Source organism: Cornus florida, unplaced genomic scaffold (genome assembly GCF_030987335.1).
Source record: "Cornus florida cultivar Cherokee Brave unplaced genomic scaffold, ASM3098733v1 CherokeeBrave_3.0.0_Hap2_Chr05, whole genome shotgun sequence".
Lineage (NCBI taxonomy): Eukaryota > Viridiplantae > Streptophyta > Magnoliopsida > Cornales > Cornaceae > Cornus > Cornus florida.
The window spans coordinates 116530925-116657930 of NW_026775575.1; the positions used below are offsets into that span (position 1 = coordinate 116530925).

Sequence of the window (127006 nt, forward strand, 5' to 3'; positions counted from 1 at the left end):
TATTGCTATCATTTCTTCTCTTTTGTCTCATTTATCTTAATAATAACATTTTCTATCTTTTCTCTCTGTATTTATCCAAACATAAATGTATATTATTGCTATCATTTCATTTTCTTTCCAAACGAAGCCTTACACGCTTTACTTGATGGACTCTATTTTTTTCCTGAAAATAAATAAATTTTTTTCGGAAAAAAATATTTTACTTTGAAAACAAATGAAACCTAACTTTCAAAAATATTAAAGAATAAAATTTTAATTTATAATTAATCTGAAAATTTTCAATTTTACCGAACAACATTGTTAAGTTGCAATTTCACAATAATCCGGTGAGACGCTGTGTGGGAGCTTGGCTATTATTTTTCAATGTTGTACAAGCGGGGGTACGGACTTTGTCTTTGACATATATATGAAGTTGGTAGAAGCCAACTTCTTCATTTTTCTTTAGCTATACAGAAAGCCTATAACACTTACCGACTATGAGAAGAAGTGAGGCATGACAAATATAAGGCTTGTTAGCACATATACAAGAGATGCAAATCATGCAATGCTTCATCGAAGTTGGATATATAGATAATGGATTAAATCATATCATAGCAGATCAGCACGCAAGAATCCATTATTATTTAATGAGTAAATGAGTAATGATATGGCTTCTTACAAAAAAATCTAAAGAGTTCGCTCTTATAAGTCACATAATTTTTATTTTTAGAGATTTGGGAGAGAGAATTAATTAAGGAAGCAAGTCAAGTTTTTTTTTTTCTCTCTTCTCTTCACGTTCTCTCTTTCCCTTTTTTGGTTAACCCTCAACCAATCTTCTTATTTCCGTAAAATTTTTGTGATGAGGTTATTCCAAAGCTCAAAAATGCGAACAAATAATAATAAATAAAAAAAATTAAAAAAAAAAAAAAAAAAAAAATCTCAAATAAAATGAAATAGTGTCACGAACATGGCAGATGAAGTCTAACTTACGAGAAAGAGAAAGAGACAGATTTGTTGAGGGTGTTATGTGGAGGGGAAGAGAGAAAAAAAAAACTTGATTTGTTTCCTTAAATGCGAAGATTCTTTCTTAATTAATTCTCTCTCCCAAATCCCTAAAAATAAGAACTGGTTTATAATCCGAACTCTTTAGACTTTCTACGAGAGCACTCTCACAATAGCATTACTCTTATTTAATTAGAGACTCGAAATTTCAAACTCTCAACTTTTATTTGGATGTAATTAAAATTTTGTCCATTTTTCCACTCTAAATTTTGCAAATTGAATTCAGACTCGAGATGCAATTTGGGTTGGGCAACTCGAATCTAACCCAAGTCCAATTCAATTTTTTTTTGTGTGTTTGGACAATTATTTTTCTCTTAATACCTCCAACGGCGACCTTGCTCTCCATTTTGCTGCAGCTGGTGGGCATCAATCTATGGTCGAGTCTATGCTTTGTCATGCCAAACACCTTGCAGGCCCCACTTCTAAAAATGACCACATGGATTTACTAATATTGGAAGAAAATAAGGAGTGGAATATTTCATTGCATTTAGCCATGAAAAAAATCTTCACTACAAGTTGGCTATGTACTTTGTTGAGATGAATATTCCACTAGTGTCCTTACTTCCAAATGGAGAAGAAATGTCTCCCCTGTATATGGCTGCCGCAGCAGGACATCTGGAGCTTGTGGACCTTATCATGAAAAATGGTCCAGTTGACATAACAGCCTTCAAAGGCAAGTCAGTTGTGCACGCTGCCATTAGAGGAAGAAACATGGGTACACTCTCTATTCTCTACTAATTATTTGTTTCACTCTGTTGAATGCATTTTAATCTTCTTTTCCTGCTAAACTGAATGTCCTTCACCATAAAATGCTAGATGTCCTAACTGCAGTTACGAAATACCAATCAACTTATGTTCCCACATTTGATGAAGAAGGAAGGACTCCTCTTTCCTTTGCAGCATCCATAGGGTACCTTGATGGTGTTTGCTACTTTTAAAACAAAACTTCTGATGCTATGTATACAAGAGACCGGAACCAGGATGGCTCATTTCCTATTCACTCAGCATCCATTAGTGGCCATGTCAAGATTATAGAAGAGTTTCTCCGATGCTGCCCGGACTCGAGAGAATTGCTCAACGAGGAGGGTCAAAATATTCTTCATGTGGCTGCTAAGGATGGGAAAGCCAATGTAGTCTGCTACATGCTAAAAAAGGTCTGAGCTTGCGATGCTGATCAATGAGAGAGATGAAAAAGGAAATACCCCATTGCATTTGGCCACCAAGGGGACACACGCTCAGGTTGTCCAAATTCTGATATGGGAAAAGAGAGTTAAACTTAAAGCTTATAAATCATGAACACTGAACCGCTTTTGATGTTGCAGTGATCTACCTTGGGACAGTGCCCTCATTTCAAATGGTATGCGTTGTAGATAGGCAAATCCCTAGTAATTAATGATAGAAAATAAAGGTAATTATCATAAGTAAAATGCCACACAATCCTACTATTACAAGTTGGACTAAACCAGTTAACATTGTTGGTGGCAGTAAATCATACCTACATTACAGTGTAAGCATCAATTACACACGCGCATAGATTTCTGTTTCATTAATCATGGTTACATGATCATGGCTATCAGAGGTTAACATGGCTAGCCTTGACATATGCTGGCGCGACGCAAGCTCAGAGGAGGAGTACTACAGGAAAGAAGAAGCGTCACATTTATTTTAATTACAAGGACAGGGTAAACACTCTCTTGCTGGTGCCTGGTGTCAACACTAGTGGCCACTGTCACCTTCGCGGCTGGTTTCACAATGCCTGGCGGCTATAACAGTTTTGATCATCCATATCAAGGTATGGCAACCATGGTTAAAAAGCGTAATGTCCATGTGTTCCTAATAAGCAATACTATAGCTATGTATAGTTCCATCATCGTAGCCATTCTTCTCATTTGGGCAATGTTGAATGATCTACATTTGGGTTTTGGTTCCCTCAAATTGGCAGTGCCGTTGTTGGGATTATCTCTTTCAATGGTCTCCTTGGCATTCATGGTAGCCATTCATCTGGTAGTAAGCAGCCTTACATGGCTTGCCAATGTTGTTCTAATCATAGGTTCAATCTCACTCTTCACTCTTTTGCTACTATTTATTCCACTCTCCTTCCCTTATTCATCGAAGCATCGCATCTCTTGGTACATCATCTACCATCCACTTTATCTTTTGATATTGGTAACTGAAAATGAAGACTGACCATACAAAACATAATTTCCAACCTTCCAAATGTACATTGTCTGTTGTTGCGACAACAGTAGTGGTCTCTGGTAATTTACCAATAATATGAGTGTGTCAATTCTTATAAACATTGTCTTTACTTTAATTGGTACTTTTGTTCTGGTTAAGTACATTCCATTGGTACTTCATGTTGCATTTTATAAAAATAAGAAAGCCTTTTATTTTTTATGGCATCTTTTATTCAGACACTTTGTGCATATCGTGGTTGTGTGCTAATGCTTGAAGTAATATCTAAAAATACAAACTCTACTTATAGAATAAGTGCTACATTATATTCTTCATCTTCTTCTTTTATTTTTTTCATTTTTGTTATGGGTAAAGCAAGAATATATTAAAGAAGTAAAATTATACGAGGGGAACGACACAATCACATAGCCCACCAAAGAAACAGAATACAAAGTCTCCACTGATCCTCTAGGAAGCAAAATGAAAGTATTAGGCATAGAGGTCCAAATTAAAACAGAGCATAAAGATCTTGCAGCAACCACATCCAACAAAAAGCACTAACAGATATAATTCGATTCAAACTTTATTCATTTGGACCATCAATTCAATCCAAATTAATTTGAACTAGTATATGATTTATTTCAATTTTAGGAGCAAAAGGAATCGATTCAAGTCTAAAAAATAATGAAATTGTTAATGTCTATTCTATTTAAGATTTACAAGTCAAAAAATTAATTCAGTTTGAAAATGAATGCAGATGGCGATATTTGATTCATTGGCAACATTTGCCCTGATTTTCATGTCCTAAACTTAATAGCAAAATAATATTTGAGTTCTTATTAGCAAATTGCACTAGTGTTGCGTTACTAGCAGATTTTATAAATTAGAAAAACAAAAGGGGTTAATTTAGACCATAAAAGTCAAAGTTGAATAGACATGATTTGAGCTAAACCAAGTTATTATTGGACTAGGTAAAGCTGTAAGCACAATCCATAAAACTAAATACTGTAGATCCATACGTTTTTTTTTTTTTTGGTCTCAAACTAAATCAGAGAATACTGATTTCTTGCTCACCGTCAATACTTTTTTGTTTTTTTGTCTCAAACTACATCTCCCACAATTAATATCCGAGTCCGTTCTCTGTCTCAAACTACCTGATTTCTTGCTCACCGTCACTAATCTTTCCAAAATCTACCAACTCTTTCCTGAGTCGTATCTATGAGGTGGAAGCAATAACAACCTCTTTAGTCCACCAACAATTTACCCAAATCAAATACAAACCTAATGGAGGTATGGCAGTAATGCCCCGGTGGTAAAAATCCTAATTCCAATCTCATTCTCGTCTTTCTAACTCTTAACTTATTATTAATAATAATAATAATAATACTAATAGCTTGTGTAATAGTAGGAGGAGCAAAAGTTGGCACGACTAGTCAATACGATTCGAACACCACATGAGTTAAATAGATTTGAGTTGACTTTAAACGGATTCGGGTCATAAACGAATCGACACGATTAACCCGTTTAGTAAATCGTACCGTGTTTGGGTTGAAGTGTTCAACTCGTATAACCCGTTTATACAGTCGTAAATAAATTTATATTTAAGTTCTAAAATTACTATATAAACTTGTGTCTTATAATTTAATCTTTTATAAACTAGAAATTATTTAGTAATTTGGTTAATTAAAACTTATATTTTTTTTTAGTATTTACTATTTAATTGAGTATTATTAATAATTTAAATAATATATATATATATATATATATATATTTGTAAATAGGTAATTAAACAAGTTATACGTGTAACTCATTTAATAAACAGTTCGAGTTAGTATTGAGAGTTCTTGATACGATTATTAAATGGGTCGTCTTCAGGTTAAGCTGTTTAGTATAATATCCTTAAATTGACACGATATGATTACAATCCGCGAACCCGAATTGCCACCCTTATGTAATAGGAAAAATAAGTTTAGATGTAAAATATTTTTCAATTTTATATTTTTTTTTTTATGTTTTGGTGTTGGGCTATAGTTTTAAAATATTTATGAATAAAAAAAAATATTAAAACTTAACAAAAATAATTTATCAATCAATTTTATTTTACACGTCCAACCCATTCGATGAACTCGACCTTAACTTCTACCTAAATCTTTACTTTTTATCTATATATATATATATATATATATATATATATATTTTACGTGAAAGTCTAACTTTCAAAAATATTAAAAAATAAAATTTCAATTTATAATTAAAGTTAAAATTTTTAGTTTTACTAAACACAACGTCATTAAGTTGCAATTCCACAATAATCCGGTGAGAGTCGTGTCAGTGTGGGACAAGGTTGGCTATTATTTTTCAATGTTGTACAAGTGGGGTACGGACTCTTTAAACAAATACTCCGTATATGAAAAAGTTGGTAGAAGCAAACTCAACTCCAACATCAGCATTTTCTTTAGCTATACATAAAGCCTATAACACTTGCAGACACTATGAGAAGAAGTGAAGCATGACAAGTACAAGAATTGTTAGCCCATATACAAGAGATGCAAATCATGCAATGCTTCATTGAAGTTGGATATATAGATAATGGATTAAATCATAACAGATGAGCACGCATCAATCCATTACTGTTTAATTAGAGACTTGGAATTTTAAACTCTCAACTTTCATTTGGATGGAATTAAAATTGTCCATTTTTTCACTCCTAAATTTTGCAAATTGAATTTCATGTATTTAATAAGGGTGCAATTTGAATTGAGTAATCCGAATCTAACCCGAGCACAGCACGATTTTTCGTGAGCTTAGACGATTATTTTTATAATTAGAGTTATACTTGAATTGAGGTGCTAGCAACCCAAGTCAACTTGAACCCGAATTTTAATATTATTTTCATATATAATTTTAATTTTAAATACATTATATATATTATTTAAATTATGATTATATTTTTTTCCTTTCTAAAACTTGTTTTGTAAATTTTAACTTATTGTTTGTTATCATTTAGGAGAATTAATTTTTTTAAAAATTGTTTGTAATTTATTAAAATTTTACAAAAAGTCTTTTAAACATTTTTTTGTTTAAAAATAATTTAATCTAAAACGAAGATCAAGTTAAATTTTTGATTTAAATATTAGCCATATGAGTAACCTGAATTAATTCAAAATTTTAATCTAAAATTTAATCCCAAATTTAAAATTAGAACGATGGGTTAGACTCGAGTTAAATAATTAAGGTTGAAGATAGGATTAAAATTGGGTTTGAGTTGTGAATTATGAGTTGTGTTAAAAGTATACCTCAAACCTGTCCAAATTGAAATCTTACCACATACAAACGAGCCCACCTATGTGGCCCAACAAGCGACCGGAGGGGTATGTGTTTACGTAGAGTAGATTTTCTTACAGCCCACATGCCACACTTGTCATATAAGTGGGCCCAAATAGAGCACCCAATAAGAACCCATACACGTATCATGCTTATCCCCGCAACCCAAACTTCTCCAAAGACGAGAGATCCACTTGATCATCGACACGTGCCCCTTATGAGTTGGATCGCACCAGACTTCTAACTTAAAACAAAGAATGAAGCTCATGAAATACCCATGTTTGCAGTTACAGAAAAAACACTTTACAGAAAGCGCAATTTGCACGACAGTCGCTAGACATCCTTTTTCTCTCTCTCACTAAAACTCTTGTTTCTCTCTCTAGAAATGGCTAATTTCGAGTGGCAGGTGAAGGAAAGAGCGAAGGAACTGAAGGTCTTCTTCAAGAAGGGTGTGAAGTTGGTGGGAGACTCGTGCAAGAAAGGGTGGCACAAGATCAAACACATCAGAGGCTGAGACTTGACGATCTCATCATATTCTTTTAGGCGTCTTCTTAGTAGCATATATGTTGAAATAGGTAATATATATATATATATATATATGTTGAAATAGAGTTTGGTTTGAATGTAAAGGTTGGGTTTGTGCTATGTCAATACTCTCTGGATTGTTGGTTTACTACTCTGTTCTATTCTATTCTTGACTTTGATTTTTGTTTTTCTACATCTTGATTCCTTCGTATTGTTGTTGTCATGTTGAATGATTTAAATATTTGAAAAAAAAAATTAAAAAAATAAATAATAATAATAATAAGTTTATGGTTGTGTTATCAAAATTACAAAAGTATTAGACTAAACGAAGGCCACAACTCTACGTGATTTATTAATATAGACACAGACATACATATAATTAAAGACATACATGTATATAGGTTTCCATTGATATTGTTTGGATGCATCTCCGAATCTATCCTTATTTGTGAATTAGTATGTCTTATCCAAAAGGGGAATAAGACAAGATACTAGAATAGATAAATACTGTATTCTTCACAATTTTTCTCAAAGTATTTTAAATTTATCTAATCAATTGATCTATTAAATGAAGCTATAACCTAACTGTTGCAATTTTCTTCACACCAACACTGACACTCGGTGAATTTCAAAGTAATAGATAAGTTGTCGAAGCTCTAAGTTCATGGAAATCTATCTTACTAAAATCCCAAATAAATAGAATGAGTCATTTGGTTAGAATGAAAAAAGAAAATTTTATAACATTAAGTTACATCATACATGAAAGCATGATTGATACTAAATTCTCTTTATTTATATTAAAATATAATAATAAAATGTTATTGTTTATCAAGTTGTGCTTGTTTATATTAAAATTAAATATAACAATAAATTTAAATAGACTGGGTCGCAAATCACTATTTTTATCATTTTTAAAAGATCAAATTGATGTAAATGTTTAAGTCATATATATATATATATATATATATATATATATATATTTTTAAGACACCCATAGGGAAATTGGAACTATTCTACTATTCATTTAAAGCATCATACTACATAAATTCATTTTATTTTAAATTGACAAAGAAATGGTACAGTAGTAGGTTCAAACCTAATTTCTCACAAAAGCAAGCTAATTAATTAGCTTGTATTTTTTGTAGGAAAAATTTATAGGAAAGTTGGTTGAGAAAAATTATTTTTTCTGCTATTAACAAAAAAAAAAAAATCTTCATTTTTTTTGGGGACTAATCCTCGTCATAGCATGTACCCGAAGGTATTTAAAATATATATATATATATATATATATATATATATATATATATCCTAAATAGGGATTTGCATGCCAAGATGAGCTTGTTTTACAAATCCCAACTTGCAAATCCCAATTTAGAGTTTGGAGGAGAAGAGAAAAGCCAAGGAAAGGAAGGAAGTGTGAGGGTGGGAAAAGGACAGAACAATTTTGTAAAGAAAAAATATACACCCACTTTGCTCTTTTAAAAATTCAAACAAAAAATGCATTTATTTTAGGGTTAAATGCAAAAAACTCCCTTGATATATAAACTTTGTGCCGAATAAGTTCCTACTTTTTGAAAAAGTGTATGCAAGTCTACAAAATTCAAAAAAAGTGCATAACCGATCCTTCTGACAACTTTTTACAAAAAGTAAAACTTAAAACCCCATTTTATCCTTTTGTTTCCCATTTTGCCCCTCACCATTTGTGCATAAAAGACCCTCACCATTTGTGCATAAAAGTCCCTCACCTCTAAACCCAATTTAGCATTTGTGCGTGAAAGTCCCTCACCCCTAAAACCAATTTGTGCCGCTGTTTCTATTGCTGATCTTTTCTTAGTGCTCTCTCCAAAAATGAGATTCTTGTTTCCCAACATGTTAAACATAATTTCCACAAACCAAAAATCTTGACTATTTTGAATATACTAATTTTTCTGCCAAATACATTGTACCCTTCGTTTTCAGGGTCTGCCTGAACTTCAATTTCATTTTTTTCACACTTTTGGGTATTCAGAATTGGTGTTCTACTCATCATTCATTTAAAGAAACTTTCCACTCTAATCGAGTCACTAAAAACGAAAAAAAAACATCCAGAACAGGTAGTTTTCTAATCACGAAGCAGAGGTGCCTTTAATCTGTGGAGTACCCTTTTAATTTCTAGGGTACCCTTGTTGATACTTGATGCTATTACATGGGTCTTCATGAATATGTGAATCATCTGAAGTTAATTTATTTACAGAAGTCTAAAAATCCATTGTGAAGCATATGGGTTTTGGCCTTTTAGGTCAATACTGGTCTTCTTCCCAGTTTATAAAGTTTGAAGCTTAAACTATGAAATTCATTGCCACAATGAGACTGCCCCTTTTGATATTAATCATTTTCAATAGTACTTGTGTGTATTGCCAAAAGCTTGCTGTCATAAATATAGATGCACTTTTAACTTTCAATTCGCTGATTGGTAGAGCTGCGAAGGCGGCCATGGAAACTGCGGTCTCCGATATCAATGCGGCCTGGAACAGCAGCTGAAGCTTGCGAACGGCGAACTCGAACTGGAACAGCGGGCGATGGAAATAGAAAGATATGGGTTTTGATTTTTTTGAACAATATGAAATGATATGCCGATATAGGTTTTAAACTTTTGATTCTTGCAGCAGATAGATAAACTAAAATATATGGGTTTTGAACTTCGTCACTGGATCAGAGCGCTGCTTCACCGCCTAGCTCACTAGTTCATCGTCGGTATCTTGCGTCGCTAGGCTCACTTTCTCTTTCTACAGCCCCTGTGATCACCGACAGCAGATCCGCCATCCATCGTCATCTACAAGAGTCTGTGCACGCCGTTCCGAGCTCGCCGTCCTTCACCGCCGTTCCGAGTTGCTTGCACGCCATTCAGACCTCAAGCCGGTAAGCACCGATAAAAGTATCACCATCGTTCAATTCAGACCCAGTCCTTGCTGTCACCGTCATCAGAATAACCACTGTGCTTATCGCAACCGGAATCACGACTCTTCTAGTAGATGTTCGTCGCCACACTCTGCCGCCACCGCGACACTACCGTTCTTTCTCGCCGTCGACTGAGCACATCCTTGCTCGTCTGCCGTCGCCGGAATAGCGACTCTCGTTGTTCGTCGCCACATTGTCGCCACCGCGTCACCACCGTTCTTCTTGCTCGCCGTCAATTGAGCACATCCTTGCTCGTCCCCAGTGGGTTAGTCATAGCTTGCTGCCGCCCGACGTTCCGTCTGTCCTCGCTCGCCGTCCCGTCCAGTCCCTTGTGCACCTCTGTTTGGGACATCATAACATATATATACACACACACACACACACACACACACACACACACACACATGTATATATTTTAAAATATGAAAGGGCATGTTTGGTTTTTAATTTAATTATATTCAGGTTTAGGTTATTCCAATTTTATACAATTTCAGGTTTATATTATCCTTCTGCCAAACAAACCCCATTTTATACAAATTTGGACAAAATGGTCATTTTACATGGCCGATATTATAATCATTAATTTATTCAACTAAAGTGAGGGTATTATCGTCATTTTACACCACCAGGGACCCAATCGCACTAAATTGATAGTATATGGGGTTTTTTTTACTACACAGGGACTGATATGCACTATATCGATAGTAGAGGGGGGGTTTTTTTCACTTAACCCTTTATTTTAAGTTGATGTTTGGTAGCACGGTGTCTTGAATTTGAGATTACAAAAAGTTTAGTTTAAAATTTGTACTAAATGTTCTACAATTCTAAATCCGCATATAGCATAAATAAAATTCACGATAGATATTAAAATCTAATTAATTTTTTTAGGAGTGACATTCATTTACATAAAATTATTAATAAAAATAATATTCTAGTACTAAGTGGTACTAAAAGCTTATTTGAGTAGAGTTTGTTTAAACCGTAAAACAAACTCATCCAAATCGTGTTTCTTTTGTTGCTGGAACTTGGAATGGAATAATGATGATCCTTTTAATAGTGAGGGGCTGCAAGTTGGGCTGGCCCAACCCAGCCCAGCCCCAATCTAACTTTAACCTAAATTGGGTTGGGTTGAGCCAGCTCGAATTGTACCCAATATGGGTTGTGGTCATAACCCGAACCGAATATTTTTGAGTTATATATATATATATATATATATCGAAAATTTATATATATTATAGGAATAATTTTACTTACCTCCTCTGAGGTTAGGTGTAATTACAGGCGGTACCTTTACGTTTCAAATATTGCACCGCCCTCCCTCAAGGTTTGCTTGGTCGTAACACTTAGCCCCCTCCGATGAAAGTCAACACCCGTCAATGATGATTTTTTATGACATCAGCTATTTTTAACCCTATAATACCACATTCGCCCTTACTATATTTGCAAAGACATTTTTACCGTTACTTTTGTATTAAAATAACCTATATACCCAGGAAAAAAAAAAAAAAAAACAAACAAACAGACAAATACTGTGTAGTATCAGTATATATATACTTATTTAGATATATATATATATATATATATATGAGAAATGATACATTTGTCGACCTAATCCTCCGATTTATCCTCCGAATCCTAGATGGCCAGGCTACGTCAGACAAAAAAAATCGCAGCTCTTTCTCTCTCCACGATTCCCCTCTCAAGCTCTCATCTCAAGCCAAGTGGGATACTTCGTCGGTGACACAAAAAAATCACAGTTCTTTCTCTTTCCACAATTTTCCTCTTAAGCAGCAAGATGGTTCGGCTGCCGGCGAGACAGATCCGGCTTTGGCAACTGCGGCTTGTGCTCGCCGAGGTGGAGATGGTCTGGCTGTGACGGTCTCGAACTCGGAAGAACTAAGTCGAAGAGTGCGTGAGATCGGTGAGAGCTCTTCGCCGAAAAAACCAGTTTAGGGCTAATCGTCAGCGAGTGGGTCAGTTTCTAAGGGTAAACCACCACGCTCGAAGAGGGGTGGCTCGGCCGTGGAGCGGCGAGCTTACAGTGGCTCATATGGACAGCTTGGATGGTGGTGAGGATGGGCTCGCGGTGGGCAACGGGCTGGTTCGACCGGGCGACGGCAGCGAATAGCCCGGCAGTGGCGATGGCACTAAGCAAACGATGGAGGAACTCAATCGGGCCATCATCAGTCTCCATCGACTTCTTCTAGAAGGAGCTTCGATCTGGCGACGGCTAGGCTCGTGAAGTTGATGACAAAGGAAAAGGAAATCACTTGGGACCGACGTTGTGGTCTTAGGGTTTAAAGCTTTGGATCAGGCAAAACTGGTCGGATTTGTTATGCGGTGTCGTCGTCGGGAACGATTATTTGATGCGGCGAAGTTTCCGGCGGCGCCTCCAAGCAACTCGAAGATGAGATTCTTGGTTGGATGATGATTGAAATTTGATCTCTTTCTCATGCTCTATCTCCCTGTACTGGTGGAGAAAGCCAGCGATGGTAGAAACAGAGGGGGAATCGTGGAGAGGGAATGACAGAGAGAGAGAGAGCAGTGTTTTTTTGTTGCTGACTTGGCCTTGACACCTAGGATTCGGAGGATAACTCGGAGGATTAAGTCAGCAGATGTAACCATACTCTATATATATATACACATCCCCAATTTTTGGACAAAAAAACCTCTATTACAACTTGCCACATCATTAAAACTGTGGACGTGAATGTAATTTCAACACCTTGTGACCTAATTTTCTCTCTTTCTATGTACCGTACTGCCCAACCTCGCCACTTTCACCTCTTATCCTCCGCCTCTTTCACCTCTTCCTCCTCGTTCGACGACGTTTATGCCGACAAGCCTTCGTCACCGTTGCCACCACCCGCTCTTGATCGACCTCAGATCCCTATATCATGGCCTTCAAATGGCAATCTAACTCTAGATTGGGTTATGGACCTCATCGCAGCCTTTGATTGGTCCTTTAAGAATTTGGCTCCGCAGGATTTGCCTTCGATGTTGCCGATACAGGATTCGGTAATGGACCTCATCGCAGTCGATGTTGTTGAGGAAGAAGCACATGATCACTAGTCCTGACAGCCTCATTGGAACTTGCTACGGCATTGCCTTCTAGTACCTTTCCTGGTTTAACCTCTGTAAGATTCTGGCCGTCGCGATGCCATCTCCATTCACTCCATCAATCACCCGCATCACCAACTTTGGATCTGTCAGCAACACCTAACGCGACGCCATCTCCGTTTGCTCCCCTACCGCTAGATTACTAATTGCGAATTGCCAGCGGATGACATCCGTCGTGACCAGTTCCGAATGTGGAGGAATGGATCGGCGACTATGGGGCTCCATCGATTCTGGCTTTTGGCGACGATTTGCCCTATGATCGATGCCTATAATTGATGGGTTTGTGAGAAACTTTGAAGAAAAGGGTCAGTGAGAGATTAAAGAAGATAATAAGGGGCAATTTGGTAATCAAAACAAATTCCAAACATTAACTTTAACCTATAACCCCATTTTTTTGGATATTAATAAAATATTAGAGGGTGTTTTAGTCATTTAACATGGTTAATAGTCGGAATAAAATGCCGATCAGTTTGGAGGGAGATCAGTGTAATTTTTGAAACGTAAAGAGTACCGCCTGTAATTACGCCTAATCTCAGGGGAGGTAACAGAAATTTTCCTTATATTATATATTATATATGTGCGTATATTATATATATTTGATTATATTATTATTAAAAATATATATATTTTTAGGGCAAATCATTTCAGCTTCCCCAATCGTCTCCATCTCTATTCTCGTTCTCAACTCTGAAATTTTGCCCCCCTTTCTATTTCTCTCTCTGTGCAACTGTAAACTACAAAATCAACAAGAATAAGAATTTCAAAACCCATATATTTAAGTTTATCTATCTGTCTGCAGGAATCAAAAGTTGAAAACCTATTACCTATATAAAAACCCAATATCGGTGTATCATTTTAGATTGTTCAAAAAATTAAAACCCATATCTTTCAGTTTCCATCGCCCGCTGTTCCAGTTCGGGTTCGCCATTCACAAGCTTCAGCCGCTGTCTCTCAACTCTCAAGCTTGCCCCCCTTTCTCTCTCTGCAACTGCTAACTTGTATGTATAGGTTTAGGGATGGCAATTTGACCCGCCTCCGCGGTTACACGCCCCACCCCGCCCCGTTTTAGACGGTTTTGGGGGATTGTTTTGCTTATTTAGGTGATGATAGTTTGATGCAATAAAAACCCGTGCGGGTTTGGTATGGGGCGGGGGGAGGTCGCCCTGCACCGCCCTGCCCCGTTTAGATAGGCAAATTACTTAAGTACCTTTATTTCATTAATATATATATTTTTCACTATATATTAATTACCCTATATAACAATATTAAAGTAGCAAATGAATTTTATTAAAAGAAAAGTTGCAATGGTGAAGAATTGAAGATAAGAGAAAAAAAAAAGAGCAAATCCATTTCAACAATAATTAAATTATGGTTTTAAACGGGACGGGGCGGGTAACCGCGGGGGTAAAAATGTTAAACGGTTACGGGGATGGAGTGGAAAGTTTTCTCGTTTTTGCGGTTTTGGGTAGAGATGGGGGCGAGATTTTTAAATGGTTGCGGGGGCGAGGGAGGTACACTCGCCCGAACCCGCCCCCGTTGCCATCCCTATATGAGTTTTGTGTTAATTTTTGGAATTGATGGTAATGGTGGAGGGACGGCGGCTGCGATCGATCAGCGCTAAGGGCGAGGGACGGCGACGGCAACGGTGGCAGAGGGACGGCAGTAAAGAGAGAAAGAGAAAGATTTTTATTTTGGGTTTTGGATTGGGTTCGGGATGAACCCGAGCCTAATTCGAATATGTCTGAATTTTGACAAAACTCAATTCGAATATGAACTCGATTTGTGAATTTTAAATCCCAATCTTAAAATTTTGGGTTGGAATTAGGTTAGGTTGGGTTAGCCAAGTTACACCGTAATATTAGTGACGTCCCCTACTTCAGATGCTAGCGGGTACATGATTCCATATGCCACCGCACCACACTGGATTGAGGGCTTACCTCCCTCTTTTCGTATTCGCTGAAACTACTGAACCCTTTGCCTCATCTTTCGATCAGTCAAATGAAATGCATGCAGTCGTCCAGCTTCTTTCGCTTTTTGTTTCATCGTCAAAATTGTGGGGTTTTAGTTTCACCTTTCTCGACTAAAACCCCAAACTTGTCACCATTTTCTCCGGTCAAGGCACTGTACGATCAGATTCAAATTGTCTGCGACCCTAGGGCTTCGATTATTCCAGTGCTCGACAAATGGGTAGAACAAGGTCGCAGCGTCGGTAACAAAGAACTCCGGTCACTCATTCACCTCATGAAGGATTTCAACAGATTCAATCATGCTTTAGAGGTTTCTCGTTTCTCTTACTCTCTCACATCTTCTTATATACTATATAATTATTTGTATATGTTTGTGTGCCTGTATACAAAGCTATTTGATTGTGAGTAATGCAATTTTGCTGATTAAGGGAAGAATGATTATGTATAGTCATGGTTTAGCGGTGAACTAGTTAGGCGTGTTTGAGCTTTGTTTTTGTCATAAAGCATTTGTACTGTTTGGTTGTCAATTATGGAGGAAAAACAATGGAGAAAATTTGAAATTTTAGTCTTATGTTTTATTTATTTTTATGCAAAACTTTAAACCATGAAACAATGTTGGGGAAGCTATCTTAGATTTTGCAGTAATATTAGGAATACCTATTTTGTAAAAAGAGAGATGAACAATTAACAACCTTTAAAAGTGAATCAAATATGAGTCAAATTGATTACTTTTTAAGTAGAAAAGTATGTCGATTAACAAACAAAGATTTTAAGGTTATTCTCGGAGAGAGTTTAACATCACAACATAGGCCTCTTGTTATAAAAGGACAACCTAAAAGGGAGAAAGAGAATCATAAACCAAGGACTAGGTGGTGGAATTTAAGAGGGGATAAAATAGAATTATTTTAAAATAGGGTGTTAAAAGAAGCAACATGGAATACAGAAGATGTAACAAACTTACTGTGGAATAAGATTACTACACATATTAAAAGAGTAGCAAAAGAAATCCTAGGGGAATCAAAAGGACCAAGTGCGTTATTTAAAGAAACTTGGTGGTGGAATGAACAACGTCCAAAATGTCGTAAAAACAAAACGGGAATGCTATAAAGTTTGGTGAAAAAACTAAACATAGTGAAACCTTTGAAAAATATAAAAAAGTAAATAAAGAAGTTAAGAAAGTAATAACTTATAAGTGAACCAAAACATGGAGCATATGAGGATTTTTATTCTAAAGTAGGCACAAAAGATGGGGAAAATAATATATATAAATTTCCTATACTAAGGGAGAGAAAAACTAAAGATTTTAGCCATATTAAATGCATTGAGAGTGACACAGGTTTTAGAAAAAGCTGATGAAATTAAAGATTGAAGGAAAAGTTATTTTGAGAAATTGTTATATGAAAACCATATAGAAAGTTTAGGTTTAGAGGACTATAGTAACCTTAGAGATAACATATTTTTCCGTAGGATCAAGGGATGAGAAGTAGAAATGCCTTAAAGAAGAGGAAATCGGGAAGGGCGTTAGGACCCGATGGCATACCTATTAAGGTTTGGAAGTCTTTGGGAGAAGTTGGCTTGTCTTGGTTAACAAATTTGTTTAATAAGATAATAACAAATTTGTTTAAGGTGGCCTTCTTTGCTTGGACATCTGTTTTGGTGAAGGTTTTGACCCAGGATAATTTGAGGAAAAGGAATCAGGTTGTGGTAAACTGTTGTTGCATGTGTCTTCGTGATGAGGAGACGGTGGATCACCTCCTTTTGCATTGCACCATAGCTAGAGATTGTTGGGATTTGATGCTTGGTTTGTTTGAAGTTCTGTGGGTCATGCCCAAATCCTCCAGAGGGTTGATTGAGGCTTGGAGAGGTTGTATAGTGGGGACCCATGTCCAGGATGTTTGGAGGGTTACACCTTTGTGTGCTTGGTGGTGTATTTGGCTCGAGGGGAACAAAAGATCTTTCGAAGGAAAGGAGAATCCTATTTCTATGCTTATTTTCTCTATAATTTCTACTCTTTTTTGTTGGGTTGTAGGGAGATATTATAGATCTTTAGAAGAGATGGTCGATTTTTTGGGCTCCTTGAATATCTAGTGGCCCTATTTGGCCTTGTGCAGATCTCTTGGGATGCGCTCCCCTTTTGAGTGCTTTTATACAATTTTATTTATCAAAAAAGAAAAAAGATAATAACAGCTAAGAGGATTTCCGATGAGTGGCACCAAAGTTTTGCTTGTATATAAAAATAAAAGGGATGTACAAAGTTGTACTAATTACCGTGGTATTAAATAAATGAATCACACTACGAAACTTTGGGAGAAAGTGATTGGAAAATCCCTTAAGACGAGAGACTTGGATTCATGTTGGGAAGGTCAACAATGGAGGCTATTTACTTATTTTGTAGACTAATAGAAAGATATAGAGAGAAGGAGAGAGATCTCCATAGGCTTTTTATTAATTTGGAGAAGTCCTATGATAATGTACTTAGAGATCTAATATGGAGTAAGGAAAAGAAATCAGTCTCTAAGGGATACATTGACACAATAAAAGAAATGTATGATGGTTGTGTGGCTTTAGTTATAATGCATATATGGGAAACAAGTGAATTCCCAATTACTGTAGGCTTACATCAAGCATTATCATTAAGCCCGTACTTTTTTCCCATGAGTTGAAAGGCACATCCAAGATGAGACTTCATAGTGTATGCTATCTGCTGATGATATTGTTTTAGTCATTGAGACTAGAGAAGGAGTTAATGCTAATTTAGAGGTTTAGAGAGAAGTTTTAGAACTAAAAGGGTTTAAGATAAGTAGAAATAAAACTGATTATATAGTGTAACTTTAGTAAATCTAGAAATAAAAAATGAGGATGTAGTGAGGATTTAGAATCAAGAGGTACAAAAAAGTGAATTCAAATCGTCTATAATGAAGGAAAAATTGGAGAGGGCATTAATAATAGAATTAAATGCCGGATGGGTTAAATGGAGGAGTGCATCTACTATATTGTGTGAGAGGGGTATCCCCTTACAATTGAAAGGGAAGTTCTATTGAACAACTATTAGACCAACCATACTTTATGGCATAGAAAGGATGGAATTAAAAATGATCATATTCGGGAGACGGTTAGAGTAGCAACTGTAGCATAAATTAGAGAAACCGGTTAAGATGGTTTGGACTAGTGCAAAGAAAAGTTAACCGTGGATAGAGTTAAGAACACCTTTAAATTCACCAATTAGAAAAAGTATCATAGTCTACATTGAGGGTAATACTAGGGAAAAAGGAAGGTCAAAGTTAACGTGGATAGAGTTAGTAAGGAAGGATATGATAACATACAGATTGACTAAATCTATGGCCTTAAATAGAGCAGAATGGAAACATGGTTTTTGCGTAGATGATCCCAAGTAGTTGGGAAAAGGTTTGGTTGTCGTTGTTTAAACCATGAAATAGGTGGAGTTGTTTTATACTTTTTATTTGTGTGTTATCTCATAGCCTAATGGAGTGAAAGAAGTGTCACTTGTTAAGATAGTGTTTTGTGGTTGGGGATCATAATGAGTGAGCACCTTGCATGTTTAGATAGAGGCAACTTTAAATAGTATGTTGGTTCTAAGTTTGAATCACGATTCACGATTGACATGTTTTGTTGTTTATTTTTCCCTTTTAGGATAGAAATAGAAAAAGAAGAACTAATATTAAAAAGCATACAAGGTATGCATTCTAATGGAAACTTCACTGTTGTCTCAGTCAAGCTCTTTGTCTCAAAGATAGTGAGATCCCCTTGTCTGAATTATTATTATTTTAAATATTAACAAGGATCCATTCTAACCAGGCACCTTTTGGACTCATGGCTACAACATAACCCCCAAACCACAAATATTGATTAATTCAGAACAAAGGACTTGAGACTTCAAGCTAGTAACTTTGAGACACTACCATCTGAGCATCCCTAATAAGTTGTGAAATTTTTTCCAATATGAAACACTTTAATAAATATCAAGTCCCATGCTATATTGGGTTCTTCCTTCTTCGTTCACTATGTGGCACACTCCGTTTACAATATAAGTGGTCGTTTAGGCATTTGGCCGGGCAATAATAATTATATATGTGGCTATTTGCTAAGGTGGTAGGTTGCTCTTCCATATGCGTTGTGTCATCTGGTTGAAAATCACACCAGTATAAAGCCATCTTGCTCACCCCCCACCCAAAAAAAAATAAAAAATAAAGTATGGTTGTTATAATCCAGATCCGGATTGTCGAATCTCTCAAATTGCCAAATCGATCTCGGATTCTTGATTGCATGAAAATTGCTGGATTCACTGGGAAGTGGAATCGCAACAGGTCGGTAGAATCAGAAGTAGGATCGTAGATTCACATAGGATCACATGATCCTACTAAATCGTCTTATTTTGTTCTTCTTCTGAATTTATTTGGGCCTATAACCCATTTTAGGCAAATAAATTTAATAATTTTAAATTTAAAGCCCAACTCTTTAATTGCATTAAAAAATAATAGTAATTAATAAATAAACAAAATTCAGATATCCAACATCAAATGTAGACACAATCCAACTCTAAATATCAAAGGGGTGGTTCAAAAAATTTCCTCTATTTTTCTTTATTCTTCTTAATTGCTCTTTTCTTCTTCTTTTTCAGAACTAGAACAAGAAAGAACTCTGTTTTTTCGCCCATTCTTTGTCCATTTTGAAACAAAAACAAAGAGAGACTTCATTTTTTCCATGTTGTTCTTTATTAGTTTTGTTCTTTTTTTTAATCAGAAAGTAAACTTCTCAACTAAATTGCTCAGACAGTTAGGGAACTTAATTGTACTTTACTGTCTCTGTTTCTCTGTTCCCTTTTTCTATTTGTTTAGGCTTTCCTTTAATTTCTTCTGCGAACCATCTCCCCCCCCCCCCCCCCCCCTCCCTAAATCTGTGAGACTCTGCTTGATTGTTATGCAGATGCTCTTGATTAGGAGGAAATCAAGAAATTGATTTTAAGTGTTTATCGTGTGTCTTAGTATCTTTTAATGTTAATAGATTTTGTTAGAATGTCTCATGTTGGTTGTTTAGCCCTATTCTCTACTTATATCGCAGATATTTGATTTAGAAAGTTAATTTGAGTTATTTTTCTAATAATTTTATAGAATCGTACAATCCATATCCTATGGACCCCCTCATCGATCCTACATAGAATCCCAATCCTAACAACGTTGAAATAAACACACAAGACTGAATCCTTACCCTTCCTGATGTTGACTACAAGTTCCTAACCTCTATTGTCCTTATCTTTTACAGATTTCTAAGTGGATGACTGATCGAAGGTATTTCATATTATCTCCTGCTGATGTTGCAGTGCGATTAGAATTAATATCCACAGTTCACGGAATAGAGCATGCTGAAAATTACTTTAATAATATTTCAAACAGCTTAAAATCGGCAACTGTGTACGGTGCTCTTCTCAGTAGTTATGTGCGACAGAAATCCATTGCAAAAGCAGAAGCCGTCATGCAGAATATGCGAGAGATGGGATTTGCCACAACATCTTTTCCCTACAATTTGTTGATAAACCTATATGCTCAGACTGAAGAACATGATAAGATAGATGCATTGATGCAAGAAATGGAAAATTTAGGAATACCTCATGATATGTTCACATTGAGAAACCGAATGAATGCTTATGTTCGGGCATCCGACATTTCTGGCGTGGAGAAAATCCTGAATCGGATTGAGGAGGATCCCAACTATGTTTTTGATTGGATAGTCTATTCACTTGCAGCAAATGCATATCTGAAAGTTGGGTTAATTGAAAAGACTTTGGCAATGTTAAACAAAATGGAGGGAATAATGATCCCTGTAAAAAGTAAATTGGCTTTCCAGTATCTTCTTTCACTTTATGCAAGCATTGGCAGTAAGAATGAACTTTACAGAGTATGGAATCTATACAAACCATTGAATGAAGTACATGGCACGTCATATTCTGTTATGATCACTTCTCTTGCGAAGCTGGATGACATTGAGGGGGCTGAGAAAATCTTTCAGGAGTGGGAGTCCAGGTGCTCATTTTATGATTTTCGGATATTGAATCGGCTACTTGTTGCATATTGCAAAAAAGGTCTTTTTGATAAGGCAGAATTGGCTGTAAAAAAGGCTATTAAGGGGAGAACACCTTATGCGAGTACTTGGTATATATTAGCTGTTGGGTATTCAGAAGACAAGCAAATGGACAAGGCAGCGGAGAGGTTAAAGAAGGCATTGTTAGTTGGAAGAAAAGGATGGAGGCCAAGGTCCGTCCTTTTGGATGCCAGTCTAGAGTACTTGGAAGGGCAAGGAGATGTAAAAGAAATTGAGGAAATCATAACGTTACTAAAAAACACAGGTGCTTTGACCAGGAATAATTACCACAGTTTGTTGAGGGCTTTTGTCAGAATTGGAAAATCAGTCTCTGATGTTCTTGATCAGATGGAAAGGGATGGTTTTACAGCCAATGAAGAAACTCACAGGATTCTTGAAATGAGGCCAAGCCTTATGTAGTCTCTGATGTTCTTGCTTCAACAATGAATTATAATCTGATACTTTTTGGGTTGTCAATCCTGAATTGAGGTGGAGGCTGGATTGGAGTTTTTTGACTTCCATGGCTGCAGTCCTTGAAAATGGAAGGAACCTTCGGAATGGAGAAGGACAAAATAAAATCATTGATCTGCTGTGTTAGAGAAGGAAGCTTTTAAATTAGCCCTGAAGATCATTGATTTTGTAAATTTAATTATACAATCTTCACTCTGGGATGATGTTTAATAAATATTAGTTCATTTTTGTCTAAATTTATTCTGTATTTTATTTTATTTTATTTTTTTCCCGTAAAATTAGTACGATAACACATATTTCTAATTTGTTACCGATTTATGTTTTGTCCAATGGTTACATGGTCAGGTTCAAATCCTCTTCACTGAAATTCTAAAAGGCCATAAAATTACACAGGTTGGCCTTTAGAAGAGGAAGTCTAGAAGCAATTTCTTTTAGACAATACTTAGGTTCTCACTAGAGGATTTACAACATACTCATCGCTGATGTGGACCAATAATCAAACCACTATATCTGATTTAGTAAGTGAATATCTATTGATCTCTTTGATTTGGTAATTAAAAATCACATATTAATTTATTATTAGTCCAGTGAGTATGTTAAGTATTTTCTATTTCTTTTTCCTTCTTTTAGGTAAATTATAAGTCACTCACTGATAAAATCTTTTTTATAATTTGAGATTTCATACAAATCTAAATTAACTTTTAATATAAAACTTGCTTACATACAAAATTTCGTCTTTCAATATTCAAATTTGAAAGTGATTCGTTATACCCTTCGGCCTTATGCTTGTACTTTTTTCTCTTATAAAAGGAAAAAAAATAAAAAAATCCATGAAAATAAATGATTTCATATATAACTCTCATCAATTAAATAAGTCTAAGATAGGTGAAAATTTGGCGTGGTCCACGTGATTAGAGTAAATTTGTTCACCTATGTTAGAATCATGGTTTTGTATATATTTATGAAAAGAAATAAATTTAACATTTTGTGTAAGGCTAAAAATTATTTTATAAATAGAACTCAAATTATTGTATTAGATATTTCAAAATATAAACATTTTATTTCAAATTACTCAATCGCATTTACCCATTTCTTTCCTCCCTTTTTTTTTTTGGAGGAGGATAATATAGGTCTTTTTGCCAATGACGGTATATTAACCTCATCAATTACGTTATTTCTCTCTTGTTCTTTTTTGTTATTTTTTATTCTTCTATTTTCAATATATATATATCCGATTCAACTCCTGCATATGCAGACGAATATAAATAATTGCCGAATTTAACAAATTAATTAAAGAAAATGATAAATAAAAATATACCTCATTTTCATTTGATTCCAACTTGAAATAAATGGGTCAAACTAATCAAAGCCCACCAAAAGGCCCAATCCCTCTTATACACTAACCTCTCTAACGCTGCTCTCTCGATCTCGATAATTCCTCTCTAAAGTTGTCTCTGATGATGATGAAGTTTCTGCAATCGTGTACAACTTGTTCATGGTGTAATTATAGTGGCATTTCTAGGGTTTTTTGGTACTCTACCCAGACCCTGATCTCCTCAGCTTCAAATGTGACTGTTCTGAATAGTAAATTACGAGCAGCCAACCCATGGGTTTCGATTGTTCCGATTGTAGATGAATGGGTCAGAGTTGAGGGAAAGGTGAATCTAGAAGAAGTTCAAAAGATGATCAAGCAACTCAGAAAATACAGACGTTTTACGCAGGCTCTCGAGGTACTCTCTTTCTCTCTCTACTAAGGAGTAATTAGTTGCACCGTTTTTGTTGATTGCAGAAATTATAATTAATTGGGGACTTTAAGATATCAATGTTTAGGTCTTGTTGTTCCATATCATTGATTCGCGACTATTGACACTTGAAATAAAGTAATCAACCCGCATATTCATGTGGGTTCCCTATGATGTTATTTCATTATTTTCTATTGGTTATTTGTGCTTCACAATGTTTATTCGGCAAAGTATTTCACTTTAAAATTTATTTCTTTTTTCTAATGCTTTGTGTGCAGACATAAACACCTATTCCTTGTGTTCCCAAAAGGAACTTTTTTTTTGGGGGACAATGGAGTACTTGCTAATATATTTCTTACTCCCCTTGAAATTCCCTTATGCTATGTTTGGAGAGCTGAATCAGTATCTTGGATTTGAGACTAAATTTTCTCCAATCCCAAAATAAGGCACCAATTCGGTGCCGCCAAACATAGCATTAGCCTTTTATAGTTTTCCCCTTTTTGTCTTCATTTCTTTTAATGTTTGTTGCTGTCGAATAATTAAATTGCCCCCCTTTATTGTTTATGTTTTTTTGCGTGCACTTGTTTGGGGATGAGAAATTGAGAACTGATTTGTTGGATGTAGCTTCTGCTTCCTTTTTTTTTAATTATTATTTTAACATTTTTTCTTCACTATGAAATCAATTCTGGTTGGAAAGGCAACCTTTTTATATGAGTTTCTAAATGAGTTATATTCACCTTAATCAAATTGAAGATGGTTGGAGAAGCAAAAGTATATAGGTCTGCTATGTCAAAAGATATGCCATCTTGAAAGAACAAAAGAATACAATGAAAAAAATGTAATTGTTTTGAATAGTTTCATATAATTTGTCAATGACTTTATTTATTTCTTTGTTGTTTTACTCCCACCAGATTCTCTTATAAGTGTATTTAGCAGATGTTGTTATGCCATCTAAATTTATTGTACAGGAATTGTATTTCTCATTGTTTTATTGTTATTGTTATTGTTTCAGCTATCAGAATGGATGAACGGAAGATACCTTGACCTGTTACCGGGAGATGTCACATCTAAAGGGACGAGCAACAAAAGATACCCTGACTTGTTTCCTGGAAATGTTGCAGTTCAGTTGGATTTGATATCGAAGGTTCATGGAGTAGAACAAGCAGAAAAGTACTTTAGTACAATTCCAGACACTTTGAGAGGCTTCCAGGTTTATGGTGCTCTTTTAAACTGCTATGCCTATGCAAAATCCTTAGAGAAAGCAGAGGCCATTATGCAGAAGATGAAGGAGCTGGGTTTTGCTACAACACTTGCTTACAATGTTATTCTGAAACTCTATTCTCAGATGGGAGAGCACATGAAACTAGACCCCCTAATGCAAGAGATGGAAGAGAAGGGAATTACTTGTGATAAATATACCTTCACTGTCCGTTTAAATGCGTATGCAACAGCTACAGACATAAAGGGAATGGAGAGGCTTTTGTTGAAGATGGAAGCTGATCCTCTTCTCACCATGGAATGGAATGCATACGTTGTGGCAGCGAATGGGTATTTGAAAGCTAACTTAGTAGAGAATGCTTTGGCAATGCTGAAAAAATCAGAGCATCTCATCAAGGTTGAGACAAGAAGGTTTGCGTATGAAATTCTACTCACGCAGTATGGTCGTATGGGGAAAAAAGGTGAGGTGTATCGTATATGGAATTTGTACAAGAAAACCCATCGATTTTTCAATTCGAGCTACCTATGTATGATAAGCACACTAGTGAATTTGGATGACCTTGATGGTGCAGAGAGGATATTCGAGGACTGGGAAAAGGGGAACAAATATTTCGACTTTCGGGCACCAAACTTGCTTATCACTGCTTATTGCAGAAAGGATCTTCTGGTAAAGGCTGAATCACTTGTGGATAGGCTTATAGAAAGTGGGAAGCAACCCAATGCGAACACATGGGATCATTTGGCAGCTGGATATCATAAGTTGAGTCAGATGGAAAAGGCAGTGGAGACAATGAAGAAGGCAATCTCAGCAAGTCATTCAAGGTCGAGGTTGAACTATTCCACTTTGGCTGCATGTGTGGGATACTTGAAAGGGAAGGGAGATGCGGAAGAAGTGGACGAGCTTATTAGTTTACTAAAGGAAAAGGGTCGGTTTTCAACAGAAATGTGCAATAGGTTAGATAATTATAATGCACAGAATGGAAATTCAGAATGCAAACTACATGATCAGATGGGAGAGGGTGATCAGAATGTTGAGGGAGAAATGCTTGGAGTCATGGAGTTCAAGTAGGAGGATATCAGGTGATTATCACGTATCATATGAACCTCTGATACGTGACACTGTACAGCTTTTTTCTAGTTTCTTCAATGAATTGGTTTCTTTTAGCTTGAGACTAAGCCCCGTTTGGCATGCGTTTTGTTTATGTTTCTTTTGTTTTTGGGCGGTTATAGTGTCGATTTTGGCAACAAAAGTATATTTAGTGCGACCTTGTTTTATTTTACACAATGTTAAAACACTTTGTGAACAGTCGCCCAAAATCAAAATACCAAAAAGTTATTTTTCTTATTTTGATAACTGTTCAACGTCCAAAACCATAACACCAAAACCATAATAATAGCGCAAAACTCTTACAGCAAAACATCATTTCTAATTTTTTTTCAAAAAGCAAAAATATTATTTTTGTTCTAGTCAAAAGTAAGATGCCTAAAATAAAGTGTCAAATAGGTTCTAAGAGTTCATTTGATTAGTGTAAAAAAAAAAAAAAAAAAAAAAACCTATTGAATCATCCATTTGTGTGGAACACGCATTTGTGAAACATGGCCTCTTATCTCACGCATCAAACGATTATAAAAGGAAAAGTGAAGGAAATAAAACAAATAAAGCAAAGCATAAAAAGGCTCGAATGGCTTGCATGTTTCTTGGCTTTTTCACTCAAATTTGGTTATTACAAAGCTAAACACGAGAATTCGTACTAATATTCAATTGTTTGTCAAGTTGGAAACGTAAACTATTATTAACTCCTCAAATACAAACTTTATGGCTTTATCTTGGCTTATTCACTGGAATTAGGATCATTTACTTTCCTTTTAATTTTTCAATTATCTCGATGATTAAAAGTGAGATTATTATGTTCACGATAAGAGAGTAGTACAGTAGTTGTTTTCTGGAGTTATACAAGACAACAAACATGTTGATAAAACATGTTTTTTACTTTATTCACGTGAGTGCGAGGAATAATCAGTAGTATTATTAGGTCCAATGATAATGTCAGTGAAGAAAATTAAAAGTGAACTAAAAAAAGAAAGGAAAATTGGGAAGTAGGACTGTTGGAGTGAGGTGATGTGATATTTTAGGTATGAAACTTGTAGGAGTAGCACTAAATTTGAGGTTTGGTTTGTGGAAGAAATAAATTGAAAGCCACTTGGCGTTGATTGTTTGTTGTTTGTTCACCTAAGAACCCACTAATTCCCAACACACGCACTCACGAACCTACTGCACATAAATTCCACCATAATACATATATTTGAGACAAACATAGCCATGTTGAACTTTGATATCATCATTTATAGAGAAAAAGAGAGAGCACTATAATCTACCGTGTCCAACTTTTATTAATTCATTTGTAACCAAATCTTTCGGGAGCCTAGATGAAAAGGTTGGTGTACTTTCACCAACTAGTCCAAAGTAGATTTATAGGCACTTTTAATTTTTGGATTGTATGGAATATAGAAAGGGGTGTCACTAGCATGGTTAACTTTTGTTTCATTAATTAAATGTTTTGGTTGTTCCACTTAACAAAAATATATTAAAACAATTAATTAAAGGTAAATGCTACATTGCTAGCATATCCATAACTTGAGGAAGCCAACAGCCAGTAACCCCTTTTAGATTTTGTCTTGGCTGCCTTAATTGGGACCCGTATATATATATATATGTGCGCGCGCGCGCGCTTAATTGGGTTGTTGGATCATGACTTTTCGAAGAAAAAACACTTCTTTTTTCTATATGTTTGGTCACTTACCCTGCAAGATGTGCATTTAGTCTTTTACTTTGTGACTTTGTTGTGTTAAGATCGAGACCTAAATCATATGAAGTGTTTTTAACAAAACACCATCTTTCTTAGCAAAATTTCAAAAAGAAAGGTTTTCCAGGCTGGTTGCAAAAGATAAACCAATCACAGCTTATGTCATATTTCTAATCATAACAATTCTATGTTTATAAACCATATATATTTTTATGTAACTCTACTAATTAATAATACATATATTTGATTTGGTGGAATTTTGGCTCAAATCCATTAATATATATATATATATATATATATATATACCCATTTGATACAAAAATATGTATAGTACAAGCAAACGTATATATACTATTAAAAACAAGGTGCAAATTTATAAAGCATATCTACTATATTTCCAATATCATCTACAGTAATTGATTAAACACTTACATACTATCATGATTTTAATTTAAATACAATATTTTTGGGATAGAGTATGTATGTATATATTTAAAGAAAGACGAAACGCACTTTGCTAAAAAAATAAAGGCCAAACACAAATGGACGTGTGGGTGTTCTTCTAGATGGACCTAAGGCCGCCACTGCCACCGTGACCATTACCACCACCAACACCAAACTAATCTAATAGAAGTAAGGGACACGCAAATGAGCTGAAAGAAGAGACTTGGGAGTGTGACTCAAAATAAATGTGTTTTATTTTATTTTTTAAGCAAATACACATATTTTTTTTCACGGGATTCGAATTCCTCCCCTTCCTTATTCTTTGAAGATGGAGAGATTATACCATTGGGTTATTTGATTCCACGATAAAATAAAAAAATAAAAATAAACGTTGGTGGGCTTATATTTGGACTGGTCTCTTCTAGATGCTCCACCTTATATTCAACCCTTTTATCACTCGCGTTGAAATCCAGTCTTTTCAACCCATGCTCCATCATGTCATAATTCACAAAAACTTGTTCATATCTGGATGGGGATCCACCGTGAATATATCTTATGGTGTGTGTACCCACACCTCCAATCATACAAAACTCTCTCATTTTCATTAGGGGTACCCATAGATGGGGATTGGGGTTCTGTAGTGAACGTGATCATGACCACGACCACCATCTACTTGCCAATATCATCTCTATCCCTTACATTTAACAAATTTACTTTTCTTTTTAATACGCGTGATATGTAGAAAATCATTGGATGAAAAATAGAGTAACATATTAATAAATGGATTTGCCCATTTATTCAAAATTTAAAAATTTAAATTGTTAGGTAATGTTATAGAACCACTCATTTATATTTCTTTTTATTTGTAAAGTCCTCATTATAATTGGGTTATGCTGCCTATTCAGGTAGCACACTTGGACGCCTTCTAGGTTGCCTATTCGGATAGCACACTTGGACGCCTTCCAGATCAGGCGTTTCACGTAATACCAAATGAAGAATTAAGTCTGACTCTGATACCAATTATAACGGATAAACATTTATCTATTTATTAAAAAATTTAATTATTATATATTGTTACATACTTACCCATTTATACCCTCTTCACTTTCTATCATAATATAAATACCCCTTATAACAACTTTTATGATAAGGGGGGATTATATAACACCACCAGAGCAAAAGATTCGACCTTCGAGCTCAAAATTTGACAGAATCCTTGGTCTCATCATGTCTATACACCCTTTCAATCTTTGGTTGAAAACAAATCTAAAGAATATGATTTCATCCAGGACTCGGCAACTTAAATTTAAAATTTTAAAAATAAAATTAATTAAAATTTTGATCTGAATTTTCTTCCATCCCGAATCAAAAGCCAAATACAACATATGAGTAGTAACGGAAGGAAAAACCGAAATTTTAAGACAAGCACCATTCACATGATGACAACAGAATTTAAAACTAAATGACCGTATATTAGCAAAAGATACTCAAAAACTCTGATCTATTACATCTGGCCAACCCGTGTACATGGGTCATATTTTGTTTCTACTAACAATTTTTACAAGTATACAATGGGTAAGAAGAAGGAGAGAGATGGAAGTGCCTAGAACAAGAGAAAGCACAAAACCAAGCAACAAAAGAGGAAGAAACACACTCTGCTGAGCGATTTGTCCGCCTGCATTACTTGCCTTCTCATTCTAGGACTAGTGGTCCCTGCTAAATGATACGAGTTTGGATAAATATATAAAGCCGGTTCAGAGTTCCCAAAAAGCCTCTTATAAACCATTTCTCCGAACATGCCCATTGTGGGATGGGACATATTTGTCATTGTCGTGTAATCAAGGTCGAGCATGGGTGGTGGTGAAGCACGGCGGCCACCGCGAGGTTGCTGAGCTGGTTGGGAACTACTGGTGCTCATTGTCTGAACCCCCCCACAGTTGAAACCAGAAGGCCTCCGAGGTATCACTATACCAAGCTGGGGGGCTTTGTCTTCAGAGGAATTTGTGGTTCTGCCACGACCGTATAGTGGCACCACGGTTTTTTCGGAAACTTCAGCTTTGCATACAGGGCATTGTGGTGGTTGTTGCTCGTGGTTTTCATCTGACACACTCTGGAAATGAATCCATTTGTAAATGCAGGGCCAGCAATAGAGGTGCCCACACAGTGTGATCACTGGGTCTTGCACGGATTCTAAACAGATATTGCAGTCAAAACCACCGGACTGACTATTTTCAGACTCATCCACCACGGATGACCCAGATTTCCACTTCTCTAAGGAAGCCACATCTTTCACGTCAGAGTTGCTTCTTGACACAGCCTCTTGAAAGCACATTTCCATGGCCATTTTATCTGCTTTGTGAAGTCCGGTTCTTAGTTGCCGATGTCTTTCAAAAAAAAAGCTGTGACAGAAAAAAAGAGGAAAAAGGTTCAGATTTTGAACTCTTGAACACGCACAAAATTATTGGTAACCAAAACTCAATTAAAGTTAACAAGAAGAAGCTGAAGGTATTTCATGTTGTAGATTATTCAATTAACGATCTGTGTCCGTTTCACATGTCTGATTAATTTAAAAAGGGGCAAGACTAGAAGCAGATGTACTGATCAAGATTAGATTAATTAATCATTTAAAAGGTCTCAATTCCTTGTTCCAACAAAATTGAAAACACCTTAATTAATTAAGGAACAAGTTGCGTACAAGTAATAAGTAATAGACAGGGGCCCCAAAAAAAAACTATGTTAAAACAAATTAGAATTTTAGTTGATAATCAAGGACCTTTATCTACCTTATGAAGATGGGATCTTTGGTAGTTGAAAATTAGGTTAAACATAAATTCTGAAACACAAGCATCCAACCAAATTCTATTAAAACTTCACCATAACCTTTATCTGATCAACTCCCCTCATCCAGAAATCACATCATGCTGGCATTTAATTGTTAATGCATTAATTGAAAAAATCATCAAAGATTCTTCTAGAACATATACCTATGTTAGGTGCCCTCAAGACCACACGCTAATTTATGTCACAACAACACTAGATTGAAGACAAAAAGAAATCAACTTTTAAAAGGAGTATGTATTTTTATGAGTTGTTCTAGTTATGTCCATTAATAAAAGGATCAGGAGATATATTATTTCAATGAAGCCCTGAATATAATTCAGAAAATTTTCCGGGAAAAAATAATAATTCAGAGAAGTAGATCTGGAAAATAAAGAAAGGGTAATTTTTTTGGACGGAAAGTTAAAACCTCGACTTCATCAACCCAGAAAAATTAAAGACTTCGCAAAGACAAAAGAGGTAGCTATAACCATCAACAGTGTTGAAACAATAGATAATTTTTTGTTAATTTGGAAACTATTCATCAGAAAACAGCGAAGTTATCTGAGGCTCAAGAGATATAAAGCAGAGAACACTTCACAACGCAAGATTTACACTTTTTTTTCACTAAAAATGGGAAACTTTCTCTAGCAATCAAAGGAAACATACATAGACATACATCTACAGAGAGAAATAGTAAGGCATGTGGAAAGAGAAAATACAAACCTCGGAATTGGAAGACTGAAGGGAGGCTTTTGATAAATAAACTCTCCGCTTGCGTTGATTGAAGCTTCAACGGCGAATCTACTGGGCGTCTGAAGGAGGCGGAATGGAAATGATAACTGCTGGTTTTAGAGAGAGAGAGAGAGAATGGGAGTAATAGGTGAAGAGGGGGACGGAGGTTGCGTTGTAATAATGAAAGACACGAGTGAGGTGACCGTCTACGTTTAATACCCATATATATAGATATAGACATACATATGTATAGACTTCTAGTTGTCAAAAAAAAAAAAAAAAAAAAATGTATAGACTTCTAGAATCTAGACACTGCGATACCATCCCAGTTGACGTGGCACCTACTCGGTGCGCAGTGCGCGCCATTCACGCGACTCTATCTCTTCAACTTTTTTTTTTTCTTATTTTTTTATTTAGTTGGCTGTCCCATTCCCAGTTTGTTATAGAATATATATATATATGTAGTATATATAATATGGTATATATAACCAGTGCTGGTAAATGGCTTTCGCTAGATCCGTGTGGGTAGTCCACGGATTTGTTTTTTTAATCTGAACAGTGTTTAGGCCAACGAATAATACCATAAAACAAAAATGCCTATTAGTTTTTTTTTTTTTCTTTTGCATTAATTAATTTTTTTTCAATTTAAAAAGTTTTTTTCTTCGTAAACCTACCCGGTGGGGTTGGGAATTGAGAGTGAGCTCATTTAAATTGGGGTGTTGGCCATCACCACCAAATTGACAAGACATCTCCACATAATCGCATTACATATTACTCCTTGAGAACTCAATTTCTCATATCCTCAATTCAACATTCTTGCTCCCCGTTGCTCTTGAAATTCCAGCTTGGACCATTGCATCCTTAACTTATAATATAATGAAATATTCTTGTCTTAAAAAAAAATAAAAAATAAGTATCTCACTAAGGATTTCAAATTAGTAATTTTGACTCACAAAAATTGTGAATCAAAATTTTTGAAGTAGACAATTAGTATGAGACGAAAATAATATGATGTATGAAATATACACAATAAAATTATTAATGATATTAATATTAAAGTCAATTTTTACTTACATAAATGAGTAAATGAGTTATAATTGTTATAATTGTTCCACTTTTGTATCAGTATCATAATTATTTATTGAATCGCATTACTCTTTATTTTATTAAATTTTGAATGAGCTCGCAATAAATTGTATAGAGATAAGTCGATAATGCAATATCCCCTTTCATTTATGGCACATTGTTTCACAAAGTACCAAGTAGGGCTCGTGGATACCCAAGCTTGTTATTGGGGTGGTGGCACTAAGTAAAACAGCACACAGTACCTCTTCCCCCTGTTTTCATGGTTGTAAAATCTAATCATAAAATTGACAATTTACCTTGAATTCCAAATTGCCAATAATGGACTTGGTCTTAAACCAAAAACGGGTTCAAACAATAACAACCACAAACACACATTATTTAATAATACTAAGGGCTTCCAAATCAGTTGGCATAAGAATTTGCTGTTTTAAGCCGTTGGAAAATTATCTTTGACTGTTGCCCAAATTCAAGATGCACATTGTTTGAATTTAAACGGACAGATTCACACATTATTGACATTTCATTTAATTTCTTAGTTTTTTTGTTTTAGTACTACTTATATGTTTTGCCGTGGTTTCGGGTGTATTTTTCCAACTTCTAGTTGTTTCAGTTGGCCTTAATTTTCTTTTCAAAGTCACAATTTTGTTTTCTAAATTATCAAGAAATTCAAACCGACTCTTATTTTATTCAATCCTAATTTTTGTTGTGTTTTTTCAATATTCTGATCAAGCGTCATTATCACTTTTGCTATCTTAAGAAGGGAAACACGGTATATAACTTGTTAGTTATGGCAAAGCAAAATATAAATTGTGATGAGAGGACAAAAATCTTAGAAGAAAAAAACAAAACGATGTTTGGCAAAACTTTAAAAAAAAAAAAAAAGTAAAGATAGAAAACTTCTAGTGTAAAATGATTAATATTGAAATTTTCAAGTAGCTGAATCATTAGAAGTGAAAATATAAGAGTAAATTTATGAATTTTGATCAAATTTCCAAACCATATTTCACATAACGTTCCTCAACTTACAAACCGTTTATCAAGTTTAGTAAATAAAGAAATTGAATGACTAAAAATCTCAGTATAAGCACTTGGTTGAATTATCCCTCACCAAAATTCTATTCGTAAAATTATTTATGGAGTATAACATTAAAAGAAAAAGATTCATATTCGGTGAAATATTAATTTCAATACATCAATTTAATGCATCAAAAAACAATTATAATGCTATCTCATCTTTGTACAAAAAAGTTAGGAAAAAAATATATTTTGAATCATGTATTTTTGCAGTGACTTTTCAACAAGCAACAAGTGAAATCAATTACAATAGGAGGAGTAAAAATCATGAATTGATTTTTGGTGAGGCAAGTTGCTTTGTGCTTTTGCTTTGACCCCGAAATAAAAATAATGTTTTTATTTTTATGGTGTAGTCAATATTATTTAGAAGTTTGTTTGGTAACGTAAAATTGTTACAAGATTTGTAGAAGCAAAAACAAGAAAGCATGTTTGGTAAAAAGTGTTACAAGTTTGAAATTTTGAATGGTTAGTTAAAAATGTTATTTTAGATTTTTTATTTTTTTGCTATAGTGCGGTAACAAATAAAAGCATTATTTTGATACTTTTGATTTTGGCCTCAATTTTAAAAACGTTTCGATACTATTTAAAAATATAACAAATATTATCAAACATATTTTCTTCTTTTGCTTTGCTATAATATACCGGTAGAAACAAAAAAAACACAAAGTAAAAGCACTAGCCAACAAGTTGTTAGGGTCTGTTTGGCATAACTTTTACTTCTACTTTTACATCAAAGAAAAAGAGAAGTAGAAGCCATTAATTCTATTTGGCTTGTGTGTTAGTGTTTGGGAACTGCATTGTAGAAGAGCTTTTAATACTGTAAGAGTTTTTTTTATCTATTTGGCAAAAAGTTTGCTAAAACTTCTCTACTACTACTATAACTATTTTGCCCTTCATTCAATTTTATCAAATTTATTAACAAGCCATATATATATAATAATAATAATAAATAAAAAGATTGCAAAATTTTAAGAAATTTAGTAACTGTGTCTCAATATGCCATTAAAAAATCAATCAAATGAGCATTTTTACCATGTAAACCAAGAAAACAAGTCCAAAACAATGGTCTAAATAACAAAATTAAGTTATTTTTTACCATGTAAACTATTTTTACCAAGTTATTTTATTCACATAATGCCCATAAAATGATCTAAATAAAAAAATTAATTCTACTCTAAAGAAATTATTCCTACAGTCAATTATTTAATTATTTTCTTTCCTTGTTTTTTTTCAACATAATATATATATTTAACTTATTTTGTAATTGTTTTCTTCTATAGTGTTTTGATAAATTAAAAAAAGAAGGAAACTAAAAACAATGCTTTACTTAACCCAAAAAAAACAAAAAACAACCAAAAAACAACGCTTTCCATATAAGTTCACATTTTCCCAATTCAATTTTGAGGTGAAAAAAAAATTAAAGGAGGAATTTTATTTTCTTTATTTTGTTGGCAATGATCATCCATCTTTTATTATGCCTTAGTCTGGAGACTTTTTTCATAACCAACATTAAGTAAATCATATAATATATATACACATATTATATATATACACATATATTATCTGGATATACAATCACAGCTTCACAAGGAAAACTGAGACAAAATAAAATTGAAGAAAAAAAGTATATGATGGATGATAATGAATTTGAGAATAGGCATAAAAAATAAAAAATAAAAAAAAATAAAAAAGATTGTAACAGGCGCGCGCACACATATATATTGTTCTCATCCTTTAATGGCTTACTTAGGAGTCTGCAATTTAATAATATATTGGAGCTTGAACAACAAAAAAGAAAAGCCAAACAAGAATCTTCTTCTAGGTTTTCCTCTGGTTGAATGCTCTATTAGATCAATTTTTTGAGTATGAAGGGAATATGCAATGATATAAATATTTTTCTTTTTGAAAGATGAGATGCGAGATTGTAGAGGTGAGATCTGTAAATTAGAGTTTGGGAAGAAAAATAAAGGGACTTTTATAGGGATATGTTTTGAATTATATTTTTTTGTTAGGTAATAAAAAAGATACGCTTATTATTTAAAAAGTTTTATTAAAATATCAAAACTCTTTCGGTGTTGTTTTAAAAGAACGATTTGAAGAAACTAGGGTCCCAACTATTTCAAAATGCTCTTTCAAAGGCTTAAAACACTTCCAAAAATTTTATCAAACATCGTTCAAAATAACTTTTTAATTTAAAAAATTAAAAATAACATTTAAAAAGCCAATCTAAACGGCTTAGTATTTGATTGGAAGCTTCCAAGTGGAAGGCTCTCAGAAAAGGCCAGGAGAGAGCCAACAGATGGTAGAAATAGAAGAAGGCCCATTATTATAAATAGCCTAGCCCTTCTAGAAGAGAAGCGGGAAAAGATTGACGTGACGTCTGAGGTGGGGTGAGTTATGATTTTTTTTGAATTTTCTGCTGCTTGACGTGGCAAAATCAAACCGTGCAATGCAAGTGGTCCATTGTCCCTCACACGTTTATTGGAATGACTACCACTTTCTTGCTAACAGTTGGTCGGTTCAGTTACGTATATTGCCCCTTCTAGAATCGTCTTTAAATAATGGTAGAAAATCTCTCATTCCTTCTAGAATTTACCACCTTCATGGTTCCTTCTTCTGAATTTTGGTTTTTTTGACCACTTTCTTCGGATGCACCGAGTTTTAAGCTATTTCACGTGAAACTAAATCTGAATTTTTATTTTAATGTTATGATTTCTATGGAGACTTGGAGTTGAATTAGGTTCAATATTCATGACTCGATTTCATTTATATATTTTAAGCCATATATTTACATGAAGTAAGGAAAATACTTTTTAGGCCTATTACTAGTAATAAATATAAATTTTTTGACACTTCAACCTACATTTCATTACTTTATAAAGTAAATATACTTAATTTGAATTAGAGAATAAAATTCAATCAATTAAAAAATTGTTCAGACTCATACCTCTTGAACCCACGAAGCTTTCATAGAAGATTCATTTTATTTTACCTTTTTCATTTTTATCTGGCCTGAGTTTTAGTTTGGATTTAAAATTTAAAGTGAATTTTGAATTAGATCAAACCCAATCCATGAAAAATTTAGGCTGCCAAGAGATTTTTACGATAATTAGAGGCCTAAATTTAGGGATGTCAATTTTTACTGTCCCGCCGGAGCCCCGCCCTGTCCCGCCCGTTAATAATGGATATGGGAACATTTTTTTTACCGTTGAGGTAGGCATGGATACAAATTTAATACCTGTCACAGGTCACAGGGCGGGTAAGAGTTTAGTATACATATCCTAGGGGCCCCGCCCCACCCCGCTAAGCATATAACTATATTTAATATATATATATATATATACATAATATTAATAACTTATTTTAGCGGCTTACCCAGTTACCCATCTCTTACAATCCTAATATTAGTTGAAATTTAGAACTTCTTGTAATTTGGTTATATTAAACTTTTATTTTTGTTTATTATGTTCTCTGAATTATGTTATGTGTATTTTATTTTTTTATTTTTGTTGGGATACATAATTTCATTTATGTTGTGTCATTTCCAGACTTTCCACATTTAAATAGCAGGAGCTTAAGTTCTAAAAAGTGGGAGAAAAGAAATTGTTAGTGGGGCGGGCACGGGGGCACAGTATTTCCCAATGGGGCAGGGTTAGACATGAAAATCCAACCCGTCACGAGTCTTAGGGCGGGCATGGACTTAACAAAAATTAAAAGCGGCGGGGCGGGGCGGAATTTAGGGAAACCCGCTCCAAACCCGCCCCGTTGCCATCCCTACCTAAACTCTTCTTCTTGTTGACGATAGACTGATACTTATTATTAAAAAATTACTTTAATTTTTTGTAGATCTCAAAATTGTTTCAAATTTTTAATGTAATAATAAAAAAGGTTATAAATCTTGTCAGTGATCAACTCAATAGTAGTGGGCGACTAACTGGGGAGCAACACCAATATTGGAGCATAGCATGCTGAATGAAGCTGCCTTGACCTATTTCAAAAGCTTTTTGGTATTTTCTAAGACCATTATTAGCAAAACTCAGTGCCGAGCTTATTCAACACATGTTTGGTTCAATGTTTTTCAGAATAATTTTTTTAATTTTTAATAATTAAAAATCTTACAAAAAATATATATATATATATCTATTTAGTTGGAACTGAATGTACATTTTATGAATTCGTGAGAACTAATTTTACAAAGTGAACTAAACATGCCTGTAGCCTATAAAATCACAATGGTGGTCCATGACTTCAATTATTTTCAACCGTCCAAGAGTTTAATAAGTTGTGTACATTGGATCTAAAACAACTTAGGTCCACCGTACGCTAAGCCATGATCTATTGGTTACCACCTATACATAAAAACACACACACACACACACACACACACACATATATATAATGGTATATTTCCAATTATCGAGGACTACCATGTGTTCATCTATTTTTCTATTACTGTGTTATAGAAAATGTTTCAAGGTGGTTTTGACATTAAGACCTTAACTTTCTGCCATTTGACACCATTGCGCAGTGTAACCAAATTCACGTAGCACTGCGCGTGTTTTCTGAAAAGGCATCTAGTGTTCGATTTTCATTGGACAATGAAGAACTAATCAAATCAAATGTTGAACCCTTTATTTTTTTTTTCTTCTTCTAAGATTTAAAAAGATAAAGCTATGCCTCAGTAATGGAGTAGGATGGAAACGAAAGTAAAGAGAAGGAAGTGATGTAGCTTATTTTGTACATAATTTGATTCGAAATTTTCATAAATAAAAAAAAAAATGGAACGTAAATTATTATATTATGTTTATTATAAATCATTATATGACAAAACTCATTTTTATTAGTTTCAACCACGACAATCAAGTTAGGGCATTAGAAATTGTTGGATGTAGCTATCAAGTAGGGAGGTGATGGTTTAATATATTGAAGATGAGATCTGTTTGTTGATTGAACTTATGTATATGGAATTATGGATATGTTCCATCTAGTATCTATCTCAGAGTAGCTGTCAAAGTGCGTCGTCTCTTCCCGATTCCAAACGGAACTTAAACTCTCCAACACTCAAATTAACATACCAAAGAATATCAGTACAAAAGTCTCTTCTTATCTTCTTCACTTGCATAGTAAACCAAACGGTAGTTTATCTTTATGCATACCAAAATGGCTCAGGGAGGCAAGCGCGTTGTAGACCCGGATAGATCTCGGTCCCACAAAGGTTTGAAATTAAAGATCTTGTCTATTTCGTGATAAGAGTTAAATATTTACAGTCTCATAGCATCTTAATGGGTCTATTAAAATATTATTTTATGTAAAATATAATAAATTTTTTATTTTTATTTTTAGTAGTTTGTTAAGATACACTGCAACGTTCCTAATGTGTAAAATTATTATATATTTTACACAATTATCTTATATAGCCACATCAACATATATATTCCTTTTATCATGTCTCTATCCCATTCCATTAACTAATCAACCTATACTGATTGGTTGTTATTGAAAAATATATATATTTACATAAAAGGTATAAAACAACTTTTGAAATAAAAAATATGTAAATCTATTATGACACATATAAATATTTGGTAATTTTATTTTATTTTTTAAAAACAATTTAAGAGTATCTCTAACTGTTATACATATATATATATATGTATAACAGTTAGAGATACTCTTAAATTATTTTTAAAAAATAAAATAAAATTACCAAATATAATTTGAACGATGACAAGAAAAACAAAAATTAATAATATATATATGCTTGAAATTTTGGCATTGTTTTGGTTATTGCATGCTACATTCATGTCACAATCAAAGATATTTATTTGCCGCTATTATCTATGACATACTCCATTTGGAAGTAAGCGGATGGAAGTTGGACGGCATGTGATTGATCCACTATTTAATTTAACAAAGCATTACAATAATAATAGTAATAAATTAAGTAAATAGATAAAGTTAAATATGTGGTCATTCTCAAGTTAAATATGTGGTCATTCTCATGGGTTGCAACTTCATGTGGTAACGTGAATGAAAATTGCAGGCCTATCCCCCCTACACTCAGTTTGAAATGTGGTTCTAGGGTTTGACATATTTCCGTGATCATGTGGGAGACATGCCTTATGCTTTTTGCTTATGTTGCTCTTCCAACAAATACTAAACAAACCAAGTCACTCATTTTAAAATGATATATGAAAAGGATGTTTTTTAAATTAATAATAAATATAATATCATCATTTTATTTTGAAAAGTAGTAAATGTAGGCCACGTCAGTATTTAGTTTCTTTTTTTAAATTAATAATAAATATAATATCATCATTTTATTTTGAAAAGTAGTAAATGTAAGCCACGCCAGTATTTAGTTCCTTGCATGGCCTACATTTTTACTTTTGCAAAAATGTAGGCACACGTATATATTTACCATTTTGGTTTTTGTCCAGTTTCATATAAACAAACAACTTACTTTTGCAGTTGATATATATTTTTTAAGCAAAATAAAATATTTTTGTTCAGGCCGACTAAAGAAGTTGATGTGATACGACGAGACGTTACTATTTTTATGTCCATTAAAAAAAAAAGAAAAAAATTTGTTACAATTCCATTTGCTAGGTGAGTTTTACACTTTAATTTACCGATATCTTAAATCACATGATTTTCTTGATCATTCTTACGTTATGAGTGCACTCTCACTCTAACAATTTGCATAAGTTCTTACTTAAATCATCACTATTTATAACATAATTTTATTACTCTTACACTCCCGCTATCAAATTCGTTTTTACTCCCACTTTGCACATGACTTGGCTCTTATCAAAGACAACATAAGTAGATTAACCTTCCCGCCATCTAGAAGAAGGAAAATGATACAGTGAACCGGATAGCTGATTCTAAGGGTCAACTGCTTGTGGAGCACTGGATGCAACCATGTGGACAAACAGCGAAACTTGCCATTTACAATAAGAAAAATGATTGATACAATGAATCAAACAGCAGTCTCTCCTCGGGCATGCTATTTCGGTGCCCGGCGCAGAGTTCGGTGTTGGGTCACTCCATTTTAATGGAAATAATCTGTGTGTTCGAGGGGATCTGAATTCATGAATCAGTTTACTCCCATCAAGAGTTCTTAACTGCAGAATCTCTGTTCGAGGAGTATTTCGCAACCAAAAAATATATATACATAAAAAGTAGGCTGCCTTGATTATGATTTATCTATTTGGCTTATTCTACTGGATCTTACGGAGCCTACTCATGTACGACATGAGTTGGACCTGATCGGCATAGAATAAAGAAAAACAATTGATCACACATTGAACCAAACAGCAGACTCTCTGAGCCAATTTCTTGTGAGGCGTTGGATGCAATCATGTGGACCTAGAGAGTCGTCCGTTTGGTTCACTATGCTTATGCTATCCTTGCAACAAATACGACACACTCATGTAGTCGCATAAAAATATATATGAATCTATAACTTTTAATAATAGCCAAATCAATTGCCAATAACCCTCCCCTTGTATTTGTTATTTTTTTTAAATAAAAATTTGGATCAAAATGCGTACACTTCGTTTTCACTACAGTTACTTTAAAATTTTGTCACTAAAAGTGGCGAAATGTTACCAACATAATAGTGAAATTTGAAATATAAAACAATGAATCTTTGTTAAATTGGTAACATGTAAAGTATTGTAAAGAGACGTGCACCGAAGAGGATTTTGATCCCCAAGCTTAATGGACAAAATACCATTACCTAGTATAATTTGAACAAAATCGTCTCTAATTTCAATTCCAATTCCAATTCCAAAGAAACAGTTCCATGCAACCGAATATATCATCAATATTTAGCTCGTTTTCTCGAATTTTGGATAGATAACGCATTCGCCTGTCGATTGTAGTGTCTATTGCAATTATATATTTACAAAAATAGCAAACATTTTATTTTATTTTATTATTATTTATTTGAAATATAAAACAATGGATCTTTGATAAATTGATAACATGTAAGGTATTGTAAAGAGACGTGTACCGAGGAGGATTTTGATCCGCAAGCTTAATGGCCAAAATACCATTACCTAAGCATAATCTAATACTACGTATATTCAAATAACAGAGACATTTAACATAATAAAAATGTTACTGAAAATGACATGCCATCTTTCTAGTTTAAACCAGTAAGTAATCCCGTGAAAATAAATTAAAAACGTTGTCGGCCATGTGAGACTGAGAGTACACCATTTGGCATGTGCAAAATCATACTAGAATTTAACCTAACAATAGGCAGGCCACATGCATGAGCGGTTAGAGTAGTAGTGAGGTTCAATGCTGTTCAACCAACTATTCTTCTATCTTACTACTACTTCTTCTTGATAATAACATAACAACATTATTAATGAAGTCCTAAAAGCTTAAGCTACAAACTATACTACTTTGAATAATAATAATAATAAATATTCCAAAATATCAGAAAAATTTTCACTCCCTAATAATTTCACATGTTTGCCTTACCAAAGTCAGAGGGTTTGTCTATCTCAATGCAATACTAACATATTTAATTTTGGATGCTCATAAGATTTTTAACTCCTTTCCCGTTCAGATTCGTCACATTTATTATCAAATTCTATTTGCCAATCGAAAAGCCACAGTTTTTAAAATGGATCACAAATAGTCCACTTATTCATGTATAGGTCAATGCTTCTCTCACTGCTCACCCACTCTTAACAATCTAATAACAATTATTAGATTCAAAATAGAACTAAAGCGATAATGATTGATTTAGGACATTACAACTTTTTTTCATTTTGATTTTCAAAACAGAGCAAAGGAAATGAAATATGGGCCATAGGTTTGGTAGTTCGTGTAAGATTTGAACTTCTCTTTCTATTTGGATAATGCTTATCATAAATAAAAGCAATGTAGACAAGGACACTTTTGAAAGTAATCAAATTATAGCTGTCCTGAAAAAATTAATTATTGGGAAAAAGAAAAAGGAAAAAAGATGAGTTTATATACAGTTTTAGTAGGAATATTTGTGTTTGTCCAACATCAATAATAAAAAACCCAAAAACTTTAGTCTGAGTGCGTGTGTAAAAGGAGCTCGAGGACAGGCTCGTTAGCACCTTTTAAAATATGCACCAGCAAATTACAACTTTGAATTTTAGTTGACTCTTTTTATTATCTCTTCAATTTGATCCGCTCGTATTGGGATTTCAGCAAAATAATAAGCTATCAATAATAAGCATGGTGTGGGTTGTGTTATAATATCACTTAACGCGTTGCACGTCTGAGTTTGAATCTCAGACTTGAAATTGATGGACCAACAACAATGATAAGAAGAGTAGTATATCTTGATATATATATATATATATGTTCAATTTTAAGGCAAAAAAAAAATGATGAAGAAGAAGTTAATTATAATGTTTGCGAGCAGCTAAGGCAAACCACCCTAGCAGAGCAGAAATTATTATCCTAAACATTCATACTAATTATTTTGAAAGATTGTTTAAGTTTATATGTGAATATTGAATTGTTTAATTGTTATTCAGATATATAATCATCTATTTAAAGTGCCTGAATGTTAATATAATTTAGTGGTATGTTTTTTTACCTCTAAACGTGAATTCAATCCCCATAAAGAAAAAGAGAAGACAAATAGAATGTGAGTTTCCTCCATACAAGAAGACGACATTATTGGAGTCCTTAGAGTGGGTGGGTGTTAACATCAAGAACTAACCTTTAATGTGAGCGGACAAATGGGCAAATATTCAACCCAAACCAAACCAAACCCTTTTAATTGTTCAACCAAAAAGCAAAGAACATTATCAAATGCATGTCTTATTTTCTACAAAATGATATCAATAAATACCATCAAACACACAAGCAAAAGGAATGGCAATCAAATCTGCTCCACATGTATACCTCGACCTCCACTTCTGGTGAGAAAATTTTGAACAGGAAGCCAACACAATTTGTCTACTCAGTTTAATGACTCTTTTGCCACGCAATTATTTTTCAATCCACGTCAGCAACAAACTCATATTCCCCAATGGGTTCTAACATGTGATAAATATTTGTGGACCAGAGGGTTCCCCACCAAATCAGATGTTTGAACTCCCAATTTCCACATCACGCATTCACAGAATAACATTTCTTCTTTTCCCATATTTCCATTACCTTGACAAAATATCATAAACAAACAAATGGGCCAATGTCAATCAGCTATGCAATATTGGGCCTATATTTCAATGGCTTTTTCAACTCGGTCTTGTCGGCCCAGATACGACTGCAGAATTGCCTCCCTAAATCCACAAGTTATAGGACTAATAGTGGGCCTCTTATACAACTAAATTTGGGCTTCAAAGGCCTTTTTTCCCTCAATAGATGCTATGCTGTCCAAGGCCTTTGTGAAATTAAAGATTTTGGGGTCATTGTCCAATACACCTGAAATAAAGTCAGGAAAATTGGTATAACTGAGTGGATATGCTGAACTATTAAAAATAGGTTAAATTTTGAGATCACGAGAGATTACGAGATCAAGCGCACACCCATTATAGGGCTGCAAATGAGTCGAGCTCGCCTTAAAAAAAAAAAAAAAAATTAAAGAAAAGCTTTAGATCTGTTTTCAACTAATCAAATATGGAATCCATGAATCCATCACTGCATTTCTTTCACTAGGCATCTTCCTCTGATCTCATTAACACTAAATGAAATTGAGACCTCATAAGAGAAAAGAAACCCAAAAAAGAGATTTGAGACACAGAAATCTGTGGATACCGTCACTGATGAGCTCTGCTGAATTGAAAGGGTTTAGTGAGCCAACCAGTAAGAGAGGAAGAAGGACGCTTTGTTGGAACTGAAGGTCACTGGGCGAGATCTGTTGCGGCTGGATGTGGGATAGGATGTTATCTCAAATAGTCAAATGTAATAAATGGTTGATACATACATAATATAAATGTGATGATAGGGTAAATAAGTTAAAAGAATTTGGGCTTAATGAAGAATTAAGTTGGGCTTATGAACACGCAATTTGTATTAAATTTATATTATATGGGGTAAAAAAATGGTAAATTTTTTTTTAAAAAAATAAATAAATAAGCCTTTCACTAAGCAAGCGTGCTCACAAGCCTAACTAGCCGAGCTTGGCATTGCTCAAGCTCGGCTCGTTTATTAAACGAACTCCAAAAATATGTTCAAGCTCGGCTCCTTTACTAAACGAACGAGCCCAAGCAGAGCCTAAATTGTTCATGAACAGTTCGGTTCATTTGCAGTCTTAATTACAGTTGATATTAAAGTCTGACCAAGTGCTCCTAGCCTAGAGGTGTTCAGGTCTGTCACCCCGAGTAGGCAAAGTGGAATCGCAACGAGGGTTTTACAATTTCGGATAGAAAAAAATGGTAGAGGTGTTCCATAACGGTTCCTGATAAAAAGTGAAATGAATATATACTCAAATACTTAAGCTTTTGGATTAAAACACAAACATCTAACCTGTTACACACACCAAATTAGGCAAATTATACAAACCAAACCAGGCTAACTGTGCACTTATAACAGCTCAACTTTTCATGAAAAAAAATGAAGACACTACGAATCTCAATCAGGCTGTTTATATAGTTATGATCATGGAGAACCTAAATTTCAGGAACTATTTCATGTATCATTTTCTTATTGTATCTTAAACTTGTTCGTCTAATTTATTTTCCTTACATCACTTTTATTTTCTTTTTTAATCATATATAAAAAATCATTTCACTTTACGTTAGATACACCGTACATATCATACTCTTCGGCATTAAACCACCATGCAATTTTTTCCTTGCACTGCCGTGAATTCGTGCCTTGAAAATATTATATAAAATCTGAAATGATCACATGTAAATTTTAAGAATTGAGTATACCCATATTTTTATCATCTATAAATGACGAGTATGCTTGGAACTAGATTGTTAAAATTATTTATACTACCAACAAATGCAACCATATACAGAGTAAAATATACTTGTATACAGGGACTGAGCCAGTATAGGACCGGGCACGTGCCCCTCTAATTTTTTTTCTTTCCTTATTTGATATATATATATATATATATATATATATATATATATATATATATTCCTATAATATTTATATATTTTTTAAAAATGTGCAAAATTGTCCCGTGGAAATTTCTTCTTTCCTAAACTATATATGTTTCCTTAAATATTTTTTCTTAAATTGTTTCATTATATTATATATATATATGTAATTTATTAATTTATCTCATTCTAAAATATCAATTTCTCTATATACTCACCTATGAAGAGACATAGCCTATGTCTCTTCGTGCATATATATTTTCATAAATAATAATTTATATGTATTTAGAATACAAACAAAATTTCTTACTCTGTCCCTTATGTAAAGTATTAACGCTGACAGCTTTACAGGGCGCTTTCTAACCATAGCCGCACCGTAAATTTCTGCAACTCTTTCTCCGTGTCTCCCTTATTTCTCTCTCTCTGCATTTTCTCTCTCTAACTTCTTGTTATTAGTTAAAGCACTATTAATGACCAATATAACCGTAAATTAATAAATGAATAATAAAAGAAAAAGGGTTCTTAATTTCCAACTGTCAGAAGGTCCCGTACCGGTCGATCGAAGACGGTCGATCATCTTTGAACAAAAAATGTTGTTCAATCCATGTTTATCTTTGATCATCTTCTTCCTTCTGGCTGGCTTGGCCTCATCAAACTCCATTTCATGTAATTTATATTCATATATGTATATATACGCATGGTGTATGAATCAATCCACTTGTTACTTCGTTTGATTTGATGAATTTATATATACGTGCAGATGAAATCTTGGGGTCTCATGGATCCACGGGCCGTACACTTCTTCAGGCCAAAGCAGGTTCAAATCTCTCTCTCCGTTTGGTTCCCTAGAAAACATAGGAAAATAACCAAACTAAAATGCTGCTGTCCATTTGATCATTAAATGGGAGCTACAACAAATCTTATTTTTGCCTTGAGATGAACCCTTTTCCTCGAAAACAAAACAATGTCTGGGACTTCGATTTCTATTTCACTTATTATTATTGTTTTTTGATGATTAAATAGTGTTTCTGAAAGCCTAATAAATATCCATCTAATATTCATAGCTTCGAAAGTCCAAAAATCAAAAATATTTTTCGAAATTCTGCAGCATATTTTTGATTTCTAGGTTTTCATAATTCATTACATGTTGGGACAATTGAGTTTAGGATATATTCTTATACTACCGAGTATTTTAAAGCATACCTTTTTTATTTTTTATCATTATATGTCAAAAACAAAGAAATCAAGACCAAAATTTCACTCTCCATATCTATCAATTGCAATATCAGTGCTCAAGAAAAAAAACCAAGAAAACAGATATTTAAATTTCTTTATTTTTAGTGCGTGTATATATATATATTGGGGTGAGAGCATAATATCATCTTCATTAGATTATATTAAAAAGTGGCTAAAAATTCATTGCAGCTATTAGAGAGGGTTGAGTTAGCTACTTAGCTCTAAAAGAGTCCTGCTATGATATTGTCTTCAAATTTTGGCAGGTTGCTCTGTAAACTTTGAGAATCAGAACTACACAGTCATCACAAGCCAGTGCAAAGGACCCCAATACTCACCCAAACTTTGCTGCGAGGCCTTCAAACAATTCGCTTGCCCTTTTTCTGACCAGATCAATGACCGAAAGAACGATTGTGCTTCCACCATGTTCAGCTACATAAATCTTTATGGGAAGTACCCGCCAGGCCTGTTTGCCAATCTCTGCAAGGAAGGGAAGGAAGGTCTTAGTTGTAACGGCACTGAGAGCACATCCATGAAAAATTCTGCAGACACGAAGAGTGGCGCTGTTGTAGAATGCACTCAGTCCCCAATGCTGATGCTCACAGTTGGCTTCCTGATGTTATTCTTCAAGATTTTTTAAAGGATAATCCTTTACTGAAGACTACTTTCATCAATCATTATATACACATAAACATATATATCACACATACATATATAGTTCTATATGTTTTTCTTGTGTCCTCTTACAAAATTGCAACTCTCATGAAGAGGTTTGATGTAGTCTCCTGAACATTCTAAGGTAACTAACTAGTAACATTAATATCAATTAATGAACCACACAACACCAATTCAACTTCCTTCACTAAGTGCTCAACAATATCATCAACTGCTAGATGGCATGTTGATAATGTCTGCAATTGCCAACTTTATTTTTTATTTCAATAAGTAAATTTACTCGCACATGCCCCTCCTGGAGATTGAATCATCAACCTTCCCTTGGAGAGGTGGAAGACATACCACTCGAGCCAAAGCAGAATCAGCTACGTAGTAATTTATCCCCAAAAAAGAAAATGAAGCAAAGGATTATCGTACAGGATAAAACAAATTTACTTGCAGTAACCTTTTCTCATTTAGAATAAATAAGCAATCAATACAGATAAAAAAATGGTGAATTTCACTACACTGTACTACTTTTTCAATAATGCATAGATAAGGCAATTGAGAATATGCAATGAACTAGGTACAACATATAAATATACATCATCGAGCAAACCTTTCCCTGTATAACCAGAATCAGCTTCCTCTGCCAAAAACTACAATATTAGTGCTTGAATTTATTAATGTTTGAACACTTCAACATCAACCATTACAAGTTATGTCCTAATAATTGATTGCACTCAACAATTCCACATCATGGTTTCTGCAGTTTAGTTCACACTTACTACAGAAGCTAAAATGGTTAATTTTTTTCTTCTTTTTTTTTTTGTTAAGTAAAAATAAATCAATCAATGCTGCACCCATGACTTGAATAAATTTAACATTACAATTTTGTGCATGCTTTGATTTCACAATGAGTTCATCTAGATGCCACTCAATTCCCCCACAATGACTCCAGAATGAACATAATAATCACGATTACACTGACAATGTATTATGATGCCAACTCCAATTGGCTCCCATAGATTAACACTCCATATCGATACAGTAGTGACAATTAGCTCATCGATGAAATCCACTCTTCATATGTTAGTGTCATCTCCATAAAGCAGTAGTAGTTAGAAAAAAGAATTTTTCTTTGGTAATAAAAATTTTGACCAAGAATAAGGAAACGGGGAACTAAAATATTCTAATAAAATTAGGCATTGCAATTATTTATTTAAAAAAAAAAAAATGTTGTTTTAAGTTGAAGATGCCATAAAAAAGATGAAAAGAGGAAAAATTGTATCTCAATTAAGGCACGGAATAGTGTGGTAGATAGTTGTATTTTGGTACCTTACCAGTAAGCTTTTCAATTTGTTTTAAATTGCCAAAAAAATCAGACCATTTTAATTAAGCATCACTCCACAAACTGAATTAATGTTCCAGAACACCATACTTAATGCATTTACACGTATACTTCTTATCCACTTTTCACTTCCAGCTATCCGTCCGAACTATCACCTCCATTACAGATTGTTGAGTTTGACAATGTATAAAGATGAATGTCAGAATAAGAACAAAGCAAAGATGGAAAGGATAATGAGAAAAAAAAAAAAAAAAAAATTATTATTCTCTCTCTAAGGTTCCTTTTTGAGCAAATAACATCCATCTCTTTTAGTTTGGGTATATAAATCCCATAAAATTTTAAAATGTTGCAAACTAGGGCTTGGGCTTTTCAGCAGTGAACCGGTACAAAATATCCGTTAACAAATCGTGTGCCTTGCAAATGATTAATTAATTGTATTACATATGTATTATACATATATATGTGGTCATATAGTATGTGTGTGTGGGTGTTTATATATATATATATAACTTGGAGAAAAAATTGTATCTTTACAAGAGGTGATTTTTGAATTGGAGAAAAATTGTATCTTTACACCCACACACATAAATACTTATAAATTACAAATATATTACAGTATAAAACTATATATATATATGTATATATACAGAATGAACAGACATTCATGATTGTCAAACTTAATGCCAGATTTACTTAATTGGAAGCTGCTGACACTCTTTATGCCGGCGCTACTAACTATAGCTTAGTAGAGCATTTAATAAAGAGTTGACCGCTACTTAAGAACCGAAGGTGGGGTGATATCACCAGCTTGTAAATAGAAAGGGGGCAGCTCTGAATACAAAAAAGAGGCTAATTTGGAAGTAAGGCAACTCCCAGATCCTTTTAGTGGTTTAGTAGTGGCCGGAAGAGGCCGAGGAAGCAGACCCCTACACTTACAAAGATAAAATCAGACCCAAACCTAACAGATAAGGGTCAAAATAAAATAAAACATACATCACTGAGTGTTAAACAAAACAAACAAGTCTTGCTGAAAGTTGAAACTCATCCCTGAGATGTCCAAGACTTCCCAGCAGATAAGGCCTGGCTAGTTCAGTAGGAGCAAAAGGCACAATCTGATCTATGACCACCCTTTCTTTAGTTCCAGATTGAATTCAGGAGTGAGCATTAGGGAGTTTTCAGAACCTATAGGGGGTTATATGTCCTATATGCATACTACAGGGGTGTTAAATTGCTCGTGACCCTTTATATATCAGCAAAACCCTTCATAAGTTAGTTTACTACTAGAAATAAGTGAAACCCTACAAACTTAATAACTTCATACTTATATTGTTTGCGATTTTAATCTTAGGCCAGCAAGATGAATAATATAAAGCAAAACAAAAGAACCGTTACTAAGAGAAAAAAAAAAAAAAAATTTAGCGAGGAAGTGAATTCTAAATTTAATATAAAGCAACAATTCCTTTCAGAATTAACTATAAAAAATCAGAAATGAGTGCAACCTCCAAAAGAGGAATATGAGAGGAATACATTTCCTTGTTCTTTTTCATTCTTTTAATTATTTTCTTCGGTTTGGGTGAAGGCTAACTAATTCAAGGCTGCAAACATCAAAGAAATGCAATTACCAATTTTCCATTTTTATATTAATTGGTTCGAGTGTAGCCATAATTTGAAGAAAGAGACATTCAAAATAAGATTATCAAAAATGGACAAGGGTAGCAAGAGAACCACACAAAATACATCAAATAGAAATACATCAATTCTGAGAAGGACACAAATATTAAACCACATTCTTTGTACCTCAGATCATGAAGATTTGATAGCATTGACAAACCCACTACTGAGAAGTCTCTCCACATACTTGCCAAGTATATCCACCTCCAGATTCACCTTCTGCCCAACTTTCTTCAATGGAATCACCACCTTCTGTTGAGTGTAAGCCACCAACATAAAATTGAAACATTCCTCTTCATCAAACACCTTCACCACAGTCAAACTAGTCCCATCCACAGCTATAAACCCCTTCGGAACGATATACTTCAACAAATCCGACGACGTTTTAACCTTTACCCACAATGAATCCCCTTCTGGCTCTGCCTCCACAATCTCACCAGTCCCATCAACATGTCCCTGCACAAAATGACCACCCATTCGCGTCGAAGGCTTCAATGCTCTCTCTAAATTGACCAACGACCCTGGCAGGAGCTCAATTAGCGACGTTTTTCTTAGGGTTTCGGGAGATAAGCCGATGGTGAAATGGGACAATTGGGTGTCAAATTGCGTGACTGTGAGGCATGTTCCGTTAACGGCGATGCTGTCGCCGAGATTGACGTCTTCAAGAACGGTTTTTGCGTGGATTTTCATGGTGAATCCGCCGTCGTCGGCGACACCCAGTTCCTTGATTTCACCCATTTCTTCGACGATGCCGGTGAAGAGTGATCGGACTGGGTTCTGTCGGGGTTTAAATTGGAGATTGGGTTTGGTTTTACAGGTGGTAAAGAGACGAGAGAGTGGTGGAGGTTTGAGATTGGGGGTGAACTTGAGGTGGGTATGGGAATGAGTATTACGAACGCTGAAGATTGGGGTTTTCGTTGGAATATTTTTTAGGGTTTTGGTGAGAGAGAAAGAGATTGCCATTTTCACTTGTTTGGTTCGTTGATAAGAAAATTGTCTTTCAGTTTTTTTCAATTGGAAAATTTTGGAGACAAAGGTAGATGGAAAAAAGCCTAAACCCTCTTAAAATCAATACCTTTTTCGAAAATACCTTTTCAAAGCGCTTTGCTGCGGTGCAAACGATGACCTTAAACGATGTCGTTTGGGAGCAAGTAAAGTGTCTAAAATAAAAAAAAAAAAAATTATTAATTTTAAGGTTCCGTTTGTTTGTTTAGATGTAAAAATATTTTTTTGGGTATTTGATTGTCGTAAAATATTTATGAAGAAAAAAAATATTAAAATTTAACAAAAATAATTTATACATTAATTTTCAACAAGTTATTTTACATATCATGACCATTAGATTCAACCTTAATCAACTATGACATTAATATTTGTCAAACAAGGAAAGAGTAAAAATAAAAAAATATTTTACTTGAAAAAAATATTTAAAAAATATATATATATTTACGTCAAAACAAATGGAGCTTAAAGATTTTTTTTTTCCCCTTTTTTTCAAGTAGTTAATTGCATTCCTTCCCACATAAATTTTGTATGATAACATTCATTTTAAAAAGAGTATGCTACAGTATTTGCTTACTATTTGTTGTTCAAGGTTTATCGTAACAAATACACAAAATGTGAACTGGTGGATTAATGTGGAGGTCAATGATTTAATACAAGTATATTGTACTTAGAAAATTACAACATAAATACTGATTTAAAAAACTAGAATAGTGAACGGAAAATCAGTTAATTTTGTGGGCGTATTATTATTATTATTATTATTTGGTTTGTCAAGACTCAAGACCTCACAATGAGTAGTTGTACAAAAACCAAAAGTTTAGACCAGTTAAACGTGATATCCTCTCTTTAATCTCTATTAGATTACTTGAGTTCCCATTGCTTGGTCCATTAGGTATTTTACATAAACATTGTCATCTTTACTGAACCAGGAAGAGAGAATTACAAAAATGCCCATGGTAAATGCATCAGAAAGTCCCTAACCATTCACCTTCTATTGCAAATCCATTTACTTAAGAGCCCCGAGTTATTCCTTTTCCAATTCCCCACCTCACTCTTGTTTGGAATTCATTCCACGCATGCATTCTAATTAACTGATATATTAATTTTCTTGAGGAATTCCAATAGACTCTCTCATCCATCTATCCATTATAAATAACCCCATCTACATTCTCCCTTTTCACTCAAAATTGGAATCATGCCAAGTGGTGCAAAGAAGAGGAGAGCTGCCAAGAGAAGGCAGCAAAGAGAAGCCGACATCAAAAGTTCTTCTGATTCTAAAGGTCAGTATTTCATCACTTTCTTTTACAAATCGCAGGCAATATGTAGAGAATTTTCTCACTTAAGTTTGATAAAATGAAAGTAAGTTCTTTTGTTTTAAGATATGTAGGAGAAATAGTGGCACTTACATTGTGTATTTGATATTTATTTATTGTGAACTTTTTTTTTTTTATTTAGATTTTTTTATTTCTATTGTGTCTACATTATAAATAATGGGCATCTGTAATTGTGTGAGTTCTTTCCTTTATTAGGATTGAGTTGTGTTACTGGCTCTCCTGCAATTGATGATGCTAATGTTTTGGTTTCGGAAGATATTGCTGTTGATGATTTGGCTAAACCAGTTGTCACTTTGGATAAAGATGTTGATGAATTGGAGTCGAAGGAAAATGAGGAGAAAATTGTGCATGAGAATATTTTGGATGAACCACATTCAGTAATGGAAAACCCGATTGTTGTTGAACTGGCTAAACCTATTGGTCTTTTATCTGAGGAGGTGAGTAATATCACTTTGGCTAAAGATGTTGCTTCTTTGGAGAAGGAAAACGAGGAGAAAATTGAGCATGAGAATGTTTTGGAAGAACCACATTCGGTTATGAAAAACCAGATTGTTGTTGAACTGGCTAAACCAATTGTTGATCTATCTGAGGAGGTGAGTGATATAGATGTTTTTGTGACTGAAAATGTGGCAGAGGAAAATATTGAACAACTGTTTACTTCACTACAAGTGAACATTTTGGAAGAACCACATCCAGCAATGGATACTTTACTTGTGGATGGTTTAGCTAATCTTGTTGTGACTTTGTCTGACGAACCACATCCAGCAAGTGATACTCTACTTGTGGATGATTTAGCTAAGCTTGATGTCACTTTGTCTGATGGGGTTAGCGTTGATTATAAAGTAACTGAAGATGTGGTTGTGTTTGGGTTGAAAGATAATGATGAGGAAATGCAGCAATCTGTAAATGAGAATATCTTGGTTGAACCAAATTCTGTTGCGGATGTTACTGTTGTTGGTGATTTGGATAATAGAGTTGCAGCTGATGTAACCAATGTTGACGGTGTTATTGAAGATGTGGTTATTTCAGGGTTGAAGGAAAATGAGGAGAAATTGCTGCCATTATTGCTACTTGACATTATGGATGAACCATGTGAGATTGTAGCAGAGTTTAATGAAGCAGTAGATGTTTTAAAAGCTTCAAGTGAAAACGATGAGGAAACCAATGATGTTGGGTTAGTAATTGGAGACGTGGTTAGTTCAGGGTTGAAAGATTTTGAGACTGTGTCGGAATTGAATGAAGCTGAATATGTTTTAGAAGCTTCATATGAGAATGTTTCAGCTACTATTGGTTTAGTTTCTGAGGAAAATGAAGATAAAAATTTGGATTCTCCAAGTGCTGAAACTAGTATTGGTACGGAGCTTGTTATTGAATCTGAACATAAGGGCCATGAACCTGAATGTGCTCCAGAACAGATACACCCTGATCAATGTGCTCTGGTATGTGACCATGATTCATATAAATTACTGTTAAATTTGTTTAAATTTTCATTTTTACAATATGGTTAATGTCGTATTAATATTTCAAATCCTGCAGCATTGCACTTTTTATCAATGGATCAGCAAGGAATTAAACAAGACTTCTACCGCTGAAGTGAACAGAGCAGAAGATGTTTTCAAGAGTATGAGATGTCTTGAGCAGTTGGACCGTATTAAGAAATTAGCTGAAACCGAACTGCAAGTTGCTGATAAAATGGGAATGCTTCTTCGAAACTTGCTTAATGATCTTAATTCCTTTAAAGTTACAGAAGGAGAAGGATTAAGTACTAAAGAGATTTAGGGTTGATATAATTTGTTATCTAAGCAGGAAATGATTGGAACTAGGACCTATATATATGTATGCTTCTACTATATTGATGTGAAAAAGAACAGTCAAATTTGTTTAAATTTTCATATTATTTTGCTCTTTTGTCAATGATACTCTCTTCATCTATATTTTACTTTCACATCTAATGTAAGTCTGAGTTGTGACTTGTGGGATAGTGTATATTACCCAAGTTAATTTTAGCACCCAAAATTATGCAATTGTAGAGCGGAAAAACTTGTTGGCAAAAAGAGGGACAGTAAAATCACAAAGTAAAATAAATAACGAAACGTTTTTATAGATTCTTATTCTTTTCCATTCACAAAAGGGATAAGAGAGTGACTCTGATTAAAAATGAATTTTAAAGAGAAGAAAAAATTGAATGTAAAAAGCATCCTGCAGTTGAGAAGTATTCCAGTTAGTGTATATGTCAACATTCTTGTCATATCCTACTAAGCACTCTTCATCTATATCCCCTTTAGCCTTTCTTGAATCTGCTCTTTTATTAATCATAGATCGGTGGTGGCTGCGACTTCATTATTATTATTATCATCATCATCAACGGAACTAACATAACTTGTAGTTGATTTCTTATTCTGTTCTGGCAGGAAGTACACGGGTGTGGTAAACGTACTTTTCTTATTCTGTTTATTAACAGAACTTTTATTAGTCTGATCCGCCAGTAAGCACACCGGTGTTTCAAACATGGACTTTCGCTTCCATTCTTCAACATCAATATTGCAATCTAAGCAATCTACACCTGCCATGGCTAAAGCTTCAAGAGAAGCCATGGATGAGAGTATATTGCTTAGAAGACAAAGAAGCTACAAAGAGTTGTAACCCATTAACGAGGGTATAGGCTTCTCTTGTGCTAGAATTTTGGTTGGATTGAAATTGTTCAAGACTTTAGAATTTTGAACATGAAAGAGTTTCAATAGGATTCTTATCCCAAATATTTTCAGTTTGTCTTATAGACACGGATTATCATCACATGCGATTTAATTGCGAAAGAAGAACATCATTTACAAATTACTCAATGATTATTACAAAAAATGATTGGCTTCAAATCACTAAACAGTCATCACAACAGTTGATAGATAAGACATTGCAATTTGACAGGTAGGGTGGCAATCTTTATCACAGCACTGCAAGTCTGCAATGGAAGTGGTGTAAACATTGTCAATTGAATCAATTTTGACACAAATAATCACTACACCAAAAAAAAATGGTAAAGGATTGTGTGTGTCAGTGTGTGTGTGATGCCAATTACGAACACAATCAAGCTTAACTTTGAATTGATATAATTAGACATTAATGACCTTGTGAATCTACTTATAATGATTTTGATCTCCTTATTAGACAGACTATATAGATCAAATTACAAAGCCTTGTAGCTTAGTGCTCTACATCCCCTAACATCAAACTAATTCTGTGCTATGAGTTCTTAGGAAAGGTATGATATTCACCTCCAATTACGATGAAAAATTCATGTCATACAAAAAAAAAAAAGTTCTTATGTAAGTTTTAGCCTTCATATAGAGATCAGAGGTCGGAGCATGTTGCATTTTGGGCTTGCAACACTAGCTACCCAGAAACACCGTTCCTATCAACAGCCTACCCTCCTCCTCAGTCCACCAACATCAATACACACAGATTGAATACATGTGATAAGAATTTACAAGTTTCTAATAATTATTGTTTTTACAGAATAATATAATGGACCATTCAGACAAACCAAAAATATAATCCATTTTCATCCAATACAAAACAAGATGGGCCATTGGTGCATTGTTTATGGGAAGGCTTACCTAGTTCAGTAGTTGACATTTTGGACTTCCATTGAACAAAATTCACAGCATGATCAACAACAGCGTACTGCACTTCTTTTTCACCTGCAGGAAAATTAGAATGCTTCATACTAATGATGAACTAGTTAATCATGTAAAAAAAGAAAATCAAATAACTACAAGACGCCTTATATATTGTAAAGATTATGTAGAAGAGCCCATAAGCCAACACAGTGTGACGTTATTATAGTGAGAACAAGGATGCATACTTTATATGAACATAAATGTGATGTAGGAGTGGAATGAGAAGTAACAATTAATTGTTACAGTAGTCTCCATATGGATTTATATGAATCTGTATGTCCTACTAGCTTTCTATGTGTCCCATCACATGGCACCTGCATTTCTTCCTTGACATATAGTTGGGACACATAGCAGGCAGTAAACCATGTCCGGTTGCCAAAACGTAATGTATTGTAATGAAAAACCATACAATTTTTTTTATGATGTATTCAATAAAAGCTAAGGTTATGATAACAATGATAAAACACTACAGCCATTAATGGATGGCAATTGATCGTGCATGTGCGCAGCTGAGATCAAGTTAAAAAGTGCAAACCAATCCCAGCAGGATCTGAACTTAAAATCTCATCCTTCAAGCAACCTCTTTTCAGTACCAGACCAGGTCCTGACTATTTTCATTGTTAAGTTCTACATAGAATAATATTTCAGTAAAGGTGTCAATTGACAATTTCACTGCAAAGCTAATAGGATGAGAAGACAGCACATTGTGCTGCTGCTAATGAACAGAAGAATGAAACTCAGGAAGCAATGAAATGGTACAAGCAGTTGAATAGAGTCAGACATAGTTACCTGCATTAGAACAAATGGCCCCAATAGCTAAAAATCGGAGGGTTAGACGCCGTTACCTTCTTCAGAACTGTTCGCCCTTACAATGTACACCTGGAAAGAGAAGTCGAATTAATATGACATGTTTGTGCCAAACCATCTGATATTAAAAAATTGTCAGTTACATCAACCTATTTCTCATCAGAAAGCCTGAGAAGATTTAGGTTAAACAAAAAGAAAATGATCACAGATGGTATTGCACAGAATTAAGTGTGGCATACAATTCATATTATATAAAAAAATGCTTATTGAATACATAAATTATAGATATTGGTAGGTGGTGATGTAATCCATTGAGCCTATATCTAGTTTGAAAAAGAGGGATTATGAACTTCAAAACTCTCAAGTCCCAAATAAGTGCTAAATTTGCACCTTAAGTACAGTAGGCCGAATTAATTGAAACACCACTGCATCCCCATCCACCAGCTCATGATCAACCGCAAAACCTTTCCATCCACCACCAAGTCCTGTTTTCCGGGCCAAGTAGACTACTGGGTACTCTTCTCCCTCTTCATCTACCAATGTAACAGTTTCATCGCGCCTTGGAAGGTATTTCTTACAGAAATAAACTGGAATGCCCTGTTTGTCAAACATGTACACAAACCAATTATTACTCGTCTTAAGAGGTATAGAGACACATTTATATGTAATCACATCGTATCATAATATAGAAAGAAGAGTTCAAAAAATACAAACTAGCTTGTAGCATCACTAGACAGAAGTACCATATAAGCATTAGTCAATTCATATGATCACTAACCCTAAACCGACAAACTATTATACAAATTAGTTGCAGGATCAAATTTTCAGACTGGATTCGTATACCATACACATTAACTTAAAAAAAAATAAAAAAATCAAATCAATTCCCTTACCAGCCAGAACCCACCCGTGACATGTGAAGGTAGCATTGGCTTCAAAAGGGTAGGATAATTGTCTCCTAGACTCGATTCCAGCTCTTCTAGCTGCATCAGAAGCATATACCCGATTCGACAAGTCCCTCCTCCGTGGTCCACTTCTCTTACATATTCTATACCATACAGAGTGTTTATATATATATATAAGGGAAAATTACATATAAATGGAGTCAAAGTTTCATATTTACTTAGAGATGGAGTCAAAGTTCCATATTTTTCTAAAATGGATTACTGAGGTGGCACATGATTTTTTACTGTTTAAAAATTTGTGATGCCTAAAATGCCCTTCCCTAATAAAAAAGTAGTACCTTCAGTTCAAAAAAGTAGTACCTTCAGTTCAAAAAAGTAGTACCTTCGGAGAAAAAGTAGTACCTTCGCGAGTGTTTAAAAAACATGGTACCTGAATATCAAAAAGTAGTACCTTCAGTTCAAAAAAGTAGTACCTTTGAAGAAAAAGTAGTACCTTCGCGGAAGGGTATTTTAGGCATCACAATTTCTAAACAGTAAAAAACCATGTGCCACCTCAGCAATCCATTTTAGAGAAATATGAAACTTTGACTCAGCCTCTAAGTAAATATGGAACTTTAATTCCATTTATATGTAATTTTCCCTATATATAAAGTATTAGATATACAATGTACAAAACGCCAACAATTCTGATCAAATAAACACTAAATATTTAGAACAAATTACCTTCCACGATACTCGAAACGCTCAAAAGTGGCCTGTCAATAATATTCCAAGTCAAAATGATTAATTTTTGAGAGAGTAAAGAGGACTAATTGGGGAAAAAAAAAGTGAGAAAATAGCTTACGGCTTCTTTGTAATCAGGGGCAGGCTTATTTGCGACACGATTCGACCTTCTTACCATCACTGCAACTTCTTTTCGAATTGTGCGAGGTTTCGACTGCTTCATCTATGGAACGTACAAAAAAGCAGAGTAAGTTCATACTAGTTTAGAACTTCTTTGTTTGTGTACGTGTGTGTGTTTTTGTGTGTGTATAACATAGAGGAAGAGAGAGAGGTGAAAACCGGAGAGGGTTTAGGAGAAGAGTTCTTGAGAGCTGAAGAGAGCTGGGGAAGATGGAACTCTTCGAACCTTTTCTTTTTCTCCTCCATTATTTGACGACGCAACTCTTCATATGTGACCTTAGCAACCACCATTTCTCTCTATCCTCTATCTATTCACACACACTCACAGAGAGAGAGAGAGCAGAGTTTCGCTTCTGAAATATTTTTTTGAGTGACTGGGAGGAAATTTGGGAGGGTGGGTGGTTTAATGGAGACGTACTCGGGTGAAATATTAAGTCGACCGTTGGACTCTCGCGCTTTGTGTGAATGGTGATCAAGTTACTGGTGCGGACCTTAATTAGCTCACAGTGCAATCTGATTGGATTAAGTTTTGATTGTATGGGTCAAGGGTCAAACTGTGATTTTAAAGTCCCTCGCCAGCCGTGGTCAGAAGCATACCAGATTGCAGATTCCTTTTTTTTTCTTTCTTTTTTCACCTTCAAATTACCAATTTTGAGAAATTTAAATCCGGCTTCTTATACTAATTCAACAGCTGTAATACAAATTTCAAACGAAGTGTGCCTCTAGTACTTTCAGATACCACCAATATATAATCACTCCTAAATTACCAATTTCAAATGAACTGTCTCACTATTACTTTCATGTACCAATAATCACTTTCAAATTATCAATTTTGATAAATTTAAATGGAAAATTTAGATTTTAGAAACAAATTCAAACAAAATTGTTATATAGTAATTTTAAAATCGATAAAAGATGAATAGTTATTTATTATTTAAATATCCTTCTTATAAAACATTATTTTTTTATTAGATAAATTTATCTGTGTATATAGAGAAAGAAATAGAGTTTAGAAAGGCACAAGTCGGTGTTATTAATACATATAAACTTCAAGTGTGTGTGTGTGTGTGTTATTGAATATAAATGACTAATATTTGTATTTACTTTTGGTTATGTACTTAATATGTTTTTCAATTATGGTGAAAAACGTTGAAAAAAAAAATAGGTTTAAAGAAATCCTAATTCTAAGAGATAAAATTATTAAATAAACTTAATTTTTTAATTAATAAGAGCATCTCCAACTGTTGTGTATATTTTTTTTTTTTTGTGTAAATCTAATGATGGATTTACACAAAAAAAAATAATAATAATAAAATAAAATAATAAAATAAAATAAAATAATTTAATTTTAACTCCAACGATTATTTTATACCTTTTGTGTAAAAATATATTTTCCAATAACAATCAACCATGTGTCATGTTAGAATCCACATAATTTTTACAAACTTACCTAATATATGGTTGATTCTTTAATGGAATGAAAAAGAAGGATGAAAAATGAAATATGTTGATTTGGCAATGTAAATACACAACCTTTTTACACATTGGTGATGTGGCAATGTAGGTTAACAGACTGCTATAGATGAAAAAAATTTACACATAATAAATGACAATGTATATTTTATACAAAAAAATCAGTTTGCAAACTAAAAATGAAAAACCAGAAGCATCATGAAAATGGAATGCATACATGGTAGTAAATGCCCTTTCTTTATTCCCAATAACCACGACCCAGTTGGCTAAGTTACAGCTCGAAAGCTCTTCAAGGCTTCCCTTATATTTTTTAGGAAAGTAGAAGCATGAATACAAGGGCAATTTTACCATCTAAAAATTATTTTTAGAATGTGTAATAAATAAGTAAATATTTTGATCAAATTAACTACTCTCGGTCATTTCTTATCAATTAAGTTTTAAAATTGATGATTATTAATATTTTCTTGACTTTATTTTCTTGACTTTGTAGATACTTTGGAGGAAAAATTATATTTTGGTGACCAAAATTAAACATATTTGATGTAAAGTGACCATAAAGTCAAAAAAAAGTGAATAGTTACCGAATCTAAAACTTAATTACTAATAAGTGACAATTTAATAGTTTATTACCTAAATAACATTTTTATAATATATTATTGTATAAGTGGACAAACTTATCATATACATTAAGGTAAATAAATACTTACTTAAATTAATTAACAAAGAAACCACATCCAGTAGCCCCGACCTTAGAATCATTCAGATAAAAGATAATATATTAAAGCAACAAAGTGAGAAGGACCGCCTCTATAAATATTATATAAAGAACATTTTGGGATGGAACTTCTTTGCTTGATTTGTCACTGTAAATATTATGTTTTGCGACTATGGTGGGGGAGTCTTGGAAAAGAGAATGTTCATAAAGGAATTCTAATTTTTTAAATTGGTAAATTGGAAACTAAAAAGGAAAAAATTTTTTAAATTGGTAAATTGGAAACTAAAAAGGAAAAAGGATAACGTTGGATGATAGAGAGAGAGTGGGAGATGAATTTAATGAGTTATTATTTGTATTGGATGGCAATTTTGTTATTTAAAATTTATTTTTAAAATGGTTATCTAATATTTAAATGTTTTTACCAAATTATCCTTAAATGGTCACTTAATATTAATTAAGTTTCAACATTGATCACTACGCATCTTTTTTTTTGACTTTAAGGTCACTATAGAGCAATTATGTTTAATTTTAATCACCAAAATATAATTTTTCCTACGTTTTTTTGAGCAATTTTTTGGCCACCAAAATTTAATTTTTCCAATTTAAATCAGTCTCCTAACCTAGCGTGCTTACACAGTTACACTAAATCAACGACTAAAATTCAAATTTCAAATGAAATTGTGCCTGCTTACTTATATTAATCATTTTTATAAATTACCAATTTTGAGAAATTAAATCACGCTCCTTATCATGCTTACACTAACTCAATGGTTCAAATTCAAATTTCAAATGAAATTGTGCCTCCCTTGTAACTTTAAGATACCAATAATCACCCCAAATTACCAGTTTTGAGAAATTTAAATAAGGCTTCTTACCGCGCTTACACTAATTCAAGTGCAAGTGGTAAATGATCAGATCTTTAGTGCCCCCACCCTATGCGCTAAGGTTTGAATCCCCCTATCCCCCACTGACTATTAACTCACTAACCATTGCCCAAAAAAAAAAAACTCTAGTGTTGAAATTCAAAATTTAAACGAATTATTATTATTATTATTAGTATTATTATTATTATTATTATTAGTATTATTATTTCTGACAAACGAGGGTGAGAGGGAACTAAAACACAGACATGCCCATTTGAACTGGGCGCTCTACAACCCCATCCTAAAAACAAAAGCCTTCCATTTCAAAACAAATTTCATATGAATGTGAAATTTGAAAATTGATAACAAGCCATAAGTAAAGCATATGAAAAAAAATAAAAAATGATGATGATGACACTTTCGCGTTAGTTTGTTCTTTCATTTTTTGTATCCTGCCATTTGAAAGAATTAATGGAGATGTGAACTCATAATAAAAGCACTATCAGACATGTTTTTCATATTATCAATTGATTTTTTATTTTTTATTATTGTAAGTAAATGTATACGTAATATATATCTATATATATTTGGTGTTATATACCTATTTTTTTTATTTTTGAGTTATATACTCATACAATTTTAAAATTATCCCACTAAAATTACATAAAAATCTCATCATTATTTAGAAAAACTTAAATTCTTCTGTTGTTATAATGAGGTAATATATAATTACGACGTGATACCATATCATCTCTATAAACAGAGTATTTAAATTTTTTCATTAAAAATCTTGTTAAAAATGTGCCACACCCCTCACATAATTTTGTGGGTCCAATCATATGCTTGCTCAAAAAGATGTATGTTAAAAATTACTCTAGTTTAGATTAATCAAATCAAATGTATTACTCTATATATAAGCAAATATTTAAGGTCACAGTCAATGCACTTTAAAGTCCACATAGCTGGAAAAAAATGAAAAAATCATTACTGGACGGGTGGTGAAAGCGGTTGAGAATTTCAACTAACAAATGTACAAATAGGTGCGAATAGGTATGAATTCAAGTCCACCATCTCTTATCTGCCCTCCTAACACTGCGTACCATCCTAGGTTTTTCTTCCCAAGCAACCATTAAACTTCAACATTCCTTGAGAACCCAATTTCTTCATCCCTCAAAATTCTTTGTAATTTTGTAGCTCTCCAGTCCTCTCAATGGCCAAAACCAAGAAAATTTGCATTCTTGTGCTGAGGCTTCTAGCTTTTGGCGCAACCCTTTCGGCAGCCATTGTCATGGCTACTAGTCATCAGAAAACTAGCTTCTTAACTGTGTCTTTGGAAGCAAAGTTCAGCCACACACCGGCCTTCAAGTAAGCTAGCTCTCCGGCCACCTTCACAGGTGTATTTAATTTCTCGCCATTGGTATGACTATTAATTTCAATCATTATCTTTTTCTTCTCTCTTCTCTGTTACAGGTACTTTCTGATTGCAAATGTTATTGGAAGCGTGTACAGCTTCCTAGTCCTTTTTCTTCCTTCCGAGAGTCAGCTCCGGAGACTTGTTGTTGCCCTGGATTTGGTAATTCTTGAAGCATTTCATGATCTGTATTAGCACCCCTTAATTAATTCTTTAATTAAGATATACTATCTCATTTTTTTGGGACTAGGTTATGACAATGTTGCTCACATCAAGTGTATCGTCAGCCTTGGCAGTTGCTTATGTGGGCAAGAAAGGAAATTCACATGCAGGTTGGCTACCAATTTGTGGTCAAGTCCACAAGTACTGCAACCAAGTAGCCGGAGCTATGATCGCTGGCTTCATCGGAGTTATAATCTATATGCTGCTTCTTCTCTATTCCATCCACAGTGTCCTAAATCCTCTGCTTGTGTAGAAGCATTTAAGCATATTCACAAGTCAATTTTATTATGCACGCTAGCTTTTTTTATGGCATAGAAAGAATTAATATTGAGATTATTAGCTTGTATTGCTGATTAATTCAAAACACGTACCAAGATTACTTGCAGCTTAATATTGGGCTATTAGCCGATTCAAGACCTCTGAGATCTCTTTCAAACTAAATCTAAATGTTATTTTATTTTTCCTATACATGGACTGAAATGAAGGGAATTTTTTTTAATCAGGTCCTGTCACCTTTTTAGGCCTTCAGCAAGTAATTCTTTGGACACTATTGTATGATCTAATTATTATGTATAGCAACAACAGAGCATACCGATGAAAATATGTAGGTGCATAACGGCTGATGAAATGTACGTCACATGTGCATACGTGATATCTCAAAGGTAAAAGCCTTTGTTTTTTCAGTTTTAAAAATAGTAAAGCAAGCTCACACACATTCTTCTATTAAAATGTGAACCCTTAAAAAAGAGGAGGTCAAATTTGTACGAACTGAGCTATTGCTCAGTTGGTTCAAGGTAAAAACCTTAAACTTGATTAATTGTGAGTATTGAGCAACCTAAATTAATTAATTTAAGCATTGGCTTGTTGATAAGGTAATTTAGGATTTGCCTTGTAGTTGATTGAGATAGGGCTTAGAAGGCATTAGCTGAAGTTTAATCATTCAACTTAAATAATCCAATGTCCTCTCCTGAAATACGAATTATTCAGGACCAATTACATTTATATTCACACTCAAAATAAATGAACAAAGTGAGTGATAGAATTTTAAGAATAATACTTACCTGTGTACTAGTGAATAATAACTACTCTCTAGGTGATTCATCCAAAAAAAAAAAAAAAAAAAAAAAAAAAGAAAGACAAAAACAAAAACAAAAACTACTACTCTCTAGTATCGCCTTTAATTATTAATTTAAAAAGTTGAAGAGAAAAAAGAATGGAAGCTAATGAGTTCATTTTTCTTATTTATTATTTTTAAAAATTTTGTAATTAAAGAATATATATGTGTATTTGTGATTGGATCACATTAACTCTGAGAGTGCAAATATGTTAGGTGTTTGGTTACATATTATATAATAAGTACTTTTCACAACTAATTATTTTTTAATGTATTTGGTAACAATTTTTTTAAAACACTTCTATTGTTAATTTTACAATAATATCTTTTACTATAATGTTATCATATTTGATAATATCAATTTTATTAAGTAATGAGTGTAATTGTCTTTATAAAAAATAAAAAATAAAAAATGGTCTAATGAAAAAAAGTTATCTAAAATATTCAATAATTTGACAAGTTTCAAATTTTAGCTTCACTCAAACGTTCTACTAAATTAAATTTGGTAACCATTAAAAGGCCTTCTAATGGTTACATAACACATCTAAACATAATTTTTTAAAACAAAAATATTTTTAAACAGTACAGAAGTAATCCCAAACCGGCTCTAAGGTTAGAGCATAGATTTTCCCCCAAAGCGCAACACCATCTCTCTCAATCTTAACCTAATTACAGAAATTAATCTTTAAAATTGGAAAAAATCAAAGATTGTATCATTTGACAAATAAAAATGTAAACTTTCTTTTACAACATATTCTCTTATTAAAAATAAAAATAAAAAAAACAAAACAAAACAAAAACAAATATATTGCCTATTAATTTTCCATGCATAATTTCTTTTCCTATATAAATTTTCTCGTCTTCCTATGTTAGTTAGGTTAACATTTTGGGCGTTTTATAATCCGATTACAATACATATATATTGATTTTATATCAAAATTAACAATTAGCAATTAGCACCCTTTTCTGTATAAGGGGATTATTAGTCACTCGGTGGATTTATTCGGGGCATTTTCCCGTTAAGTGATTTATATGAATCATTAATTTTTCTTTCATGGAGTTTCTCTATTATTCACATAGTTCCGTATTTCAAAAAAAAAAGAAAAATCATTTAAGCGCAATAACCGCACCGAGTGCTATTTTTACCCAAGGCTTTGCTACTTCAGGCCTTTTAACTGAAATACATCAATCCGAGTGGTTAATAATGCACATATAATTCGTCTTCCCACAATCTATTACATTTCAACTAACCTATGGCGACCTCACTTTTCGAGGTAGAAGGTGAAGACTCTGCGTAAAATGTTTTTTTTATGTTTTCTAGTGTTTAGTTGTTGTAAAATATTTATGTAAAAAAAATATTAAAACTTCGCCGCACCCGATTGAAAAGAAAATACTTTACCTTACATCAAAACAACAGAGGTAGCTGCAGATTGCTTCTCCGCGCTTTAGGTACAACCTAAGCATCCCAAAATCCACTGGTGCACCAAATTTACTGATGGTCATAATTTGGAAAAGGCTGTCACTGTGATGTGGGGATGGCCGAGTTGATCTAAGGCGCCAGATTAAGGATCTGGTCCGTAAGGGCGTGTTTTTGGGTTCAAATCACACTCTTCACAATTATTTTTCTCTCAAAAAACTATCGGTAGAATAAGCAAGCACTGCATGTTCCTCCAGATCGAACTCCATGATATATCCAAGCCAAATCATGTGCATGATAAATCCAAGCCTATCTTGTTTATTTCAGATTTTCGGTATCATCCCTAAACCCCAACACTTCTCTCAATCTTAATCTGGAAATTAAATCATTATATATAGAAACTCAAAGATTCTCTCAATAAGCATGTAAACTTCTCTTTCAAGACACATTCTCATGTAAAAAAAAAAGGAAAAGAAAATTAATGTAATGCAAATAGCAATTTTCTTTACATAATTTATTTCCTTATATAAAATTTAAGCAGCCTATAAATTAATAACTCACAAATAACTATTAAATGATGAGTACTTCGATCTCTCTCTTTTAACACAAAGGTTTGAGATCCTCATCAGCCATTTTTTCTTTCTTTGTCTTTGTGTGTTCTTATTACAAGTCAAGATCAAATATATATACAAAAGGTGAGTAATTTTCAATCTCATTTTTGTGTTTAAACTTGTATATTTAATATATATCTTTCTTATGAATAAGAATGCTTTATTTTTATCTGTACTTAGGACTATTTTTTGTTTTCAACATATATAAGTAGATCTTAGTCTATGTTTCAATAGACTTTTTTTTAAACTTCCAGTGCATATAAATAATCTCAGTTTTTCATGTATCTGCATAATTATGCCCACTTTGTTTACCAAAATCACTTATTCAAAACATTCAGAATAAGATGGAGCAAATCAATTTGTAGAATATTAACACTGCGCCACATGTATACCATGATCATAACTATGATTATAGTTCTCAATTCATGTCCAATTAATTTTTTGAATAGATATATAAAGCAATCTTTTTGTGTTTAATTAACTCCATTTATTTTATTGAGAAATACTTAAATCAAGAAAAATTGAACGGTGATCTTCAATGGCTAATTGTAAACATAGTCTGCATCCCTTATTAAGGGAGAAAATTTTAAAAATAAATAAATAAAAAATTTTAGACAAGTGCATTATTGAATCCTATACTTGCCTAATCAATACTTATGTTTCTTAATTAATTAATTAATTAATGTGTGCTATATATGCAAGTTATTCATAGAGATGGCCAAAACAGTGTTCAGCTATGTGATAAGAATCCTAGTCATGCTCGCAACTCTTATAGCAGCTATTGTAATGGGTACAAGCCATAAATCGGTTGACATGATCACTTTCACCTTCGAAGCAAAGATCAGCAATTGGCCAGTTCTGAAGTACGTGTGTGCTTCATCTACCATGCATTTTGATTTCATATATTAATTAATATATATATATATATATATATATATATATGCCAAATTGTCTTCTCTCGTGTGTTTCACTGATTGATAGCTGCTTTATATATAATGTAGGTACTTTGTCATTGTAAACTACATAGCAGCTGGTTATAACTTACTTGTTCTGTTCCTTCCCTCTGGTAGTAACCAATGGCGATTAATTGTGGTCTTGGATATGGTAATTATAACCATTTATCTCTCTTTCTTCTATCCATTAATTACCTGACCACTCTACCTAGTTAGTGCATAATTAGGTATATAGTAGTTATATATATATATATATTTTTTTATTAATGGTTTGGATGATTTGTTTGTACCACCAGATTATGGTTTTGGTAATCGCTTCAGGGTGTTTCTTAGCGGGTGAGGACCTTTATATAATGAAAAAAGGGAATGCACATGTAGGCTGGACAGCCATCTGTGGCCTAGTCCCCGCTTTCTGCAACCGTCTGACCGGAGCGCTTGCCGTTGGTTCACTCGGAGCCATAGTCCAGATTTTGCTCACTTTGTATACCTACCATGTTATTATCAATCCTCTACTCATGTAGCACAAGCACAAGGTTTTGAGGGGATTTTTTTTTTTTAATTTGGAGAAATATTGAGTTTAAACTTATGCGGTGGAGAATATTAATGGTTGTATGGTACTATATTTAGATAAATATTTACAGTTTGTTCGTTCCTGTTCCAAATGTCAAATGTTTTTCATATTTTTTGGGTTTTGGAATACATTGATCTCATTTTCTTAAGAACGTATTTAACTTAAAAAAGTTGTTTTCCACTACATGTGAGTTGGGTAACAAGACCCAATTAGTTTTAGTGGCTTCTCTGTTATGCAGTTTCACATCAGTTTCAGTTGTCTATACTCCTAGAAGCAAAGATTGTATTCCTGTAGTGATGATTTTTATATTTTGTTTGACTTGAAGTGTAGTAGTAATAATCTTTCTGTAATCTTGCCATAAAATAAAGTGAATAAAATGACTGAATCAGCCCAGTCTGAATATATATTTACAATTATTCATTATAGCCAAAAAAGAAATACCTAAAAACTGGGTTCAAAGAAAATCCCCCAGCTAAACTTATATGTTGTTCTATATCTTCATGAATCTAGGAACTTTTACTTGCATTGCATTAATTGGTCTACATACCGGGGCTTGACATGCCGCGAATCCTCTTGAAAGAGGGGTGCCTTCGGGAACGCGGACACAGGTGGTGCATGACTGTTGTCAACTTGTGCCGTAAGGTGTTGGGTTAAGTCCCGCAACGAGCGCAACCCTCGTGTTTAGTTGCCATCGTTGAGTTTCAAATCCGACTGCCGGTTTATCACCGGAGAAAGGTGAGGATGACGTCAAGTCATCATGCCCCGTAGCCAATTTATAATGAACCATTTAAAATTTTATCAACATATTTCTTTTGTTGAAAAAAAAAATCTTTTTTGCAAATAACTTGCTGAATTTATTGAAAACCTTAAATCATAAAAAAAAATATATATATATATATGCAAATAACTAAATTTTTAAACATAATACTAACAAGTATTCAAGCTTTATTAAAGCATAAAACAAATAGTTAAATAAATAAATAAAACAAGAATTAAGTTCGAAAAAAGATTATTTAGCGAACAAGATTTAGCGCATGATATATAACAAAGGGAGTAATTCAGTAAAATTTTAGAACTCATAGAACATAACTCATGATAGTATAGTAGTTGGAGGGTAACACACAATTTTCAGAATTTTGTAAAGTGTGTGGATTTATTTATTAAAGTAAAATTAAGGGTATCTTAGCAAGAATAAAGTGAGAGCCGGGTCTAATCCTTATCCGACCGTGTAACTTCGGGACCATTTTCGCCTTTATATAATTCATTAAAAAGGCGTTTCTTGCACATTCAGCATTATATAGAACAACTTTCCTCTTGCAGGGACAAGAGCTTTCCTCTTTCAAAGAGCTAAGGATTTTTTGTTTCTCTCTCTCTATATATATATATATTTCTCTCTTTAGGAAATCTCCTTGCCTTCCATTTATTCATCTGCGAACCCTAGTCTTTTCCATCTGTATCACGATCGATCGATCGCTCGCTCGCTCGCTCAAACCACGAATCACATTTTCGATCTCCTATTATGGCTTCTGGATCTTCAGGTCGTAACAATTCGGGTTCGAAAGGGTTCGATTTTGGCTCCGATGACATTCTCTGCTCGTACGAAGATTACGCCAATCAGGAGAGTTTTAATGGTAGTCAAACCGATCCTGGGCTCGGAACCAATTCCCCCAAGGTACTATGCTTATAGGCTCTTGTTTGATTTATGTTGATAAAGTCTGAGTGTACTCGTGTGGTGTATATATTGGGGTTTTGATGAATTGTAGATATTGTTTGAGGTTTAACAGTTGTTTATGCTTTGCCTTTTCAATTGAATGAGGTCGTTGGAAGCTTGACATTAAGGTGATGGAATTAATTCGTTACTGCCTCAAGTGGGATCAAAATTGAGTTGTTGGAAGCGGCGGAGTTGTATTTGGAAAGTTTTGATTACTGAATTTGCAAAATTTAAACCTTTAATTATAAGGGTATGTTGAACATGTTGGGGATAATGATATTTTTATACTTGATAGAAGTTCTAACTGATATTAAGAAGGGGAGGGTGTGGTTTATGGGCATCAGTGTTACCAGAGTAGTTGTTTGGTGGTTGTGGATGAGTTACTAACCATTTGTTTCATTATCTCAATGGCTAATTCATTTATTGGGGAATATTTATGTTCGAAACTTTCTAGAATAATGTTTGAGGGTGTGAAATCTACTACCGTTCCTTCCTGTTTCTGATTTTTATAATTCAAAATACATTTCAATAGTATGTGTTGAAATTGTATAAGTTATTAACCTTGCTTCTTGCTTCCACGCGTCGTCTTGAATTTGGTTGGAACACAATCTCAATATAGACTGCTGATTCTTTCCTTTAAAACAAGTTGTATGGTATCTTACATGACTAAATCTTGTAGAGATGCCTGCTTTTATGTGCACCTTTTTGCTTAGATTGTTGGAAATCCCGTTTATAGATCACTAGCTGCATGCTAATAACTTTGATTCCAATCTCTTTATTTTATTCAGCCTACAGGGGAATTAGTCCTGGAATTACTGTTGTTTTATATACCAAGGAATGGTGTCCGACGGTGTTATCCATTATCATTATCATCGTGAGGAAATGGTAAATTTTTATTTTACAATTAAGAAACTTGAAGCTGATAGAATTGGCGATGAACCTTTTGAGATTTTGGAAAGAATCGGTCATTGTGCATCCATCTGTGTGGACTAAATGATTCAAAGAAGTTGACAAAATTGTTCAACCAAGGAACCAACCTGGAGAACATGGGTCAAACACTCTATTGTTTTGCTCTAGAAACTCATGTGGCAACAATGTTTCTTAGTAAATGATTTAAAGAAGTTGATATCCAACAAGGGAACCAGCTTGAAAATCATGGATCAGACTCCTTATTTTTTTACTCTAGAAACTCAAGCTGCAATAGTGTTTCTGAGTTGTTAGGAAGACTGGCATAACTTCATATTGGTGTCTTTGCATAGACCTTGAGGGTTTCATATTTTTGGTATGTTCTAAACAGTATGATACAACTTCTGACAATTATTTTGGACCCTCTGGAGCTAAAGAATCGTTAGTATATGGATTTGTAAAGACAAGGGAGATGTGGTAAGCCAGTAAGATGATAATTTTATGGTTCTGGGAAGTCTGCTTGCCCCTGGAGATGTATTGTGTTAACTTAAGAATGAATTGGGATCTTTTTACCTATTTAATGAGTAGTTTCCTTTGGTGTCTGGTGTCTGGTGTCTACATGAACAAAAGTGCAAGTACTGTATAATTAGACTTCCCAACCAAAAATTATTAAGTAATTTGGATTCCCCTGCAACAGTCCTCGATATATAGTTTCCTTTGTTGCTCTCTTCCCTTTCTTTTATTGTATGTATTTTGAGAATCCCTAAGATTATATTGAACCACTCCCCTCTGTGTATGTGTGTGTGTTTTGGCTGGAGAGTCACTCTTGAAACTTGAATCACTAAATGTATTAAAGACTTAAAAGGCGGACCGACCATCGACCATCCTGACTAGCGGCTACCTCACACTACCAGGTCTTCAATGGGGTTATTTTGTAAGCCAATATACATACTTGGAAAAATTCTAAAGACTTGAGTCATATTAAAAAATTATATGAAGCGTGACTCCTTTAACAATGGAAACTCCTAACAGCAACGTCGAATAGAAGAATTTTCACATACTTCATTGGGAATACTATTTCTAATTTTCATTTTAGATGGAATTTGCAATTGGGTTTTTCTTTTTTCCTTTTAGCTGCACAAATAAGGAATTTATGAGTCTCAACTGCAATGTTCCTTGCCTTCACTTGCCATGGAATCATGGGTGGAACAAGCGAATTTGTCTCCTACAAAATAAGGGAATTGCGGGGGCTTCTTCCTGTGCCCCCAAATTATGTGGTTCTGATTGCAGAACAAGATGGCCTCCATTTATATTTGAATGAATTTCTGGAAAACTTAGCAACAAATAATTGAATAAATAAAATAGAAAGAAGCGTTAACGTGACATGATTATTTGTTAGGCAACCATGAAAGTGTCAGTTTCATTGCCAAAATGTTTGAGAAGACTCGAACATAATAGTAGCATACCCTAACTGATTTCATGAAATTGAAAACAGGAATGCTGCGTCTATATTTTATGCTTAACTGGATATTTCAGTTTGGTTTTGCTTCAGCTTCTATGAAACCAAAACATCTGGTTGACCATTTGAGAAAAAATGACTCGGTTTGAGATCTAATGTGTGGAAGTCTTACTATGACAGTAAGTGTTACGCGAACCAAGAATAACTCACGAATCACAATAGAAAAACAAACACGCCAATTACAAAGAACATAGTGATTTACGTGGTTCGGCTTAAAGCAAACCTACGTCCACGGTGAAGATTCGGCGAAATATTTCACTATGCGAAAATTAGGAGATTACAAGTTTCAGCCCCCAAACCCTAACTCGCATTCTCACTCTCACTCTCACTCTTTACTGCTATTTTCAGTCTCTCCTTGTTCCACTCCAAACCATTAACACCCCCAAAAATTAACTGCTTTGTGGTTTCTGGGGGTTATCGAATTCAAGGACAACGTGTTCTGTATGTAAATTTTTAAGAGAGCCACTTTTGATTTTGCTAGAAAGGTTGCCCCCTTGTCATCCCACGTAATTGTTTAGAAACAGAATGTATTCATCTTTCCAGAATTCAGATGGTATTGACATGCATTTCTCTTTAGTCTTGCATATAAAGGCAACTTTTCTATTGATATTAAATAGAAGATGATAATTACGTTCGTCTTGAATTCATTATCTAATGCCATTTTGTATCTTGTTATTTACTGTTGTGTGGTTTATGCTTACAATTGGAATTTCAGTTTTTTTTTTTTTTTTTTTTTTGGTAAAAGCTTAAGAATATTATTATCATTTTTATATTGAGCAGGATCTACCTAAAAGCAGAATGGCTAGATCACATTTTCCTGCTTCCTCCTATGGTCCACCAGAAGAAAGTTCTAGCCAAGATGTGATTTCTACTGTTGAAAAGACCATGAAGAAATATGCTGACAATCTCATGCGTTTTCTTGAGGGAATCAGTTCAAGACTCTCGCAATTGGAACTATACTGCTACAATCTCGATAAATCCATTGGAGAAATGCGATCTGAATTAGTTCGTGACCATGGAGATGCAGAGTCAAAGCTTAAATCTCTCGAGAAGCATGTCCAAGAGGTGAGTTGCAACTTTCTAGGTGGACATTACACCTATTATTATTTTAATCTTGGTTTAACTTGTGTTATTATGAGATAAAAACATTGGCTCTTCAGTACACCCATTTACTGTGCAATGTAGGTAGCGAGAACTGATATCTTTAGGTAGCATTGGAAACAGCTTTCTGGGTTTGTTGAGTGGACCTGTGAGTTCCAATTTCATGTTGTGGAACATACCTCCTTGTGGTATCGGATAGTCTGGGTTCAACTGTGCAGGATATTCTATGTCTTGCTGGACTCTGGGTTACATGTGTACTTCAGTGAAGTGATAAATAATGTATAAACATTGAAACTACCCTTGAGTTCTTTTAACACGTGGTTGGACTTTTCAGGGTGGTTCTCGTTAGCATTTAACGGTGCAACTGCATCTCATAGATGGATCCTTGAAGAAAATAGAGCAATCACCACCTGTTGTAGTAAAGAATTGAACGGTGGTGTCTTGAATTCCTAAAAATGATCTCAAAGGCATGCAAAGTTCATCCCGAATGCTATGAGGAAAACGTGTTACCATTTAAATTTAACAAATCCCAGGCATGAATATATAAAATACATTTGAATGACCGTAGACTCATTATAATTGTTCTGTGTCGAAGTGAGCTTTGCTTAAATACGGTATCATCAGAGGCATTTAGTTCAGCATCATACTATCAAGCTTTTGGCAAGTCTAGATATGTATTTTGAATTATTTAATGTATCAAACATAATATGCAGTATCTTCTTTTTCTTTTTCTTTTTTCTTCCAAGTAAATATAATGTGCAGTATCCTAGTGACTGCCAAATCCATTGTAGCTCGATGGTAAATGTGTTGACCCATCATCTAAGGGATTGGTGGGCTTTAGGGTTTAATACTTAAGAGAAAGATGCTGACATCTCTTTTGTTGCGTTCTTTGATTGATTGTCACTATTAAATTAGTGGGAAATGAAGACCATTTGTTTGGCAGGATACATATTTTATTTTCTATTTCTTGCTTTTTCTGTAGAATAAATTGATAACCTTGGCTCCTCTCTTTTGATTGAGCCTTGGCTTCTCTCTTTTGATTTGAGCCTTGGGTATGTCAGCAGTATATTGATCTGAATGGAAGCAGCCTGCTTTGCTTCTGAATAAATGGGCTCTTTTCATGTTTATCAATGCACTGCTGTTATTGCTTCTCACTTTTCTAACTTAAAATTTTCCAAGTAAAGTTTAGGAAATCAGTGTACTTGTTTCATAATCCCTACTGCAGGTCCACAGGTCAGTACAGATCCTAAGAGACAAGCAGGAACTTGCTGAAACCCAGAAAGAACTTGCCAAGCTTCAGCTTGCACAGAAAGAATCCTCTTCTGGGTCCCATTCCCAACAGAATGAGGAGAGAGTTGCACCACCAACATCTGATCCTAAATGGACTGAGAACACATCAGACATGCACAACCAGCAATTGGCTCTTGCTCTGCCCCATCAAGTAGCCTCACAGCCTTCACTCCCCAACAGACCTGTTGAACAGCAGCAGCCCGTGGCACCCCTTCCACCTCCCCCACCTCAGAGTGTTTCCCAACCACAGGCGTACTACTTACCTCCAGCCCATATATCAAATCCCCCAGCCCAATCACAACCAACCCAGGGTCAATATCTGCCATCTGATTCTCAATATGGAACTCCCCAAATGCAAGACATGTCTAGGGTGGCACCGCAGCCAGCACAATCTCAAGTAAATCAGACACCGCAAATCCAACCATTACCTCAGTTTCAGCAGCAGTGGCCTCAGCAGTTACCTCAGCAGGTGCAAGCACCTCAGCAGCCCTCTATGCAACCGCAGATAAGACACCCATCAACTGCAATATATCCTACTTACCTGCCAAGTCAACCTGCAAACCCCTCTCTTCCAGAGACAGTTCCAAACAGCATGCCGATGCAAGTACCATTCTCGGGAATTTCGCAACCCAGTGCAAGTCGTTCGGAGGCAATGCCTTATGGATATGGCGGGACTGGTAGAACAGTTCAGCCACAGCCTCCACCTCAGCAGCTCAAACCCTCTTTTGGAATGCAGACTGGCGATGGGTACACAGCTGCTGGAGCTCATCCCACAACCTCTCCAGGGAACGCATATTTGATCTATGAAGGTGACGGGGGAAGGATGCATCATGCACCCCAACAACCTCAATTTCCACAAGGTGGCTATCCTCCAACAAATGTCCCTTCTCAGAATCCCCGGCCCCCACAATTCATGCATAACCATCCCTACAATGACCTGATTGAGAAATTGGTGAGCATGGGTTACAGGGGTGATCACGTTGTTAGCGTGATTCAGAGGCTGGAGGAGAGTGGTCAGCCTGTTGATTTCAATGCTGTGCTCGACAGGTTGAATGTGCACTCTTCCGGAGGTTCTCAGAGAGGATGGTCTGGGTAAGTAAGTATTCTGCATCCATCCTAAACCATCCATTTATCACAGCAACCTCCAATTGCCACATCAAACATCATATGTTTTTAGTTTAATCTTTTGTCTAATAAAGGATAGTGTAATTTGCTTGTAGTTGGTGTATATGGATTAGAGATACAAAAAGATCACTGTATATTTGTGACTTGATTCCAAAACTGCGTAATTGGTTTTTATTTACCATGATCAAGTTGATTTACAATTTGACTGACTAGTCTTATCTGTTAAATGATGACCCCTAGCTCCTTTTATTGAAATTCCAGGTCTTGATATATACGACTGTAAGCTCCCATGAATACCTGGGATGCATATATTTATCTTTATTTCCTTTACTTTGTTTCATTGATGAGGCATTAAGGTCAGCGGAGTGGGCTATGGGTCCCATCGGAATGAGTCCATGCGTACACCCACATTCATTGGAAACTTCATTAATTCTTCAAAATTGAATAGCCTACTTTCTAGAACTGATTTTTAGATTTAGATTTCTCATATGGAGCTGTAGCTGAAAGGAAGTGCATGAAAGCACACAGTGCACACTATGTATGCTGTTTAGCAAACTTGGTTTGCACAATTCACTGTGCCCTAATATTGTTTGGAGGAGGATATGCGGCAGGTGAGTGTAATAGGACAGTTCATCTCATCCAACTAGTAGCTTCTCTCTACGATTTATAATTTTTAAATGAAAAATACTACCTTAATGCAAGAGGTAATAATCAAACAAAATGAATGTTAGTCGTGGTCTGGCCACGCGGTGACAACTTTAGAGGGCATAGCTGTGGTTCCTGGTTTCATTCATCAATGTCGTTGTCATTCTCGTGGATGGAGAGAAAGCTGTCAAAAAATATCTCATATTTTAAATGTTGGTAAATATATGCTTCATGTGACATTTAAAATATAACAAACCGTCATAAGATAATTAACAATATGCTAAAAAATCATTAATTAAATATGTAATTCTATATTTAATTAAATATGTAAAATAAAGCAATAAAGTAATAATAATAAATAAAGAATCTGGATCGAGGCTAATGTTGGATACTATGTCCTTAAGACAGATTCGCCCCGCTTTGGTGCTCACGGATTCAGTGGCGTCTATCTCCCAGGATACAACGGTCTACATCCACCAGTAGCAACACTACAAACTTGTAGATACGGCGAACTTTCTCTGTGTAATACTCTCTCTGACTCAAAAATACGTCTATACTATATAAATACTGAATTGAATGCAATGCGAACCAAATGGTTCGAACTAATCTTAATATGGCTCGATGAAATTAGATTAGGGTCTAAGTGGTTCGGACCACTTAACCTATGGTTTGAACCCACTTGGGTTGGGTTCAAGTCTAGAGAGGGAGATAGAAGAAAATGGAAATGAATGATTTACAAATGATCCAAATGGGGGTATTTATAGGCAACAAAATGCCTTGTCGGGTGGGTGTGTCTCTTCATCATTGGATACAACCATATATATATGTGTGTGTCTCTTCACACTGGATACATTCACTCCAATTAGTTACAATGATTCACATGGTGTTTGTTCACCAATAGACACAACCACTCCAATAGGTTGCAATGGTTCACATGAATAGTTATGTCTATTGGCTTTGAGTTGCAACCCTTTAGAAAAAGATATAATTCTTTGAAAAATAGATACAACCCTTTAGAAATAGATGCAACCCTTTAGAAAAAAAACTAACTTTTAATTTAAATAAAATAAAAAAACCACCCATTTAAATAAGCCCAGCCCAAAATTAAAGGCCCAATCCAAAATTCCATTTAGTAAAAAAAATAATTGGACTTTACAATTAGGCCCAAGTCCATGCCCAAACCCAAATCTGACTTATTTAAATTTCAATTGGTTTAAACATTTTTTTTCCATGTGGGACAAACACTTACCACATTTTACATGCCCATTTAGGCTTATTAAAGCACTCCACTTTGGAGTTAATTTCTCATTCACCTGGAAACGGATTTGAGAAAGTAAATATATCACGTTCATCTCCTTGCGGAGAGAAACGCGCTCGTCTAAAGATCCGTAAAAAATTATTAGCAGAATCTATTCCAAATCTCATCCAAAGTTTATGTTTTTAATGCCCCCGTTTTCAACCATAAATATCTTATAAATATCTGCCATTTGATTTGGTTTATGTAATGATAGTTTACTGAGTTGTCATTCTAGGAATTTTTTTAATTTCACGTGAGTATATTATTATTGTTGTTGTTGTTTTCTTTTCAACTTCGTTTGTCATGAGAAAAAATAGAAAGGTCAAGTTTGTTCCTATGTGATTACGGATACGTATGGCATGGACATATGGAATGGGACCGTATGGGCAACAATAGAAGAAAAGAGGGGGAGAAATTTCTACAATTTGATTAATTATTATTGAGGAGCAAAAAACACAGAGATTTATTACCTCAAAATGAGATGATTCTAAGAGGAGCACAACATTTCAGCATAAGGTAAATTAGTTACAAAATAAAAGAGGAGAAACCATTCAACACCCCCCCCCCCCCCCCCCCCCCCCCCCCCCCCCAATTCGCATTTATATTATCAGCTACAACTCCTCATTACGTATTCAAAATCAAAGTCCCAAAATCAATTCATGAAAGTGAGTGATATAAAAAGTTCAATAAACCACAAAGCTAAGTTATATTAGAGCGTACACAACACTTTATTGAATTCGGGTATGAAGACAAAAAAAAAAAAAGGGGGGGGGGGGACAGAAAATAGAAAATGACTACCACACCCAACCCAAGAGGCTTTCATTGATGATGACTGTTCGGAGGGGCGTATTGAGGGCGTACCAAACTCTTCACAACTTGGTCTTTCATGGAAATTTCTTTTGAATTGTATGGGTATTTAGTTGCTGGATGTGAGTTATCAATGAAGTAATTGATTGGACAACGTGTGTCATCTTGAGTTTCGATATTAAGTCTTTGACGGGTTCAATGGTGTGTAATCTTGACTTTGGATATTGATTTAATATATTGTATACAGGTAGGTGACAAGTGTGTGCACAGTTGGTGTGAGCCCCCAACCAATGCCACTGGGTTGTCTCTTACGGAGTGAAATGTGTTTCACCCTTTTTTTGTCTTCTTTTTATTAATTGTATATGGTAGACATAATCACAGATGGGTTACATTTGAGATCAGAGGTGATAACGTCAAAGTGGCTCAACTGGGACTTGGGGGATGTGAAAAGCAAGGTCGTCATATTTGAAGCCTCCTTTTTCGGATTTCTAGATCTCACCACTTTGTACCGTCAATTTAGATGTCTATAAATCATATTATATTATAATTTGGAGCACTAGCACTAAAATATGATGGGGTCTCCCATGTAACGGTCAGTAGATCTAACTTACTGATTAAATAATGCAGAAAAGTACTAAAATGACATTAATGGTCGCGTAACCCATTTGTAAAATAGTTTTTTGTCTTTTAATCAATTTTTATATTTTAATTGCCCAAAACCCTCATAAATTACAAAATAAATAAAAATCATATATACATTGTTTCCGTAAATGAGTAGTAATTATGGAGTTTTATTTCTTTATATTTTGGATATAAAATCACTTTGACTAACTAACCTAAAAATTAATTCCTTTGTGAATAGAGTAGTGATTTAAAAGTAACTACCGAATTATGACGTATTGAGACCCATACTTTTATATAATTTGAATTCAGTAATTTGGTCCCTAAATCAATATTATTGTAAATAAGATTCTTACCATCTGTAAAACTGATGGTAAAATGTTTTTTGAAAATCATAGAAGAGTTTTGACTACTATTGGATATGCTCAACAAGCCTTATGTTTGCAGGGGTAAAGTCCCATGCGATGTTAGGGTGTAAGCAGGGGAGGCTCAATATAATTTGAGGCCTTAAGCGAAAAATATAAAAGTGGCCTTTGAATATCTAATATATATATATAGTCAATTCAATTAATCTTGTTTGTCACATAAATGATTTTAGAGTCATACAACTTATACTTAATGAAAAATGAGGAAAAATATGTCAGAAATAAGAAGGAAAACAAAAAAAAAAACAAAGAGATAAAAGTTAAAATAAGAATATAGAAAGTTTTACAAAATCTGGAGAAAAAAATAAATTGTGAATGAGCTGAGAGAGAGAGAAAAAAAATAGTTAAGATAAAGATATGAATCTTTTGGCCCCTATTAAATCTCTATTGGTTAGGGTAATAATCGATACAAATAAAAAATTTAAGGAGGTTATAATATAAAAAATTTATAAAAAAAATGGAGCCTTTCTATTGGACAAAGTTTAATAATAAGAAGGAAATAACATTTTTAGGAAGGTTATAATATAAACAAATAAAAATATTTTGAAAGTTATAATATAAGGAAATACAAATTTTTGGACATTTATATTGGCTGAAGTGATAATAAGAAGGAAATAAAAATTTTAGGAAGGATATAATATAAAGAATTAAAGAAAAAAAAAAATTAAGGCCTTCTTATTGGCTGAGGCATTAGATTTCCTAAATCGCCTAAGGTCCAGCCGCTCCTGCACGCATACAACTAAGACCCGTGAAATTATTAAAAGACCTAGACTTAGTATTATAGTTACAGATGCGTAAAACTATTAGAAGACCTAGACTTGGTAAGAAGACCTAAACTTAGTATGATAGTTATATAAGCCCTACCAATATAAAAAGATACAATAAAGAGTTGTGTAATTCCAAACATATCAACTTGTATTCTTCAGTCACCTTATGCTTTCTAGATGTTACTCAGTCCATATTGTCCCTCTTTATAATTTGCATGGTTAAGAATACCCATATTGATAAGACTAGGACCCCTGAACTTATTGGAAGACCTAGACTTAGTATGATAGTTACATAAGCCCACCAATATAAAAAGATACAATAGATAGGTGGCTCAATCTAATTTGAGGTCTTAGGTCAAAAATAAAAAGTGATTTTTTCAAAAAATAAATAAAATTAGTCATAACTCAAAAACAAAATATACACATATATATACTAATAGACACACAAATTTATAATAACAAAAATCAAATAAAATTAAAAAATAATTAAAGAAAAATAACCATTGAACCTGATTTAGAAAACCCAAATCCAATACTTCTACAAATTTTTTAATTGAATAAAAATGCATTCATAACAACTGTAAACTTGTAATGAAATGGGGAGGACAAGACTTGTTGAAAATAAGAAGATAAAATGTAAAAAAAAAAAAAAAAAAATGGAAAGTTTTTTCCATTTTTCCAAACAACGTCAAATAGATATTTAATATTTTAGTGTTGGTGTAACTTACTCAAAAATGTTTTTAGCGTCGGTGTAAAAAACATGAAAGAGAGACAAAGAAAGAGGGGGAAAATTTTTATTTAATCATACAATATTTTTTTGGGACCAATATTAAATTTCTATATTGGTTAGGATTTATTGTAAAACATAAATGAGAATAGAAAAAGGGAGGGAAAAAAAAGTCACATAAAGATATAAATCTTTGAAGCCTACTATAAAATCGGAATGAATGGGGAGAGAAAAGAGAGAAAAAAGAAGAAGTTATTTTATGATATAAATATTTGAAGGCCTAATATAAAATCGAAATGAGTGGGATAGACAAAAATAATAATAATAATAAATTATTTTAGGATATAAATCTTTAAGGCCTAATATAAATTTTTCATATTTATTAGAGTTTAACCATATTAAGAAATAATTATAGTATTACTTAATATAAAAAAAAATTTAAAATTTGGGGCCTTCCTATTGGCTGGGGCCTTAGGCGACCGCCTAAGTCGCCTAAGGCTCGAGCCGGCCCTGGGTGTAAGGACTTATGTTTTTTGGTAGGCGGAATCACTTAACTGAAATGGTTCTAGGGAAAAAGCGTGCAAGTCTCATATGATGGCATGTGGCCATCGCTTACACAAACTAGTCGGGAATTGGAGTTGTTCCCCTAATGAGGGCCAAGGCATGCTGAAACCAACCTTGATGTGGAGGTCGTGTAGGTTGAGCCTTACAAAGGGTGCCACCTGGGCCATCCTACTGCGCGTGAAACTTGAGGCCAGTGACACCTACCATCACGGATTTACTAAATTGTCATTAATATTAATAGTACAAGACTTCATGAATTATAAGAATTTTCCAAGTTTTCTCTGAGATAAAGGATGATATGCATTCAAAACAGTTTTAATGCACCTAATCCATACAATAAGTTAGAAATTCTCAAAAAGTGTTGGTGTTATAACAACTTATTTCTTAATGATAATTGAATTTGTCTTGCAAATTTTAATTTTTTATGTTTCTTGTAAGATATTTTCTTATATTTGTGGCCCAAATGATTTGGACACATGATTTACTTCTATTATTTGGTGGTTAAATAAAATAAATATTTTTTAGATTAATATTATATTATTTGGTAAACTTATAAATTACCTTTATGGTAATTAATTATTGGAGAAATGTTTTTCTATTTATCCCTTACTTTGATGGAAAGTGGAATTAAACTTACTAAAAAAGAAAACTGATCATCTCTCTACCTTTATAAAAGTGCATATATCCCATCAATTATGTACGTTAATGAAAATAATACGTACAGTGTTTATATGTGCAAAAGGTCAAGAGAGAGAAATCGGTTTCCACACTTTAACTTGCAATTTATCACGTTATTCATTCCGCATAAAGGATCTTAACGTTTGCCTTGATATCTACGATATTTGTAATTACAGATGGATGTATTTATATCTAACTATTTATTTATGAATTATAGACCATGCGAAAATAATGAAGTTCTAAGATCTTAAAATTTATGTTTATTTGTGATTAATGTTTGATACGAAATAATTAAAATTTACATTTCTAACATTACAGTAAAAATGCAGAGAATCAATAATAAAACAAGAGACAATAAAAGAATTACAAAGAACTCAAAGATTTATATGGTCCGACACATATTGTACCATGTGAAAATTAGAAGACTACAAGTTTCACCTCCCAAACTTCAAATTTCACTTTCTTATTTTTTTTCCCTCCAATTTTTCAATGTTGTCATTATTACACTCAAAATTATAAACATCTTTATATATCAGCTTATAAAAGTAATATACTACTGAACAAAATCTACCAACTGCAAGCGAAAGGAATAAATTGCTAAATTACTTTTCAGATATTGCGAGTCTTGCAATCCCGTCCAAAACAAAATTAGAACCGCAACCTCATATCTAAGAAGACATAAAATCATTATTTCAATTGATTAGAATAACATATTTAGGTGACAACGTGACTTGATATCAGATGGTAAACAAAAGTTCTTCATGAGACAAGTGACAAACTACTCCAATTATGGATTAAAACCGAAATCTGATATGGTGGGTGGTGCTTTGTCATGGTGACCTAATTAAGTAATTATAATGTCCAAATCACATCCCTATAAAGACTGAGGAAGCTTTCTTGCATTTGGAGTTTTTACATTTACAATAGCGTGTGGACTTTTAATTCCGAAATGGGGACAACATGTGACACTTGCAAACAACGGAAAGGAAAGGGTCTTAGTTACAGAATTGTCCATTTGTCTTCATATTAACCAAAACCGCGGAAAATTATTCAAATTTTAAAAGCCCTCTTTTTCCTGGGACCCACTAAATATAACTTACTTCTGGGTACCACCTTGCATTTATTTTTTATTTAGTAAATTTTCAATAGAATAATACAGTAGAAAAAGCTTTTAAGTGTTAATATCTGATGTTTTCTTGGATTATATTATTAATATGGTTATAATGTAAAAACTTATTGAAATTTCTTGCCCGGATTTTAAAATTGGAACTCATTATATCCAAAGGTTCTCAAATATTTTGAAAATATAGATTGAAAATTAAAGCCTCTTATCCAAACCCATCTTTCAAAATGAAATGGATGGAGTCCCTTTAATTAATTTCCATTTTATATTTTTTTTCTTCTCAAATCCCTTTTAGTACCAATGAACTTTACATGCTATGGACAGCTAAAAAGTAAAAACCGAACTTTTTATATCCAAAATTATAATATTGAATACTGATGATGATATTGAAAGACAGATTTTGCTTATCTTGTAATTGTAATATCCAACACCAATCCATATTAAGCTTGAAAATCTCCTTAGCTCCTTCCCTAATATTTGGATTAAGCTTCCTAATAAACCTTAATTATTCTAAAATAAAAAAATAAAAAATCCCACTGGAAAATTATCCTTTGAAAAGGAAACTTAAAGCTATATATATTAATATATATAATTAAATTGCAACGCGCTAACGCGCTCGCTTCTTCTTCCCCTTTCTCATCATTGGTCTTGCACGTCACCACCCTCACGACCTCCCCCCCACTCTCCATATTCTCTGTGTCTCTATCTCTTCGTTTGAGACTACTCTCTCTCATTCATCTGCATCTCCGCTCCCATTCTGCCCCAAAAACCCAAACCCTTCACAGACACCACCACTCTCCTCCCAGATCTCCGATGCTATGAGTCGCAGACAGCGACCACCACCGGCCCAGCCACAACCCCCCGGTCCACCCTACACCCCGAACCGCCCACCCAACAGATCACCCCAACCCGACCCATCTGACCAACCCTACAACATCATCCCCATCCACAATCTCCTTGCCGACCATCCATCCCTCCGTTACCCTGAAGTACGTGCCGCCGCCTCGGCCCTCCGCGCCGTCGGCGACCTCCGCAGGCCCCCATACACTTCATGGCGGGAGGACCTGGACCTTCTCGACTGGCTCGGCGTCTTCTTCGGCTTCCAACACGACAACGTTCGCAACCAGCGCGAACACCTAGTCCTCCACCTGGCCAACGCCCAGATGCGCCTCCAACCACCGCCGGACAACATCGACTCCCTCGACCCCACCGTCCTCCGCCGCTTCCGCCGCAAGCTCCTCAAGAACTACAGCTCCTGGTGTTCCTACCTCGGCCGCAAGTCCAACGTCTGGATCTCTGAGAGCCGCCGCCAACCCTCCGCTTCCGATCACCGCCGTGAGCTCCTCTACGTCTCTCTCTATCTCCTGATTTGGGGTGAGTCTGCTAACATTCGCTTTGTTCCTGAATGTATTAGCTATATATTTCATAATATGGCTATGGAACTCAATAGAATTCTAGAAGACTATATCGACGAGAACACAGGCCAGCCTGTGCTCCCGTCTACAATGGGTGAAAATGCATTCCTGAACTCTGTGGTGAAACCCATTTACGAGACGATTAAGGCGGAAGTGGATAACAGTAGGAATGGGACTGCAGCCCATTCGGCCTGGAGGAATTATGATGATATAAATGAATACTTTTGGAGTAGGAGGTGCTTTACGAAGTTGAACTGGCCAATTGATGTGGGTAGCAATTTTTTTGTGACGACCAGTAAGGCTAAGCATGTGGGTAAAACGGGGTTTGTGGAGCAGAGATCTTTCTGGAACTTGTTTCGGAGCTTTGATAAGCTCTGGATTATGCTGATTTTGTTTATTCAGGCAGCTATTATAGTTGCTTGGGAGGAGAAGGAGTTTCCATGGCAGGCCTTAAAAATTCGGGAGGTTCAGGTTAAGGTTTTAACTGTGTTCCTTACATGGAGTATTTTGAGGTTTATTCAGTCCCTTCTAGATGTAGGGATGCAGTATCGTTTGGTGTCGAGGGAGACTTTATGGCTTGGGGTGAGAATGGTGTTGAAGTGTGTTGCTGCAGTAGTGTGGATTATTGTTTTTGGTGTTTTCTATGGTAGAATGTGGTCACAGAGGAACCGTGATGGACGCTGGTCTGGTGCGGCAAATAGGCGAGTGGTGAATTTTCTTGAGGTAGCCTTGGTTTTCATTTTGCCAGAGCTTCTGGCTCTAGCTCTCTTCATTCTGCCCTGGATTCGAAATTTCATTGAGAATACAAATTGGAGGATCTTTTACTTGTTGTCCTGGTGGTTTCAGAGCCGAACTTTTGTTGGTCGTGGCCTTAGGGAAGGTCTTGTGGACAATATTAAATATTCTCTGTTCTGGATTGTTGTTATTGCTACGAAATTTTGCTTCAGTTATTTCTTACAGATCAAACCCATGATTGCTCCGACAAAAAACCTTTTGGACAATGGGGATTTGAGTTACGAATGGCATGAGTTTTTCAACAACAGCAACAGGTTTGCAGTTGGATTATTGTGGCTTCCTGTGGTCTTGATTTACCTAATGGATTTGCAAATTTGGTACTCAATCTACTCCTCATTTGTTGGTGCTGGAGTTGGGTTGTTTGCGCACTTGGGCGAGATTCGAAACATGCAGCAGTTGAGGTTGAGGTTCCAGTTTTTCGCTAGTGCAATTCAGTTTAATCTCATGCCTGAGGAGCAGCTACTGAATGCAAGGGGGACACTGAAAAGCAAGTTTAAAGATGCCATAAGCCGGTTGAAGCTGAGGTATGGGCTCGGAAGACCGTTTAAGAAGCTTGAATCAAACCAGGTGGAAGCGAACAAATTTGCCTTGATATGGAATGAGATAATTCTAATATTCAGGGAAGAAGATATTATCAGCGATCACGAGGTTGAGCTGTTGGAGCTGCCTCAGAATACCTGGAATGTCAGGGTAATTCGCTGGCCATGTTTGCTCCTCTGCAATGAGCTGCTTCTTGCTCTAAGCCAGGCAAAAGAGTTGGTAGATGCACCTGACAAGTGGCTTTGGTATAAGATTTGCAAGAATGAGTACAGGCGTTGTGCTGTTATTGAAGCCTATGATAGTGTCAGGCACTTGCTGCTTGAGATCATTAAATGCAACACAGAGGAACATTCCATTGTCGCAATCTTGTTTCAAGAAATCGACCACTCACTTGAGATTGAGAAGTTCACCAAAACATTTAAAATGACTGCACTTCCACAGATTCATGCTAAGCTGATAACTCTGCTTGAACTCTTGATCAAACCTAAGAAAGATCTTAACAAGGTGGTGAATGTACTACAGGCGCTTTACGAGGTTTGCATTCGTGATTTCTTTAAAGAAAAGAGGAGCACGGATCAGCTGAGGGAGGATGGTTTAGCTCCTTCTGGACCCATTTCTGGTGCAGGGTTGCTTTTTGAAAATGCTGTTGAATTGCCTGGTGCAGATAATGAGACTTTCTACCGTCAGGCTAGGCGATTGCACACTATTCTTACATCTCGGGACTCAATGAACAATATCCCAAGAAATCTTGAGGCTAGGCGCCGAATTGCTTTCTTCAGCAACTCCCTGTTTATGAACATGCCCCATGCTCCCCAAGTTGAGAAAATGATGGCTTTTAGTGTTTTGACCCCTTACTACAACGAAGAAGTGCTGTACAACAAGGAACAACTTCGAACAGAGAATGAAGATGGGATTTCAATCTTATATTATCTGCAGACAATATATGCTGATGAGTGGGAGAATTTCATAGAGCGGATGCGCCGAGAGGGTGTGGTGAATGATAATGAAATATGGACAAACAAGCTCAGGGATCTTCGGCTTTGGGCTTCGTTCAGAGGCCAGACTCTTAGCCGCACTGTGAGGGGAATGATGTATTACTATCGGGCTCTTAAGATGCTGGCTTTTCTTGATACTGCATCGGAGATGGACATCAGGGAAGGATCACAGGAACTTGCCTTGATGAGGCAAGGCAGCAGCTTGGATGGTTTAAGCTCAGAAAGGTCACCATCTACAAGGAGTCTGAGTAGAGCAGATAGTTCAGTGGGTTTATTGTTTAAAGGCCATGAGTATGGAACTGCCTTGATGAAGTTCACTTATGTGGTCGCCTGCCAGATTTATGGGGCTCAAAAGGCGAAGAAAGACCCACATGCTGAGGAAATTTTGTATTTAATGAAGAACAACGAAGCCCTTAGAGTTGCCTATGTTGATGAAGTTTCCTCGGGAAGGGATGAGAAGGATTATTACTCTGTTCTCGTGAAGTATGATCAACAGTTGCAGAGGGAAGTGGAGATCTTCCGGGTCAAGCTGCCTGGTCCCTTGAAGCTTGGAGAGGGAAAGCCAGAGAATCAGAACCATGCTCTTATCTTCACTCGTGGAGATGCAGTTCAGACCATTGATATGAACCAAGATAACTATTTTGAGGAGGCACTCAAAATGCGAAATCTATTGGAGGAGTACAGGCACTACTACGGTATCCGGAAACCTACTATCTTGGGAGTTCGGGAACACATTTTTACTGGTTCTGTCTCATCACTTGCTTGGTTTATGTCGGCTCAAGAGACATGTTTTGTTACCTTGGGACAGCGTGTTTTAGCAAACCCCTTGAAAATTCGATTGCATTATGGCCATCCAGATGTGTTTGATAGGTTTTGGTTCTTGACTCGGGGAGGGCTTAGCAAAGCTTCTAGAGTGATTAACATCAGTGAGGACATTTTTGCTGGCTTCAACTGCACGTTGCGAGGTGGCAATGTTACTCACCACGAATACATCCAGGTTGGCAAGGGAAGGGATGTCGGGTTGAACCAGGTATCCATGTTTGAAGCCAAGGTTGCAAGTGGAAATGGTGAGCAAGTTCTCAGCAGAGATGTCTATAGGTTAGGTCACAGGCTGGACTTCTTTCGGATGCTGTCATTTTTTTATACTACCATTGGATTTTTTTTCAATACGATGATGGTCGTCCTGACTGTATATGCATTTTTATGGGGCCGACTTTATTTAGCCCTTAGTGGGATTGAGGCTTCTGTTTTGGCAGATAAAATTAACAACAATAAAGCACTTGGAGCAATCTTGAACCAGCAGCTCATCATCCAACTTGGTCTGTTTACTGCCTTGCCAATGATTGTTGAAAATTCACTTGAGCATGGGTTCCTTGCAGCCATCTGGGATTTCCTAACAATGCAGCTCCAGCTTTCAACTGTGTTCTACACATTCTCCATGGGTACTCGAGCTCACTACTTTGGCAGAACTATTCTTCATGGTGGTGCAAAGTACAGGGCAACTGGACGTGGATTTGTCGTGGAGCATAAGAGTTTTGCCGAGAATTATAGACTCTTTGCTCGTAGCCATTTTGTGAAGGCAATTGAGCTTGGTATGATACTCATCATTTATGCTTCCTACAGTCCTGTAGCCAAAGGCACTGTCGTTTACATACTCTTAACCATCTCAAGTTGGATCCTCGTGGTGTCATGGATCATTGCCCCCTTTGTATTCAATCCTTCTGGCTTCGATTGGTTGAAGACCGTATATGACTTCGATGATTTTATGAATTGGATATGGTACCGTGGTGGTGTGTTTGCAAAAGCAGAGCAGAGCTGGGAAAGATGGTGGTACGAGGAGCAGGATCATCTAAGAACAACTGGCCTTTGGGGAAAGATATTGGAAATAGTTTTAGACCTCCGTTTTTTCTTTTTCCAGTACGGGATTGTATACCAGCTGGGCATTTCTGCTGGTAGCAAAAGTGTCGCTGTTTACTTGCTGTCTTGGATCTATGTTGTTGTTGCTATTGGGATTTATCTTGTTATTGCCTATGCACGGGACAAGTATGCTGCAAAAGAACACATCTATTATCGGTTGGTTCAGTTCCTTGTTATTATTTTCACCATACTTGTAGTCACTGCATTGCTGCAGTTCACCCAGTTCAAGTTTTTGGATCTTTTTACGAGTCTGTTGGCATTCATTCCAACTGGTTGGGGTTTCATTTTAATTGCCCAAGTGCTCCGGCCCTTTCTGCAAAACATTATGATTTGGGAGACTGTTGTTTCGTTGGCTCGAATGTATGATATAATGTTTGGAGTAATTGTTATGGCCCCTGTGGCGCTACTCTCATGGATGCCTGGGTTCCAGTCGATGCAAACCAGAATCCTATTTAATGAAGCTTTTAGCAGAGGCCTGCAAATTTTCCAGATTGTGACCGGGAAAAAATCGAAGGTTTAATTATGATTTGAGGTAAATTTAGTCATCCATTCATTTTTGGAAGTATACGAGTTTTTCTTAATCTATTGATATATTATGTTGCGTCTATTCATGTCTTGTATGGAAACGAACATGACTATTTTTGGTGAGTGGCTGAAATTATGCTTCCTGATATGCTTCTGACATAATGATTGCTTCTGTAAATTAATGTTTGATTTTTATTTCAATTTGCTTGCAGTTAGTTTATGTGCAACCCTAGTGTTTCATGATACTTCCAGTTAGATTTTTTAGTCCATTTAGTAGAGGAATTTTGCAATTCTACTTTGTAGAGGGATTTTGCAGTTCTTCTTTGACCATCATGTTTCACTATATTTTCAGAATGGGTTAAATGAAGGAATGTCTCAAATATTGTTGTGCACCTCAAAATTTTAAAGGCAAGTTTTATAATGCAACTGCTAGACCAGCTATACCATGCATGATAGAATATTGGGCAGTCAAGAAATAACATATAAATATAATGAGAAACAAAAATGTTAATGTTGAGATGATTGTGCGGCAATACAAGAAAGATAAAATTAAAATGGACACGTTTGTAAGATGGCTGAAGTAGCACCAATTGGATATATAAAAAGAGAGAGAATCAATTATGACGGTTTCACCATGTGCAAACGACATCAGTTTTTAAAAGCATTCCTTCATTTAACCCATTCTGGTTTACTTCTGTGATGAACATCACTCCATTTTTTCTCAATTTATGCACAATCGAGCCTACCTAATGAAAGTATTCACTTTTTGGTATCTTTTCGCCCCCAATCTTCACGAAAGTAGAATTCCATATATTCAATTTTATTGTTACTTGTCTTAAACCCTCTTGATTCGAGATCTTTTCTTTAGGTTTCTAATTTGACACTTATCCTTTCTATAGTTTGATCCCTCAAACTGATATCATTGGGAAATACCATGGAAACTCATTTGGAATGTGTTTTGATAATTCATCCATTATAAAGGCAAAACGATCTGGGCTTAATTATGATCTTTGATGTAAGCCTACAATAGTTGGAAATTTACTTGTTCTTTTATAGTTGATCATACCACCGTCACAATTTCATCATAAAATTACATGTCCTTTAGCCCACAAATATATCAAATTGTAACTTCATTCTTTTATAAAACTCACCATATTAAATCTACAGAATCGTTATTGTATACTTTGTTAAATTTTTATAAACTATATGAAGATACTTTTTTTTCCCCCTAAATTATATGCAGATCTTTTTTTCTCTTTATGTTTTTTTTTTATTTTTTATTTTTGTTTTAAAATCTTCTCAGTTAATAAATAACTTCCATTATTGATTTCCCTGGCATAAATGTAAATTGATTGTTTGACATTGTAGTTTCACGTCTTAGTCACTGTCTAATCTTCAAAAAATACAGAAGTAAATTCAACCCATCACTTAAGGGGAACCCCCTAGTATTTACTTGTATAACGATTCTTCTTCATAAAGTCCTGGCGAAAGTTCTACACTGGCCATCAAGTTACTTATACGACTCTCCTATTTATTATTATTATTATTCAATTGAGACCGGCCAAATAAAGATTAGGGCACTTGCAGTACTTTCAAGCATTGTGGTATGCCACCTCTGCTCCCACTGCACTCTTTTCTCCTAGTAAATCTTTTAAATTGTGCTTATTGTCATGGATTTTTGTCCCACATCAGATCCGGATGGGGAGGGTCTTGGGCATATATGGGTTGGGTGTTAGCACCACCTAATAACTTAAGCTTTTGGGTTGGACCGCAAAGCACACAGCATGCCCAATCCTTGATCCGGTGTCACCAATCGCCCACATGGAGGTGTCCGAGTTGGGTACCAAGTCCCCCACCGTTCGGGTGGACGGATAGGCAAGGCGGTCTAACTGCAATGAGGGTGTTATGGGTTTAGGTGGGGGAGAATGTCATGGATTCTTGTTCCACATCAGATCTGGATGGGGAGGGTCTTGGGCATATATGGGTTGGGTGTTAGCACCATCCAATAGCTTAAGCTTTTGGGCCGGACCGCAAAGCTCCTGGCCCGTTACATTATGCCACTTTTAAACTATGCCACCAGTCTGCCACAGCTAAGGAAATAATTTTTTGCACAAACTAATAAATCCACAATCAGTAGTCTCCCTGTATCTCCTACAAGTGAATATCTTGGGAAGGGACTCTCCTATGCCTCGTCATAGTATCATCTCTTTTGTGTTCCACCTAGTCAGGGCGATAAGCAAGCAACATCTTTGTCTTTAATGCATCTTTGAGAACCATATTGCACTGGCAGCTTGGAATGGATTCAAATTGTGCATGTCAATTAAAAGACGTAAGAATGATTTACAAGAAAGCAAGGCTGAAATTCCCCAAATAGGCAAGCTTTAAGATTTTATGTATTATTAGAGTTAGGGGGGAATTTGAAATTCCAAGATTTGACCATTATGAGGAGAAACCTAAACCAGTTTTATAAAAGTATTATGATTTTTATAAAGCTGATGAAGTTTTTGTCTGGAAAGGGAAAATAGAATATTCCCGAGACACTCCCAAAATTGATTTTGTAGCCATAATTGCAGTCAAAGCGCTAGAATGAAATTATTAAACTCATGAGATAAATTTTCAAGGACATTGATGAATTTAAGTAACCATTTGATTTGTCTAGCATGCATCCCTTGATGCCAAAGGAATGGCTCATAATTGACCAGTCAAAGCAGTAGGAAGGAATTTATTAAATTCTTGAGATAAATTTTCATGGACATTGATAAATTTATGTAACCATTTGATTTTTATAGCATGCATCCCTTGATAACCATATTTGCATGCCAAAGAATGGCTCAAGAAGATATTTACTCTCTAAGCAATATCCAGGACCATTTCTCCAGTTTGAGCTTTGTTCCTCATGACCATCTTGCCCAATCCTTAGCTTAATTTTGCGTTCCTTGATGAGATCGTAACTGCTGGAGTCCTGTGGGATTGCAGCCTAAATGTCATTTGCTCTGTAGCCTACCAAATCACAACTTCTTTGAAGTCCTCTGATATGGTAAGTGAGTAAATGATGAGGCACATGACTGGCCATCTGGTTCCCAATTGTAGGTGATGAAATACACAGTGTCAATACTCAATACTACACTTAGTGGTGGTAGAATTGCTGCAGCTTGTTCAGATTTAATTGAACTTTTTTTAAATTTTATTTTATTTCTGAGCTACAATAAGATACACAGTGTTTACATCTTCTGTAGATGTGAGCTCGGTGAGTTTTTATTTATTTATTATAGCTTGTCTTAGACAATCTTTTACTTGGTTGTATAACTTGCAAGAAAATTGTTACAGAAATCCGATTGTAATAGTGGCCTCATTACTCATGGCCCAGAATGGTATAAAAAGATATTTCTTTAGATATAGACAAAATGTAATTATCAAAGATTGAAGAGAAGTGGAATTCTTTGTGTTCTGTCTGGAATCTGGATGGGCTACACTGTAAGTTGATGAAGTTAACATCCCTTTATTCCTTTTAGAAAACTTATGTAAGATACATACTCGACTCAATATGGCATTTTCAATTTGAGATTAGCTACATGAATCTTTGCCCCGTTTAAATTCCCCTGCCCTGTTTAAATTCCCACTTCATCAAAATTTAACCATTTATGCTACCTACTTATATAGCAAACCAAATACATTAACACATTTAGCATCCATACTTTGTAGTTCATAAACATGACACAGGCAAATTGTACCGAGAAAACTAAATAAAATATTCTTAGTCCATGAATTATTCCATAAAACATAAGCGAGCCTAATGAGGTAAGGATAGAGTTGGGGTTTAGGTTTGTTAATGGTATTTTGTTATATTTAATAAAGTACAAGGGTATTATAGTAATTTTGCATTGGCCCCACGTAGGTTTTTATCCCTCCACCCAAACCCTACCGGACATCCCCCAAAACCATCACATATGGGTCGGAGCAGGGAGGGCCAGGGGCAGGGATCTGACGGGGCTGGTCATTTCACCATCCCTAATTATGGCTACAGCTTAGTTAAACCACCTTATTGAGAATTGAGATACATGCTAACAAATATTTAGATTTTGGGAGGACTTGTGCTTTTTTTTTTTTTTTTTTAATTATAATTTTAAATTTCAAGGTCTTATATTGTTTGGCTTGTTGTCTTAAAGTGATGGACATGCTTCTTTGACTGACCTGCATAAAAGTGCTGCATTGGTCAATACCATGGAGTGCAACACGAAAGGGATAGTCTGAAAGTTTCTAATCATCATTTTTTCATTTAGAACTTGGGTACCTTGCTTGCTTGTTGAGTAGTACCGCAATAGCTTTTGGAAGAGGTGCTCTAAGTCTGAGGCTGTGCTGATTATTTTGTATGATGCATGCATCTTTTGGCATCGATAAAGATGAAACTAATCTCATGCAAGAAAATCTTTTGAGGGTGCATATATGCAATTGCTTTTGAAAAACAACTCCTAGTGGACAATGCTATGATTTTGGAAAGTTTTCCATATACTGCCATTGAGAATTGAGATACATGCTAACAAATATTCAGATTTTGGGAGGACTTGTGCTTTAATTTTTTTTTTAATTATAATTTTAAATTTTAAGGTCTTATATTGTTTGGCTTGTTGTCTTAAAGTGATGGATGTGCTTGACTGACCTGCATAAAAGCGCTGTATTGTCCAATACCCTCATGGAGATCAGCAACACGAAAGTGATAGTCTGAAAGTTTCTAATCATCATTTTTTCAGTTAGAACTAGGGTACCTTGCTTGTTGAGTAGTACCGCAATAGCTTATGGAAGAGTTGCTCTAAGTCTAAGGCTGTGTTGATTATTTGTATGATGCATGTATGTTTTGGCATCGATAAAGATGAAACTAATCTTATGTAAGAAATTTTTTTGAGGGTGCATATAGCCATATATGCAGTTGCTTTTGAAAAACAACTCCTAGCGGACAATGCTATGATTTTGGAAAGTTTTCCATAGACTGCCATCGATACCGGAGATTAATCTCTGTTTTTTGTTTGGTTGCTGACAATATATATGACAGAAGAAGCTACACCTTGGAGGCTGCGGAAGCTGAATAAATGATTGGGTTTTGGTTCAAAATTTTAAGGAACTGTTCGTTGCTGTTCATTTCACGGTTTTGAAGTAAAAAAAACCTGTTCCATACTGAAACATAACAAATATAAGGTTATATTTTTGTTTTAATTTGATTGATAGATTACCCTTGCTAGGTTGCATCACACTGCACCATGGCCATATATATAAACCCGTGTTACTTGGACGCCCGTAACTGTGTTGGGTACAATATGCGTCTAAATGTTAGATCTCCCTAAATTCTTAATTTTTAGGACGTGTACTTAGCTTGAAATGCATCCAAAACCTGGTAAGGGTACATGGACATGTCTTGTACACTTGAACACAATATGCTACATTAAAGTATAATGCATGATGCTATTATTTTTGTAAAAAATACTCATTATAATCTTAATTAAATAAAATATGGTGAAAATAGAGAAATTTAATTAACCTTTCTTTGCTATCTCATTTGAGATTTCTTCTTCCATCATCAAGATTAGAGGATCCAGGTGTCTGATTTGGGTATGTGTGCGTACATATATCCTATTTCCATACCCAAGCGGTGTAGTATCGACACCAATACATTAGGAGAATATGAGTGTCGGGGTAACACATACACAAACCACTAATTATAACCCTACTCTCCTTTTCTTCCCATCCTTCATTCTCTTCATAAATGCACGCACACTTGAACGTTGATTGACCTTTATCTCCCTCTCTTTAGCATCAACACCCTTAGCGCTCCCGATCTCTATCTCCATCTCCCATACAAAGACTCTCCCTCCGGTATCCATCTCCATCTCAGCATCTTTGTCATTTATGGTATGTTTTGGGGTTTTTTTTTCCCGTGCCATGATCATTGCATTCCTAATTTTTTTATTTTTTATTTATCCTCCTCTGCTCTACCATTTCTGTTAGTATACGTATATATACAGGCAATATTATATGTATTTTTTGGTAAGTAGCAATATTATATAAAAACATGCTATATTATCTCTATAATATCACAATATTGATTATATTAACTTTTACTTGTGTGTATGGCTTTATTATGGTGAAGTTTGGGTTTCGATTTATTTTCTTCAAATTGTGTACCAATCTTCATAGTTGTATGGCACCTGCTTCTCTTTCTGCTCACCCCATTATCTTAGACAATCCCTAGAATTGCATCAGACCAAACTGGTTTTGGACTGTTTGGATTGGTTTGGTTCTTTCTATTCTTATGGTTTAGTTTGGTTCTAAATTTCACATAGGACTGTTGGAACTGCTTTGGTTCCTATTTAAATCCGAATTGAGTCAAACCTTGTTCTCCCCTTGAATGCTTTGGTTCTATTCAGTGTGGTGGATGGGTGGATGCACAAGTTTGGAGTCCCTTATGGGATTAATTGCTCAGGGTTTTCCTTTTTCTCTCTTACGACTTGTATGGAAGTGGAATTCTGGAAACACGAGATGTTTGTTGTTTGCTTTCTCTCTAGAAATTATGGTTTGTGCCTCTACGAATATCTGGAGCAAATTTTTATCTGTATTTTATTATTTTTTAATTTTTGGTAGTAGAATTTTTTAAAGAAAAGCTGTAGGGTTGTCTTTTTCTTCTTTGCTGTTTTGTGTCACTGCTTACATGGCAAGATGAAGTTCTGCTTGAGGAGAAAGAAACAACTGGCTCATAGCTGCTTTGTTTTATTTGGTATTTGGCAGATTGAGTGGTATATAGCCTTTTGGTGTCGATGTATAACCACTTCTTTGAGACACTGACATCAGTTGTTCAAATAAAATATCAGACTGTAGTATATCCACATGCGCGTTGTTTACTTTTATATGTTTAATTGTTTTTCCTACTCTACACAGAAAGTGAAAATAAAAACAAAAGAGAGGCCTTATAAATGAAATCCTTTGCTGAAGACATGTTGGATTCTGTTCTGCATGGAATGTTGCATCAATCCCTAGTATGCTCCTCTGGTCGTTTAGTATCATTTTCTTATGAAGTTGTTTCCACACAAACCCTTAAATTATAGGTTGATGACTGAGTTGCTTTCCCTCCACTGATCTTCATCCTTGTATAAGTGTTGCACTTGATGCTAAGAGGATTTGTATCATGTTTTGCAGGTTTGATGTTGGCTTATGAGGTGTGAAAACAATACAGTTGAGAGGCTAGATTTCTGAGTACGTTGCGTGTATAATATACAGTGGATGCTGCTGTTTCCGTCCATTTTTAATTCCAGTAGGAAAGGAGCAGACGATCCGATTGATATTTCATCACTGGCTTCATCTTCCCCTAACTGTTGTAATTAATCATTTCCCATACTTAGAGTTGTAATTGATCGGAGAACATCTAGTTTGTAAGGTACAGCTCCTCACATCGATTTATTTGTGTAAAGCCGAGGTCTTTTGTAGTATATTGAGATTGTTAGAAATTTTGTTATTCTTTTGTTCGAAATGCAGCTATTCGTTTTATTCGCTACATTTTGTGAGTTGATGTTGAGGGAACAAGAAAATCATACGCTATTATTTGCTTTTGTTTAATTTTCTCTCCACATATATGTTTATATATACATCAGCTCCCAAACATTTTAATCTTCATTTCAAACGATGGTCACTCTGATCCTATCAATGGCCTTGTGACCCGTGTAGTGGATTGCAGATGAGATAAACATCAGAGTGGGGGTTACCTTTCAAATTACACCCACTGATTTTTCACCCCATGATTGGTATTATTAGTGTCTGGGTTTCGAGTTGGCTGCAATGCCACTTCTGATCAGAAGCTTAGATCAAAGTTGTTTGAAATTAATGGATTTATTAGATAACACGGTTTGTTTGGCTGAATTTGGTACCGATCATTCTAAAAAGCTGGGGGTAACATATAGTATTTGATTTTGAACTGTGCTTTTGGGTCGACTAGTTCAACCGAACACTTGAGCCGATGCATTGCAGGCTTGAACACTTCAGTCCAAGAATCATTTTCCAAACAGAACCGTGCTATTTGGGCCGAAGTGTCAGAATCATTTTAAAAAAAGAACCCAATCTTTTATAATAATAAATTCTTGTTTTATAATTAAAATAGTGAGGGCCCAATTTGCAGCAATACTAGTTGGTTTAATTTTTTGAATTTAACTTGGATTGGTGGTATAAAAGCATTGGACATATTGAGAGAAGGAATTGCCTTATTTGAAAAGCAAAATGAGTACGGAAGCCCTAAAAGCCCATTGGTCCCAATAGACACCAGGCTACCTTGCCCTGTTGGGCCGTGTTAAGTTCCCAAAAAGGCCAGCCTATTTGTTATGAGACTGTACCGACAAAGGACCCATAAGATCGAGATCGGAGGGGATCCAAACGAGGATTGTAAGATTTTATAAGATTAGCAAATGAAGTTATTTTCAAAATAAATAGAGAATATTAAACGCGACATCATCAAATTATACGTGATTATTTTGCTTTAAAAAAAAAAAGTTGTAAAAATGTAGAGATCAATTCCTTTCCTAACCCACACACATAGAATAATAATAAAATAATAAAACATGATAATTTTGCTTTCAAAAATTAAAAAAGAAAAAGAAACGTGACTCAAAAAAAAAGTTACAATAAAAGTAAGACCCAAAAAAAGAGACATTATACACGCACATAAATTCCTAAATCAGAGGGTGAATTGAATCCTTTTAATAAATTTCCCAATCAAAGAGGTGAACATCGACCAGCTAAGAAATGATCCTTGTGTGATGTATATATAATATAATATAAGGTTAAATACAAAAAATCTCCTGGACTATTAAAAAACTTGTAACTAACTTCCTAAATTATCAAAATTGCAGAAAACCCTCTGAACTATACAAATTTGTTACAGATCACTCCATCCGACGGCCGTCCGTCCAAAAATGAGCGCGTAAAACTCACGCGACAGATAAACTGATTTTTTTGGACAATAATGCCCTTCATGCATACACGCACATATATATAAACAATGTTATATCCACAATTCTTTGATTTCCAACCATTGGAGGCAATTTGAAAGAACATGGCGAATTCTGGCTTCTGATTCTGCTTTGGCTTCCTCAAATTTGGCATCTAATCTAGCTCCGGTGAGCTCTCTTCGCGACATTGCCGGCAAACCAACCTGGTTAAGGAAAGCTTTGAACTTTGGGTGGTCGAGACTTGAAAGTGAGACTGACCCACATGACTGATAGACCCAATCAGCAAGATAATCAAGTGCAGAATCAATCTGGGTCTTGCTTAGAGTTGGACCAGGCGATGATTTTGGACCACGCTTACGGTGGTGGTAGTGCTGCGAAGCAGCGGAAGGCGAAATGAGGCATAGAAATTGACGAAATTGGTGAAATTGATGACATGGGTTTGGAAAAATGATGGCAATTTTGGCAAGTTCCTTTCTTTAGATGCTCTGAAGCAGTTCTTATTTTTGCAGAGGCTTCGCCACCAGTCGCCATCAAACCCAATCACGGCCGAGCTTCATCATAACAACCCATCACTGGAATCAGCCGTCCCGAACCAGCCATCTCTACCGGCCTAGCACACCGCTGTCCGTGTTCTGAGCACCACCGCGAGCTCACCGTCGAGCTTCACCTCATCCGTCGCCCTCCCCGTTCTGAGCTCGCCGCCACCTCCATCACAGCCGACACCATCAAAGCCGAGCTAGCCGCCACGAGTTCACCATCACAGCACGCTACTCACCGCCCCAACTCTCCACGACCGAGCCAACAACCAAGCTCCCCATAGCCGGCCGATTCTTGCCCGTTGTCCATCTCCACCAACCTCGCCGGTCAAAGCTCCACCATCTGAGCTCTCTGCCATCGTCTCCACCGGCCAATTTCTCCACAGCCAAACTCGTCACAGCCGAGCCCTCCCTTGTTCGCCGGCCGCCGATTCAATCCAGCCAAGTTTTCCCCCAAATTAGCCTCTCCTCTCGTTGGCTCCTTCCTAAAATGTATACATATATATTGTTTATATATATTCCCATTAAGTATTTTGTAGTATGATGGCAAACCCCATGTCCAACAATGGTCACTGTTGGCTTCCCCAAATCAAGCTCTCCTCTTTGATATCTGTAATTTGAGTTTTGAGAGGGGAAAGAGAGAGAGAACGGTCAACTTTTGGTCAAAGGGTAAATGAGACTTTTTAATTTTTCGGTTAACTCAGTTGCCGAAATAGACTGCAACAAATTCATAATTTAAAAATTTTTTTTATAATTCAGAAAGGTTAGTTGTAATTTGGCAATAGTCATTTTGCATTTAATCCTATATTATATTAATGACACACAGTCACACTGATTCCTCCGCAAAGATATTATTCATTTGTTCATAACCCAAGCATCTTTATGCTTACGTGGTACCTTTCTATTTTTTATTTTTTCTCTCGGCACCTTTCTAATGGCAAATTTTGGAAGAATTAAACTACGCGCCAGATTTTAGGCGCCAAAATTCCCGCCCAAAACGTCAAGCACCATTACACAAATCATCTCTCTATATATATAATCGTATAACAACCAATGTAACAACCCACTCCAGTGTGTATTCTCTTTAGGTGTTTTCAGATCTAAATATATATATATAGGGAGAGAGAGATTGTTGAATCCTCCAACAATCAGCCATGGTTGTAGCCCTCGGTCCTGGTAAATTCTATGGCAGCAGCTTACCGAGGCCACGATTCTACACCGATGTGAAGCTCAACGACGAGCGAGTCGACCCACCAGTTCCCGTTCTCGATCCGTTTTTGTCGTGGGCTGAAGAAGCTCACTGGTCGATGGGCGGCCTGAGCTTCCAGCGCCACCGCCTCCAAGGCCGCATTGAAGGCAACATCAAAAGACTCCGAGCCCAACGCGAGAAGTTCCACAAGAAAAGAATGCAAACAGCCACCACCACCACCGATCAAATCAAAGGTTCAGCCAGCAAAAGTGTGACCCCATCGCCTCCTCCTGCTCCGATTGCCGCCAAGCGGAGGCGATTCATGGCTTTGATCGATGAAGATGATGACGAAAACGATATGGGTAATCGCGAATCGGAGAGTGGAAATGAAGAGAAAATTGGTGGTGAACTGGGTGGTGGGGTTGGGGTTAGGCGGAGGTCGGCGAGGAAGCTTGGCGATGATTTTGATCGGGTGGCGTCGGAGAGTGGTTTGGGGAAGAGCAAAGGAAGTCCCGTGAAGAGTTCGGGTGATGGATCCGACACGGTGGCGAAGCGGACTAGAAGTCGGAGGTCTGAGAAAGAGGATGGTGATGTGGTTGAGGAAGTCAATGGATCGAATTCCAAAGGGAAGAAGCTGAAGCGTAATGGAAAAGCTGAAACAGTTGGAGCAAATGGAACTTCTACTCCTCCCAGTGGGACTAGGACTTCACCGAGATTGGCAAGGCGTGGGTCGTCTTAGAGGTGTTCGACGAATTGTCTCTGTCTGATATGTGCTCTAATTCTGACTCCCCTAACCTAAATACAGCTATATAGGGTTTCTTTGTTAGTGTCTTCTGTGTGTTAAGTTTTACATTTTGGTTTCAACTTTAATCATGTTGTTAATTGTTCTTGAGAGTAATGGAAAATCCTTGGTTCTAATATGTCTTTTCAGAATACCCGTTATTCTCTTAATCAGAAAATGAAAGATACATATGCACTTTGTTTCATTGGATGGATGAGATTTCGCTCTCTCACTGTGTTGATTAATCAATAAATCAAAGTTGCATTGATGTTTTATGATGTTTCATGTACATAAAGATTAACAGAATTACATGGTTCTTTAATGTTTTGGTTTTCAATATGTCCAATTTTATATATTGGCAATATTGTGGACCATGAAATAACTTGAACTCACACTAAATATATGCATGAATTATGATACAAATATGCTAGCTTCCCTTTCTTTTTTTAGCAACTCATTTGCAGATTTGTTGTGCTATGAGAATTTACCAATGAAGCTGTATAGTCTCTGAGCTTTATTCAGGTTCACACTTCATATGCAGAAGAGTACTAAATTATTGTAATTTAGATACATGATCATATAAAACTGTAACATGTCTAATTTTGCATTTGTATTCAGAGCTTGACGCTCTTTATGGTCTAAATGAAATTATAAGCCACCATAAGTTGTTGGGAACCAGAAAAGTTGAGCACGAGGGAATAGAGGTTTTCTATGTTTCTTTCAAGCTTGAATCTTTCTTCAGATACATATGATCTTAGGGTATGCTCTAATACACGCTTCATAGGGGTTACTCTTTATTCATTTATTTTAAATCTCCAACAAACTAGATTTCACAACAATTTCTGTAATTTGGGCTGAAATATATTCGCCTTTTTGTTTACATATAGTTGTATTTATAGCTGTATGATGAACATGGCAAAGAACTAATCATCCGCCTCTGTCCCCTTAATGGAAAAACCACAAAATACACCAAATCTCCCCATATAAAGAAATTTAGTTTTGATGAATGAGTAGATATTCAGAGTCTCTGTGAACACAAGTCTTTCAAGTGAGCATTCTTCGAAAACAGAACTCCCTGAACTCTCGCCAGCCTACATGAATGTTCTGTTATCAACTGATATGTTGATGGCCTTTCCCAGGGGACAATCCCATAATCATCGTTATACTCTTCCATTTCTCCCACCAAAAACTGCCAAACAAAACATCCTGCCCCAGACCCATTTTTCCTTGCAGATCTGTACATGACTTTGAAGACAGTTTTGTAGAATCTGTCTCGCTGAGAAGGCTCGAAATCGTCGTTCAGGTTTGAATATCCAAATTCAGTGAACATGACAGGTTTCATCAGTTCTTTGTCACCGTCTTCAATGTGAGAAACCATCCATTTGATGACATATTTTAGCGTCTCTTTAAATTCTTGATCATGAAACCTACCAGAGAGACAGAACGGAATGCATTTTAGGTTAACTGGACGATCAAGCAGATATGACAGATCTCATCATTCATCAATATCCTTGCCTTTATCCCATTCAAAAAACAATGTACATCTGTTTATTATGTATCCTTAGCAGTTGAAGGAGGCTTGTAACACTTTTTAGAGGATTTGCATGAACAGATAAACAACTACCAAATGAAAAACAAAACTTAAAATTTCTGGCCAAGGGTCTATTTAATGATTTTTTTGGTAGTTTAGTTAAGTTTTCTCAAACATCCTCGGAGTATTTGCTTTGTTTCCTTGAATGACTTTATATTCATTCCATCAATTTCCTTCCTAGGCATTATAAAGTTAGAAAAAAAAAAAATAGTTTCAATTTGTGAAAGCTTACCATTGATCAGGGTAGATGTGAACAGAAGCAAAATCAACCGTCGAGATATTTGAGTTGCGAATGAAATCAGATCCAAGGGTGGCTGCCCACTCTCCTGGGTTAATAGTCAACCTTTTGGGGCTTTCAGGACCATAGAATCCTTCGAGGCCAACAGTCAGTAGATGGTTCTTGTCAATTGATTTCACGAAAGTTGACATTTCTTCTATCCACTCCTGCAATTCTATGACAAACAATTAATTCATAATCAACTATAAGGGACGATTAGAAAAGGAGAATGAATGCGTGTTAGTAAAAAGTGTAAATGACTCTTTTCATAATGCACCTGATTCAGAAGGAAAACACACACATTAATATATTGCTAGTAGAAGTGTTTGTACAAAGGTATTTAGAAGGTTATTTGTTCATAAGGGAAAAAAGCACATTAAAATATAAAAGAATCTCAAGTCAGGAAATGTGAGTTTGAGAGGGATCCCTGTCAAAAGTTGGGCTGTGTTGAAGCAATTCAATAACTTTGACCAAAGTTCCATGATTTTCAAAGGTATTTTTTTTTCCTAATTGGTACTCACACACACTTGTCTCTTCTGAGACTTGAAGCCTTGACCTCCCTTTAGGAAGTAAGCGGCTGATACTGCTAGGCCACGGGCCCGTTGGTATTTTCAAAGGTATGATAATTATTATTTTTTAGATAGAATAGCCAACGGAAGGACATTTACCATAGAAACCTATTAGAACTGAGCAACACCACTAGAATGGTACCCGTCTCAGTGCAGCACCAATTGACTTTAATCCTGTCATAACTTCACTTACTGATATAGTGATACTTGATCAATAAAATTAAAAAAACAGAGATGGTTTAGTTTCAAATTGTCTAAAGATAATTTCACTTATAAGGATTAATAACATTTTGGCAGAAGTATGAAAATTAAGTAAGCATATTTAAAATAAAATTCAAGAAGATTAGAAATAACATAGGGCCTGTTTGGTTCAGTTTTCAGATAACTAAAAATCAGAAAACAGTGAAGAAACTTGTTTGGTTGCAGTTTTTTGCTGAAAACTCAGTTGGATATTTGATTTGAAATAGCAGAGGGCCTGTTTGGTTCAGTTTTCGATCTCCAGAGAACTGAAAATCAGAAAACGGTAAAGAAGCTTGTTTGGTTGCAGTTTTCTGCTGAAAACTCAGTTAAAAGAATGTCTGTTTTTAGATAATTGTCTTTTATAGTTCTTTGAATACAGTTTTCTGATTTCTGAGAACTGTTTTCAGAAAATTGAACCAAACATGCCCATAAACTCTTACAAAGAACTGGAACCAAACTGAAGTTTCAGACCATGTTCCATTGTTTATACTCTTTCTCCATATAATATGTATAAGGAGTTTACAACTTACTTGGAGAGTGTTGCCTGAAGCATCGCTCATGCATCTGGGTTCATTAATTAACTCCCATGCAAAGATGGTGGGATCATTTCTATATTCAATTCCAGTGATAGTGTTCTTCCTAGTCAGCACGGTCTGCAAAAACAAAATTTGTTACAATTGGAGAAATGCTTTATAGTAATATCATTATTTCATATCTCAATATAACATCATAATGCCTTTAAAATTTTAATAAATTCAGCAAACAACGGAAGGAAAGAATCTCAATGATTTATTCTGCTGAACCCCTAACAGTTGCGGAAAGGCTTCGTTAAAAACTTCATTGGCTTGGTAATTGATACACAAGATTAATATAGCAGTTAAATGTACTGTGGAATAAATTCTCAGTTCAGTGTGATTTCTTTTCCAATGAATTCTGGAATCTTAGCTCGATTCGTAGGAATGAAGCACTCTTAATATTTTTCCTGATTGATTCCTGAATGCCAAATTATTCAGCTTTGGATCTTCCTTAATCTTCTAATCTGTCAGCAGGCCAAACAATCTATGCGGGATGTGGTAAATTCACAAGCCTACATCTATAAGGTTAGTGATCATGATTTGGGATTTCCATATTCAAGAATTTTGCAAAAACAGGACTTGCATTCTTTTTTCGAGGTAAATCTATTTTTGTTAATCACCATATCTCTGATTTATTGGTGATAAATGAAAAGCTTATTATTTTCTTCATCATGATCCCCTTAATAGATATTCTTTTCTATAATGGAACTTCTTTTTCTATAACAAAACATTCAAGGATCATCTACTGGGGACTTGGGACATTCAATGAAAACTTATTCAGTCCATTTGTGTTTATACTGCAACAGGTCTTTTTTGTTTCTGGTAGCCTTTAAATGAGTCTGTTTCTCTCTCTTAAATTTGTCTTAAATATGTGGCATTCAAGAAATTCAACAGGCGATCTCATTTGTTGCTTATTTCAATTATCATCATGATGCAATGCTATAAACTTGTGTTTCTAGTGCTATGTGACTATGATCTTCTTAACAATTGTGCCTGTAGAGGGTTGTTTGTCATCACAATATACTTAGAACGAACTGCACAGTTGTGATATGAAAAAAAAAAACATGATAATAACTGGTAAATATCAGCCTCATGATGCATGAAAAATAATTTGAATATTCTTAAATTTAGAAAAGAAGCAAATTAAATATATATATATATATACATATTCAGGCTCTCCAATAAGATAAGCTTAAGTTTAGTCCTGATTTTACTTCATGGTTATCTTGTAGTAACCTTGAAAGAAAAACCCATGAGCTTTGTGGAAATGAAGAAAACTTAGTAAGACAAATAGATTACATTGACGCGATCCTTGACTAATGGCGGATGGATATATCAAAAAAGAACAAATCATTAGAAGAGGGAAAACTAATAAGACAAGTAGATTACCTTGACATAATTCTTGAAATAATGGCGGATGGACGGATCAAAAAAGAATGAATCATTAGAAGAGCTTAAGCCGATGCCTTCTTCCCATGCCCACTTGACATACTGAGTCTTCCCACCATATGCTTGCAAATTATTAACTAAGCTAAGTAGGAGCCTAATTCCTTCTTGTCTGGCCTCTGCAATGACATGGTCCAAGGCCTGTTGCATACTATCGGTCATTGAAATGGAAAAGTACCAAATAATGAAAATCATAACAAATGATTTTACTGGCAGATATATACCAAATTAAAAATAAAAAATGAATAAATAATTGAGCTTTTTGGGAGTTCTGTAATCTGGTAAAATATGATCAGCTTCAACAATATATGGGCTATCATTGTGAATCAGTACAACAACAACAACAATAACTTCAATAACATAATTTTTTTCTCTTTAAGAAATTGTAGTCTTCCACGCACATAGGAACTTCATGTAAATTATATACAACCAGTCATTTATGGCAACGTTAATCAAGTTCAGTAAATTGGATTTTACAGAACTCAAGATTGACCTCACAAAAAGCAATGTCAAAAAGAAGATAATATAGTAAAATGAATCAGTAATGCTTCCAATTTTAAATCACCCTGTTGTCAGGATTGGCAAATGAAATATATAGAGCATTAACAAAACATCAATTTTTATAGGGTTAATTTTGAGAGACCTTCAGTAGCAATGTATTAGATTCCTAAGGTAATTCTCAATTCTATCAATGAAGAAATTGATTTCATAGTCTATGGTCAATGATTAACTGAAGCAGTAAGTTTAAACAGAAACACATATAAAACCATAGAATCAGAATAGAACAAGTATACAGAAAATGACTTAAGTGTTATTATTACCTTGAAAACTTGCTCATCAAATCGACCAGGGGATAACTGAAGGGCATGATAGTCACCGTCATTGAAGGCCCAAGTTCGACAAACAGTAAGTCCCATCTTGGCACCAGTCTTGAGCATTTCTCTCACCCTGGGTCTACTATTTTCCTCCACAGCCTGGTCCATCAACCAGTAAGAGTTCCACCCATTAACGTAGAATACTCTTCCATCCACCATGAATTGAGTCCCATTCCTCTCCACAAAACCCAATTCTGGTTCTTTATGGTAATCGAACCACAGGTCTCCAAAAGACAAATAAATGAAAGCAAGACATGATGCAAAGCCAAGGATTGGGTAAAGCAGCCCATTTCCTCCAAACATTCTCTTTTTTGATGATTTATCCATAAAATGAAGAACAAGCAAACTCTGCCCGAAATTAGGAATTGCTTTTCGAACACCCTTTGAGCTATAAATTCTCAAAATTAAAGATACCCAAATGAGGTTTATATACCTTTAGATCTCTTAAACCCCAAAATCGAAGCAACCAAGATGAAAAAAACAATATGCTGAAGAACACCCAGATCAGTTTCTGTGAAGGGTACCCTAAATTAACTTGGAAGACGCCAAAAACCCAAGAATACGAAACTGCATGATACCTCTGTAACTTATGTTTAAGAGAGATAGAATGCATGTGTCATGAAAATGGGATTTTATACAGGGAATTGAAGCAAAGAAGAGATTAATGGTGAAAATGAGGTAGGGTGAGAACAAATGTGAGAGAAAGCACACACACCTAACATAATAGACCCACACCTGGAAAGTGGTGTCGAAGTGTAGCAGTAGAAGAGTAAAGATGGGGTGGTGTGTGGTGGACTGTTGGTATCACCCTAATTTTTAGATCTGAGTTCTCGTAATGTTTACCCACCCCTTTAATATCTATAGCTGGACAAGTTTTTTCAACACCCTTGACCATATATGACATGTATGTATCTGTATCTTCCATATCTTTTACTTTCTTCCAGTTATTTGTCTTTTTTGGTATTTATTTTCAGTGATTTATTTTGCAAGGACTTTCCACCTTCAGTTATTTATTATTTTTAGTACTTTATGAGATTTTTATGCTTCTTCTGGCAGATCTTTTGCAGGAAGTTTTAGTTAAATCAAGGGACAAAATAAGAGCTGCTTTGAGTGATCAAAGTTAAAGCAAATTTGGTACTGTAGACCATTTTCTTTAGTTTTTTTGGTCACTGTGAAGCTATATATATAATATATAAACTTAGATCACTGCAAAGAGAAATGATATTGATATTTCCAAAATAACAAAATGAAAAAAGAAAAAAATATTCCACTTGCTTTTTTTTCTTTCTTGTAGCCCCAATATTATCTCCTTTAAATTAGGCGTGTTTCCTTTTTCTTCCCTTGAGGAATCTTTCTTTTTTGTTTTTTAGTGTCTTCTTTTTTTCTTTTCTGTTTTTTCCTCCGACTTACCTTACCAAAAAAAAAAAACATTTTGGGTTTTTTATGTCCTATGTAAATACTCTCGTGACACATTTGACAGTTCTTGGTCTATGTTAATATCTTTTACCTTCCTCTCTAATTTCGTCATTTGGGGCTTAATTGTCGTATATCATGATTTTTAAAAGTTGTTTTGCTACTAGCTAAATTTGTTAGGTTTTTTTTTAGATACTTAGAGTCGCTATCAAATAGTTATAATACTGGAGACTTTTGGGTACCTAAATTTAGTGGATTCTAATTTGATTATAATAGACACAGATTTTATTCCGTGAACCTTCTATTTCGGCATGCCATAGTTTATCATTTTCCTTTTCTTTTTTTATTCACCATTTAGCATTAACTAATACATTCCATGTACAACGATTATGTTTTTCCTAGGAGAGAGCGTCTCTCTGCACGTGCTGCTTGTAACTACTGTATTAAAAAAATGGTCATATGAACTGCGGTCCATCTAAAAACAGATTGATGATCTTCTTTACTTATTTCTTTATATATATATATATATCAAACACACGAATGTTAAAAAATCCTTGTATTTTTCTTATGCCTCCTTAAAATATGCTAAGAGAGAACATGTTTCTTTATAACCATTTTTTTGAAGCAGAACCATTGAAGATAAAGGAGTGTTTGTTGTCCTAAGATTTTTCTCTTGAAGATAAAAGGAGTGTTAGTGGTTTTAAAATTTATCTTTTGAAGATCAATAGGTTATCAGACCTCTATTTTAAAAAGGGAAGTTAGGGTTGCAGCCTCAATAAAGTTGTGTGTGAGTACTAAGAAAAAAAAAAAAAATCTCTCTTGAATATTAAATAAGAGAAACTTGACTTAATGGATCATACATGTATGGTGTAAACAATAAATATAAATAAATAAATAAATCAGACATGTGTGTGCAGTTAAAACCAAAGATTGCCTTTGAAAAAAAAAAAAAAAAAAAAAAAAAAAAAAAAAAAGGTCCACTGATAAAAGATGATATTAATACATGCATATAAACTAATTAAGACAATCACGAGCTAATTAGAATGTAATCACTTGCATGTACTTTGAGGTTGGTGCATGTTCACAGACTATGATGCGAATTATCTTCTTGTTACATAGATTAAATATATTATGTTAATCATATATATATAATATATATCATGTTGAAGTGATCTGTATATTTGCTCTTTCTCATGGATGTCAAATACATTAAACTTCTTTTTGCTTTCCTCTCAATCTTTATTATTATTATTATTATTTTTTTTTTTGCAAACTTTCCTCTCAATCAATCGCTCGTCAAATAAATGTTTTATGTGGTTATCAGCCTTGAGTCTATTTGACCGGTGGTTAAAATGGATAAATCAGAAATTCATATCGATAATGACTTATGTCGTTGTAAGGTAAGTTTCTTATGGCTTGAAAATTGATGTATGAAAATTGATCCTTGATAAATATTATTGTTAACAGTAACTGTTTCAGAGAATTTTTCTCTCTCAGGTGGGTAATTGTAGAATTATGATGGTGTTACAAAACTAATTAGGATGATTCTTCATTTCATGATTTTAATCATCAAATTCTCATTACCAATATCATCTCGATCAAGGACTTTGTGCCAAACAATGATATTAGTTTTACAACGGCTTAATTAATAGTCTTCTTTCCTCAACTGTTGTAGGACTTATGGCCTAGCTAGAATGCGATGTGCAACCTCCTTTCAATTTCAATTTTAATTTCTTACTTTGTTTCCGAATTTACATATATCATCATTTTTATATATCCTAGGTTGCCACCAATTCCATTAGTAAGTCTAAATGCAAACTTTTACTCCATGGGTTGGTGAGTCCTCAATATCAAAAAGATCAATTCAATTGTTCAGATCTCATCATGTATATCAATTTCTGGAAAGCTCATCATCTTAATTGTCTCACATCTTCTTTAATTTAATTATGAGTTAGTGCCATGAGATCCAAAACCTAGCTATTTATATATGTGGAGCCCTAATTAAGACTCAAGAGTGCGCATTGTCAGAGTTGAGATAGGCTAACCATTTTTTTTAGTTACTACATTCCATTTAACAGTTATGAAGATAATGAAGTTGTAAAGGGCATGTGTGTATATATATACACATACATATGTTTTACATGCTCCTCCTACTTGTCCTATAATCATTTCATCCCTATGTTACAATGTCTTTTATAAAAGTATATGAAGTTTGAGGCGTTACAATGTCTTTTATAAAAGTATATGAAGTTTGAGGCGTAGGTTCATTAAGATGGAATTAATTAATGTAACACATACACCTTTGATATTATTACAAGGGTTAAGGGCAAGAAACACTCCCATTACATACAAAAGGTGCAAGAAACACTCCTATTATTTCAATTTGTGCAAACAAAGATATTTCAATTGAAATGTCTAAAATACCCCTATAATTTTTTCTCCTTTCTCTCTCCTCAGATTGTCTCTCCACTCGCTTTCTCTCTTTAATACATAGGGTCTGCTTCGGCGATAATGACGGTGAGCAGCAAGCCAGCAAGGAAGTGCTCGGGTTAACCAAAGAGCTCGACGATGACATTCTAAAACGGATGCTAAAGCTGAAGCGGCGGGGATGAACTAGCGACAGAAGAGGAAGGAAAAAAAAAAATGGAACGGTGGTCTAGGAAAGGAAAAAAGGGAAGACGACAGACTGAAACTTACTGACGAGAAAGCAAGGATGGTCGGTGGGAAGGAACCGGCGAGCAAGGATGACGGAACGGAACAATGGTCTCAGAGTTATTTTTTATCGACGAGAAACGACAACGAGCGACCACGTAGTTTACCAGTGAAACTGGAGCACGTTGAAACTGAGGTTCACCGAAACAGGTGCAAATCGGACTGAACCATATCGGAACATGAGTTAAAGTTAGGTTTTCGCTTAGTCTGTTTTGAAGCTCACTGGTTTTTGATATGAAGCTCTGTGTTGATGATTGTTCTTTGTGAGATGATGAGATTATTCCACGTAGGCCGAGAATGTTGAGATTAGTATCCAAGGGGGGATTTAAGCAACATAAGGGATTCTCTTATGCTTACGATTAAGAGAGGGAAGGCGGTTGTTAATACCCAAGTAACTTGAGCTCGATGATAGTAGTGTTGGTTGTTGTATTTTTGGTATCACCTTAATGACTAATTAATGCTCTTATCTATACTACATGTTCCTCTGGTCAATGCCCTCTGGTCACAAGGATAGCTCCTCTTTTGCCTATTGGGTCGATGACCTTACCTCTTGACAGATGGGACATTGGTAGGTGACCCGAGGCGCTTTGCCCCTCGATTGGTGGAGGTAATGACGTTCCACATTAAATGTGGGTCTTATCAAATGGATCATGCATTTAATGCACCGCTTGCCCCTTACCTGGAACTTGACCTCGGGTATTAAACATCCTCTCCCCCTTATGTTGGCCTCGAAGCGAGGCAACTCCTTAGATCCCAGCCTCCTGTTCACATTTCCTCAGATTCCCAAGACTGGAGATGAGGAAGAAAGCCTCCTCGGTGTTCCGCCTTCTTGGTCCCACGAGGCTTTGTCCCAACTCTGCACCCCAAAGCTTCTTCAACCTGGGGGGCTTGGGGTGAGAGAGCCTACCTTGTCCGAAGCTCAGTCTGTAGGAGGGAGCCTCGAATGAGGTAAAAGAGGTGGGACCCATCCAACTGGAGTGGGGTACCTCCACAGGAGAGTGAAGGGTGGTGACCCCTTCCTCGTTCAGTGAATTCAGTCATAGGACAAGTAGCTCGAGATCACTTGATCCTTTCAGAGGAACGCCAGACAGATACTAGTGTGGTCTAATTAGCACTAACTAGGTGTAACGTTTTTCAAAAATAGTGCCACGTGAGCAGGTGTTGTGGCACCGCCGTCAACACTCTGTTTTTGCGATCTCTAAAACACACTAGATGAGTACGGCGTGGTTGGTATCTATAGCGATGCATGCCAATACTGTTTGGTCGGTTGTGTTTGCCTAGCACGTTGATGAAGCTTCGCGCCTCGTCGGTGTTTACGTTAATGAATAACCTTGATGATGACAATAAGCCCAATAAGAGTGGGACGTGGTTGGTATCTAAGGCAATCCCAAGCCTACTATCTTTGTTGAATCGTACTCCATGGAGGTGCCAACAATCCACATCTAGAGCTTCTGTGCTCAACAACATGGACCCTTCATCGTCGTATAAAAAAATTTTGGTCAAAATTGATGATCGGGGGATAATTTGTTCAAAAATGAATAATACATGGAGTTATATGTATTTTTTTTTTTCTTTCTAATGGCGGGTTTATTGCACGATTTATATATAACATGAGTGTTATTTGCACTTTACCCCGTATTATAACTAAAGAGATGAAGTAACCCGGAAGCCTAATGAGATATGCCTTTACTTTGTTTTTGTTTTTTATTTTTTTTTTGTAAGGCAAGAAGTGTAATTGTCGAAGCCTGACACACTAAAATTCACTAGAGATACTAATGCACTGAGTTACTTAGACAATTGCAAGATATGCCTTTACAAGCAGTTTTGTGACATTAAATTTAGACTTGCGTTATTCTTTCAATTTCAAAGCCATCAATATCAATAATCCACCGCCATTTATATATGTATATAACACATTATACATATATATGCTGGAGCCTAGAATTAATGCTGATTTTTCAGTCCATTTATTTTATCTCTATTTCATCAAGTAGATCGAGCTAGTGATACAATTGATTGGACTCGCCCTTTTCTTAATACGATTTAATTGAGTTAGTTTATCTATTTAATTAGAACAAAAACATGCATGGAATGGCCTGGGAACGGAAATTTCCAAATCTATATTCACCGGAAACAAAAAAAAAAAAAAAAAAAAAAAAAATCGCTTGTTTATCCTCAATCAGCAAAGGTGAGTATTTTCTGCATTAAATATGAGAATTAAGGGAAGAGAATCACGATTTCCGCCCACCAAAATAATAAAAATAAAAATAAAAAAAAAAACGAGTCAAATTTTTTTTTGGTTGGTAATTTATAATTTAAGATTGTACCACTGTTGGCGCTGGAATACTTCAAAGATATTGGTATAGTCATTATAAAAGAGCTCTAATTGCTTTTTAATATAGCAATATGAAATGGTCAAATAGTATTAGGGCTATTTCAAAATCATTATTGTCAAATTATGGAATAAAATGGATAAGTATATATGATTTACACTTTTCTTTTTTCATATGAAAAATTAGAGAAAGATTAGGATATTTAGGTAGAAATAGAAAATGTTTTTTTTTCTCATATGAAAAATTATTATTATTATTTCACCAAGAAAACGTCACAGCATTTTATCGATTACGTATATTTAATTCTCTTCATTGTTGTGATTACGAGAGCCTAGTATAGGTTCTTGTCACACATAAAATTTGAACAGAGAGTCTTGGACTAATAAGTAAGTGGTCCGTTGAGAATTTGGGTGACGCGGCGTGCGCCTAAATACATTTGTCACTCCCAGATGGAAAAAGTTGGGCTACAAATATCTTGTGAACTGGGCCTAAGGAAGCCTGGGAAGCCATCAGGGTATGAGAAGCAAAAGGCCCAGACCACAAATATCCTCTGTGCTGGTCCTAATAGACGCTGGGAAGCCACCAGGCCGGGGGATGTTCTAAATTGGACAAAGAGACCATCCAAGATATGTTGAAACCGGGGCTCCACCCTTGTTCCATAAATTAGAAGACAAAAGAGAGCATCCCTTGGAAAATCAGCAACATGATCATGACTTAAATGAATTATAAATGGAAAAATATCTCAGCACTGTGTATATATATATCTAGTACAATAAATTAAATTATATATATATATATATATATATATATATATATATATATATATATATTGTTTTCGTTTTAAAATAAGTGTCCACCTTTTTATTATTATTCGTCTCAAAATAAGTATCTTCTTGTCTTGAAAGTATAAAATGTAAACTAATATATCATTGTGTCAACTCAAGTAAATTTAATAATTTATTCACTAATAATACAATAAAAAATTTAAATTATTCTCTTAAAAAATTGAATTTAAAAAAAAAAAGGCAATTATTTTGAGAAAAGAAAGATAAAATGTCAATTTATTATCTTATTTGGATAATTAGGTAAGACAACTATTTTGTTATTCTAAGCCGTTAATGTTTTACCATGTGAACACACACACTGTTGTTTTGACTAAAAAATTGGTTAGACCATCGTGTCTTGAACAATCGCAAAAGAAAGAGCAAATGCCAAATTGGATAAACTAGTTTTTAAAACATAAAAATAATCCAATTCTGTTAAGGAAGAATAAATCAGGAAGTAAGAGATCATATATATATATATATATATATGAACATATCTATTACTACTGTTACATTAAAAAGAGCTTAGGAATTCTCTAATATACTAATTCCAGATCGAAGCCCTCGAACCAGGTCCCAAAACTTGAGATATCTTCTTACCCAAAACCACCCCCATAAAAATAAAAAAATAAAAAATAAAAAACAAAAAACCTTCTTCAAACAACAATTAATGATCAACCAAACACTTCCCACCTAAAATTTCACAACAAATTAATAAACAGTCCACAAAGAAAAGCCATCCATCAACCAATTAATTAGGCTACTTCTTCTTTGTGGTTTCTAACAAGTGCAAAATACCCCAAAACTGCACAGAGCGCCGCCACAACATTTCCTTCCTTGATCAAGATCTTAACCACAAAACCACTCATCTCAGCCGTCAATTTCTTGGCTTCCACCACCACAGCGCTCCTTGGCTTCCCGCAGAAAGTCAGCAGCACCAGCACCGTGATCCACGTCACCAGGGTCGCCGGAACCACCACGGCCAAGGCGGCGCCAATCGAGAGGAGGCCGAAAACTGCCCCCAGCAGCACGGAGGCGTACAGCGCCGGCCACCCAGAAGAAGACGATGATGGGACTGAAGAGGCTGATTCGTACCAAGAGAGTATGGATTTGAGGAGGTTCCAAGTGGATGATAAGAGGATTGTGTACACAACAACAAATAGACATACCCATGTCCTCCTTTTGCTCATCAGCCTTATCAGTAACATGGAAGATGATGATGATGGTGGTGTCTCATAGAAGTTGCCTCTAATTTGTGCTTCTTTTTCTTCTGCCATGGACGCCTGTAGCTTTCTTTCTCTCTCCTTTCCGCTTTTTCCTTCTTCTATTTTCCTATGTGTTCGCTGCTTGGTTTATGTTTCGGTGAACAGCATATATTACTAGTAGTAGATGGGTAAGATTTGAGATAGTCGACACGAGCTTTCGATGGCGCGTGGAACTGAGATTCGGGTTTGATAAAAACAAAATGTTTATCCACTCATTACAAGAAAAAAAATGATATGTGTACGGTATAAAAGTGTTGTAGGCTTGTAGCATTCTTTTTAGAATTTAAAACTACTCGATTATATCTCAAATTTCACAAATGACTCAAAAAGTACTTTGAATTTTTTTTTTTTGAAAATAATATTTAGTTTATTTAAGATCAGATTCTTTTTCACAATTATGCATAAAAAAAATGAACTTTAGTCCATCCAATTCCGACCTTAAATTAATAATTATATGATAAAATTTAAGGTAAATTACTTTGATCTCTTCTAAGATTTAACTATATTACTCAAAGATGAAATTTTTGACAAAATTACTCTGAAATTACAAGAATGCCCTTGAGTAAAAAAAATTATATGTAAAGTTTGTTAATTAATTTAGTTTTATTAGTGTATAAAATATTAATTTAGTATATAAACTTATTTACATATAATTTATTAGTATATAAAATATTAATTTAGTTTTCAAAGTTTGTTAGTTATTTTTTGCAAATTTTTACACTTAAAAATAAAATTATGTAATCATATAATTTAACTTTAAAAGCTTGTTTGATAAAAATAATAATAATAATAAAAAAATAACATATTATATTTAAATTATTTCATTAAAAATTTTAAAAAAATTCAAAAAAATTAGATTAGTAAATATAGAGAATTAATTAACAATTCAAAATTCACTTAAGACACAAAGTACAAACTCACTGAATTATCTAGATATTTACATTAAAAATAGAAGATATAAAGAGTTTTGAAGAGTATACGTGTATGTTGTGTGCGCACGCGCCTTGGAGGCGTAGAGGTGTGGCATTATTCGTGGCGTAAGATACCAAAGTGAACCCGTGGCGTAAAATACCAAAGTGAACCCATGTCTTTATAAAGAATGACAGTTGGATACTTCAACTTTATTGAATGATCAAAGCACGTCAATCTGGACCTCAGACCTGAAGTAGCAGTTAGAGAAGTGGGTTAAGGAACCTTTACTCTCTATATCCACCTGGCTGCCTTCCAAACTCTTTCTAACTTTCCACCCTGCCCATTCCTTTGGAATTTCATTTCCAAGCAAAATGTTTCCCTCTAATTCTGCATATTTATTACAAAACTCACAAATTCAATGTCATGGAGATCTCATATACATATCTAATAATATGTCACTCAAAAAACATATAAATCTTACCACCCCTGAGCTCAAACTTTCTTCCTATTATAATCATCTTAGACGTCTATATCTTATTGCTCTTGAAAAGTTTGTTGGGTCAAGTCCCATTCTCACATGCATTCGACAATTATAAAGTCTTATTTTTTTATTATTATTTTTTTTTATCTTAGAGTGATCTTAGACAATTCGAACTATCAACCTTAAAAAATGTGAGATGAGGGCTTTGTCATTAGACATGATTCTCTTTGTCTTGTAGTTACTATATGTAATGACCCGAACTTGTAGGTCCGAACCGTTAGCCGGGTCCTTAACCGAATTCGAAATCAATTAGGGACAACACAATTCTTTCCTACATCAATACATATTATACGTGTCATTCCGGGTTTATAAAAAAAATAAGTAATAATAAATAAATAAATAATAATAATAAAATGAGATTATAGTTACAAAGTATGTCAAAACGGTCTACTAACCCATCGAACTCTGTGGAGGAGCGTCGTCCGTCACTTGCCATCCGTATCCTGAAAAATGTTAAAATGGCCTAAAGACAATTAAAAAGAATGGTAAGGTAGGTCCCACCATTTTTCTTTTCTTTTCTCTTTTTCTTTTGCTTCCATTTTATACCCCACACACATATATATACATACACCTATTAAATTACAACCATATATAACACATTAAATAAAATGATTATGATGTAAATGGATTAAAATTCCCGTATGCAACAGTCCCGGTAGCGGGTCCCACATGGAACCGTCCAGCCCGAAAAATAGAAAAATGCCAAAAATGGTTACCCTTGCATGTCAAAGAGTCCTGAACTCAATGAAATACTCCAAACAACTCTCGAATACAACCGGCACACTCCGCAGTGCCCGATACGCAAAACGATAAAAGATGAAAATACCCTTGAAACAACAAAAATTCTGAAAAAATAGAAAATGATGAAAAATAGAAATATTACATTATATTTCATGATTCTAATTAATATAAGACGATACACAATAACAAAGTGTTGACCCTAAAATCGGCCGGTTAGAACCGATCTTAATTTGATATAAAACGGGCGTGCCAGAACCACTTGTGTGGTTTGATTGTAAACAGTTAACGTTAGTCCTTTTGAGAAGGTTGACTTTCAGATGATGCGAGGAAAAATGGAATAATAAAATTCCTCTTTTGAGTTCAATAATGCCTTAGTTAAAAGGACTTTCCAGTGAATAATTTATAGTAACGTATTAAGAGAATAGAAAAGGGGGGGAAAATAGATATAGCAAAAAAAGAGAGAAAAAGAGAGAGATAGAAGGAAAGAAAGAAATAGATAGAACGAGAGAGATAGAAGCAAACAAATAATAATAAAGATTCTGCGGGTGCTAGACCTCTTCCTCAGCATGCCCTTTTGTTTATTTACAGAAAATATTAGAAACAAATTCCTACCAATAAGTACTCTAATTACAATAAAACTCTATCTCATTACCAAATTTAAATTCAAATTAAGGTTGCTGGATAAATATTAATTCCTAACTAAAATCTAGTAAACATATAAACCTTATTTAACATAAAGTATTTCGAAAATATTTCAAAAATACTCCTATTTGATCAATGATGCCCTTGTGTGTAGCTTGCCATGTCACTGTTTATCATCTGTAACCCACTTCCACTGTATCAACGCTATCACAATTTCGACCTAAATCCAGTGCTTTAAATCTATGTTTCCAAGCCCGAACTAATCACTGCATTCTCAACCCAATGTTTGTGCAACCCAAGTGTCTAAAACATCATCATTCATTAGGCCCATATACTATTGGCCTATGATACTATGTCACTGTTTATCAAGCCCAATTAGAGCCCAGACCCAAATTACCAAAATGGGTGCCAACACAAAGATTTTAAAATTTAGAAGTGTCAATTAGAGTTACAAGTACAATTTTAATAAGGTCGGCTGTGTCAAAAAGATCAATCCATAAGTGAAAAAGTGAAAGCAATGAACTTTGTTACCAATAATACCATTTTCCAGTAAGATGTCCGTTTGCGAAACCGTTGCCCCAACAAAAGCAAAGCGCTCGAGTGCCCTGCCGTTGGGCATCGGCTAGGGATACCTCTTATGAAAGGCATCCCCTTCACCTAGGGAATTAGTACAGTAAAAGGAAAGGCTTGCTTCTTGCTCAAAGTAAACGATGGTCTAAGATTTGTTCTGAACTTGACCCAGGCTGAATTTTTATTTTTATTTTTATTTTTATTATTATTATATATTAGACTTTTTTAAAAATATATGCCATGCCCCCCCTAAAATTTCATAAATACCCCCCAGTCCCCACTAAATAAGTTTCCAAAATATATACCATGCTCCCCTCTATGTTTTAATTACTAATACAACAACAAAGAAATATATATGATGAAGAATCGAAGATCTGTTGTGTTCTATGTGGTTTCTTTTTTCTCTTAGATATTATTATTTTATTTTTATTTTTATTTTATATTTATTTAATTTTTTTTTTGGATTAGGGATTTGATAAGGTCGGTTTATTTTCTTTTCAAATCTCTTTGATTCAAATTGATCTAAAGAATTGGACACTTTGGTTGGTGGGATGCTTAACTCTATGCTCATTTAATCACTTGAAAAATGCAACCGATACCGGGAGTCTAGGAGTGTTCAGTGTTGCAACTTGCAAGATTAAGTTCTTTTGTACATGTACGCCTTTTGATTTATTTTTTCTAATAGCAATGCATGTGCAATTTCTGAATATTTAATATTTAATATTTATTTTTTATTACAATGCACAACAACACAAGCGCACAATGTGTTATAATATGCAATTTCTGAATGTGTTTATTTTGTTGCTTAATTATCAAAATAAAAAATAAAAAATAAAAAATTGTTATTAAAAGGACGCCCCCCTGACAAAATTTCATGAGTCCGTCACTGACTTGACTTGTCTCGCCAACTACACGAGCTAGATCCAAATGAAGAGAAAAGAAAATGACTCTCCCCCTCAAAGTGAAGAGAGTGAAGTTAAACCGTGCAATGGAGAAAAATGGAAAGCATTTCATATGTGTGCCTACAATTCCAGTTTCAATTCTAAGGTGATTTAAATCTGCACAGAATGCATGTTCAGTATGTCCATAAACTATCCTTAATGTTAATGGTAATATTAAATCCACTTCAACTAACATAATGTCCATAAACTGTCCTTATTGTTAATGGTAATATTAAAAAATGTGACGTGAGAGTCTTGCCATTAGACATATTTCTCTTCGTCTTGTAGTTACTGTATTTCATGATTCTAATTAATATAAAACCATACACAATAACAAGGATTTTAAAATTTAGAAGTGTCAATTAGAGTTATAAGTACAATTTTGATAAGGTCGGCTGTGTCAAGAAGATCAATCCATAAATGAAAAAGTGAAAGCAATTAACTTTGTTACCAATAATACCATTTTCCAGTAAGATGTCCGCTCGCGAAACCGTTCCCCGAGCAAAAGCAAAGCGCTTGAGTGCCCTGCCTTTGGGCATCGGCTAGGGATACCTCTTATGAAAGGCATCCCTTTTGCCTGGGGAATTAGTGCAGCAAAAGGAAAGGCTTGCTTCTTGCTCAAAGTAAACGATGGTCTAAGATCTGTTTTGAACTTGACCTGTCTCACCGGCTACACGAGCTAGATCCAAATGAAGAGAAAAGAAAATGACTCCCCCCCCCCCAAAGTGAGGAGAGTGAAGTTAAACCACGCAATGGAGAAAAATTTGAAAGCATTTCATAGGTGTGGCTACAATTCCAGTTTCAATCCTAAGGTAATTTAAATCTGCACAGAATGCATGTTCAGTATGTCCATAAACTATCCTTAATGTTAATGGTAATATTAAATCCACTTCAACCAACATAATTACAAATTAATCTCTTCAATTTGATAGGCTATCATAGAAATTATTGAATTTATTATGGCGGTATGGACGTTACATGGACATAAAATAATGTTTTACTTCTATGCATGTATAGCATGTCAAGACACATTTTTTTTTCATTTGAAATTACAAATCAGTTCAACTATGAAGATTTGAAAAAGGAAAAGAATGATCCCAAATTATAAAAAATTTGTATTTGGCGTGTGTCTATTTGGTCAAACACACACACACACACACATATATATATATGTTATTTTCCTTTCCTGTAAATATGATTAACACTGGTTTTTCCTTTTTTTTCTCTCTCTCTCTCTCTCTCTCTATATATATATATATATATATATATATATATATATATATATATATATATTCACATTTTCGTTCAGGACAATACTTGCATCCAACTCAGGTTGGATGAAGTTTGTCCAACCTGGGTATGTGGCCCAATCATATGGCGACACGTGTTCAAAAATAAATTTTAAATTAAGTTGAGTAATATCCAATTTAATTCGGGTTTGACCCGTTGCTCTAACAATTTTAAGGACCAAAATAACCTATCTTCTCCCTCTTCATTCTCTGTCTAGGGTTTTTCACTGCCTCTCACAATCTTCATTGTGCAATAATGACACCAATTAGTAAGTAACTCTCTTCGATGCCTGATGCCGTGATGATCGGCCATTTTCGATCATTGAGTACTCACAAATCCCTCTCTTTATTCCTAAAGCACCATTAGAGTGCAAGGGTATATTTGCTTGAATGTTCATGTTCAGAAATGGAGAATCCTGGTCCTTGATGACCCATCCACCTTGATAGAGGAGGATGGAGGTGCAGTGTTTTCCTTCACCCAATGCTGCGCCGACCTCCGCTGCACCATCAGATCGTACCATTGATCCCTCTTCATTCTCTCTCTACATCTTCTCCTTCACCGCACCACTGCCCCGCTTTCTTTCTAGTAATTCTTCCCAAGCAGTGAGATCGTACCCAAATCCGCCGCCAAAATCAAAACTCACATTCGCCCAAATTAGAGCTCCTCTACCAATTACAAACCTAAACATAGCTTGCACACCAAACAGAGCCTCATCACCAATTATAAACAACCACCAAACACAACCTCATCACCAATTATAAACAAGACCAAATCAGACCAAATTAGTCCCATACGTTCGCCCAACTTAGAGCTCGCCGTCCAGACCCATTTATATATATACCCAATTTATGTGTAATATTTGGTATATGTCCTTTCGGCAATTCTGTGTGCAAATATGTGTATGTGTATATATGTGTGTATAATCATATATGTATATATATCTCAGAGAGTTGGTGGTGGTAAGCGGCGGCGGCAACCTTGAAAATGGTATAGGGTGTTTGAGACATGGGTGAAGGAGAAGAGGTAGTGAGAAAATGAAGAGGGAGAAGATAAGGTTATTTTTGTCCCTTAAAATTGTTAGAGTAACGGGTCAAACCCGAATTAAATTGGATATTGTCCAATTTAATTTAAAATATTTTTGGACACATGTCATCATATGACTGCACCACGTACTCAGATTGGACAAACTTCATCCAACCCAGGTTGGATGCAAGTATTGTCCATCCACTAATACTTTGACTCATTCCAAATGCTATGAAGATTACAAAATGGACTTATCTCAAATCATCTAACGTTCTATTAAAAACATCTAAATTGATTATTTAAATTAATTTCCTAGGCACAATTTAATTTACCCAAGTCAACAGACCCTTCTGGGAGCTTAGAACAATAATAATTTTTTTTTTTTTTTTTGGTAAGTAAGTATAAATAAAAGAAAATAAAATAAATGCATGTAAATTTCATAATATGGAACCTCGTAATCTGAATCACTCAAGTCAAAACATAATATATTATACCAGAGAACTCCATCCTGGATTAAAATGGTTTTTGATTTCTTCTATTAACACTAAATGCAATTTGTTGATGGTAGTTTGTGAGCAAGATGAGGAGTTCGTTCCATGTATACCAAGAGATTTGAGATCAGTATCTAAGTGGAGATCCAAGCAACACAAGGGATTCTTTAGGTACGGAGATTGAGAAAAGGAAGGCCGACCTCGGTACCAAGCAAACTCGAGCTTGTCAGAGGATAAGTATTAATGTGGTGGTTCTTCCTTTTTTAAAGGCTGATCAACACCCCTATTTATAGTGTTTACTTCCTCAGTCAATGCCTTTTAGTCCTTTGGCTGAGCCCGCTCTTATCCAAAGGTTCGATGGCCTCTTCGTCTGACGGATGAGACATTGATGGATGGGCCGCGACACTTTGCCCTCCGGTCAAAGGAGGTAACGGCGCTCCCTAATTAATGCGGGTCTTATCAAATGTCTTTCGTAATTAATGCGTTTCTTATCTTTCATCGCTCGAGCTTAGGTACCGAATATCTTTTCCCCCTTATGCTAGCCTCGGACTGAGGCGACCCCTTAGATCTCAGCCACCTATCCACATGTTCTCAAATTCCCATGCTTCAGTGGGGATAGGCCCCTTTCGAGGTCCTGCCTTTATGACCTTGCAGGTTCCCATCCCAGTTCTATCCCGAGGTTTTCTTTGCCAAGAAGGGAAATGTGCAAACAGGTTTGTCGAGGTTACTCTTTCAGAGAGCAACAACGGGCGAGCCAGGGGGGGAGGAGCCCATCTGACTGGAGCGGGGCGCGTTCGCGGTAGAGGAAGGGTAACGACCCCTTCCTCGGCCAGTAATCTCCGTTATTGGATTGGTAGCTCGAGAATACCTAATCCACCATGGGCACGCCAGGTTAGCACTAGCCAGTCGTGCCTATGTTGCAGAGGTGGCGCCACGTAATCAGGTATCGTGGTGCGGTCATCAACATTTTGCCCCCCTGCTCGAGGTTCCTGAGAGGGGAGCTCGAGCAAGTTACTTTTTTTTTTTTATCCTTATTACTGTAATTTCTGTCGAAGGGTCACATCACTTCAATGCCGAGGAGAAATGTCGGTTCAAGAGGTCATGTCGCTTCGGTTTCCCAGCTTATGTGTCAAAATTTTATTGGCACGTCGAACTGTGACGCTTCAGATATTGAGCCTTGTCTATTCGCCAACCAGGGGCGCGACACTTGGGGTGCTGGGCCCCCACTATCATAGCACTATGCATAAGGAATGAGTTTTGGTTTAAATAGTGGGGGCCAGCACCCCAAGCGTCGCGCCCCTGGCTGGCGAAGAGATGGGGCTTGGTATCCAAAGCGTCACAGTTCGACGTGCCAATAAAATTTTGACACATAAGCTGGGAAACCGAAACGACATGACCTCTTGAACCGACATTTCTCCTCGGCATTGAAGTGATGTGACCCTGCGACAGAAATTACAGTAATAAGGATAAAAAAAAAAAGTAACTTGTTCGAGCTCCCCTCTCAGGAACCTCGAACAGGGGGGCAAAATGTTGATGACTGCGCCACGATACCTGATTACGTGGCGCCACCTCTGCAACATAGGCACGACTGGCCAGTGCTAACCTGGCGTGCCCACGGTGGATTAGGTATTCTCGAGCTACCAATCCAATAACGGAGATTACTGGCCGAGGAAGGGGTCGCTACCCTTCCTCTACCGCGGACGCGCCTCGCTCCAGTCGGATGGGCTCCTCCCCCCCTGGCTCGCTCGAGGTTGCTCTGACAAACCTGTTTACACATTTCCTTTCTTGGCAAAGAAGACCTCGGGATAGAACTGGGATGGGAACCTGCGAGGTCATGAAGGCAGGACCTCGAAAGGGGCCTATCCCCATTGAAGCACGGGAATCTGAGGACATGTGGATAGGTGGCTGAGATCTAAGGGGTCGCTTCAGTCCGAGGCTAGCACAAGGGGGAAAAGATACCCGGTACCTAAGTTCGAGCGATGAAGGATAAGAAACGCATTAATTACGAAAGACATTTGATAACACCCGCATTAATTAGGGAGCACCATTATCTTCTTTGACCGGAGGGCAAAGCGCCGCGGCCCATCCATCAGTGTCTCATCCGTCAAATGAAGAGGCCATCGAACCTTTGGAAAAGAGCGGGATCAGCCAAAGGACTAAAAGACATTGACTGAGGAAGTAAACATTATAAATAGGGGTGTTGATCAGCCTTTAAAAAAGGAAGAACCACCACATTAATACTTATCCTCTGACAAGCTCGAGTTTGCATGGTACCGAGGTCGGCCTTCCTTTTCTCAATCTCCGTTCCTAGAGAATCCCTTGTGTTGCTTGGATCTCCACTTGGATATTGATCTCAGATCTCTTGGTATACGTGGAACGAACTCCTCATCTTGCTCACGAACTACCATCAACACAATTAATTTAAACAGTTTCCATAGTCTTATATTTATAGTTACCGCCAAAGAACAGAGGTATTGCATCGATCTGCTTTGAGTTCAAATAGTTTGATCAAATACAAACCTCGAAAACCTGCATGGTTCAGTCGATCAATTTCTTCAAAATTATTATTATAAATAAAAAAAGTTGTTGGATCATTATAAGGCACTTGTAATTAGTTCACAAATATGAAATTATGAAATGTGATGGAATTTCACACACTACACACATTGTCGGGGAAAAAAAAAGACTAGGGTCCCCACAGCTAGTATTAATCACAAGATTATCCGGTACACACTGGATGTGGGACATGAATAGCTATTATACACATCTCTGATAAGAGTCCGTGACAATCAGTTCTGAAAACACGAATTGAATTGGTGACCTTCATATCATATTTGTTAAGTCAGGCATTGACTCTTTAAATGATGGAGCATCAAAAAAAAAATGAAAGGGAAATTCTAGACGTTGAGGCCGGTTATGTTATATACTGGTCCTTTTTGCGTAGGGTGGTGGGTTTGGATTTGGAAAAGCTTAAAGATTTCTGATTTCACATGGCATGGGATGAATGGCAACACTTGTAAATTTACGTACTCCAATTCTGCTGCAAAAGCTTGGTTGGGCGTTTGTTTTTAGTTTAGATGCCTCGCTCATACCTATCAAGAATGGGATGACTTAATTCCATGTGAATTATCATTTACAATGCCTGGGAGCTGCTGATACTTAACTTGTTTTCTTAGACAGTCATGCGTTGGGATGGTAATCAATGAGTTTGGGGATTGTCCAAACAACTCTTATTTTATTTTATTTTATTATTATTATTTTTTTTTTTTGGGATTTTCAAGCTACTCAATATATAGATATGAAAATTTGAAAATATTTACAAGAAGGGGGCATTAAGCCAAACAGTCCAATGGATTGAACAAACAAGCCCAATAAAGGGCCTACAAAATAGAAGCCCAAACTAAACTAATAACTTACATTAACGGTTGAATAACCGTTAATGGAGGATGTTATCCAGCAAGCCGCATAGTCGCCGGCGAAAGTCAGTCTGGAGGCCTTGAAGGGGGACGACAACAAGAGGGGGACAAATCCCAATCAGCAAGTAATCTTTTGGAACTTTGCAAAAGGAGAGACGAAAAAATTGGAAAGTAAAATGATATGAGGTCGTTTGTGAATATTTAGTCTCCAATTACGTAAATACAATCAAATGTATTCAAATATCATCGACTCAATTGTAAATATAACAATGTATCGTCAAAATACAACAAATATTTACCTTTTTTTGTTTCTTTTGCAAATTTTCACTCATCGTGACCTTTCAACTTTAGTTAGCCAGGCCACCTACTTAAATCTTATTATATTAGTATACAAAAGGGAACATATTACTTCATGTGGTCTTCGTTAATCCAGATCTTCTTTATCTTCAAAAGGTAAGCATCACAAATTCCAACCCCCATTTTCATTCATACCTGCCAACTCAGGCATCAGCAAATGTACATAAATTATACCTTTTCTTTTGAAAAAGGTTTGGAATTATGTTAGACGTGAAGGAACGGGTCACTTAAAGCATTCAAGTGTACCCATTAGTACCCCTTTAATTGTTTTAAATATTGTTCAACTGCCAATTAATTTATACCAATTATAAATTAATATGTCTTCTTAGTTCTTTATTTCTGTCTCATTTTATTTCTATCTTATCGTTGATATCATATTTTAAAGGCATGGTTTCCACCATCAAATAATTTATAGCATTTGAGGGCACATATAGACACCAATATATTCAAACTTCAT

General features: G+C 35.2%; 13 protein-coding genes and 1 non-coding gene across 15 annotated transcripts; 9 read left to right on the plus strand and 5 right to left on the minus strand.

The window, feature by feature from the left end:
• Positions 1-15021: 15021 nt before the first annotated feature.
• LOC132308888 (pentatricopeptide repeat-containing protein At2g20710, mitochondrial-like) lies at positions 15022-21892 on the plus strand. The gene is made up of 2 exons (XM_059807168.1): positions 15022-15399; positions 20370-21892. The coding sequence occupies exons 1-2, from the start codon at positions 15121-15123 to the stop codon at positions 21603-21605; spliced, it is 1515 nt and encodes a 504-aa protein (XP_059663151.1). The 5' UTR covers positions 15022-15120; the 3' UTR covers positions 21606-21892.
• A 1131-nt stretch (positions 21893-23023) lies between these two features.
• LOC132308889 (pentatricopeptide repeat-containing protein At2g20710, mitochondrial-like) lies at positions 23024-25786 on the plus strand. Its single transcript, XM_059807169.1, has 2 exons — positions 23024-23386; positions 24411-25786. The coding sequence occupies exons 1-2, from the start codon at positions 23114-23116 to the stop codon at positions 25683-25685; spliced, it is 1548 nt and encodes a 515-aa protein (XP_059663152.1). The 5' UTR covers positions 23024-23113; the 3' UTR covers positions 25686-25786.
• Positions 25787-29315: 3529 nt separating this feature from the next.
• On the minus strand, positions 29316-31624 carry LOC132308890 (E3 ubiquitin-protein ligase RMA1H1-like). The gene is made up of 2 exons (XM_059807170.1): positions 31408-31624; positions 29316-30263 (listed from the first exon to the last, which is right to left on the minus strand). The coding sequence occupies exon 2, from the start codon at positions 30206-30208 to the stop codon at positions 29468-29470; it is 741 nt and encodes a 246-aa protein (XP_059663153.1). The 5' UTR covers positions 30209-30263; positions 31408-31624; the 3' UTR covers positions 29316-29467.
• A 15379-nt stretch (positions 31625-47003) lies between these two features.
• LOC132308891 (riboflavin synthase-like) lies at positions 47004-51616 on the minus strand. Of its 2 annotated transcripts, none has more exons than XM_059807171.1 (2): positions 50674-51615; positions 47004-47351 (listed from the first exon to the last, which is right to left on the minus strand). In XM_059807171.1, the coding sequence occupies exon 1, from the start codon at positions 51508-51510 to the stop codon at positions 50680-50682; it is 831 nt and encodes a 276-aa protein (XP_059663154.1). In that variant the 5' UTR covers positions 51511-51615; the 3' UTR covers positions 47004-47351; positions 50674-50679. The 2 variants fall into 2 exon arrangements, with proteins under 2 accessions (XP_059663154.1, XP_059663155.1); XM_059807172.1 differs by lacking the exon at positions 47004-47351 and adding an exon at positions 47968-48174 and having other exon boundaries at positions 50674-51616.
• LOC132310046 (GPI-anchored protein LLG1-like) lies at positions 47119-47719 on the plus strand (the record flags this gene model as incomplete). The annotated part of the gene is made up of 1 exon (XM_059808288.1): positions 47119-47719. A coding segment is annotated over one exon (393 nt), but the record flags the coding sequence as incomplete, so codon positions are not given.
• A 5752-nt stretch (positions 51617-57368) lies between the features above and the next one.
• Positions 57369-59466, minus strand: LOC132310047 (B3 domain-containing protein Os06g0194400-like). Its single transcript, XM_059808289.1, has 6 exons — positions 59335-59466; positions 59117-59218; positions 58996-59027; positions 58261-58405; positions 57758-57964; positions 57369-57439 (listed from the first exon to the last, which is right to left on the minus strand). The coding sequence occupies exons 1-6, from the start codon at positions 59464-59466 to the stop codon at positions 57392-57394; spliced, it is 666 nt and encodes a 221-aa protein (XP_059664272.1). The 3' UTR covers positions 57369-57391.
• Positions 59467-63436: 3970 nt separating this feature from the next.
• On the plus strand, positions 63437-64185 carry LOC132310512 (CASP-like protein 1C2). The gene is made up of 3 exons (XM_059808679.1): positions 63437-63591; positions 63697-63799; positions 63888-64185. Exons 1-3 carry the CDS (start codon positions 63437-63439, stop codon positions 64110-64112), a joined length of 483 nt encoding a protein of 160 aa, XP_059664662.1. The 3' UTR covers positions 64113-64185.
• A 3530-nt stretch (positions 64186-67715) lies between these two features.
• On the plus strand, positions 67716-68475 carry LOC132310048 (CASP-like protein 1C1). Its single transcript, XM_059808290.1, has 3 exons — positions 67716-67864; positions 68003-68105; positions 68251-68475. The coding sequence occupies exons 1-3, from the start codon at positions 67716-67718 to the stop codon at positions 68473-68475; spliced, it is 477 nt and encodes a 158-aa protein (XP_059664273.1).
• A 1320-nt stretch (positions 68476-69795) lies between these two features.
• LOC132308892 (uncharacterized) lies at positions 69796-76389 on the plus strand. Its single transcript, XM_059807174.1, has 3 exons — positions 69796-70197; positions 73442-73726; positions 74988-76389. The coding sequence occupies exons 1-3, from the start codon at positions 70045-70047 to the stop codon at positions 76146-76148; spliced, it is 1599 nt and encodes a 532-aa protein (XP_059663157.1). The 5' UTR covers positions 69796-70044; the 3' UTR covers positions 76149-76389.
• Positions 76390-84288: 7899 nt separating this feature from the next.
• Positions 84289-97617, plus strand: LOC132308893 (callose synthase 12-like). Its single transcript, XM_059807175.1, has 2 exons — positions 84289-90025; positions 97201-97617. The coding sequence occupies exon 1, from the start codon at positions 84650-84652 to the stop codon at positions 90011-90013; it is 5364 nt and encodes a 1787-aa protein (XP_059663158.1). The 5' UTR covers positions 84289-84649; the 3' UTR covers positions 90014-90025; positions 97201-97617.
• Positions 87657-87737, plus strand: LOC132310921 (small nucleolar RNA J33). The gene has a single exon (XR_009482752.1). It is a non-coding gene; the product is annotated as a small nucleolar RNA J33 (small nucleolar RNA).
• A 3072-nt stretch (positions 97618-100689) lies between the features above and the next one.
• Positions 100690-101463, plus strand: LOC132310049 (uncharacterized). Its single transcript, XM_059808291.1, has one exon. The coding sequence runs from the start codon at positions 100690-100692 to the stop codon at positions 101461-101463; it is 774 nt and encodes a 257-aa protein (XP_059664274.1).
• Positions 101464-102198: 735 nt separating this feature from the next.
• Positions 102199-107915, minus strand: LOC132308894 (mannan endo-1,4-beta-mannosidase 2-like). Its single transcript, XM_059807176.1, has 5 exons — positions 107025-107915; positions 106147-106344; positions 104713-104835; positions 103329-103540; positions 102199-102932 (listed from the first exon to the last, which is right to left on the minus strand). The coding sequence occupies exons 1-5, from the start codon at positions 107403-107405 to the stop codon at positions 102524-102526; spliced, it is 1323 nt and encodes a 440-aa protein (XP_059663159.1). The 5' UTR covers positions 107406-107915; the 3' UTR covers positions 102199-102523.
• Positions 107916-114808: 6893 nt separating this feature from the next.
• Positions 114809-115869, minus strand: LOC132308895 (uncharacterized). The gene has a single exon (XM_059807177.1). The coding sequence runs from the start codon at positions 115635-115637 to the stop codon at positions 115116-115118; it is 522 nt and encodes a 173-aa protein (XP_059663160.1). The 5' UTR covers positions 115638-115869; the 3' UTR covers positions 114809-115115.
• Positions 115870-127006: the final 11137 nt, after the last annotated feature.

What these genes read in the sequence shown, in the direction of transcription:
- LOC132308891 (XM_059807171.1), bottom strand. Translation starts at nt 51,510, where the DNA reads ATGGCAATCTCTTTCTCTCTCACCAAAACCCTAAAAAATATTCCAACG.
- LOC132308894 (XM_059807176.1), bottom strand. Translation starts at nt 107,405, where the DNA reads ATGGATAAATCATCAAAAAAGAGAATGTTTGGAGGAAATGGGCTGCTT. An exon ending in CTTCAGGCAACACTCTCCAA is followed by an intron (nt 103,541 to 104,712) that starts GTAAGTTGTAAA and finishes ATAGAATTGCAG; the next exon opens with GAGTGGATAGAAGAAATGTC. An exon ending in CACATCTACCCTGATCAATG is followed by an intron (nt 102,933 to 103,328) that starts GTAAGCTTTCAC and finishes TCTCTCTGGTAG; the next exon opens with GTTTCATGATCAAGAATTTA.
- LOC132310047 (XM_059808289.1), bottom strand. Translation starts at nt 59,466, where the DNA reads ATGGTGGTTGCTAAGGTCACATATGAAGAGTTGCGTCGTCAAATAATG. An exon ending in CGTTTCGAGTATCGTGGAAG is followed by an intron (nt 58,406 to 58,995) that starts GTAATTTGTTCT and finishes AGAATATGTAAG; the next exon opens with AGAAGTGGACCACGGAGGAG. An exon ending in TTCGGCCTACTGTACTTAAG is followed by an intron (nt 57,440 to 57,757) that starts GTGCAAATTTAG and finishes TTCTCTTTCCAG; the next exon opens with GTGTACATTGTAAGGGCGAA.
- LOC132308892 (XM_059807174.1), top strand. Translation starts at nt 70,045, where the DNA reads ATGGCTTCTGGATCTTCAGGTCGTAACAATTCGGGTTCGAAAGGGTTC. An exon ending in TCGGAACCAATTCCCCCAAG is followed by an intron (nt 70,198 to 73,441) that starts GTACTATGCTTA and finishes TATATTGAGCAG; the next exon opens with GATCTACCTAAAAGCAGAAT. An exon ending in TCGAGAAGCATGTCCAAGAG is followed by an intron (nt 73,727 to 74,987) that starts GTGAGTTGCAAC and finishes TCCCTACTGCAG; the next exon opens with GTCCACAGGTCAGTACAGAT.
- LOC132308893 (XM_059807175.1), top strand. Translation starts at nt 84,650, where the DNA reads ATGAGTCGCAGACAGCGACCACCACCGGCCCAGCCACAACCCCCCGGT.
- LOC132308889 (XM_059807169.1), top strand. Translation starts at nt 23,114, where the DNA reads ATGATGATGAAGTTTCTGCAATCGTGTACAACTTGTTCATGGTGTAAT. An exon ending in GTTTTACGCAGGCTCTCGAG is followed by an intron (nt 23,387 to 24,410) that starts GTACTCTCTTTC and finishes TTATTGTTTCAG; the next exon opens with CTATCAGAATGGATGAACGG.
- LOC132310512 (XM_059808679.1), top strand. Translation starts at nt 63,437, where the DNA reads ATGGCCAAAACCAAGAAAATTTGCATTCTTGTGCTGAGGCTTCTAGCT. An exon ending in AGCCACACACCGGCCTTCAA is followed by an intron (nt 63,592 to 63,696) that starts GTAAGCTAGCTC and finishes TCTCTGTTACAG; the next exon opens with GTACTTTCTGATTGCAAATG. An exon ending in TTGTTGTTGCCCTGGATTTG is followed by an intron (nt 63,800 to 63,887) that starts GTAATTCTTGAA and finishes TTTTGGGACTAG; the next exon opens with GTTATGACAATGTTGCTCAC.
- LOC132308888 (XM_059807168.1), top strand. Translation starts at nt 15,121, where the DNA reads ATGAAATGCATGCAGTCGTCCAGCTTCTTTCGCTTTTTGTTTCATCGT. An exon ending in GATTCAATCATGCTTTAGAG is followed by an intron (nt 15,400 to 20,369) that starts GTTTCTCGTTTC and finishes TATCTTTTACAG; the next exon opens with ATTTCTAAGTGGATGACTGA.
- LOC132308895 (XM_059807177.1), bottom strand. Translation starts at nt 115,637, where the DNA reads ATGGCAGAAGAAAAAGAAGCACAAATTAGAGGCAACTTCTATGAGACA.
- LOC132308890 (XM_059807170.1), bottom strand. Translation starts at nt 30,208, where the DNA reads ATGGCCATGGAAATGTGCTTTCAAGAGGCTGTGTCAAGAAGCAACTCT.
- LOC132310048 (XM_059808290.1), top strand. Translation starts at nt 67,716, where the DNA reads ATGGCCAAAACAGTGTTCAGCTATGTGATAAGAATCCTAGTCATGCTC. An exon ending in AGCAATTGGCCAGTTCTGAA is followed by an intron (nt 67,865 to 68,002) that starts GTACGTGTGTGC and finishes TATATAATGTAG; the next exon opens with GTACTTTGTCATTGTAAACT. An exon ending in TAATTGTGGTCTTGGATATG is followed by an intron (nt 68,106 to 68,250) that starts GTAATTATAACC and finishes TTGTACCACCAG; the next exon opens with ATTATGGTTTTGGTAATCGC.
- LOC132310049 (XM_059808291.1), top strand. Translation starts at nt 100,690, where the DNA reads ATGGTTGTAGCCCTCGGTCCTGGTAAATTCTATGGCAGCAGCTTACCG.